Source organism: Drosophila tropicalis, unplaced genomic scaffold (assembly GCF_018151085.1).
Source record: "Drosophila tropicalis isolate 14030-0801.00 unplaced genomic scaffold, ASM1815108v1 contig_108, whole genome shotgun sequence".
NCBI lineage: Eukaryota > Metazoa > Arthropoda > Insecta > Diptera > Drosophilidae > Drosophila > Drosophila tropicalis.
Window position 1 is genome coordinate 473,460 of NW_027172444.1, and position 144,179 is coordinate 617,638.

Consider the following 144,179-nt stretch of genomic DNA (forward strand, 5'->3'; position numbering starts at 1 on the left):
TTTTCCCTGGCGCAACGAAGATATTGAAATTGTAAATAAGGTCAACGAAGTTACATATAATAATAACAAATTCATAATTGAGGCCAACAGGAAAAAATATGATACAATGCAGGAAGATTTATTTGAGCAAATTTTACAGGATGTTCAAAGGGAAAATAATGAAGATAACCAGGAATCTTCCGTTTCGCAACTTTTGGATGAAGAATTCAGAGGATTTGCAATTCCAGAAGTAGCAAGAGACCAAAATGTTTTTCAAGAAAGCGAAAATAATCATAGCTCTGATGAAAATGGACCCAGAGTTATAAAACTGCCACCGCTGATACCTGAAAACGATTTGTTTGAGCTGGTGCGCTCACTAAACAGGAAGCAGCGTCAATATTATGCCCACGTAATGCATAGAGTCAACGCTAATAACCCCTTTTACGAATATGTGGGCGGCGGTGCAGGAGTGGGAAAAAGTAGACTTATTTCTACAGTTTATCAGTCGCTTATGTTGAGGTTTACCACCGTGGCGGGTAGCAACCCAGAAGTGACTAAAATATTGCTTTGTGCCCCAACAGGAAAAGCCGCCTTTGGAATCGGAGGTCTCACATTGCATTCGCTTTTTTCATTACCGGTGAACCAGTCTTCAGTTGGACTCCGGCCCTTAAATAACGATGTTCTCAACACCATTTATTCGAAGCTTATGGACCTAAAGCTAATAATAATTGATGAGATATCAATGGTGGGTGCCAAAATGTTGTCTAATTTGGATAGTCGGCTAAAACAAATATTTAGAACAACGGAATATTTTGGCGGAATTTCAATAATTGCCTTTGGAGATTTAAAACAACTTTCTCCAGTTGGTGATAGATGGATATTCCATTCTAACCCTAGAGACAACTACGGCGTTATTGCAGGGACTGCACTTTGGGATCTGTTTAAGTTTTATGAACTCACAGAAATCATGCGCCATCGCGAAGATTGTGCTTTTGCAGTAGCGTTGAATAATATGTCAGAAGGTAAAATGACCGATAGCGATATTGCTTTAATAAAAGGAAGGGAAGTCAATACTGGAGTGTTGAACACAATCCCTGATGAAGCGATTCGACTATTTTATTCAAATGCAAAGGCAAACAGTTATAACATAATGAAACTGGCACAAATCAATACTGAAGAATTTATTTCTACAGCAAAGGATACAATAAAAGCTGCATCGGTGACTCCTGCAAATAAAATAAGGATCTTGGAAAACGTTAAAGGATTCAAAACCTCGGACACCCAAGGCCTTCCATATACCCTCATCCTTAAAACTACCGCGAAGTACATGATAACAGTGAATATCAGTACTAGTGACGGATTAGTGAATGGCGCAAGTGGACAACTTATGGGAGTTAACTGCTTACCAAGTGGAAAAGTATCGACACTTTGGGTTAAGTTTTTGGAGGAGTCAGTTGGAGCTGAAGCCAGGTCCAAAAAAAGAAATCCAGCCAATTCTGATTGGACCCCTATTGAAGCTGTTCTAAGAACTTTCCAATATCGAAAGAATGAACAGGTATCAATAGAACGCAGCCAGTTTCCAGTTGTGCCTGCTGAAGCGATAACAATACATAAAAGCCAAGGTGCCACTTATAACAAAGTAGCGGTGACCTTGCAAGATGGCATGAGCCGATCTGCCATTTATGTAGCTTGCAGTAGAGCAACCAATGCATCGGGATTATACATTATTGGAAAATTTTCTCCACCGAGGCAAATGCAAGAATCTGACCCAGTCTGCATGGAGCTAAACAGTCTCAGAACTGAGAAACTTCTCACGCCTTGCCACAATTGGATTCTCGACAAACCACTAGACAATTTTCTAGTATATTATCACAATATACAAGGTTTGCATCTGCGAAGTGCCGATATATTGAAAGATATATTTTTAAACTCTGCAGATGTCCTATGCTTTGTGGAAAGCTGGACGAGAGATGAAGATGAATGTTGCATAAATGGTTATGATATAATTGCAAGGATAAATGGATCCGCCCGAGTGGACAACAGAAGATCCCATAATGGAATTATTGTTTACGCGAAGACGGAAAGTGTAGAGAACATAGTTGTTTTAGAGCAAAGAAGCCTGGAAACGGAAAATCCGAGTCAGATATGTCAACTTGTAACATTTAAACGCATGGAAACTATTTTTATCGTCACGTACAGAAATCCATCGTTTCCTGTAACGCAGTTTAGAACTACAATTACGACATTTGTGGAAGAATTGCAAGTTCACTACAGCAAAATAGTTGTTTTGGGCGATTTCAACATATGTCGCTCAACAGGCCAAGATCAATTAGAGTCTACTCTGAATGGTCTGGGGTTATCAACTCTTCTCGATAAAATCCCAACAACAAAACAACTGACCGAAATTGACTGGGCATTTTCAAGTATCCGCGAACCCCATATCAAAGCCCAAGTTTACGAAACACCATATAGTCACCATGATGGCATATTTGTTGGTGTGGAATAGACATTTCCGTAAAATTCCGGTTTCTCCCTGTCTCTTCTTTTCGTTTATTTTTTTCTCTACGGGAATCTTTAACAAAGTTGCTGACTGTACGCACTTTGGTTACTTTAGTTGTGAGTCGGTTCATAGCTGGAATTTAGACTTTGCTTTAATACAACGAAATCATAATTTCGTATTGATTTTGATTTGGAAACATCGGTGCGAGATCGTAGGCAACACGCATTGGCACGTGCTGGACGTCGAGCCGATAGAGCCTACAGGCTGCAGGAGCAGCAGGCCAACTCTGCCCAACATATGGTTCGGAGACAGGATGACGCGTTCAGGCAGCAAATGCGCGAACGGGACGCAGAAGCCCACTTCGTTGCTCGCCAAGATTCTGATTATCGTTCGATGGAGCAGGAGGCCAACACTGCTCAGCACATCGTTCGGAGACGGGATTACGCGTTCAGGCAGCAAGAGCGCGAACGGGACGCAGAAGCCCACTTCGTTGCTCGCCAAGGAGCAGGAGTCCAACACTGCTCAGCACATTGTTCGGAGACGGGATGGAGCAGAAGGCCATTTTCAGAACGTAGCGAAGCATCCTGAACTTATTAAAGCGAAATATTTCACTGTTTGTTTTATAAATCTCTTAAACAATAATTTTCTTTTCTCTAACTCTCTCAAATAGTATTTTCAAAAGGAAGCAAAGCATACCGATCGTTTTAAAAAGGAATATTTGTCTGGTCTAAGGAAAGTATACATATAATCTCTTAAACTATTATCCCTCTTTTTAACTCCTATGATATTATTTTCAGAATAGATCGAGGCATCACGATCTCATTAAAAGGGAATATTGGTCTGGGTTAAGGAAAGTACACTTATAATCTTTAAACTATTGTTTTCCCCTCTCTTTAACTTTTTCAAATTGTATTTTCAGAACCAAGCGCAGCATCCGATGTTAAAAGTTAATTTTGTCTGGGCTAAGGAAAGTATAAATTTATTCTTTTCAACTTCTAGTTTCTTCTTTCCTCAATTCCTTAAACCTTTTCTTACAGAACAAGAGAAGTGTGCCAATCTTTTGAATGGAGAACATTTATATCGCCCTAAGGAAAGTCTAAACCTAATCTAGTATTATAAACTTTCTTTAACCCTTAATTCTTTTTTTTTTAGAACGAAGGCAAGCACACCGAATAACCAGGAATATTTCTTCGGGCCGAGGAAACGTCTAAATAATTTATAATTTCAAATAAAGATTTATATTGTTTAATAATCATTAAATGTGTTTTGAATTCAGTAGTTTGAAAAATATTTGAGCATATTTATAATACGACAACTAATACTGTTGATGTATGAAATTTCACTTTTCTTATCGGATTAAATATAATAAAGAACTGCAAGGGTATATAAACTTCGGCAAAGCCGAAGTTAGCTTCTTTGATATTTTTTACTAAAATTTGTTCTTCCTTTTCCATCTTTCCCTAAGCAACGCACGGCACGCATACACATACAGTTCATGTAGCGTCGCGTCTGTGTGTGTATGCATGTGCTCTGTTGATGACGTATGACGTAGTAGACAGCAAGCAGCGCTGCCGGCAGCGGTTGAACCGATTTATATTGACTGTAACCTGTTTTCTACTTAACCGATCAGATTCAAATTTTGGAATCTGAGTTCTTATATTCAATACTATCATCGTAGTAAATTTCAAGGGGATACTCCAATCCTGACAATTTTCATACTTGATCTGCTTCGGGCTACACTATATAAACTATATAGCTCAAATACCAAGTTTCATATCGATAGCTCTTAAGATGGCGGCGTGAAGTTGATTTGCACAGACGGACGGACAGACGGATATGGCTATATTGACTCAGCTTCTCATGCTGATCAAGAATATATATACTTTATGGGGTCGGAAATGTCTCCTTCTGTGCGTTAAAAAAATCAGACCAATTTTATAATACCCTCTATTAACTAAATGAGATAGGATAGATGTTTTAAGTATATTAATAGAGGACCCTAAAAGGTTCATGCATGGCACAATTAGAAGAACAACGACTAAGATATAATTTAGTTAGGGACGGAAGGTTAATCAAGACAAGTCTACTAGAATATGAAGGCAAATTGACATTGCGATCCCAGCTTAAGAGCAAATAGCAAGAACTGCTTTTGAACGGATTCAAGTCTAATCTGGTGCGACTCATATTGAGGTGACCAAATACAAGATCCATACTCTAAAATATGACGGACAAGCGAAGTAAAAATAACTTTAGTTGTATAGGGGTCATCAAATTCTTTTGACCATCTTTTAATGAAACCCAGGACACTCATGGCCTTTGCGACCGTGGTGGAAATGTGGGTGTTAAAATTTAATTTATGGTCCATAAGTACGCCCAAATCATTCATATTATTTAGACGTTCTGAAGGGCTATTGTTCAGAAAATAAGTGACCAGTTGAGGAGACTTACGAAAAAAAGTCATTACCTTACATTTGGTAGTGTTAAGATTTAGTAGATTAAACTGGCACCAGGATTGAAAGTTTTTAAGATCAGCTTGTAGCTGACTAAATGAATTTGTATCTTTATAAGTAAGACAAAGCTTGACATCGTCAGCATACATAAGCACACGCGAATGAACAATGACTGATGGGAGATCGTTAATGAATTGTGTGAAGAGCAGAGGGCCAAGATGACTACCTTGAGGTACACCAGAAGTCACAGGAATGGAATCGAAAAAAGAAGACTGTGAGGAACATTATATAGACAGGAATAATGTCCCACACAACAAACAAGCACAAAACAAACAAGCTACAACAAACAGCCAGATACAAACGCAGCCAAGACACAAACTAAATGCACGATATAAGACCAAGCACAGAATTGGATGTATAAGAATAGAATTGGCGGTATAAGAGTGAAATCGGCTGTAAATGTACAAATGAAACAAGGCCGGTCAAACATGGCCGATCGAACCCCACGCAACCGCTGGCAATTTCGTACAAGCGGGAAGATGCGTGGGAAACATAATACGATGAGTTCGGTCGTATGAGAGCCAATGAAAGAGGCCGGTCGAACATGGCCGATCGAACCCCACGCAACCGCTGGCGATTTCGTACAAGCGGGAAGATGCGTGGGAAGCATAATGAAAAACCCAATATACACGCACATGCGATGGGCAACCAAGTCCAACATGACTCGATCGAACCAATTCGAACCCATGATTTACGATCGAACATGACAGATCGAACCACACGCAACCGCTGGCGATTTCGTACAAGCGGGAAGATGCGTGGGAGGCATAATGAATATTAGTGGCTGTATAAGAGCAAATGAAACCGGGCTTGAGGGCATAATTGCATGCAAAAAGGGGGCATTGGCCTCATTAGATAAATTAAGAGCATGGAGAGGCAAATATAAATGCATGCATTAGCGTACATACACGCACGTCACACGTACACTATGCGTGAGTGACGGCAAAGGAGAATACCGGTGGCCAATGGGTCGCGCTATGCCTACGTCACGCTCATGAGAGCGAAAGCAGTAAATTGCAAGCACCAAAAGAATTTCGTGAGCGAGAGAAAACAAAAGTGAGGGCCAAGCAAGCCCGAAAGACGGGTGCGGGGGACGCTTGGTACCGAAATGAAACCAAGTGAGGGCTATGCTTATTAAACGGGGAGTAGGGGGAGAGTAAAGAAATTGTAAAACGAAAATGGTTTGTGGATTTGTGAGGGGAATATGCAAGCCGAAGGGGGAGGGATGAGCCATGGGGAAGCCCTCTATCTAATAGATACGAGATGCGTATGAAAGTGTTTTGCGTGGGGAATTAAACAATGTTATATATTAAAGTAATCAAGCTAATTATGTTTAAACATTAATTTAGTTAATACAATTAGCATATATGTATGTAGATAATAAAATTGAGTAAATGTGGGTGAATTTGGGTATGACGAGTGGATCAAAGGGAGCGACGGGCGACGGCAGCGTTGGCAGAGAAAGCAGAGAGAGTCAACGGCATACAAAGGGGCGGCCAACAGAAAGCCGACGCCAATGTGAGAAAGTGATGCAAGTCAGGATGTACAAACAAGAAAGACAAGGACAAGGCATAAATGGGCGCTCAGCCACAAAGAAAGTGGTCATATGCGCCAAGGATTTACGGGACTTTCACCACGCATAGCAACAAGTGGATGCGTGGGTGAAAGCAGAGGGTCGATGGAAATGTACCAGCTGTATATTGTCTGGACGTTGACGCGTACAATGCGAAGTACGTTCAAGTGGCCCATACGACACCAGGACATAGCCTGTTTCGCGCGAGCCCAAGCAGAGCGCTGTCCACCTCCCGCCCGACCGACCGTGGGGCGCAGCCGCATATCGGACGGCACGATCGCGTGGACAAATACAAATAAAACGGACAAACAATTAAAAATATGATTAACTACAGCTATTACGAGCTAAATGAGCTAAAATAGAAATTTTCACAAGGGAAAGAGAGGCTTCTGATCTAATTACGGGATACAGAAGATTGTAATCAGAACATAGGACTCGAAAAGGTTCATGCAAAGAATAGTTAGAGCTACAGTGTTTTAAGGATAGAGGAATAAAATTTCTAGTAGGTCTACGGGGTACAGATAGGTTTAACTGGTTCAATAGCTCAGGAGAGTCTATTTCACCTATTAAAAGTTTATGAATAAAGATAGCACCAAGCATTACTCTACGATTAATAAAAGAAGGAAGATTGATTAAAAGAAGCCTACTGGAGTATGATGGCAAATTGACATTGCGATCCCAATTTAGACCGCGAAGAGCAAAAAGCAGAAATTGCTTTTGAACAGATTCAATTTTACTTTGGTGCATCTCATATTGAGGTGACCATATGCAAGATCCGTACTCTAAGATAGGACGGATTAAAGAAGTATACAGAATTTTGGTTGTGTACGGATCGTCAAACTCTTTTGACCATCGTTTCACAAACCCAAGAACATTCATAGCTTTACTAACTGTAGCAGAAATATGAGGATTAAAAGTTAATTTATGGTCCATAAGAACACCTAAATCATTGATAATATCTAACCGCTCTAAGGCAGTGTCGTTAAGATAATAAGTTGCTAAGTATGGAGTGCATCTATAAAAAGACATAACTTTACATTTAGAGCCGTTAAGGTTTAATAGGTTTGTTTCACACCAACTCTGAAGATTATTAAGATCCGATTGAAGTAGGCTAGAAGATGATATGTCTTTAAAACTGAGGTAAAGCTTGACATCATTCGCGTACATAAGCACCCGAGAATGTGACACTACCAATGGAAGATCATTTATGAAAAGAGTGAATAGCAATGGACCCAAATGACTACCCTGAGGTACTCCAGAGGTCACTTGGATGGTCTTAGAAAATGAAGACTTAAAGAGGACCTTTTGTGTACGCTTAGAAAGATATTGAAGAATCCAATCTAGCAAAAGGCTGGGGATGCCAAGTGCGTTTAATTTATATAGAAGCAGAGTATGATTAACGGAGTCAAAGGCCTTGCTGAAGTCAGTATAAATGACGTCAGTTTGCACGGCAGTCTTGAACCCTTTGATTGAGTGAGATGTAAATTCTAATAGGTTAGTAGTTGTCGATCTACGTTTTTTAAACCCATGTTGGGATGACGAAATGATTGAACTACAGAAATGCTGCAATTGAGATGTTATTATTTTCTCAAATGCTTTGGGTATGGCAGACAATTTAGAAATACCCCTATAATTGGAGGCTTCGGACATTTCCCCTTTTTATGAAGAGGAATAATATATGATTCCTTCCAGATAGGCGGGAGGGCGGAAGATGCGACGGACAGTGTAAACAACTTAAGTATTGGCTTACATAGGGCCTCCGCGCAAAACCTTAATACGCAGCCTGGTATTCCATCAGGGCCAGGTGCATATATTGGTTTGACGGAACTGAGCACGCTAAGAACCGAACTTTCATCAAAGACAGGGTCTAAAATGCAATTAGACGATTGCAAGTGATGAGGATAAGCAGGATTTGCTTGATAAATCGAAGAGCAATAAGTTGTTTTGAAAAAATCAGCAAACATGTCGGCAATCGCCTGATCATTGTCAGCTTTATTGATTTCGAAAGACAAGTAAGACGGGTGCACCGATGTCTTACGTTTAACATTTACAAATTTATAAAATTGCTTAGAATCGCGAGAAAACCTGAGTTTACATCGCTGAAGATAATCCTTATAGCACTGTGAATTCAGCACCATAAAATTTGATCGAGCAACTACATATAGGGAAAAATCCGATGCTTTACCGGATTTTTTAAATCTTTATAACATCTCGATTTTACGTTCTTCAAGTTTTATAACTCACGTGAGAACCAAGGAAGTCTATCAGAACATCCTAGAGTCACACGCGGGACACAAATATCAAAGAACGACTCAAGAGTTTTATAGAAGACAGAAATGGCAGAGTCTATATCCATGCAAGTATACAGATATGTCCAATCATTAGTTAACAAGAGTTCTTTAAGTTTAGTAAAGTTTGTCTTGCGAAAACGTCGGGTTGGAGGCATCGAGTTATTATATTTAGACATACCCCAAAAGGAAGGTCAATGGTTACATCCAGAGTTGGATGAAAGTTGTCTTCAGGGATAACTAAGGGATTAGTCCTGGAGACATCGCAGTTGGAAGAATCCAACACAAATACCAGATCTAGTGATCTGTTGTGACTATTCCGGACAGGGTTTATTTGAGTTAGGGACAACTCAAGCAGACCATCTATGAAACAACGTGACGAGGAGGGCAACAGTAATAAAAAATCAAATGAGAGGGTCCAGGCAGTCTCAGGTAAATTAAGATCTCCCAGAACAACGAGCAAGTCTTTGTCAGAGAGATATGAGGAAATAAGTTGAATAGCTTCCAAATGGTGAGTGTATACTGCCAAGTCGGACTGTGGTGGAATATACGAACAAGTAATATGGGCAGAAAAAGAATTTAACGAAATTTTAACACAAACAAATTCAATCTCCTGATTGGAGGACTGGACAATTTGAGACGAGAACGCCGAGTCAACAGCGATCAAAACGCCACCACCATTACGGATAGTCCGATCATGTCTATATAATAAATATTTTGAGGGGAAAATTGAAGCATCAGCAATATCATATATATATATATATTTGCGTTTGTTAAAGTTTTGATTATAAATTTATATAAATGTTTGTAAATTTAACGCAAACTTCGCGATGAGTATAGCGATTTATTAAGAATTAGTAAGGCAATGAATTTAAATTGAATATTATAAATTAGCTTCACGAAAGAATGAAAAACAAAAATTAAGCGAGAGCGCAAAAAAAACACGACCGACTTCGATGAGTGACAATATGATATTGTATAGCGGTACAACACCAAGATATTCCTGAGGCCGGGGGATCTGCCTATATAAAGGCAATGCCCATCAAGCAAATCATCAAGTCGTGATCAAGTAACAAGTAATTAAGGCCTTACGAGTAACCTTAAGAAACTTATCAAGGAAACACAAGGAGCAACAGAAAAACTAAGAACTATACAGGCCTTACGAGTGACCTGTACAGTTTCATTCGATGGTAACAAGTCCTTAAATAAGGATAACAAACACCGTACCCAAGCTAGAGTAAATTGGAGAGAAGCCAAGCAATCTCCAGGAGTATCCAAAGTCAGTGGTAGGCACGAGGATATATCCTACTGCCGAAATTCCAGGATCTATATATCCTGACGAATACCAATTTCTGAGGAACATCCTGCTTCGTGATAATAGCTACGGGATTCGTCCCAAAGCCTTAAAGCAAAAGCATTCTCAACGAATTTAGCGAAAAGGGTGCAGAGGTGTGTAGTGCAAATCAAGCACACTATACAGATCGAGACGGTAACCAGCAACGGCTACAGAAGCAACAGGAAGACAAGAAGGGACGACGAGGCATTCGAAGTGACTCACCAACGCTGTCCAAGCCCAGAACTACCATCGAGAAACCGTCATATCCAACCGAGTCCATTAACGATTTGAATAAACATACAATTAAACATTAGCAAATAAAATCAAACGTGTTTTAATTTCACCGGGGCACAAAATAAATTTGTTGTGCCGAACCAGGCCAAAGAGATATTGTAAATATCCCGAAGGACGAAAAAGGATCGTTACAAGACTTAAAAAGTACCCTCTGTTTTCTATTTGTTAAATATTCTTTAACCCAAGAAAGGAAAAGGGGTGGAAACCCAATGTCGCTCAGCTTAGAAAGTAATGAAGTATGATTAACGGAATCAAAGGCTTTGCTGAAGTCAGTGTATATGACATCAGTTTGTTTAGCATTTTTGAACCCTTTGATAATTATAGAGGTAAATTCTAAAAGGTTACTGGTTGTAGACCTACGTTTCACAAACCCATGTTGGGATGGCGAAATAATAGAGCTGCAAAAATGTTGCAATTGAGAAGTTATAATTTTCCCAAAAGCTTTCGGAATAGCGGACAATTTTGAGATACCCCTGTAGTTAGAGGCTTCGGACTTTTTGCCATTTTAATGCAGAGGATTGATATACGACTCTTTCCAAATAGATGGAGAAGAGGAAGATTCGACAGACAATAGAAACAATTCTAAAATGGGTTTACATAATGCGCTTGCACAGAACCTGAGTACACATCTAGGTAGACCATGTGGCCCCGGAGAATAAACAGGTTTAACTAGTTTAAGTTCGCTAAAAAGACAACATTCATCAATCACTGGATTAAAAAGGCAAGGAGGCTTTTTTAAACGATAAGGATACGGACATGCTCGATATTCCGTTGAGGAATAAGTTGTTTTGAAAAAATTCGCAAACTATCGACAATTGCATGATCAGTGCTCGCTTTTTATGCCCTTGCAGAGGGTATTATAAAATTGGTCAGATGTTTGTAACGCACAGAAGGAGACGTTTCCGACCCCATAAAGTATATATATTCTTGATCAGCATGAGAAGCTAAGTCGATATAGCCATGTCCGTCTGTCCGTCTGTCCGTCTGACCGTCTGTCCGTCTGTCCGTCGGTGCGTACGCGTTTTACTCAGCCATCTTAAGAGCTATCGGGATGAAATTTTTTTTGGGAGCTTTTTTTTTACCCGGGTGAGATAAAGTATGAAAATAACTCTGGAACAAAAATTTTTGCAAAAATTGGAGTATCCCCATGAAATACCAATATAATAGAATTTGATATAAAATCTCAGATCCCAAAATTTGACCCTGATCGGATAAATAGAACACAAGTTACAGTCTATATAAATCGGTTCAATCGCTGCCGGCAGCTCTGCTTGCTGCCTACTACGTCATCATCAAATCAACAGAGCACATGCATACACACACAGACGCAACGCTACATAAACTGTATGTGTATGCGTGCGTTGCTTTGCTTAGGGAATGAGGGAAGAAGAAGAACAAATTGTACATACATAGTATGAAGAGTAAAATTGTTTTGTTTGTATATTAATGAATTGAGTTGCAGAAAACAAATTTTGAACATGTGAAATTATTATTGTCAAGGACTGCAAGAGTATATAAACTTCGGCATAGCCGAATTTAACTTCTTTGATATTTAAATCTTTTTATAATATCGAGTCTTCACATTTTTCAAATTGGATAACTCTCGAGAGAACCAGGGAGGTTTGTTAAGCCGCTACAGCCTACCGAGAAGCACACAAATATTAAAGAGTGAATTTAGAGTATCATAAATTGTACAGATAAGACCAATCGGTAGTAGTAATGTTTTCATTAAGGCTGGCAAAGTAGGTGCATTCAAAGCACCTAGTTAGAGGTATCTTATTTGAACCAAGTAATGGTGAAAGCAAGGGCAGATCATTTTGTATACCCTTACAGAGGGTATTATAAAATTGGTCAGATGCTGGTAACGCACAGAAGGAGACGTTTCCGACCCCATAAAGTATATATATTCTTGATCAGCATGAGAAGCTGAGTCGATATAGCCATGTCCGTCTGTCTGTCCGTGCGTATGCGTTTTACTCAGCCACCTTAAGTAATATCGGGCTGAAATTTTTTTTCTGTGCTTTTTATTGTCTGGCGGAGATCAAGTATGAGAATTATCACGATCGGACTACTATATCATATAGCTCCAGAACAAACATTTTCATTCCTGTGACTTCTGGTGTACCTCAAGGTAGTCATCTTGGCCCTCTGCTTTTTACATTATTCATTAACGATCTTCCATCAGTCATTGTTCATTCGCGCGTGCTTATGTACATATGCTGACGATGTCAAGCTTTGTCTTACTTATAAAGATACAAATTCATTTAGTCGGCTACAAGCTGATCTTAAAAACTTTCAATCCTGGTGCCAGTTTAATCTACTAAATCTTAACACTACCAAATGTAAGGTAATGACTTTTTTTCGTAAGTCTCCTCAACTGGTCACTTATTTTCTGAACAATAGCCCTTCAGAACGTCTAAATAATATGAATGATTTGGGCGTACTTATGGACCATAAATTAAATTTTAACACCCACATTTCCACCACGGTCGCAAAGGCCATGAGTGTCCTGGGTTTCATTAAAAGATGGTCAAAAGAATTTGATGACCCCTATACAACTAAAGTTATTTTTACTTCGCTTGTCCGTCATATTTTAGAGTATGGATCTTGTATTTGGTCACCTCAATATGAGTCGCACCAGATTAGACTTGAATCCGTTCAAAAGCAGTTCTTGCTATTTGCTCTTAAGCTGGGATCGCAATGTCAATTTGCCTTCATATTCTAGTAGACTTGTCTTGATTAACCTTCCGTCCCTAACTAAATTATATCTTAGTCGTTGTTCTTCTAATTGTGCCATGCATGAACCTTTTAGGGTCCTCTATTAATATACTTAAAACATCTATCCTATCTCATTTAGTTAATAGAGGGTATTATAAAATTGGTCAGATGTTTGTAACGCACAGAAGGAGACGTTTCCGACCCCATAAAGTATATATATTCTTGATCAGCATGAGAAGCTAAGTCGATATAGCCATGTCCGTCTGTCCGTCGGTGCGTACGCGTTTTACTCAGCCATCTTAAGAGCTATCGGGATGAAATTTTTTTTGGGACGTTGATAAGTGAGATAAAGTATGAAAATCTTTGGGATCGGACTACTATATCATATAACTCTGGAACAAAAATTTTTGCAAAAATTGGAGTATCCCCATGAAATTTACCAATATAATAGAATTTGATATAAAATCTCAGATCCCAAAATTTGACCCTGATCGGATAAATAGAACACAAGTTACAGTCTATATAAATCGGTTCAATCGCTGCCGGCAGCTCTGCTTGCTGCCTACTACGTCATCATCAAATCAACAGAGCACATGCATACACACACAGACGCAACGCTACATAAACTGTATGTGTATGCGTGCGTTTTGCTTAGGGAATGAGGGAAGAAGAAGAACAAATTGTACATAGTATGAAGAGTAAAATTGTTTTGTTTGTATATTAATGAATTGAGTTGCAGAAAACAAATTTTGAACATGTGAAATTATTATTGTCAAGGACTGCAAGGGTATATAAACTTCGGCATAGCCGAATTTAACTTCTTTGATATTTTAATTACAAACGCTAGCCTGAGCGTGGAACCCCAGAGAACTTCGGCAAAAGCCGAACAGCGTAGAAGCCCAGAGAGCGGCCGCAGTGCTGCTACGCATGGAAAATAATTCAGTCTGCCACAGATCGCAGAACGATGAGCGCATGTCTGTGTCGCTGTGCTCTCGTTTTGCATATGTATGCGTACACTCGTCGGTACATGCTCAGGCTTCGTAGTGTGTGTGTGACGTGAAGATGGACAACATCGCATTTAAATAGCTCGCTCGACCAAAATTTTTAATTTTCGACAAAAAAAGCGACAATGCGAATCGGATATGCCCCTGTCGAAAGAATATCAAGAAATATTGGCATCACCTTACTATGTATCCCGGTGGCTGTGCCGATAAAGTGCTCGCTTGGCGATCGGAATGTTCCTGGATCGATTCCCAACTCGTACTCGAAAAGATGTTTTTTTTGTTGTCTATTTTTTGTTTTCTTTTTATAAGAATATAAAAATAACAAATTTAAAATAAACAAAAAAAAAAAAAATAAATAAATAAATAAAAAAAAAAAAACCAAAAAGGAAAAAAAGAAACAAAATAAAAAATAGACAAAAAACAACCTCCGTTAACGAAAATCGAGTTGGGATTTGAACCAGGGATATTCCGATCGCCAAGCGAACACTCTGTCGGCACAGCCACCGGGATACATAGTAAGGTGATGTACCGACGAGTGTACGCATACATATGCAAAACGAGAGCACAGCGACACAGACATGCGCTCATCGTTCTGCGATTTGTGGCAGACTGAATTATTTTCGATGTGTAGCGACACTGCGGCCGCTCTCTGGGGTCCTACGCTGTTCGGCTTTTGCCGAAGTTCTCTGGGGTTCCACGCTCAGGTTAGCGTTTGTAATCAAAAAATCTTGACTTTGACGCATCTATGTATTCTATGGTTAGTGGTAGCACATTGACCATGAAATAAACTCAACAGTGAGTTCGTGTACATATGAAGTGGAGTTGAGTGAGAATTTTAGCGTATGAGTAAATCAGGGGTAGGCACAAGCAAGTACACAAATATACATAACTACTTTGCCGGCCTGTGACTTACACACACAATCACAGTCTCACAGCGTTGATCTCTTTGATGCGTTTAGCCCCTTATTTATAACGCGCCATAAGGAACTTCGTTCAAAATAAAAAATGTTCGGTATGCAGTATGTCCATTAATTGTTTGCAAAATGAAAAAAGGAACACAAATTCAAGTTAAACATGAAAAATATAAGAAATTATTATTTAAGCGTAATTCAGCTCTAGGTATGACAAAAAGAAGAAAGAAACAAAATTTCAAGAAAAAGGTAAAAGAAATGAAGAAAACAAAGAAACGGCATTTTTGATTCTGTCTATTAATTATTTGCAAAATGCAAACACTGATTGATAGAAGACGAAAGATAAAGTAACGGGACATCAAATAAACAAATTTTTTGTCGCGTGCTTTTCTTAAGTCTTCTTTGCAGTCATTCCTTCCAAAATTTTGTTGAGTTCGGTGCACTTTGTTGTCCAATTCAAATTTTCGCAATGCCTGGTAAAAGAACCGACAACAATTTGATACGATTGGTTTATTTCCATTATAACAAAGGAAAGACAGCAAAAGAGTTGGCTGAAATGTTCCAGATCAAAGTGAGAACAGTTTATAACATTATAAAACGTGCGGACCAGGTGTATTTATTATGTTTTTTTTAACATTACAACAAACGTTATACTTTGGAGATGCTGCACATAATAAATACACCGACAAATATAAGACTTAATTATAAGGTAGATACAGACAACTGCGCGCATTTATACAGGCATTTATTAGGGACAAGTCAGTGTGTAGCTCCACGTCACAGTGTGCGGACGTGTAAAAATAAGTAGGTGTTTCTTGTTGTTATATTATGTTATGTTAAAGTTAATCACAATTAAATGTTTTTATAGTTGCCCTGAAGACGACCACCGATGAGTGGTCGAAATATATCGGAAAAGAACAACACAAAATATTATTATTTTGTTTTATTCCAAAAGAAAATTTGACCTCGAGCCGGCAAAACATACATTTAACAATAAAAGGTCGCAAAAAATCAACGAAATTAATTTATTTGATTTAATAATTTTATGTGTGTTTTTAAGCGTCTTTTTTATGTTTAGGTGGAGTTTTAGTTATGATCTCACAAAATTCCACAGATATGTTGTATATTGTTGTATTTGTCTGACTTTTAAGGTAATAAATGTGTTTAGTTTAGGTGCCAAAATTTGACCATGCATTTGTAAACTTGAATAACTGACGGCGTCTCCCATTATTAAAGGTCAGCTGGGCCCTGCGAAAAAGGTGATTGGCGTATTGTTTTGTTGTTGTTGTCTCTGTTTTCATCGTTTGTGGTTATGTATGATTTTGAAAATTGTTTATTCTTTTATTAATTAATCATTTTTATTTGACTTGGTTGATTGAATTTCGTAGACAATTTTTATAGGTGTGTTTTAACGCGCCTATATATCCAATGCAGAAAAACTAAGGACAGTGATAGAATTTGTACACATTGAAATTAAAAAGAGCGGTTACATTGTCGAGCTGGATGATTTGTCAAAGCGTATTTCGTACATTTGCAAAAGAATCGCAACTCTTTGGCAAAAGCACAATCGTACAAAATCCTCTGTATTGCAATATCAAAATGTTTGGCTTAAAGAAAAGGAAACAATTTCATTGCGCTGTGACCACCAGATGTAGCAATCAATAGCCAAATCAACTGTTCGTGGAAGGCCGAAAAAAGATTTCATGGAGTCTTCTAAAAGGACAAAACGTCGAAAAATTGCTGAGCTTTCAAAATCCGATGAATCCGTTGCTTGTGCCCTACGTTCCTGCGACTTATCTAGTCCAGCGTTTTCGGAATTCAGTGCCGATGAAGTGCTATCGATTCTCGTGGAGACAGGCTTGAGTAAACCACAGTATTTGACAATACGAAGTTTTATTAATACTAAAACGTCGTTCAATTTACTCCAAAGCTACGAAAAACTTCTGGCAGCCAAAGCTGCAAGTTATCCTGTAAACATAAACGTCAGTGATTCGCAAGCTGAAGTTGAACTGCAGAGCTTGGTAGATCACACGATGCAGATGTTCTTGACTCCATTGATGGTTACGATTTAACTTTAATTGGGAAATGGGGCTTTGATGGCAGTTCAGGGCATTCGGAATATAAACAAAAAACGATTAATGATTTTGACGATTCAAGTTTGTTTGTTACCTCTTATGTCCCACTGCAACTGATAACCAAAGATGAAGATCCTAGAAACCGCAAATTAATTTGGAAAAATCCTCGACCGTCATCTACACGCTACTGCAGACCAATAAGGTTCCAATTTCAAAAGGAAACAACACAATTGGCTCTTAGCGAAGAAAAATACTTCAAGGAGAAAATTGCAGCTCTGAAACCCACAACGTGCATTGTATCCAATTCACTAATTCAAGTTGAGCATAATTTACAACTGACTATGGTTGACGGAAAAGTTGCAGTGCTTTAAGCCAAACATCTTGAAAGTGCTACATATGTATGTGACGCAAAGCCAACAGAAATGAACGATTTGGAGCAATGTTTGACAAGGAAAGTTCACGAAGCTCGATATGAGTTTGGCTTATCACCATTACACTCATATATTCGTTTTTTGAATATTTCTTACACGTTGCCTACAGATTGGATATCAAAATTTGGCGAGCTTGTACCCCACAAGAGAAAAGTGCTCTTCTGGATAGGAAAAAGAAAATACAAGCAGACTTTCGTTCTAAAATGGGATTGATCGTCGACAAGCCGAAGTGTGGAGGAAGTGGAACATCCAACGACGGAAATTCTGCAAGAAAATTTTTTAGCGATCCGAAATTGTCCGCTGAAATTACAGGATTAGAGGAAAATGTTTTAATTAGGTGTTCAACAGTACTGCAATGCATATCGTCTGGCTATAAAATTAATATAGAACAGTTTGGAGACTATGCACTTGACACTGCAAAACAACTAATTAAATTGTATCCATGGTACTACATGCCACCATCTGTCCACAAAGTTCTGCTACATGCTCCTGAAATAATAAGTTATGCGCTGGTTTCCATAGGAGAATTGTCTGAAGAAGCCGCAGAATCAAAAAATAAAGACATTAAAAAATTTAGAGAGCAACATACGAGAAAAATTTCACGTATTTCAACCAATACTGATTTGTTAAATATATTGTTACTTAGCTCAGACCTTTTCATTACTGGTCAAAAGTTACCTTGCACAGGAAAAAACAAAATTATTAAACAGTACATTCCAGTTATTATTAGATGAGTAAATGTATGTAAATAAAATCTTAGAACTTGATAATATTAGTTTTTATTATATAATTTTAGTTTTTCTTACTGTTTGCTTTATTTATATATAATAAATCTTCTGTTTGTTCTAATGTTATATTTTATTAAGTTATTTTTTTTTTTTTGTGAGGTTACGTATTAGGGGGTGGTGTAGGGTGCTGGTGGGTTATACGACTTATTTAGGCATGCTAAATTACTTATTATATTTTTATAGAATTTTGGAAAAAATTTCATAATTTTATCTCCACTAGAAGTATTTTTGGCCGCTCTCCCCATACAAGCGCAACCACTGTGCGCTGTCGTCTCACATACACTGTAAATGCTCGTGTAGGTTCGGCAATGGCACTTCGGAAAAAATTAATTCGACTCGTGCTTGTCAGAAAAACAATGATTTAAATTGGTCCACATGTCAAAACTACACTTAAAAAAAATGATTTTTGATAAATGGAAAAATTTGTTTTCTCTTGATTGACAATTTGAATTCGATGTGCAATGAAATAACGCATAACTTCAATAGACTTTAAATGAGGACTATTCCCATTCGCTTCAAATACAGACATGTTCAAAAGTATTTGAGCAACGTAATATTTTTTGCAATTTGCACTTTAACGGATTTTGTTGTTAGTGTTGTAAGTCTGATATGCAAAAGATGCACACCGTTAGAAAGTTTAGTCTGTCTAGAAGCAAATGAAAGAAGAAAGGAAAAAGATAACGGTACATATGACAAAACTAAAGCAAACCAAAGATTACCGCTCTCTTTTCAAAATTATTTGAGCACATTTTATGTGTGTCATAATTATTTGAGCAGTGCAAAAGTAACATATATTCTTTGATTGGCGTCCGCAAAGTGCAGTCATATTAATTTGCTGATGTTTCAAAATTAAAATGGTGAAAACCAAAGAACTTTCCGTTGAGGTTCGATCGGAGATCGTAACAAAATTCAAGGGTGGAACCTCCGCATCGGCCTTGGCAAAGACATACATAATTTCACGTAATACTGTGTACTATTTGAACAAAAAAAAAAAAGATAACCAAGGAAATTTGAACAATTTAAAAAGATCTGGACAATGCAGACGAATATTGGGAGAGATTGCAGAGAATCCATCAATAAGTCCTGTAAAAGTCGCAGCGGCATCAGAAAATTTAATTGAAAAGAAAGTCAGCAGCTCCACTATCTATCGCAAGATGAATGAAATTAATATAAAAACGTACGTGGTCCGGAAGATTGTTGAAATTAGCCCAGCAAACAAAGTAAAACGACTGGAGTTTGCTTTAAAATTCATACAAAAGTTTTGGCACAATGTATTGTGGACGGATGAGACGGCTTTTAAATATCAAGGCTCATATGGAAAGCGATTTATGCACCTTCGAAAGAGTCAAAAGCACAAGGCGTGCAGCCCTTGAAAAAATTTGAAGAAGGTACCGTAATGTTTTGGAGATGTGTCTGCTACTATGGGTTTGAAGACCTTACACCAATCGAAGGGACTTTAAACCAAACGGGACATATCGACATATTAAATGACCATGCTTTTCCTTCTGGCAGCCGACTTTTTCCAACCACCGACTGGATGCTACAACAAGACAACGCGCCATGTCACTAAGGATGGATTCCAACCGAATTCTTAAGGGGCGCAGGTCAGGCTGTGCTGGAATGGCCACCACAGAGCCCAGACATTAATATTATTGAAAATGTGTGGGCTTTTATAAAGCATCTTCGGACAATTGATCCAAATCGGAATCGCGAGGGTGCAATAAAGGAGATTCAAAACATTTGGTCAACACTAAAAAAAATCAAATTAATTTTTGCTCAAATAATTATGACACACATAAAATGTGCTCAAATAATTTTGAAAAGAGAGCGGTAATCTTTGGTTTGCTTTAGTTTTGTCATATGTACCGTTATCTTTTTCCTTTCTTCTTTCATTTGCTTCTAGACAGACTAAACTTTCTAACGGTGTGCATCTTTTGCATATCAGACTTACAACACTAACAACAAAATCCGTTAAAGTGCAAATTGCAAAAAATATTACGTTGCTCAAATACTTTTGAACATGTCTGTATTTTGTAATCTAAAAAAAAAAAGATATTGGAAATTTAAGAGTTAAGGTATCATTTACACAATAAAGAACGATGGCAAGGAGCAGAATCGTCATCGGCATACGAACATAGCTCGCAAATGATAGTTGATCGTTTTCTCATATGCTCTGCTTCGTATCAAAACCGAAAAGATTCTCCAGAAACGATCTCTCTCTGAGCGGCACTTTTTGTTTTGTTTTAAATTGTTTTTTGTCAACGGCTTTGCATCGACTCATTCGTGTGACGCTCTCAAATGAGTGTCGCGTAAAGAGTAATACCACTAACCATAGAATACATAGATGCGTCAAACTCAAGATTTTTTGATTACAAACGCTAGCCTGAGCGTGGAACCCCAGAGAACTTCGGCAAAAGCCGAACAGCGTAGAACCCCAGAGAGCGGCCGCAGTGTCGCTACACATCGAAAATAATTCAGTCTGCCACAGATCGCAGAACGATGAGCGCATGTCTGTGTCGCTGTGCTCTCGTTTTGCATATGTATGCGTACACTCGTCGGTACATGCTCAGGCTTCATAGTGTGTGTGTGTGTGACTTGAAGTTGTACAACATCGCATTTCAATAGCTCCCTCAAGCAAAATTTTTAATTTTCGACAAAAAAGCGACAATGCGAACAGGTAATGCCTCTGTGAAAAGAATATCATGAAGTATTGGCATCAGATTCGTATGTGTCACGGTGGCTGTGCCGATAGAGTGCTCGCCTGGCGATCGGAATATCCCTGGTTCGAATCCCAACTCGATTATCGTTAACGAAGGTTTTTCTGTCTATTTTTTTTATTTATATAAAAATAAATAAAAAAATATAAACAAAAAGAAAAAAAAACAAAATAGAAATAAATAAAAAAATAAAAATAAACAAAAAAAAACCTTCATTAACGATAATCGAGTTGGGATTCGAACCAGGGATATTCCGATCGCCAGGCGAGCACTCTATCGGCACAGCCACCGTGACACATACGAATCTGATGCCAATACTTCATGATATTCTTTTCACAGAGGCATTACCTGTTCGCATTGTCGCTTTTTTGTCGAAAATTAAAAATTTTGCTTGAGGGAGCTATTGAAATGCGATGTTGTACAACTTCAAGTCCACACACACACACTACGAAGCCTGAGCATGTACCGACGAGTGTACGCATATATATGCAAAACGAGAGCACAGCGACACAGACATGCGCTCATCGTTCTGCGATCTGTGGCAGACTGAATTATTTTCGATGTGTAGCGACACTGAGGCCGCTCTCTGGGGTTCTACGCTGTTCGGCTTTTGCCGAAGTTCTCTGGGGTTCCACGCTCAGGCTAGCGTTTGTAATCAAAAAATCTTGAGTTTGACGCATCTATGTATTCTATGGTTAGTGGTTTGACCAAAAAACTCAACAGAAATGATCTTTGCCTATCGTGTGCATGTAAATACATACATACATACATATACATAAATGTAAATAAGAACGCATCAGTCGCGTGTGTTTACCCATACATACGCAAAAGACAATTTTCTTCATTCAACTCAAGCAATCGATCAGTGTTTGACTTGAGCGAAATGAAAACAGAAATGACTGTCTCGAACTGAGCGCGAGCGAGCTAAGTCAGTCGCGACAAGAACAGTTTCTGTCTGAGTCTTTATTATTGTGTCAGTCAAAGACACTTATGTATTTGCAGACAATGGAAAAGTGTCAACAGTTATTTGCGAGCTATGCATACGAAAGATTCTCCTCAAATGATGGTACAAGATAATCGTCCAAAATTTGTTGGTACTTTTCGGCATTTACTGTTCCATCAATTAGTGTCAGATCTCCAACTCCAGAGTAGGAAAAGCATCATTACGGGATCCACTGACCATTCGTGCTCCTTAGCCCATTGTAACCGTTTATTGCGCTTTTTTTTTGTTGGTCTGCGCGCATTAAGTTCTTTAAGAAATCCCCGACAGAAGAGTATGCCAACGAATGTGCATACATACATTAGTTCCAAAGCCAAATCGGACAAGACTTTGTGTTTATTAAAATTAGTTTTTTCTTTATTACTAAGTTACTCATTTTAAGTTTTAATATTTTTCCTTGAGTTTATGAAGGCTTATTTTACTAAAACAAAGAAAAAATTCAAATTTTAAACACTAACGTTTCTTAAAATTTCAAAACGAATAACAAGCCCGATTTTGAGCTTCAACGCCAAATCGGACAAATGAAAAGAGCAAGAAAAACAACTAAAAAAAAAAAAAAAAAAAAAAAAATTAATATTTAATATTTGGTTGCAAAACCTTTGTTAGCTATTACAGCCTGCAAGCTATTGGGGACTGATTTGACCAAATTCGAGCAGACCTCTGCTTTTATTGAATTCCAAGCTGCCAGTAACCCCTCTATCAATTGGTCAAGTGTGCTGTACCGGTTTCCGGGCTCTGGGCAGGCGTTTGAAGTAGTTTGGGGAAATTATGTATTAGCCAGAGGTTAGCTACCATTGACGTGTGCAGAACCTCCACCATGCTTTACAGTGCCTATAGTGAGCTTGGGCACACACCCAAAAGCAATAATCAGAACAATGCTACAAAATTCCGCGAAATAACGGATCTTTTTCTTGCTCTTTTCATTTGTACGATTTAGCGTTGAAGCTCAAAATCGGACTTGTTATTCGTTTTTAAATTTGCAGAAACGTTAGTGTTTGAAATTTGAATTTTTTTTTTGTTTTAGTAAAATAAGCCTTCATAAATTTAGGGAAAAATATTAAAACTTAAACTTAAACTTCTATTTATTTGATCAGATTCAAATTTTGGAATCTAATATATCTAACACTATCATCGTAGTAAATTTCATGGGGATACTCCAATTTTTATGAAAATGTTTCTTTTAGAGCCGTATGATATAGAAGTCCAATCCTGACAATTTTCATATTTTATCTCACCCGGGTAATAAAAAGCACCCCCTTAGTTCCTTGTTAGGGTCATAAATGATACTTTTTAATTTAATTAAGAATGGAGTAAGTAAGTCGACTCGTCGACTTGGGTATACCATACACCAGGTGAAACTAATTTTTTTAAATTTCGAAAACCAAATGTATGTCTATTGTTTTTACATGCTTCATACCATGTGCTATCTCGCTCACTCTACAAACACACGAGCACTCTAGCGCCGCCACTAGCCAACGGCCAATTCTGCCTTTATGGACCGAGTAGTAAAATTCATGTTTCTAGTCCGATTTCAATAAAATTTGGTAGTTTGGTAGAAATAGATAACATTAATTAGTCTGCCGTTTGAATGCGATAGTCAAAAAACTACAGGAGGAAATGGCTTTTTGTAAATTATGGAGAGGAAAGTGGGCTTGGCAAAATATGAGAAGATGTATACTCTGCGTGCATACTAAGCCAGTGTACATACTGTTTTATGTGAATTCCCGAGGGCAGAAGGGGGCGTGGCAAAATGTTTGAACAAAAAGGTTCTGCGCGCTAACTAAACGAGTATATAAACCAAATTTGATGTCTCTAGCTGTTATACTTTTTAAGAAAAACAGTTTTATGTGATTCCGGGGGCGTAGCCAAAATTCCAATTAATTCTACACATTTACATCTATACTACAGGAGTATACATACCAAATTTGGTGGCTCTAGCTCTTATAGCCTCCGAGATCTGCGTGTTCATACAGACGGACGGACAGACGGACATGGCTAGATCGACTCGGCTGTTGATCCTGATCAAGAATATATATACTTTATAGGGTCGGAGAATCTTCCTTCTGCCTGTTACATACATTTTGGCGACTTTAATATACCATTTCACTTTATGGGTGTATGGTATAAAAATTGGTATTAATTCAGTTTGAATTTGTGTTTTTATTAATTTTTAATTATTGTCTCAGTCGCCGACAATCTCTCCTCGAGTGCGCACGGCAATAACTAATAGCTCCGAAGCGTTAATCGTCTTATTTTTTTGCCCTCCTCTTTGGCCCACTGTTTTATTCTATTTTTTTTTTTTTTCAAAAACCGCATTTGCGATATATGTAGTTCTTTTTACTTCTATAAGAAATCTCAGTATTCACCAAAAATGGCACCTGGGCCAAACCTGGGGGATAATCGCTTCGCCAGTCTTTATAGGGTTAGCCCCAAAACCAAAAAGAAAAAAACTTATCGCAGTTTTTTTGAGGAATACCCCGATCTACCCGCACCAGCCCAACAAACCACCAAATTCATAATAATTTCTAGTTTCTCATGTTTCGCTGTTCACCGTGAACTCAATTTAATAAGCAGAGACGTTATATCAATCTCCACACTTCGCGATGGCAACCTTCTCATGCTAGTAAATTCTAAGCAAGCTGCTGAAAAGTTCATGAAGGTGAATCACCTTCCTGGAATCTATGAGACCAAATGCAAACTTCACGATAGCCTTAATAATGTGAAAGGGACATTACCTAAATGAAATACCAGAAAACGAAATTTTCAACGAATTGAAATCACAAAATGTCCAGTCTGTATTTAAATTTACGAGAACAATAGACGGTTTTGCAAGACCTACAGGAGTAGTTTAATCACTTTCGATCTATTTAATCTCCCTAGCAAATTGCAAATATCTTAACACTCGGTCAAGGTCAGAGAATATATGTATACCAAACCCAATGAGGTGCAAAACATGTCAATACAGGGCATACAGCGAAACGCTGCAATAGCAGCGTAACATGCGTGAACTGTAACCTAAGCCCCCATAACCCAGAACCCTGTACTCGTACTTTTTGTGCCAACTGTAACGGCGATCACCCTTCTTCGTCTCCGTTATGCCCGCAATATCAATTGTAAAAGGAGATATTGAAAATAAAAACTAGAAAGAAGTGCAGTATTCGCGAAGCCAAAAACCACCTTAAACAACAACAACCCAACACAACAAGAACACCAGCAGCTAGCTTTGCTGTTATTGCTTCCCCCTCTTTCAATTCAAAAACGAATTCTTATAAATTCTTATAAAACAAACATACATATCAACAACGAACACTCCGAACACCGGTTCTTCTTCCGAGCACCCCCTCGGTCTACCACAGCTGAAACAGCAACTATGTATACATATATTCAGCAGGCACTTCTGCGTTCCCATCCCAAAAAATACCATCGTTCTCAAAATTGCCTGGCGCAAATATAACAACAACAAATTCTACGACATCTCGCCTCCATCACCTTCTAACGAAATTTAAAAAAAACCAGAGGGCCGGGGCTAACTTTGACCGCGTCAAAGTTTGTATATCTTTGAATTTTTTTGGTAACTCTTTCCTTACCTATTAGCCATCAATGTGGAAGAACGTTTTATCTAAAAAGGCTTATGCTTGCGAAAGAATGGCCTACAATCGTAGGAAATAACGAAGATATTGATCATAGTCACTGTTTTCCACCGATCGTTCCTATGGGAGGTATATGATATAGTAACCCGATCTTGATCAAATTTGGCACAGTCATTAACATATATGTTAAACTAACAAATGTTGAATTTGAAAGCAATCGCGTTAAAAGTAACGAAGTTATTTACAAAAGTCACTGTTTGCAACCGATCGTTCCTATGGGAGCTATATGATATAGTTGCCCGATTTTGATCAAATTTGGCACAGTCATTAACATATATGTTAAACTAACAAATGTTGAATTTGAAAGCAATCGCGTTAAAAGTAACGTAGTTATTTACAAAAGTCACTGTTTGCGATATATGATCTTGATTAAATTTGGCACAGTAGTTTACAGTTTAATAAACTCTCTATTATTAAGTTTTACGATAGAAAATTAACGAAGTTATTGAGAAAAGTCACTGTTCGTGACTTTGGGGTTTGTATGGGAGCTTTAAGATATAGTGGTCCGATCCGGCTGAATCCGAGATATACAACCCCTGCAGTATATACAAGCCTACGTGCAAAATTTCAGCTCTGTAGCTCTTACGGTCTAGGAGGAGTTTGCGTTGATCCAGACGGACGGACGGACGGACATGGCTATTTGAACTCGTCTCGTCGTGCTGATCAAGAATATATATACTTTGTATGGTCGGAGATGCTTCGTTCTATGCGTTCTTTTGCAAGGGTATAAAAATGTTCATCACAAATTACAGCTGACCCCTTCGGGTCACACTCTCTAAGAAATAAATCTAAACTAAACGACTCACTTAGTCCAGGCGATACCAGTGAGTCTATGGATGAATCCTGATTTTTTCTCGCTTGCACCTGATCTCATCCAATTTATTAAACATACAATATCTGGTCTTATTGCACCTTTTAATAATTAAGATTATTCAATGGAATATAAACGGAATAATTAATAACTACAACGAACTACTGCTACTTACAAGAACCGCATTTACCGTATAATTATAGTAACTTCATCAGCCCTAAGCCCTACGTGGGATATTTTTCCAACCACTCTCACATTCTAACCGCCAAACAAGGCATAGGCACACTGATCAAGCAACATATCCCCCACGAATGCACTTTACCTTCCAGTAATCTTCTCTACTGATCTCTTTTATTAAAGCTTAATAATCATGTCACTATTATTAATACCTATATACCACCCTGCCAAAGCTTTTCAAGCAATGAGATTTTGAACATAATCAACCCTGTTTCAAGTCCTCTCCTATTACTTGCTGACTTTAACTTTTGGAGCCCTTTATGGGGATCCCAACAGGACAACTCTCGTAGGAAAAAAATCGAAAGTGTCCTTTCGTTATCTAGCTTGCTTCTGCTAAATGATGGCTCTCCTACTCATTTCTCCTCACACGCATCTTTTATATTTTTATCTTTTATCTCATATAGATCTTTCTCTTGCTTTAGCCCAAATTCTACACAAATGCAAATGGTCCATAGCAGATAACCTGCATGGCAGCGACCACTCTCCTATTTTCATATCGGTTTCCTTGAATTTTCAGACTGTCAAAACTGTACCTCTACCGAAATACGAAACGGACTCCGCCAACTGGGCCGGCTTTCAGGCTTACTGCTGCGAAATCGCAAAAAAATGGATGCCCCGCTGGCTAAACCATCAGGTTGCATATATAACTAAAGGTGTCCGAGCTTCGGATAATTATAATATTCCCCAAAGTAAGAGAGTGCCTCACAAAACCATAATTCCATGGTGGACTATAGAGTTACAAGAACTACGTAGTAACAAAAAAGCTCTGGCATAACTTTAGAAGAAATATGTCGCAAAACAACCTAATAGCATATAAAAAAGCTAGCACTCTTCAATCTTTCACCTCAAAAATCTGCCCATCATCTTCCCCAAAAAAGCTGTGGGCTGATGTACGAAGCCTAGCTGGTTCCCCACCCACTCAAATAAAATGCTTGAACTCAAATAATAATGTAATCACATCTCCATTTGACATGGCAGAATTACTCAGTGAACACTGGTCTAATTATTCCAGCGACGATAACTTTTCGTCCGAGTACGTACAACAAAAAAATGTGTTTAAAAACAAAATCTATTGTCCGTCATCACTATCAATCTCTGCAAAGCTGCTTAAATACCCATTCTCCCTAATAGAACTCGAAGTTTTACTTCAATCTGCTAAAGGTAAAATATATTACTTCATATTTGCAACACCATGCTTCAGACAGGCACATATCCGCATATGTGGCGCAGCGCCACAATAATTCCGATTCCTATTGAAAAAATAATTGCCACTCATCTGATGTGGTTCATCACCCGCAACAACTTAATCTCACCGAACCAAGTAGCTTTCAAGCGACAGCAGAGCACCTCTGATGCTTTGCTGCGAATCCAACACTTCGTGTCGAACGCCCTTTTCGCCAAAAATCACGTCTCTATTTTAGCGACAGATTTTGAAAGGGCATTCGATCGCGTGGGATTGCATGCAGTCTTAAGCCAACTTGTCGTTCTATTGATAATAGCTTTTGACAAAATTAATGGTATTATCTGCAAACATAAAAATGTACTCACATCAGTCTACGCCGACGACGCAATAATTTTTACGAAAACAAAAAACTTAAGTGCAGTTATAGGGACTTTTTCTTTAATTTTACAAGAACTGGACACGTGGGGTTCCTCGTCAGGAGCAACTCTTTCTATTGCGAAGTGCAAACTACTTCATGTATGTCGCAAACATCAATGTAACTTGCCAACCTTACAATGTAATAACTTTAACACAACGAATGCCAACAAGTTAAAAATATTAGGCATCACCTTCAACTCTAGGTATACTTTTAAAAAACACTGCCTTACTTTAAGAAAACAACTCGAATCTAGATATAATTTTATTAAGTTTCTCAGCTCAAAGTTCTCATTTACTCATACGTCCACGTTAATGGGCATAACAGAAGCCTTAATTCTTTCCAAAATCGACTACGGCCTCCCTATTTATGGGTGGTGTGCCAAATCGCACCTAACCAGGATCCAAACACCATATCACGCATCAGTCCGCAGGGCCATCAACACTTTCCCCACGCCTACAAGATGTATCCTCGCAGAAGCTGGACTACCGAGTATCCGCGAAAGGACCGTGGCTACAACCATGCAACTTGTAGCTAAATTGTATAGCACACCCAACCGTTTACTCTTTAAAGACTTCGCCTCCGTTTTTAAGCAAAGGAAACACTACAAATGTGTATCTACGAATCGAATTCCATCGTTAAGTGTGGATTACTGCCCAATTTTAGCTCTGTATTTACAACAAAGGCATTCGCAATAGTAAGTGCTTGTCTTTACGCAAAAAAAAAAAAAATCGCGGAAAATTCACCATTTGCACCGACAGGCCTTATCATAATGACCCTTCGACAAATGACAATTCGACAAATCCGTCAAATAGGCACCCAATGTCATGATAACATATCATTTTTTTGGGTCCCTAGCCATGTAGGAATTATCGGAATTGAGAACGCTGACCGAGCCGCGCATGCAATGGACGCATCACCATCCTTTCTGTTTACTCCGACCAGTAGTACAGATATAAAACGGCTCATCACACATCATGTCATAAAGGACAGGCAATCAACATGGTCTGGTTTTAGCCACCGCTATACAGCATTTAACCCATCAGGCAGAAGAATTGACCTTCCTGCTAATCTACCCAAAAACCTTTGCAACACACCCAGTCTACCCATTAGCACCTTCTCACAGGCGAACCAAAATTACCTTGCCCCTTCTGCGGACAAGATAATATGGTGGATCACCTCCTGGACTCTTGCCAACCACTGGAAAGAATTAGGGCTTCCATAGCTCCATCAACCTCTCTAACACTTCCGATCTCCCCTCTACTAAAAACCCCTTCGCCGGACAATATAACCGCAGTGTATAATTTCATAAAAAAATGTAATATATCAATTTAGTATATCTAGAGTCGAAGGCCTTGTAGCTAGTACTCATTTTTTTTTTTTCCTTTAGGTCTAGTATTAATTACTTTATCTAAAATTGTAAATAAATAAATAATTATTGTCTATGCAATCAGTACACAAATTGTAGCGTTTGTGATGGTTGGGACAACAAGCCTTCTGGCATGAACAGCAGATTGCTGATCGATTTTGGCTTAATTATGGCAGTTGATTTTGAATATTCTTGACGGGAGCAATGGCATTTTCTGCGTAGGTCCTCTTTTCTCGTCTAAGAAAAAGCGATTTGACCAGCTCTACTACAATGAAGGCGTTGGAAAAGGTTAAATAATTTTAAAAAACCAGATTTCAATATTTTGTTGGACATTTGTTTTTTATTACCATCTTTATTCGTTTCGAAAGTGAATCCACTAAATCAGTGGTCGGCACGGCCCATTCCCCGGACTAGGGCCTAGATATGCCGCAGCGCTGTGGTCTCACATACAGTGCTCGTGTAGGTTCGGCAATGGCACTTCGGAAACAATTCGACTCGTGCTTGTCAGAAAAAAAAATGCTTAAAAAGTGATTGGACCACATGTCAAAACTACAACTAAAAAAATGTTTGTTGATAAATGGAAAAATTAGTTTCCTCTTGATTGAAAATATGAATTCGATGTGCAATGCGTTATTTGCTTTCAAGTTTCTTTAAAGTAGGTTATAATACAATAAATTAAAACAAAAGTTTCGGACTTCGTGTTTGTTGCAACACACAAATCAGTTGCTGTTCAGCAAGAAATATTTCTTTTTGCTATACTGTTTTTTCAGTGTAAGGCAAAAAAAAGTTTCGTACTTCATGTTTGTTGACACACACACAAATGCAAAACCTAATTTTTGATTGTATGCGTGCCGACCCCTGAGGAACACGATTTTGTGGAAATAAAGGAGCTGTATATTGAGGATTCTGAACACATCGTGGAATCTTGCAACTATTCAGAAGAAAGGAGGAAGCCGCCTAAAACGAATATCGGACTTATATCGATGGGAAGAGGATGTGAAGAATATTGGATCAGTTTTTGACAAATATGATGCAATAAATAAGTGGACTCCAAATCGATTTAAAGAAGCCAGGGATCACCTTCAGCTAGTGACGTCAAGAAATTTGCAGGAGTGGGGGTTGGCTGCCTCAAGCCAATTTACCAATTTTCAGTTTAATGCTTCGATTTCTTGGCTGCACCGATTTAAGGTAGCAAATCGCATTCGGCAAAGAAAAATAACACGATTTGTGTCAGCGAAAGAGGCCTCTTCGATGGACGATATTTTGGCATCGGCGCATAATTTTCGGATTCAATGCCGGGAACTTATCAGCAATTATTCAAAAGAAATGGTCATAAATACTGACCAAACCGGGTGCAGTTATCAGTCGATATATAATAGAAGTTTAGCTGAACCAGAGGGCCGGGGTTAACTTCGGCCGTGCCGAAGTTGGTATACCCTTGCAACTTTATTCGGTCTGTAAGAACTATTCACTCTAGCTGAAATTGATATTTTCTTTACACATATTAAATATCTTTAACTTAAATTATAGTAAGAAATAAAACAAAATTGGATTGCTGCTAGTTTCTGTGATAAGTATTTATTGAACAGTAAAATGTGTGTCCTACAAAGTTTTCACACACTCAGCCTCCCCACCGCGACAAGGTCACAATCCCCGAGGAGGTATTTTACACACTAAAATATTTCTATAATTAAATTAACCTACTTAATGTTTACAACCTATATTTTAAAAATATTGCATCATGATGGCCATACGGCGATGCATATGTCATAGCTATAGCCTCCGGTAAATTACTGGTTCCCCAAAGCCAATCTATTTGAGTTGAGTGCTTGGTTGTTGGTACATACATTTAAAAAAGAAACTAAACCCCTATCATTAAGACGGGTTTCCAACTGATCTGTGCTGGAAAATCGGCAAATATTAAAATCCCCTACTACTACCACATTATAAGTTGCTCGAAGAGCTCGAGCTTATTTACATATACATTTATTATATAGGTATTATTTATTTTTCTTTTTTTTATTTTTATATAAAAAAAAAAAATAGACAGAAAAAACCTTCGTTAACGATAATCGAGTTGGGATTCGAACCAGGGATATTCCGAACGCCAAGCGAACACTCTATCGGCACAGCCACCGGGATACATGCGAAGCTGATGCCAATATTTCTTGATATTCTTTCGACAGGGGCATATCCTATTCGCATTGTCGCTGTTTGGTCGAAAATTCAAAATTTTGGTCGAGCGAGCTATTGAAATACGATGTTGTACAACTTCACGTCACACACACACTACGAAGCCTGAGCATGTACCGACGAGTGTACACATACATAGACAGAACGAAATCCCAAGCGACATAGGCCTGCCTTCGCCGTTCTGTAGTCTGTGCTACACTAAATTATTTTCGTAGCTGCTTGGCCCTCTCCCCACTTTACGCTCTCATTGAGAGTACGAGCGTTCGGGTTTTCCCGAAGTTCTCTGGGGTTCCATGACTAGGCTAGCGTTTGCAATCAAAAAAACATGAGTTTGTCCCATCTATGTATGTGTTCTATGGTTAGTGCTTGTATCGACATTTACAGTAACCATGTACTTTGCCTGTGTTTTCAAATGTAAGGAGTAGGCAAGACCTTAAGTTTTCGACTGCTTCATACCACTAACCATAGAATACATAGATGCGTCAAACTCAAGTTTTTTTGATTACAAATGCTAGCCTGAGTCTGGAACCCCAGAGAACTTCGGCAAAAAGCCGAACAGCGTAGAACCCCAGAGAGCGGCCGCAGTGTCGCTACACATCGAAAATAATTCAGTCTGCCACAGATCGCAGAACGATGAGCGCATGTCTGTGTCGCTGTGCTCTCGTTTTGCATATGTATGCGTACACTCGTCGGTACATGCTCAGGCTTCGTAGTGTGTGTGTGTGACGTGAAGTTGTACAACATCTCATTTCAATAGCTCCCTCAACCAAAATTTTTAATTTTCGACAAAAAAGCGACAATGCGAATAGGTAATGCCTCTGTGAAAAGAATATCAAGAAGTATTGGCATCAGCTTCGTATGTGTCACGGTGGCTGTGCCGATAGAGTGCTCGCTTGGCGATCCGAATATCCCTGGTTCGAATCCCAACTCGATTATCGTTAACGAAGGTTTTTTTTTGTTTATTTTTATTTTTTTATTCATTTCTATTTTGTTTTTTTTTTCTTTTTGTTTATATTTTTTTATTTATTTTTATATAAATAAAAAAATAGACAGAAAAAACCTTCATTAACGGTAATCGAGTTGGGATTCGAACCAGGGATATTCGGATCGCCAAGCGAGCACTCTATCGGCACAGCCACCGTGACACATACGAAGCTGATGCCAATACTTCTTGATATTCTTTTCACAGAGGCATTACCTATTCGCATTGTCGCTTTTTTTGTCGAAAATTAAAAATTTTGGTTGAGGGAGCTATTGAAATGAGATGTTGTACAACTTCACGTCACACACACACACTACGAAGCCTGAGCATGTACCGACGAGTGTACGCATACATATACAAAACGAGAGCACAGCGACACAGACATGCGCTCATCGTTCTGCGATCTGTGGCAGACTGAATTATTTTCGATGTGTAGCGACACTGCGGCCGCTCTCTGGGGTTCTACGCTGTTCGGCTTTTGCCGAAGTTCTCTGGGGTTCCAGACTCAGGCTAGCATTTGTAATCAAAAAAACTTGAGTTTGACGCATCTATGTACATATGTATGTATTCTATGGTTAGTGTTCATACTTTGTTACTTTGTTTTTATTAGTGTTAGACATATTTGTCGCTTTAATAGTATCAATTGCAGTTGAAACAAATTCCTCCGTATTTATTTGGGAAAGTTTCCTAGTATTATAATTACTGACTTCATCGTTTGAGCAGAATAAATGTATGGCATCGGAAGGAACATCATTTGAGATGACAACTTTTTGTTTGAAAAGCTCAATGTCCGATTCTGTCATATTGGCTTCGGACATATTATTTAATGGAACAGCAAAATCACGATCACCGCGCTGCCGCATTATTTCTGTAAGCTCGAAAAATTTGAAATTATCCCACAGGTTTGTTCCAGCTAGAACACTATATGGATTAGACGTCCTTTCAGAAAATATCCAACTGTCTCCAACTGGCGAAAGCTAAGCAGCTTGTAGCTTAATTGGAGAAAGCTCTCCAAACACTATTATAGATATTCCTCCAAAAAACATATCAGGATTTCTAAATACTTGGCGGAGCCTTTGATCTACATAAGTATGATAGCATTTTAGCTCCGACCATTGAAATTTCATCAATTATAATTAGTTGAAGGTCAATCAGTTAGCAATGCATTGTATTTAATGCATCGTGTCCCAGTTGTCTTAAGGCCACAGATGATTGGTTGATAGGTAAGGAGAATAGGGAATGAAGTGTTTGGCCCCCAATACCAAAAGCAGCTTTTCCAGTAGGGGCGCATAGAAGAACTTTCACAGAGTCGGTAGAAGCAGGTAATTTAGTCGCTCGCCAAGTTATTGATTGGTAAATTGTAGATATCAATCTACTTTTAGCAACCCCAGCACCTCCACCTATATACTCACAAAATATTTTCTTGGTAGACAAATTCTGCATTACATGAGCCTAGTACAGACGTTGCTTAAAGTTAAGCGAGCGTACAAGGGAACAAAGATCACTATCTGATACTAAAGGGGGTAGCTTAATTATGCGAATTCCGTTTTCTTCTTCGGCTTCGATGTTAGCATTTTCGTCCTGCAACAGATTTAAATTTCGATCAACACTGGGTACAGCTAGAGCCCTGAACTCATCATCTAGGAATTGGCTGGCTGATACTTCTTCAGAATTATTTTCTTCTTCGGTATTTTCTTGCAATTCCGCAAGAACAGCTTCCAAGTCCAGATCATCGAACACATCATATTTTAATTTGTTTTCCTTTATTAGGGTTCACAACAACCCGGAATGTATGTTCGTTGTCATTTCTAATAAGTTCAGTCTGTTCACATCGCCAAGGCAAGAAAAGCATTATGTGCTCTCTAAAATAGTCGGCTGGTGAAGTATTCAAGCTAAAACGCCGCCATCTAATGATTTTCGGCTTTAAGCGCAGCTTTACAGAACCATTTCCATCCATCTGGGCATAATTTGGACGCGCTACAGTTCCTTCATCTTCGCCACCGACTTCTTGAACTTCTTCGTAATTTTCATTTTCTGCTACCCGTGTTGTTGATTTTTTGAAATCGTAAAAAGCTGCATAGTCTGCCAAGGATTTTTCTTTCAAGGATGCGTGTCTCTGAGCATATAGGTCAATCAAACTGGGCACAGAGATATCAGTCAAGTTCCTCTAGTATTCTTTTGGACTTAACCATCCGAACTCTTTTATCTGGGTGTGATGTATTAATAAAAATTTCTGCACTGTCTGCCTCAGACATATGCAACCCCAAAATATTATATGCAGCTTCCTGTGCTGATATTTCTGTGCCATTAATGAATTTGTTACCGAGATGTTGCAGCTTTCCTTTAACAGAGATATTTCCGTGACTTATCTCAGCCATGGCTTCACGAAGCAATTGAGAGACGGCCCTGTTTGATTTGTTTATGTAGTTTATTATGTAACTACAACAGGCATAGGCGTCTAGGATAAATTGAATATCCATGTTTGCGCGGTGTATCCCCAAAATATCTCTATTATATGCATTTAGCAACCTATCAGAATATCTCCGGCGGAGAAAAACTTGCGGCTTTTTCAAACTCGATCTTAAAGCAAGCTTATACCCCCATAGGTAGTATCAAGGTCGGTCAAAAAGTTCACAAAATTATTAAATCTAATAATTTTCCTGTGCTGAGCTTTAGGTATTCTTTAATTTTTTGAAAAGGTTTTTATATTGAGCAATATTTGCCTCTTCATCTTCTAATGGAAACAATATTTCAGTTTCACCGACAAAATTCTTGACCCCGAAGTTCCCTTAGACATGATGCGCTGTGTCTGTGGCGCTGGTATCGGATCACTTCTTGTTGCTCAGGATCATCTCCATTAGTGGTGATAAATCTATCGATAAAATTCACCATCTGTTCAATATTGGTGGAATCACCATTGTTGAACTTTGGAGCTCCAGTAAACCAGTACATGTCATGGGAGTGGGGTGACCTTCTGTGTTGGAACTCTATTCTCCAATAATAGTGCGACCGTTCAAATTCTCCAAATATGTCGGATTTGAATAGTTTCATCAATTCTCGCAGTCTATTATCAAAATATCTAGAACAGGTAACTGGGTCGGATCGAATTAACCGAGCTTTTTCAGAACTTGAAAGGTTTGCCGCTTCCTCTTCACTAATAATATTGTTATCCAAAAGTTTAACAAGAATAACCAAAAGCTCAGTCCATTTGGTTTCAGCAGCAGACAATGTTATAAAAAATGTAGGCAATTGTCTAATCATGGCAAGAACTTTCTTTTTTTCAGCTTCCCAATGAGCTGGAGCTGAGCGCAAACCTTTAAGAATTTGATATCCATCGTCATGCTGAACCAAATTATCCACATATGAATGAATCATCACGCATATTTGCTGCTGTTACATTTGGGCCAGATTTTTTTCTTAGACAAATGGATATCGAATTCTTAATTCGCTCAAGCTCATATCGCTTGTACATATAAAGAACTTTGGGGACTATAGCGCAACGACGATCGTAATAGCGGATTTGGAACGAGCTTTTCGGACATATGTAGTTTTGGCTTTGAAAATCTGGCCACATGAAATTGTAGGAAAGGACAGTTCTTCTGCATCTTCGTCCAATGTTAAGTCCACTGGACGGCGGCCTTTACCGGGAGCCAATGCAATACGACTGGTGGTTGCGTTCTGCTCTAGTGCATTGTTGTCCAACAAAGTCTCGTGACCACCCGGATTTAGATTTTCTTCTTCATCTACATTTGGATTATCTAAAAGGGAATTATTTTGACCAAGAAGTTGATCGACAACTACCCTATCGGCTACGTCTGCAATATAAGGAACTTCCTCGGCATTGTTAAATTGAGGAAGCCAATCTTCAGACACGGTGATGGTGATGCCATGTTTTCTCCACAACTCAGTATTTACCAAAAACTGTACAGCATTGAAAATTTTGGCAGGACGGATGGTTTCTGTCATAAAATTGTGGTTATACTCGAGCTTGCGTTTTAAGTGAACTTGGATAGTATGGGTATCGTCAGATGTGCGAGGAAGCGCCTTAACAATATCAGGGACGGATATGGGAATATTTACCACAGCACCTCTGATACCACATTGCCTCTCATAGCCGAGGGACATAATTCGCATGAAAGGAATTCTCGGCGAAACAAAGCGCTCATCAGCGCATTTTAAATCTTGGAGGCATTCGGGACGATCGGAAAATTCAAAACCATTACCAAGACAAATGGTGGGAATTTTGCGGGAAAAACGGCTTTGTGGCATGTAAGGCAAAAGAAATGTTTTTCGGACGGACAAGGGAACTTAACTGACAGAAAAAATGCGTTGCCTACATCTGAATTTGGAAACTTAATGGATACAGATAATTTGTGCAAACCACGTACCTTGTCTGGGAACCATGTCCCTCCACAGCATATGCAGCATTCCGATGGTCCTTCCTTGATTTACCTTTTGTATACTGTAATTGCAGATCCTCTTCTTTGCTGACGTTCTCTTTCTCTGGCTTCCTCCTGTTCTTCTTGCGATTGTTCTGCGCTTGCAGCAATATTTCTTTGTGATTGCCTCCTAGATGCTTCCAATCGATTTTGAGAATTTCCTCTGAATGTAATAAGCTGCTCCTCTGCCGTTTCCCGAATTTGTTGCTCTCGTAGTCTCCGTTGCTGGCGAGTTTCTCTCCTTTGCGATGAGTTTGCAGTTCGTTCCTCGGCGCTTGTAACAGGGTTATTTCTCCTTACTCGGTGTTGTTCAGCATTCCTCTCTCGTTCAGCTGCGCTGTAGTCTGGATCTAAGCGAGCTTGACGATGTCCGACCGTGTTTCTCTCTTGTTCTTCAGCAGCACAGCTCGGATCCAGACGAGCTCGACGATGTCCGACCGTGTTTCTCTCTTGTTCTTCAGCAGCATAGCTCGGATCCAGACGAGCTTGACGATGTGCGGCCGTGTTTCGCTCTTGTTCTTCAGCAGCATAGCTCGGATCCAGACGAGCTCGACTATGTGCGGCCGTGTTTCGCTCTTGTTCTTCAGCAGCATAGCTCGGATCCAGAAGAGCTCGACTATGTGCGGCCGTGTTTCGCTCTTGTTCTTCAGCAGCATAGCCCGGATCCAGACGAGCTCGACGATGTCCGACCGTGTTTCTCTCTTGTTCTTCAGCAGCATAGCCCGGATCCAGACGAGCTCGACGATGTCCGACCGTGTTTCTCTCTTGTTCTTCAGCAGCATAGCTCGGATCCAGACGAGCTTGACGATGTGCGGCCGTGTTTCGCTCTTGTTCTTGAGCGCGGTATTGCGGATCCAGGCGAGCTTGCCGACGTTCACCCGTGTTTCGTTCTTGTTCTACAGCATTATAGTCCGCATCGAGACGAGATTGGTGGCGCGATTCCGTATTTCGAAGGCGTTGCAAGTCTAACTCGTAGGCTGCAGCGCCTTTCAGAATGATTCTGAGCGTCGAGTAGCCGTTCAATTTCTCGCTGTTCTACATTGGCCTGTCGGACAGTAGCGATGTATTGAGAATGGCTATTGTAGTATACTTTTAGGGATAAGATTAGGCCACATACTTCTAGGGATAGATTATAAGTAATTAGAACTTAAGCATAATGTCTAGCTTTAGGTACCGTTAAGGACACTAGCCATAAGACCAATGTAAACGTTCTCCTATAAATACCGGGCTTGCGGCCCCAATAAATCACTTCAAGTCAAACCTTGCCTTCGCCTATTTCATGGCGATCCTGCCTACTATCGGCAACAAATAAAATAAAGGCAAAATAAAATAAATCCTTGCCATACAAAAAACGCAAAAGTGAAAAAAAAGGGAAGCAGGCTGAAGTATCAATGCCAAAGGATAAAGAAGCGCTACAAAAGGCGTTGGAGGACTGCCCGCTGGACGGACCACGGCCGCTGACTATCGAGGAATACCGAGCCAGGCAACCTGCAGCACGAGCGGAGCTGGCAAGAAGGAGGCGAGAGCAGGACGCGCTGACGGCAATCCCCCTTGTCCTAAGGCCAAAGCGCCGAGGCGGCCACCTGGTCCGCTTTAGGAAGTAACGTGCGGCTCTACTGGCGCAAATCAACAGCGTTCCGCCACCACCCTGGGCAGAAGCGTGCAAACTCTGGAGCAGGATAGATGAGTTGGAGAAAACGCACGAGAGAAATCAGCAGGCAAGGCGGCAACAACAGCAGAGTTTTAATAATCAATTTAATAAAAAAGAGTGCTCATAATAGCACCTTTGTGGTAAGAGGCGATTTTTGCGCTGCCACTATAAATTAATGTAAATACACAAAAACAAAAAACACAAAAAAAAAATGAAATAAAATGGAAAAATATTAATATATTTTGTTTATAAATTTCTTTATTTGAATAAGTCTATCATTGCCAAAATACCCTAGAAACAAAAGAAATAAGAAAAAAAAAAAAAAAAAAAAAAAAAAAAAAATCACATATTTTTAAATATACACTAAAATGAAAACTACACAAAAACAAGAAAAAAAAACAAATATATATGTACATAGATAATTAAATAATAAATTACAAACAGCCTAACATACCCCAACATACCCTAAAGAAGAGCACATGTCAAACATGTGCAGTCAAAAGTGCACAAACAACAAAAGCACACTTGAAAAGCTTGCCGCGATCAAAGCAAACTTTTGAAAAAAAGCTCAAGTAAAATTCACAAAGCTTGCAAGCACACATAAAGCTTTCTGATCGCAGCAAGCTCAACAAGATCAAAACTGCCCAATAACGAAGTCTAAATAACCTATAAGAAAAATTACAAAATTTTTTTTGGAAATAATTAAATATTAGAAAATAGAATTATAAACAATTTGAAAAAAACAATAACAAAAAAAAAAAAAATAGGAGAATCAGAAAATGAAATAATTAAGAGAACAAAATTATTTTGATTTAAAAAAAAAAGATAAAATCAAAAGTAACATAATTTCAATGGACCAGAACATAGAAATATTGAAAGAAAAAATTCAGAAAGCATACAAGTGCCTAAATAAAACAATTTATATACACCCTCAAACCATAAACAAGCACCTTGAAACTATCTTCGACAGTTATAATAGAATAAAGAGTAGCAGTACAGACATATGCAATGAATCTAACAGTAAAAGCTTTACTGATCTAATATACAGTTTAAATAAACAACTAATAAGTATAGCAACAAAACATAATATAAAATTCACAATACCAGTAGATTCGAATCTAGAAGCAACTTTTGAACCTCTAGTAGCAAAAGACACAGAAGAACCAGCTGTAAAAGATAACCCAGAAAACATTCAAGATAATACAAAACCAAAGATGGTGCAAACAAAGATTGAATTTCTTAATACAGCTTCTAAGCTGATTCAGGAGTATGATGGTGGAGTAGAAACAATTCAAAGTTTCATAGATTCACTGGAATTAATCAACGAAATAAAAGCAGAACATGAAGAAACAGCTATTAAAGTCATAAAAACAAAACTAAAAGGGGACGTTAGACTACTAGTTACTAATGAAAACACTATAAATGGTATAATCCAAACATTAAAGAAAGAAATTAAGGGTGAAACAGTTCAGGTAGCAGAGGCAAGATTAATGAATTTAAAACAAAATGGCAAGAACGCAAATTCATTTATGTCAGAAATAGAAAATCTTACTAAATCATTGAAACGCGCATTCATAACAGACAACGTAAACCCTGAAACAGCAAAGAAATATGCCACTCAAACAGCAGTGAAATCAATCATAAAGAACTGCGATAACGAAAAGGTCAGAACAATAATAGAAGCAGGCAATTTTACTGAAATGAATGATGTTATAGCTAAATTTGTAAATACATCTACAAATATAGAACAAGATCACAGCGTGTTTTATACTAAAAGAAACAATTACACAAATAAGAGCTCGTACAATAATAATAGAAATTATAATAATAATTACCAAAATAGAAACCCAAATGATAATACTAACTATAACAATACTAGGAATTACAATAACTATAGTAATAATTATAATCGAAGAAATTATAACAATAGATATACCAAAACTAATTATCCTCCTAAAACACAACAAAATAATAATGTTAGATTTACAAATATAGAAGAAAATTCGGAAAACTCCGAAAGTCCTCTGATGTAAAAAATCGAACAAATAAAATATATAGTTTAAATTGCAACCTTAATAGCTACATAACTTTAAACTTTGACGATGTAGGGACAATAAAATGACTATTAGACTTAGGAGCTGATGTATCACTAATAAAACAAGAAATATTAAGAAAAGACAATACAGTTAACATACAAAGACGGACAAAACTTAGTGGAATAGGCAAAGACGTCCTATTTACAATAGGCGAAACCAAACTAAAGATCAGCAACCTCTTAACGGTACACACCTTCTAAAATGATTTTACCATCCCATGTGACGGAATCCTGGGGCTCGACTTTATACAAAAATTCAACTGCACACTCAATTATTCCACCAACAAATTGATAATAGATCCATATAAATCAAGATATAAAATTATAATCAATATAGGGATCAGTCAAAACACACATGTATTCCATATCCCACCTAGAACAGAAAAAATTGTAAGCATTGCAATATCCTCAAACAATAATAACATCTTTATCCCTTATCAAGAATTACACCCGGGGGTATTCGTCGCAAACACTATTGCTTCTAAGTCTAACCCATATGTCCGCATATTAGATACTAACAACACAGACGTGCAAATTACAAATATAAACCTATTAAATGAAAAACTGTCCGATTATGAAATCTTAAAAATAGACAAACAATATGATTCAAAACATAAATCCACAATAATGAACAAACTAGCACCCCATTTTCCCGACTTCGTGAAAGAACCTCTACATAAATTGTGCTCAGAATTTGATGATCTATTCGCAATAGAATCTGAACAAATATCCTCTAACAATTTCTATAAACAAAAATTAAGACTCAAAGACACAACACCAGGATAGCACACAGTCAAAAAAACGAAATCAATAAACAAGTGGACAAATTGATCAATGATGATATTATTGAACCATCAATGTCTGAGTTCAATAGTCCGATTTTATTGGTTCCTAAAAAGTCGCTACCTGGCAGCAAGGAAAAAACGGTGGAGATTGGTAGTTGATTATAGAAAAATTAACAAACAACTAGTAGCGGATACATTCCCACTACCCAGAATGGACGATATCCTTGACCAGCTAGGACGCGCTAAATACTTCTCTTGTTTAGACTTAATGTCAGGATTTCATCAAGTACAATTAGAAGAAAAATCTCGGGACATAACATCATTTTCCACAGATAAGGGCTCATTCAGATTCAAGCGATTACCATACGGATTAAAAATTGCACCAAACTCGTTTCAAAGAATGATGTCCCTTGCATTCACGGGTCTATCACCATCCCAAACATTCCTTTATATGGATGATCTAATTGTAATTGGTTGCTCTGAAAGTCACATGATCAGAAACTTAAGGGATGTTTTTGAAACTTGCCGAAAATATAACCTAAAATTGCACCCAGACCAATGCTCTTTCTTCAGACATGAAGTTACTTTTCTAGGACACAAATGCACAAATAAAGGAATTTTACCAGACGAAAGCAAGTTCAAAACGATTCAAGATTACCCGACTCCCAAAAATGGCGACGAAGCCAAAAGATTTGTAGCATTCTGTAATTACTACCGTAGATTCATTCCAAACTTTTCATACCATGCACAATTTATCAATAGATTATCTAGGAAAAATGTAGAATTTATCTGGGATGCAAACTGTCAAGTAGCTTTTGAATACTTAAAAAACAAATTATTAAGCCCACAAATACTTCAATATCCAGATTTTAATAAAAAATTCTGTATCACAACTGATGCAAGCAAGATCGCATGTGGAGCCGTCCTCAGCCAAGAATTTGATGGACTCCAATTACCCATATCATATGCATCTAAGGCATTTACAAAAGGCGAAAGCAATAAGTCAACAATAGAGCAAGAATTAACAGCAATACATTGGGCAATTCAATATTTCAAACCATACATATACGGGAAAAAATTCCTAATCAGAACTGACCATCAGCCATTAACATACCTATTTTCTCTAAAAAACCCATCGTCAAAGCTTACTAGAATAAGGCTAGATTTAGAAGAGTTCGATTTTACTATAGAATACATCAGGGGACAAGAAAATTTCGCAGCGGATGCTCTCTCCAGAATTGAATTTGAAAATATAAAAAACATAGAAAGTAATAAAATACTTAAAGTAGCAACAAGATCAGAAACAAAAAAAATTAATACATAAGGAAAACAAAATTAACAATAGCAGAATAGAAACACCAAGAATATATGAAATAATAAATCCTAGCGAAGCCAAAAAATACGCGCAAATTAAATTCAAAAAATACAAATGCTTCATTACCAAAAATAAAGAAAAATTACTCTCCTTCAACATAGGCGATTTGATCATTAGTGGAAGAATAGATCTAGATCGATTCCTTCCAAGGCTTGAAAAAGAAGCCGGTGCTCAAAAAATCTATAAACTGAAGATAGACATGTCAGAAAAACTATTTAGGTCACTTACACCTAATGAACTAAAACAAAAAGGAATGCCATGTAGTATACTTTTAGGGATAAGATTAGGCCACATACTTCTAGGGATAGATTATAAGTAATTAGAACTTAAGCATAATGTCTAGCCACTAACCATAGAATACATACATAGATGAGTCAAACTCAAGATTTTTTGATTACAAACGCTAGCCTGAGCGTGGAACCCCAGAGAACTTCGGCAAAAGCCGAACGCTCGTACTCTCAATGAGAGCGTAAAGTGGGGAGAGGGCCAAGCAGCACAGACTACAGAACGGCGAAGGCAGGCCTATGTCGCTTGGGATTTCGTTCTGTCTATGTATGTGTACACTCGTCGGTACATGCTCAGGCTTCGTAGTGTGTGTGTGACGTGAAGTTGTACAACATCGTATTTCAATAGCTCGCTCGACCAAAATTTTGAATTTTCGACCAAACAGCGACAATGCGAATAGGATATGCCCCTGTCGAAAAAAATATCAAGAAATATTGGCATCAGCTTCGCATGTATCCCGGTGGCTTTTTTTTATCTATTTCTTTTTTTGGTTTTTTTTTTTTTTTATATTTTTGTATTTATTTTTATATAAATAAAAAAATAGACAGAAAAACCTTCGTTAACGATAATCGAGTTGGGATTCGAACCAGGGATATTCCGATCGCCAGGCGAGCACTCTATCGGCACAGCCACCGTGACACATACGAAGCTGATGCCAATACTTTCTGATATTCTTTTCACAGAGGGATTACCTATTCGCATTGTCGCTTTTTTGTCGAAAATTAAAAATTTTGGTTGAGGGAGCTATTGAAATGCGATGTTGTACAACTTCAAGTCACACACACACACACTACGAAGCCTGAGCATGTACCGACGAGTGTACGCATACATATGCAAAACGAGAGCACAGCGACACAGACATGCGCTCATCGTTCTGCGATCTGTGGCAGAATGAATTATTTTCGATGTGTAGCAACACTGCGGCCGCTCTCTGGGGTTCTACGCTGTTCGGCTTTTGCCGAAGTTCTCTGGGGTTCCACGCTCAGGCTAGCGTTTGTAATCAAAAAATCTTGAGTTTGACTCATCTATGTATTCTATGGTTAGTGGTATTATTCTAAACCACATTTCTATTTTTATGAAATCATATCATCAATGTACCTAGAAAGAAATAATTAAAAAACCAAAACGAAAAAAAAATCAAAACTATCAAAAGTCACGAGCGGGAGTTGAACCAGGGATTCATCATGATAAGGCAGCGCCTCTACCCACTAGACCGCCGAGCTGCTTGGAGACTATTCGGAGTTTTACCCATAAGTCACCGAAGCTATAACTTTAAACGCGATTCATTAGGAAAATATAGAATAGTGCGCCGAAATATTTCACACAGCTTCAAATGACGGGGTATTCTACAACATATCCAAAATTCATCCAAATTGGTGATTCGCATACCTGAAGTTCCCCTTGTTAGTTAAGCCCGTGAACTATGAGATGGAAATAGAACTGACTTACCAAACTCCGATTTTCTGCCGCCCCCGCCGTCTGCCGCACCATGAACGCATCGAGGTGGGTGAGATCTGTGATGATCTCTTGAAAGCTGGCATTATTCGCCATAGTAGTTCCCCTTACGCCGCCGCGATTGTCCCTGTACGTAACAAGGACAACACCATGAGAAAGTGTGTAGATTACCGGCCGTTGAACAAAATTACGGTTCGAGATCATTTTCCGATTCCGCTGTTAGATGATTGCATCGAACACCTGGGTGGTAAATGGACTTGGAGAACGGGTTCCACCATGTGAAAATGCATCCAGATTCAATCAAATATACTGCCTTTGTAACCCCTGATGGCCAGTTTGAATATGTACGCATGCCCTTCGGACTTTGCAATGGCCCTTCCGTGTTCGCTAGATTCGTTTATTATGTCCTAAAGAAATTCATAAACCAAGGTCAATTGGTGATATATATGGACGATATACTAGTAGCATCGCATGACTTTGAAACCCATCTCGAAATACTGACGGAAATACTGTATACGTTAAAAGTGAACGGGCTATGCCTGAAGCTGACTAAATGCCGTTTTGCGTATAGGGAATTAGAGTACTTGGGTTACTTGGCCAATTCTGCCCGTATCACGCCTAAGCCAGCTCATCTTCAGGCGATACGTGATCCCAAGGAATCTCCCGTGTTATCCATATACAACCCGAAGTCTGAAACAGAGTTACACTTCATACAGTTCATCCCGTTTAAAATCGTTACGGATTGTAATTCCCTGGCGTTGACATTGAGAAACGGTGGACATTCCGCTAAGATTGCTCGCTGGGTTCTGCTGTTAGAAAACTACAACTACACGCTTGTACACCGCTCGGGGGGTTTGTACGCCCCATGCCAATGCTCTGAGCAGAATAGAAACTGCCGCTTACGTTGACGATTTAAACCTCGACTTCCAACTGCAGTTAACCCAGAACCGGGACCCTGAGATTGTCAAACTCCGAGATGATTTAGAGAAACATGAAATAGCAAATTTCGAACTGCCAAGACAACCGTGTCACGCTAGACATTATTCTGACAGTGCCCCTGCCGTTTGATACCATTCATATTGACAATCTAGGTTCCCTTCCGTCCATACGCTCTAAGAAAAAGTATCTTCTTGTTGTTATTGACGCTTTCACTACGTTTGTGAAGCTGTACCCTGCTGCCACTACTAGTTCACGTGAAGCATGTCAGAGAATAAAATCTCAATACTGTACAAATTACAGTAGACCCCGCCGAATTATCAGCGACCGAGGTACCCGCTTTACATCTTCCGAACTTGCAGAATTTCTGAGGTCTAATAATATAATTCATGTACAGAATGCCACTGCCTCACCCCGGGCCAACGGCCAAGTCGATCGGGTTAACCGTGTCTTGGGCCCTATGTTAGGTAAACTGACGGAACCCGTGGACCACGCGGATTGGGTTCAACAACTGCCGTTCTTCTAGAGCTATATTATATAGTGGTCCGATCCTTATGGTTTTCATACTTTATTTTTGCCGGGTAATAAAAACCCACGAAAAAAAAATTTCAGCCCGATAGCTCTTAAGACGGCTGAGTAAAACGCGTACGCACAGACGGACGGACAGACGGACATGGCTATATCGACTCAGCTTCTCACGCTGATCAAGAATATATATACTTTATGCTATTAGTAAGGAATTACCGGTATCACCTGGGAATGATCTCTTAAAAACGATTCCTATTGTAGTGTCTGATGTGTCCGGGCAATTGCCCATTCCAATGGAAATTGCCGATAGTTCTAAAAGTATCGAGGGCCCCGTGAACAAGTTGACTGCTGCAGTGGGTGACTTGTCCAACGTTGCTGCTGCGGCTGATGCTTCGGGACCGCGGCCTCTCGTTGGCATACCACCAAAGAAACATATATTTGTTTCTAGGCTAGACCCTGTTGTCACATCTGATGATGTAATAGCTTATATTCGGAAGAAAGTTAACGTCTCGAATATTGCGGTGGAAAAATTTAAATTTTCTTATTCTCGGGACATTTCGTCCTTTAAAATTAGTGTTTCTGCCAATATCTTCGACACTATATGTCGAGAAGATTTTTGGCCGAAACATATTATACTTAAGGAATATACTGTAAAAAGAAAAATCGGCAACCGATTCGCCTGCCAACAACAACAACTAACACTATTCCTGCCACATCAGCATCTGCTGGTGTGTCAAAAAAACTAGCTTCGTCCCTTAACCTGGGTTACCAGAACGATAGAGAACTGAAATCTAAATTTTCTAATCTCTATGTAGATAGTCTTTCTTTTGAACATAACATTCTAGCTTTTACAGAGACGTGGCTAAAACCTGATATTGCTGATGCATCGGTTTTTTCCTCAAACTTTTCTATATTCAGACGTGACCGGATTTCTCGCATAGGTGGTGGCGTTCTGATAGCTGTTGATGCTGCTTTATCATCTGAAATGAGTCAATTTTCTAGTACCCAGGAGATTGAGTTTGTCGGTGTTAAAGTAAATTTTAAATCTTTTAATGCTTTCATTACTTGTTCCTATATTCCACCATTGTCAGACATGGTGGTATATTTAAATCATTTAGAGGCAATTCAGTTTGTCTCCTCCTTAGTTTCCAGTCAAGACTTGCTCATAGTTGTAGGTGATTTTAATTTACCCGCTTTAGCATGGTCACTAACAGATGAATCTACCACGTTGCTGCCCTCTTTGTCACATGACTTTATTGATGGCCTTCTAGGCTTATCTTCATCCCAAGTCAATTCCGTCTTAAATTCTAATAGAAAATCGTTAGATCTTATTTTTGTATTGGACTCTTCTTATTGTGATGTTTCTAGGATTGAACCATTTGTTCTTCCAGAAGACAAATTTCATCCTACATTAAATTTAAAATATGATTTGCCCTTGCTTTCACCATTACTTGGTTCAAATACCTCTAACTAGGTGCTTTCGTAAGACTGACTTTGCCAGCCTTAATGAAAACATTGCTACTACCGATTGGTCTTATATGAACTCAGCTGTTCGTTTTTTCTATGATACTCTGAATTCACTCTTTGATATTTGTGTGCCTCTTGGTAGGCTGGAGCGGCTTAACAAACCTCCCTGGTTCTCTCGTGAGTTATCCAATTTGAAAAATGTGAAGACACGGTATTATAAGAAGTTTCAAAAAACACGTCGTTCATCAGATTATGCTCTGTATACAGTCGCTCGTTCAAAGTTCATGATGCTTAATACACAATGCTATAAGAATTATCTTCAGCCTCTGTGCACCCATCTTTTTTGTCTTTTCAAAATAAAAAAGCGAGCACTGATCAGGCAATTGCCGATATGTTTGCAAATTTTTTCAAAACAACTTATTCCTCAACGGAATATCGAGAAAGTCCGTATCCTTATCATTTAGAAAAAGCTAATTGCATTTTCAATCCAGTGATTGATGAAAGTTCTCTTCTTAGCGAACTTAAACTAGTTAAACCTAATTATTCTCCGGGGCCAGTTAGTCTTCCTGGATGTGTACTCAGGTTCTGTGCAAACGCATTATGTAAACCCATTTTAAAATTGTTTCTATTGTCTGTCGAATCTTCCTCTTTTCCATCTATTTGGAAGGAGTCGTATATCATTCCTCTGCATAAAAATGGCAAAAAGTCCGAAGCCTCTAACTATAGGGGTATCTCAAAATTGTCCGCTATTCCAAAAGCTTTTGAGAAAATTATAACTTCTCAATTGCAACATTTTTGCAGCTCTATTATTTCGCCATCCCAACATGGGTTTGTGAAACGTAGATCTACAACCACTAACCTATTAGAATTTACATCAATAATTATCAAGGGGTTCAAAAATGGTAAACAAACTGATGTAATATATACTGACTTCAGCAAAGCCTTTGATTCCGTTAATCATACCCTATTACTTTCTAAGCTGAGCGACATTGGGTTTCCACCCCTTTTCCTTTCTTGGGTTCGAGAATATTTAACAAATAGAAAACAGAAGGTACTTTTTAAGTCTTCTTTTTCCGCTTCCATTTCTGTGACTTCTGGTGTACCTCAAGGTAGTCATCTTGGCCCTCTGCTCTTCACACTATTTATTAACGATCTTCCATCAGTCATTGTTCATTCGCGTGTGCTTATGTATGCTGACGATACAGATACAGATTCATTTAGTCGGCTACAAGCTGATCTTAAAAACTTTCAATCCTGGTGCCAATTTAATCTACTAAATCTTAACACTACCAAATGTAAGGTAATGACTTTTTTTCGTAACTCTCCTCAACTGGTCACTTATTTTCTGAACGATAGCCCTTCAGAACGTCTAAATAATATGAATGATTTGGGCGTACTTATGGACCATAAGTTAAATTTTAACACCCACATTTCCACCACGGTCGCAAAGGCCATGAGTGTCCTGGGTTTCATTTAAAGATGGTCAAAAGAATTTGTATCGCAATGTCAATTTGTCTTCATATTCTAGTAGACTTGTCTTGATTAACCTTCCGTCCCTAACTAACCGTAGAATAATGCTTGGTGTCATTTTTATGCACAAGCTCCTAATTGGTGATATCGACTCGCCTGAGTTATTAGCTCAGGTGAATCTATCGGTACCATGTAGACGGAGTAGACATCCTTTGATACCTTTATCACTTAGTCGTTGTTCTTCTAACTATGCCTTGTATGAACCTTTTAGGGTCCTCTGCTCTGATTACAACCTTCTATTCCCTGTAATCGGCTCAGAGTTTTCTATTAATATGCTTAAAACATCTATCCTATCCCATTTAGTTAATAGATAGCTATAGTATTATTTGTTTGTCTGTTTTTTCTATTGTGTATTTGTCCACGCGATTCGTGCCGTGCGTTATACGGCTGCACCCCTCGGTCGGTCGGGTGGGAGGTGGGCAGTTATCTGCTTGGGCTCGCGCGTAACAGGCTATGTCCTGGTGTCGTAGGGGCCACTTGAACGTACTGCGCATAGTATCGTCAACGTCCGCTATGGGGTCGGAAACGTCTCCTTCTGTGCGTTACATCTGATCAATTTTATAATACTCTCTGCAAGGGTATAATTAATGTGTGCACATTTGATTTCAAAAGTTAAAAAATTACGGGTGATTATTGATTTTTTCAATTTACGTCGGTGGAAGGGGGGTGGACACGATATAGACATACATATTATGGGGTCGGAAAAGCTTTCTTCTGCGTGTTTTTTTTTTTTTTTTCATTATACCCTTGCAAAAAGGGTATATTAATTTTGGCCAGAAGTGTGCAACGCATAGAACGAAGCATCTCCGACCATACAAATTATATACATACATATATTTTTGATCAGCGCGACGAGACGAGTTCAAATAGCCATGTCCGTCCGTCCGTCCGTCGTCTGGATCAACGCAAACTCCTCCTAGACCGTAAGAGCTACAGAGCTGAAATTTTGCACGTAGGCTTGTATATACTGCAGGCGTTGTATATCTCGGATTCAGCCGGATCGGACCACTATATCATATAGCTCCCATACAAACCCCAAAGTCACGAACAGTGACTTTTCTCAATAACTTCGTTATTATACCCTTGCAGAGGGTATTATAAAATTGGTCAGATGTTTGTAACGCACAGAAGGAGACGTTTCCGACCCCATAAAGTATATATATTCTTGATCAGCATGAGAAGCTAAGTCGATATAGCCATGTCCGTCTGTCCGTCTGTCCGTCTGTCCGTCTGTCCGTCTGTCCGTCGGTGCGTACGCGTTTTACTCAGCCATCTTAAGAGCTATCGGGATGAAATTTTTTTTTGGGAGCTTTTTTTTACCCGGGTGAGATAAAGTATGAAAATCTTTGGGATCGGACTACTATATCATATAGCTCTGGAACAAAAATTTTTGCAAAAATTGGAGTATCCCCATGAAATTTACCAATATAATAGAATTTGATATAAAATCTCAGATCCCAAAAATTTGACCCTGATCGGATAAATAGAACACAAGTTACAGTCTATATAAATCGGTTCAATCGCTGCCGGCAGCTCTGCTTGCTGCCTACTACGTCACCATCTGTTAACAGAGCACATGCATACACACACAGACGCAACGCTACATAAACTGTATGTGTATGCGTGCGTTGCTTTGCTTAGGGAATGAGGGAAGAAGAAGAACAAATTGTACATAGTATGAAGAGTAAAATTGTTTTGTTTGTATATTAATGAATTGAGTTGCAGAAAAAAAATTTTGAACATGTGAAATTATTATTGTCAAGGACTGCAAGGGTATATAAACTTCGGCATAGCCGAATTTAACTTCTTTGATATTTTTCTATGCTATTATCGTGAAACTTAATATTAGAGAGTTTATTACGCCTATAAACGACTGTGCCAAATTTGATCAGGATCGGATGACTATATCATATAGCTCACATAGGAACGATCGGTCGAAAACAGTGACTTTTGTAAATAACTTCGTTACTTTTAACGCAATTGCTTTCAAATTAAAAATTTGTTAGGTAAATATATCTGTAAATGACTGTGCCAAATTTAATCAAGATCGGGCGACTATATCATATAGCTCCCATAGGAACGATCGGCCGAAAACAGTGACTTGTGAATAACTTCGTTACTTTTAACGCGATTGCTTTCAAATTAAACATTTATTAATTTAATATATTTGACTATATCATTGGAACGATCGGTGGAAAACAGTGACTATGATCAATATCTTCGTTATTTCCTATGGTTTTGGTGGAATATTTATATATGATTTTACACTTTTTGGATTGCTGTTTATACTGGCTATTGGATTTGTTGCTGCTTGTGGAGTCTATAAGGTTACTCGTAAGGCCTTATAACTCGATGATTTGCTCGTACTTGTAGATTGCTAGTCGCCGAATACTCTTAAGGTTACTCGTAAGGCCAAAAGAGATTTGTTGCTTCGCTTCTTGCTGATCAGGACTCGATGACTTGATACTTTGATCTTGACTCGACGACTTGATGATTTCCTGACTCGCTGCTCGCCTTATATAGGCATCCTGGGCCTTTAGAATCACTTGGTGTGATACCGCTATACAGCCGGTAAATTTCCATCGGCCCGTCGCTTTCCACGCTGTGGGCATGTGTGGTGAAAGTCCCGTACAAGTCCTTGGCGCAGCCGCATCCACTTTCTGGCCTACTGTGCACCCATTGAATTCTTGTCCTTGTTTCTCTGCTCTGCCCATATAGCGCCTCTGTTGCTATGCGGGCTTTCATCCTTTTCTCTAAAATTCTTGATTTCTCTGCTCTGGTCGCATAACGTCTCTGGTTGCTAGTAGAGGTGGAGAACTATCGATGGCACTATCGTTACTATCTGAAGTTTGGAAATATTTTAAGTGGTCCGAAGACAAAAAGACATAATAGCTACACTTCTTGATAACGACAACACAGCATCTACAAGCAGCAGTTGCAGGTCCAGTATTCCAGCCGTATTCCACGATGCAAACAGTAAGCGATAGAATGATATTGACAGAGGTGATAGCCAAAGATGTGCAGCCATACAGTGTCATCGAAAATGAAGGCTTTATAAAGTACACGCAAATTGTCCACGATGTTGGAGAGTTTTTCAAATATTGCCGTCACATGCGACTTGTGGACCTCAAGTGCAAATGTAAACTTTATAACCGTAACATGACACTTTCTTCATGAGTATACCATGAAAACAGCATCGTTAGCCACACGCAAGTTAATTGACCCAACTAATCACTCGGCTCAAAATATTGCAAACACCTTGCGAGAAATACTAAACGTTTGGAATGTTTACGAAAAAACTATTTGCATCGTTACAGACAATGCCAGTGCAATGCTAAAAGCGTGCGAATTATTAAATATACGGAATCTTCTATGCTTTGCTCATACCTTAAATTTGGTTGTCCAAGATGGACTCAAATTGGATAAAGACGAAGAATTTAAGGCTTTATTTACAAAATGTAAGGTGATAGTGAAATTTTTAAAGAAAAGTTCCATAGTAAATTAAAAATGCAAAATGGTTCAAGATAAATTTGCTTACACCCTTTTACAAGAAATGCCTACAAGGTGGAACAGTTTCTATTACATGATACAACGAATCCTGGCAACGCACGCACCTCTTCCATTTACGGCAGAAGAAATAAATATTTTAAAAGATATTGAAAAAATATTGTAATTTTTCCATCAAATTAGTGAAAGAATTTGTGGCGGAACGTTTGTGACAATTTAATTAATTATACCTTTGACATATGTACATATGTATGGCCTGTACCGAAAAATACTAAGTCTATCACCACAATTGAAAACTCAGGAAGGAGTGACAATGAAAAATATATTATTGGAGTCCATTTCAAAAGGGCTGTCTACGTACGAGGAACGAATTGTGACGAGAATAGCAACAACAATAGATCCGAAGTTTAAAAGAGATGGATTTTAGCAAATTGTGAATGCTGAGGAAGCAGAAAAACTTTTGGAAAATGAATTGGTGAATTGCACTAGTGAGGAAATCCCCATCAACGCCGATTTGGACCTCAGCACCAAGACGCAGGACTCCTTCCTTGATTTCATAGATCACCGTGCCAACGATAAACGTGGAAATGCGCGCTCTAATGCCATAATCGTCAAGCGGCAGTATTTGGAGAGAGCTCTAGCTCCTCAAGATATGGATCCCCTATTATGGATTAAGGTGAAATTAAATAATTAATTATTTATAAACAACATCTAATTTTTAACATTAAATTTTATTACAGGGTTACCAGATGGACTTACCATGTATGAATAAGTTAATTTCAAGATATTTGTGCATCCCCGCAACATCTGTCGAGTCCGAAAGGGCGTTTAGCAAGGCGGGGCAAATTGTTTCTGACAGAAGAACGCGACTTAAGGAAGAGAACATAAACGTTCTTTTATTTTTAAATCAAAATCTTTGGATTAAGTAATATTCTTAAATAAAATGATGTATATATGTACATGAAAATATGTATGAAAACTTAAAAAGGATTCCTAAGCAAATTATCTTGTTATTAACAAAAAATTAATAAAATAATCTAACAAAATATTAGATTTTTTTTAGCATCAAATCAAATTTTTTTTTTTTTTACTATCGATCCACCATCGAGCCACTATCGTCACTATCGATGGTTTCGAAAAAAACTATCACCCACTATCGATGGCGTCCACCATCGATATTTCTCCACCTCTAGTTGCTATGGGACAATGCTTTTTCAAATGTCCTTCTCCATTTCGCTCGTTCTCTCAACTTTTGGGAATTGTTGCTCTTCCCCCAATGTATGGATATTTTATTTCATCCGAATAATATAGAATTGATTTTCTTTTGTTTCGTTAATTTAAGTCAAAATTAACTAAATTCGTTCAGACAGGGCTTCCCCAAGACTCAATTCCCCCCTTCTTCGGCTTGCACATACCCCCCTTTGCCCATCGAACTTGATCGACGATATTCGTTTGACTTGGAATGCTCACAACCCCCACTACCCCCCGTTCGACATGTATAGCCCTCACTTTGGCTTTTTCGTTTCTCTGCTTGTCGTCGGCCTCTCCGCCTTCCAGCACCATAGAGCAGAGCCCGGCACTCAAATCCCCCAGGCAGTGCTGCCAGAATCTTCCAAGCTAAAATTGCTAGATTTTTGAAGAAAAATTGCTAAAAGTTGCTAAAAATTTTCTGAAAATTGCTAAGCCATTAAAATTTTAATTTTCAACAAATGTACATAGTTATTTAATGAAACGTAGAAATTATTACTAAAAACACTTAAAAATTAAAAAAAAAACCAATCAATTTACATTTAAAATTCATTACTTAATCAATTTATAAACTAAATCAGTCTTAAACTAAAGGATACTTAAAATATTGTCTAGCTCGTCAGCTTCACATACATCAGAATATTTTTCACTGCTTGTTATTTGACTCAAATATTTATTTGGCAGGACATAATTATGGCAACATTTGCCATGTCATTCTAGTCCATATCTGTAATAATATTCGAAGTTAAATATGTTCCATTTGTATTTTGGTGAAAATTATTCAAAATTAAGTCTTACCTTATATACATTATTGCATTTAATGTTTTAAGGCTCATGACGTTGCGTAATTTGCTCTTAACGATGTTCGTTTGTGAGCTGCTAACTCGAAACGCAGCTTCAGCTCCGTCCACTGATCCACGATACGAGAAACCGCACTCTCTATCGACAACCATCTTGTGTCACATACTCTCGGTATTTTTAAGGGATTCTATTGTATTAAATAAAAAAAAAGCGATTAGTTTAAAATAGGAAAATCAAAGAAAACAGACATTTAACAATTACACTCACAAAACAACAAAGTTTTACTGTATCTATCCATTTTTAATACATTAGTTATAGACAATCACAATTTGGATTATTTTTGGTTAATACATATATTTGTATGTGTACCTTGTTATCATTTATGCATTGATACATCTTTTTATAATTTAATTGGCGGCTACAACTTTTCGAAAACCAGGAGTAAGTCTCATGCACAAGAAATTCCAGGTTGTCCGGTAAAACTTTTGTGCACGACTTTGTAACAGCTAGTTGAACTGAATGACATACACATTTTAAAAGTTTCAGAGAGAGAACTGATTTCCTCAACTCCGTGTATACACTCCTTTTGGAGCCAATCATTACATTAGCGTTGTCAGTGTCTATGCCAATTAAATTGGATATTTTTAAATTATTTGATAAAAGCCAGCTTTTTACAGCATCTGCTATGGAAATGGCGTCTCCAGCATCGATTTGCTCGAGACCTAGAAACGTTGATACTACATCCCATTTACTCTTACTGAAGTAACAAATAGCAACTCCTTAAGATTTAACAATATTTACAATTACGTATTAATTAACATAAATACATGTATATACAAGCTAATATTTACTTAGACAAAAAGCTAACCAAGAATTTTTTCGATGCTGATGTCAGTAGACTCGTCTAATAGAAGACTAAAGCCTGAGTCTCCGATGTCGCTTCTTAAATCGGTAGTGGAATGCATTGCCAGTACATTTTTAATGATGTAGGTGCACTTCGTTCTACCTAGTTTTATATTTGCAGCAGCTTTGCAAGCTGAAAACTGCTCAACACACAACTTCGACATATGATCACTTGTCGCAATCGCTGAGTGTTTGGCAATATGCAGACATGGTGCTGCTTCCTGCTCCTGCGTTTTGGTCGACTTTGGAACGATATGCAACTTATTTTTCTGGGTACATGCGCCCATCACAGCTACATGTTTTTTTGAGGCAGCGTGGTGGCGAATGTCAAAAAGCTTTGCGCCTATTGAGGACTTGCAGTAGGCACAATATGCTCGCGTTGGATCAGTGCAATCCTTGCGAATCCATTGCTTAAACTCCTCGTCTTGAAGCCAGGCATCACGAAAATTTTGCTTGTAGACTTTTGGCATTTTGATCGCTTTGCTATCACCAAACAAATTCAAAGAGTTACCATACACAATAAAGTTGTTCATATAAACGAACAACTGAAATAAATACATGTTCCGATATCTTTGCGAACCGCTTTCATCGTAATTTGTGCAATCGATGACAAAAAGGTATAAAAAATGAAAAAACTCTGAAGAAAAATATAAAATTTGCGTTTTTTATAACAAAATTGCTAAGAAAAAATAAAAAGTTGCTAGATTTGTGGCTAATAGCATTTTATAAAGAAAAGTTGCAAATTTTTTTTAAAGTTGCCAGATCTAGCAAATAAATTGCTAAACTGGCAGCACTGCCCCCGGGGGACGAACTCGTTCGGAACACGTTCGAACACTGACAGTTTGAGCTGGCTCTCTTTGAGCCTACCCCTGATTTAGTTTACCACAGCATTTCGACGCAAGCAGATCAGGGGTAGGCACAAAGAGAGCCAGCGCAAACTGTCAGTGTATGTTTAAGAATAAACATCGTGTTCATCTGAAGCGGCTTCACCAAATCAGATGCACTAAAGAAAACATAATAAAATTGTACCTTTGTCACAAACAACGAATCTAGCATATGACTAGAATTACAATCAGCCACACACGTTGTAGAAAAACACTTGTAACTCTAAACTAACCCAAAAGATCACAACGGCAGGATGTCAAGTGGCCGAAGCCGTGCCCAAAATAATAATAATTTTCAACCCCCGAAATCTTGGGTTTGAGTCTCATTAGAATAAGATATTTTAAGAACAATTGTTACCTCCTAGAGCCTAAGATTCCTATATAAACTCCATACTTTTGTTAATAAAATCAGTTCATATTTTGAATTCAACGAATGAAGATTGGGTTATTCTTCTCCTCCGGAACTCCTCTTCATTTTGGTCCTTCGAGAAAAAAGGAACTCTGTAGTTTTCCCCCACCAGTGGTAAGAGACTCAGAGACTGAATCAGCTCCTTAAGAGTTTGAGATCTAATGCAAGAGTAAATGCTTAGACCAGCTAAAGGTAGCAAAATAAATAACTCTTGTTTTCCCCCACCAGTGGTAAGAGACAGAGTATAAAATAAAAGCAAAATATTATTGCTTATTAAATTGAAAGTGCGTGCGTTCGAATTTAAAGGCAGTTTGGCTAGCGGAGCAACTGTAGTAATTTCGGCGGCGGAGTGTTTTTGTGTGTGGCGTATTCGAAGCCCTAATACCGAAAGTTAAAAAAAAAAAACATCTTCGCCCATATATACACTATAGGCGGTTACAAGTCGACTGGCAACAAGAAGCAGATCAACGAGGCAGTTGCAAGTCGGCAACAAGAAGCAGATGAACGACGCATTTGCAAGGCAACAGGATAGTTGCAAAGAAGAGGCTATTGAAGAACAAGGAAATCTGGTGCGCTGACCGGCACCGGTACCGCCTGAGCCCATAGGCCCTGGACATCAGCAGCTGACAACGAGCGTGAAAGGCAGGCCGTCTTTTACGCCCTCGAGGGAGCATCAGCGTGCCAAACGGCGACGACCAGCTGATGCGGGAAAAAAGAAAAAAGCAGTTGCAGGTTAGAAATAAAAAATAATAATATACATCCATATATGTATTCTAAGATACAAATTGTGAAATTGAGCGGAGCCTTATCTGCCCGATAGCAGCATAGCCTGTAAAGCTATGCAAAACTTTAGGTAGGAAGATCACTGCGATGATCGAGTAGGGAAGTTAACAAATAATACCCAAAATTGGTTATAAAAAAAAAGTATATAACAAAATTTTTAAGAAAGTTGCCCGTTAAAGAGTCAAGACCAAAAAGTAAATATATACAAAAAACTGAAAATTTTCCATATACTTACATAAGTAAATACATATTAACAAAAATAAATAAATATATTGTCACATACATATACAGACACCATATAAAATGTGTGTGTGTGACAGGATGAGTTATGTGTATTTTCAAGTGCGGTCGCGTTTATCAGTCGCTCCGCAAAGTAAAAGGACACAATTGACGTACAATACCTGGAATATAGAGGGGAAGGATTAGGAAGGGTCGCCAAGAGACTGGCCACTCACCTGGACTGCAATCGGCTGCCCAGCTGGCTGCATCTGTTGTGTTGGAGAAATTATTTATTTCCCATCAGCCTTAGCTTGGTGGCCACGCCCGGAGGGGCGGCGGGGGTGTTAACCATATCCCGCGCTTTCTCCGGTGCTGGGAAAAATTGCTTTTTTGCATTTTCCTTATCGTTGACTTCTTAGCGCTTTTTTTACTTTGCCGATTGCAATTAATCAGCTGGTAACTAGTGTTGTGAACCGCCTGACGGCTTAACATAAGCTCACAACAGTAGCCTCCAAAGTGCTGCGTGCTTTTGGGTGCTCGCTTAGGCGCGATTTTTAAAAATCCCCTATAGACTGAGTAAGTCTTAAGTTACCGACTAGCAATCTTTTCAGGTTACAAGAAGAGGACCAACAAACCCACAGGGCCTCTGAGGCACGAAGAGGACTGTGGTCTGCGCTTGTGCCAGCGGCTACAGCGTATAAAACCTGGCAGCAGGTATAAAATGCAAAAAATACATGGAAAAATGGTTGGAAAAACGTCGAATACTCCAGGTGGCAGCCACAGTTGTGGAAATCCACCCATGGTACAAACCATGGCAGGGGCACGGATTCTGGAGGCCCCAACAACCGTCATCACCACCACTACTGCACCGGTGGCAAACTTGGCCGATGCAGCGGACATAGCTACAAGCAGCAGCAGCAGCAGCAAAAAGCACGGACTGTGCACAAACGGAGGCAATCCTTTCGCCAAAGGAAGCAAGATCGCCAGGACACCACCGCATGCTCTTCACTCGGCCCCGCCAGCCATTCGAGGATTGCTTGTCTCAGCTGGATGCGAAGAAGAGACACCCAAACGGGCAAGGGAAGCAAGCCTTTGCAACACCGAAAGTGGAACCACACCGAAGAAACTAAAAGGACCTCCGCAGGCACCAAACATTTTGATGGCCGAACTGGGCAAGATCTTAGACGAGATCATAGCTGGCTCGGTTAATAAAAAGGCTCCCCCGATGCGCAACACAACCCAATGGATGAAGGAGGCACATCTTAAGATGAAATCCATTCACCTACAGGTAATGGAGCAGATGCAGGAATATCCGGTGAAGGCTCGACCATGCCTTGCATGCGCAACGCGCAATTCTGCCGCCAAAACCAACAAAGAGGTTACGAAAAGGAAGGATACCAGGACGGAAGACCCACCGACAGCCAATAAGAATGACAGGAGGAGGAAAAAGAAGTCGCCAATCCAGGAGCGGACTCCAAGGACCCGAAGCCCCGCAGCAACAGCAGTATCATCGGGACCAGTAGTAGCTGAAACAACTCACGCAACGAACATCGTTGGAGGGAAATGGCACAAGGTGAAAAGCAAGCCGAGACCCATCAAAAAGAAGAGGCCAGACGTCATCATGGTGAAGTGTAAAGACCCAGCCAATTACGCGATGGTACTGAAGTCAGTCCACACAGACGCCGGAATCCAGCAGTTCAAGGAGAATGTATGTGCGGTTCGACGCACAGCAGCCGGGGAACTACTCCTACAGCTGACCAAGCCAGCGGACGAAGCAACTGTCAAACTGCAGCAGGCAGTGAAACAGGCACTTGGAGACACCGCTGATGTCAAGGCGATCAGCGATAAGGCCATGGTCGAAATAAAGGATCTCGCAGAATTCCACACTGCAGATGATCTTCTGCTCGCCGTCCTGGAACTGATCGACAAAGATGCGGAAAGCGTACAGCGGTACACAGACCGCAACAATGATGGTGAACCCGAATCTGGCGAACAAGCTGCTGCAGGCGGGCAAAATACGAGTAGGCATGTGCATATGCCGAGTACGCCTGAAGACTGAGCCGAGACGGTGCTACAAGTGTCTGGACTTTGGGCACACAGCAGCTCGGTGCAGAAGTAAGCACGACGCATCCAAGCTATGCTTCAACTGCGGTAGCAAGGATCACGCTTCAAAGCAATGTGACCAGAAGGCAGCGTGCATACTTTGCACACGACATAAGCGGAGCAATACGGCGCACAACACGCTCAGCAGAGCTTGCCCGTTGTTTGTAGAGGCTGGCAGTAACAGGAAGGATTAAGTTTCTACATGCATACAGACCCCTGTGTATGCTTGATGTGATTGGGAAACTTTTTGAGCGCATCATTTGCAACAGACTGGAGAAGGAACTGGAGCAACGTCATGGACTGTCGGACTGGCAGTTCGGATTCAGGAGGAAACGCAGCACTATCAACGCTAGCCGCTAAAGCCATCGAAGGGCAACGCTGGAAAGGCGGCAACAAAAAATACTGCCTTATATCAACGTTGGATGTACGGAATGCTTTTAATTCGGCCAGTTGGGACTCCATTATCGCGTCCCTAGAGCGATTAAACATATCTGAGTACATCATTAACCTGATATGCAGCTATTTCCGGGATCGGGTGCTACTCTACGACACAGCAGCTGGTCCACGGAAACACACCATCACAGGATCAGTGATCGGGCCAACATTGTGGAATGTCATGTATGACACTGTCCTGCGATTGGACATGCCAACTGACACTCGCATAGTGGGATTCGCGGACGACATCGCCATCGTCACTGTGGCCAAGGATATCCAGCAAGCGGAAGAAAACACCAATGCAGCAGTGTTCAGGATTCTGGAATGGATGGAGGCAAACTCACTATCCATAGCCGCACACGAAACCGAGGCCGTGCTCATAAGCAGCAGGAAAAAAAGTGGAAACAGCCAGGATCGAAGTCGCCGGTTGCTCAATAACATCAAAGCCTGCCATTAAATACCTCGGAGTCATGATGGACCATAGGCTAACATTCAAAGCCCACCTGCAGTATACCGCAGATAAAGCTGCGAAGGCCACGTCAGCTATAACTCGGCTCATGGCTAACGTCGGCGGCCCCAAGCAACGGAGCAGATGGCTCATCTCGACGGTGGTAAGGTCCATAATCCTATATGCCGCCGCCATATGGGCACCAGCGATGTCATCCCCCACCTACAGCCGGGACTGCAGATCGTCGTACCGAACATGCGCGCTCAGGACCAAATGCGCGCTTAGGACAGTCTCCGAAGATGCCGCCTTGGTGCTGTCTGATATGGCCCCACTAGACCTCTTGGCTAACGAGGCTAGAAATAGAGATCCGCCGCCAGTTAGAAGAGAGACGACTCTGACTAACTGGCAACGCAGATGGCGTGACTTAAACCATGGGAGCTGGACAAGGCGCCTTCTCCCCGACATTCGGCCATGGCTTAATCGCAAACATGGCCAGACTGACTTCTATCTGACACAGTTACTGACGGGACATGGATGCTTTAAATCCTACTTGCATAGGTTTAAACATGAAACGGATCCCTTTTGCACACACTGTGCGGCGAATATAGAAGACGCAGAACACGTCCTGTTTGTCTGTCCTAGATATTCTGCTGAACGGGAAGAGCTAGGCCTAGGCATTGGGAGGCCATTTATAGTCAACGACTTTATGGATATCCTACTTAGCTCGCAAAACAATTGGCTTGCTGTTAGCCACATGGCAGCAGTCATCATGCAATCCTTGCGTCGCGCTAAACGTCAGCGTAACCAAAACTTCAGTTCTAGGTAACGAGGCATAGGTTACGAGGCATACGTGCCATCTCCCCCTCGTAAAGTAGTACTTCAGCGTTGGTTCCGCGAGAGGGATACGCAGCATAGGGTAGGTTTTAGTGCGGTGCGGTGACCACTAACCAAGGTCGATACCAAGTCCCACACTTCGGCTTTCAATGCTTTCCCCCCTATTTATAAAAAAAAAAAACAACCATGTAAAATGTTCCCTACCAAAATCGAAAAATTGTTAGCGAAGCAGCACGAGTTGCATAAAAGGGTGAAGAAGATAGAAGAAATAGACGCTAGTAAGTTCACTAGCAAAATTCTTAATGAAGTAAGAGACATACAGAAGCAATGGATTAGTTACAATAACCAAATGCTAGAGAGTGGAGCAACCGAACATATCTATTTTACAGATGGAAAATATGAGGAAGGCTTAAATATGATTAATAGATTAATAGTCAAAGGAGAAGCAATCAGGCAGGGCACTGTTGATTCGGAAAACATTGAAGCAGATGCAACGATGTTAGAGAATTTTGAAGACAGCAGGGGAGAGTCGCGGGGAAACGCGACCTCCAGTAATGAGAATGCTAAGGTTAGCCAGGAGAAATTGCAAGAAATGTTCGTCAGCTGCAGGAATATTTGGACATGGTGAGCAAAGATTTACGTACGATAGACAATAGAACAGGTGAAATGTATGTTAAAAAAATAAAATTCTTGTTCAGGAAGGTACAGATGTGCCAAGCTTATTCAGTTGAGTTTATAGGTAACGATACGTTTAAAGAGGTCATAGAAGAATTAGAGTTCGACCTTCAGAATACATTGGTAGCATTTGAAGAAAAAATAAACGATCAGAAAAATTTGAAAGTTGAGAATGTTACCGTGAGAGGCGAACTACCGGTGTTGCCAAAGATTCAGGTACCCACATTTTCTGGAGAACCTAGAGCGTGGGACCTGTTTGTAGAATTATTTACAGAGTTAATTGAAAAAGAGAAGATTTAAGTCTTGCTCTTAAGTTCAATGACTCGAAATCCGCATTAAAGGGCGAAGCAAGGAGCATGGTAGCTCATCTATTGTCAGGTTCAGTTGACAATTATAGTGCCGCTTGGGAACTGTTAACCAAGCGGTATGAAAATAATCGGAGGGTGTCTTCCGAACAGTTAAATCGGATCGTTGATTTACCGATGATCAACAATGAATCCGCAAAGAGCGTAAAAGGAGTGATTGACATAATTAATGAGTCAATACACTTAATTAAAATTAAAACAAATTTGTCCGATGAAGTTGACGTAATACTCGCTCAACACATTTGACAGAGAGACTCTACAGTTGTATGAGTCAGATTAGAAAAGCAAGGCAAATACAATTGCTATCGGATGTCATGGAATTCTTGTAGCAAAGTTATTGCTCGCTAAGTGCCGTAAGAAAGGAAGAAAAAAAAACTTTACAAAAAACGTCGATTGCAGGTTTCAAAGATAGTTGTCCGATCTGCAAAGGTCCTTGTCATAGCGCACTTCTATGCTATAAGTTTAAAGCGCTAACACCTAAAGAAAGGGGGGAAATAGCCAAAAAAGTACAATTGTGTACACAATGCTTGAAGCATTCAAGCAACAAGAGATGCACAAATGAAATGGTTTGCTCATTGTGCAGAAAGGGACATCATACCCTTCTGCATTTTGGGGAAAAACAGGCGAAAGTAAATACTTGTGTTACAGCACAACAAAAATTGTTGGCCACAGCCCTAATACAGGTTAAAAAAATAAATGGAGAGTATGAAACATTAAGAGCTCTGATTGATAGTGGTTCTCAGAGCACTATTTTATCTGAAGAAGCCGCACAAATGTTAAAATTACCAAAGATCAAGAAACAAACAGAAATTAGTGGCATATCGTCAACAAAAACTAGAACGTCTAAGTATATGGTAAATATTGAAATGAAGACGCGTGATTCTGAAATAGAACTTTTAAAGGTTGAACCAATTGTATTACCGCAGTTAATGAAAGCTCTTTCATTAAAAATAGCAAACGTGGATAAGTCAAAATGGCAATCTTACGTGCTAGCTGACTCCACCTTTAATAAACCTGGTACGGTTGATATGATAATAGGGGTAGACGTATATACCCATATCTTAAAAGGTGGAGTTGCCAAGATGAATGGCTTGCTAGGACAGAATACTCAGTTTGGCTGGATCGTGTCGGGATGTACCAAATCAAAAGGAGATGAATCTATAGTAGCTACAGCAATAGATGTTACAGATATGGAGCGTTTTTGGGAGATGGAGGCAGATGAAAAAGATGATTCAGAAGCGAACGAGTGTGAAGAAAATTTTAACAAAACGACTCGAATTGATGACTCAGGAAGATATGTAGTAACGATCCCATTTAAGCAAGAAAAAGAATTAGGTGACTCAAAGGCGCAAGCAACTGCGCGTTTTCTTAACTTAGAGAAAAAATTTCAGAAAAATCCAAAACTAAAAAAAGACTGCGAAAAGTTTATTAAGGAATATTTGGACTTAAGTCATATGATCGAAACTAAAGATGAAGGGGTCTATTATCTGCCACATCAAGCAGTAGTTAAAGAAACAAGTCTGACTACTAAATTAAGAGTTGTATTTGACGCATCCGCGAAGACAACAAATAACAGAAGTCTAAATGACATAATGTGGACCGGGCCACTACTTCAAAAGGACATATTCGACATAATTTCAAAGTGGCGAAAATGGCGTTTCGTAGCGTCTGCAGATATTGAGAAAATGTATCGGCAGATAAACATTGATCAAGATGATCAAAAATATTTGCATATTTTGTGGAGAAATTCACCGCAGAAAAAATTAAGAAAATGTAAATTGACAACGGTGACGTACGGTACTGCATCAGCACCTTATTTAGCTACAAGGGTACTTGTAGAGATAGCAAACAGGTGTCAGGATGAAGTGGTTAGTGAAATTATCCGAGACGAGTTCTACATGGATGATTTAATGACAGGAGGTAATTCTGTACAAGAATCAAAACACAAGGTTCAGCAGGTTTCCAGAGAGCTGGAAAAGGCAGGAATGAATTTGAGAAAATGGATCTCGAATAGATCCGAAATTGTTGAAGAGGTTATTGATACAGGCGATAACAAAGTATTAAAAATTGATGAAAACGAATCAACTAAAACCTTGGGGTTGCAGTGGGAGCCGTTTAAAGACGAATTTAAGTTGAAGGTACACTGCGACGAGAACAGAAAAGTGAATAAAAGAGTGATGCTATCCACACTAGCCAAGGTTTATGATCCACTGGGTTGGCTGGCACCAGTAACGGTAATAGGCAAGTTATTCATGCAAAAGTTGTGGCTAGCTGAGCAAAATTGGGATCAAGAGTTGGAGATCCTTCAAAGACAATTTGGTGTATCTGGAAGAAGTCAGACTACCCCGATGGATCAAGACACAGCCTAATATGTTGTTACAGATTCATGGTTTTGCTGACGCGTCAGAAAAGGCGTATGCAGCGGTGGTATATGCTAAAATTGGTGGGGCAGTTACCTTAATAGCCAGTAAGAACAAAGTTAATCCTATCAAAAATAGGAAAACTATTCCTAAATTGGAATTATGTGCGGCACACTTGCTATCGCAATTGCTACAAAGAGTCCAGCAATCTATTACTGTTCCAGCTGAAATGTATGCTTGGAGCGACTCCACTATCACACTGTGCTGGATAAGAAACGGTGCTAGTAAGGAAAAATTCTTAAGGCGTCGCATAGAGGATATCAAAGAGATAACATGGAACCATGTTAAATCTGAAGAAAATCCTACAGACGTAGCTTCAAGGGGTATTTATCCGAATAAGCTAAAAGATTGTGAATTATGGTGGAATAAGCCAAAGTGGCTCAGTGAGGCAAAAGATAAATGGCCTAAACAAAAAACAGATGATGACAAGTTTATGGTAAATTAAATAAATTCAGAGAGTAGTATTATGCAGGAGCTAATCGAAAAGTATTCCTATATGAATAAACTTGTCAGAATTACAGCATATGTATTAAGATTTATTAGCACTAAAAAAAGAGATAAGGTGTACCCATCATATCTAACCGTCAATGAGCTTAAGAACGCTAAAAATTTAATAATTAAACACCAACAAGCATATCAATTTAGCAGAGAGATTTCATGTCTTACGCAGAACAAGCAAATTGATATGAAAAGCAAAATCTTGAGCTTAAATCCATTTTTGGATAACGATGGAATATTGCGCGTGGGGGGAAGATTGCAAAATGCCAACATATGTGTTGATACTAAACATCCTATGATTTTAGATAAGTCAAATTTAACGATGTTGTTGATTAAAGATGCACATAAGGAAACCTTACACGGAGGAATTAACCTTATGAGAAGCCAAACTCAAAGAAAATTTTGGATTGTCGGTTTAAGAAACGCACTTAAAAAATACCTAAGGGAATTCGTCACTTGTGCCAGATACCGCCAAGTAACGGCGGAGCAAATTATGGGTAACCTACCCAAAAGTAGGGTAACGGTGTCATCCCCAGATGCTCAAAAAATCGGGGACAAAAAACATTCAAAGGGTACATAGCAATATTCGTGTGTTTGTCAACTAAGGCAATTCATTTAGAAGTTGTTAGTGACTTGACAACTGATGCCTTCCTAGCAGCATTTCGAAGATTTGTGGCAAGACGGGGTAAATGCGCTAACATATATTCTTATAACGGTACAAATTTTGTAGGCGCGGCTAGGAAGCTGGATAAAGAATTCAAAAAAGCAGTTAAAGATAACGTCCAGGTTGCCCCTGTTCTAGAGCGAGAACAGATTAGCTGGCATTTTAGCCCCCCGGCAGGACCTCACTTCGGAGGTATATGGGAAGCTGGGGTCAAGTCGGTTAAGTATCATCTGAAAAGAGTTATAGGAGACAGTAACCTGACATATGAGGAACTGGCAACATTGTTGTGCCAAATAGAAGCCGGCTTAATTCACATCCGCTATATACGACGGGTGAAGATATGGACAATAACGAGGTGTTAATTCCCGGTCATTTCTTAATTGGAAGACCAACATTAGAAGCAGCCGAGACCATGTCAGAGGAAAAAATTGGAAATTTAGATAGATGGAAATTAATTCAAAAAATGAAAAAAGATTTCTGGGCGAAATGGAAAGACGAATATCTATATACTCTCCAGCAAAGAAATAAGTGGCGACGAACCACAGAGAATTTAGAGAATGGACAGGTCGTGCTGATCAAAGATGAAAATTGTCACCCAGCCAGGTGGCATCTGGGCAAGATAGAGGAAATTCACAAAGGTAGGGACGATAAAGTAAAGTCAAAGTCAAATTGCAAGAAGGGTCAATTACAAGACCTATAAGTAAAATCTGTCCACTTGTTGGCGTAAAATCACCCGAAGAAGTTGAGGAGAACCGATATCGAAAAAGTACCAGATTCGGTCATCTGTCCAAAGCAGGAACCGTAATGATATTAGCAATGTTGATGCTGCTTTGTCAACTTTCGAATACAGCAAGCATTAAAGATAATCGACCAAAAATTACAATAAAAGAACTAAACGCAACAGCCGCATTGTACTTAGATACAATAGGTGAAGTCGAAGTTGTAGCTTTCTCATGGGATCTAGTAGGGTACTATGACATGTCGGCATATTTTGAAATGCTTAATAAAGGCGACAGGTTGATTCCTAAAATGAACAACCGGATTGAAAATATGACAGAAATACTAAAAAAAGCTATTACGTATATAGAGAATCCATCCAATTCTTCAAGATTGTAAGAAAACTGAGTTCGGTGATTGATGAATGTGAAAAATTCAGTCAGGAGTTATAAATCTTTTAATAGACATTAACCATGGTAGGTTGAACCCTAACATTTTAAAACCAAGCCAGATGAAGTCGGAAATAACAAAAAATAAAGGACAAGTTGTCCGAAACATAAGTATTACCAGATAAAAGGTCAGGTACTGAGTTAAAAGATATATACACTTTGTTGACGGCCAAGGGTATTTTTATAGACAGAAAACTAACTATAAATGTAAAAATACCACTTTTTGGTACACATCCATCCTTTCTTTATAAAGTTATTCCGGTGCCAGTACGATTAAGCACTAATCAAATGGTAATGATCCATATAGGTAGTCAGTACATAATATATAATTTTGGGATAGACTCGTATCACTTAATGTCTGAATCAGCTATGCAAAAAATGTCAGAACTGGCAGTCGAACATGCGAAGGAAGTTGGCCATGGAGTAGTGCCAATGACGATACCTGTGAGATGACACCTTTTAAACAGAATACCAAATCGAATTGCTTATACACAACGATTGTGGAAACAAGATCTTATTGGGTAGAATTAGATAGCAGTAGTAGTTGGTTATTGAAAGTTCCACCTGAAACTAAAGCCAGAGTTCAATGCGGTAACGAACAGCAGGAGGTGCTGGAGATACCAGAACAAGGAATTTTGCGCCTCAGATCAGGTTGCACAGCTAGGGCAGAAGATATGATTTTAGTGGCCCATCATAGCGTCCAGTCAGAATCGCACATAACTATTGAAACTTCGCACTTAGGCGATATTAGTAACATGGCAAATGTAGTATGGAATCCAGTAGAAGCAAACAAAGCAAAGAATAGGAAGTCAATTAAAATCATTAAAGGAGCATCATATTGAATTACTAGGTTTCCATCATGTAGCTGGTCATGCTGCTTTAATGTTAGTTAGCTTACTAATAATAATATTTTTTTTAAGACAACTTAATAAAAATAAAATCCAAAACGTCACATTTGGCGGCCCTTTGCAGAATGTTTAAGAATAAACATCGTGTTCATCTGAAGCGGCTTCACCCAATCAGATGCACTAAAGAAAATATACTACAAGAGATGAAGATCGTGTTTTAGTTTGCGGTGCTGAAATCCTCTTCAAAAAGAGAAAATCATTTTGGTATAATAATTTTATTAGCCTTTAATGTTAACCAGCATTTGTCTGTGCATTAATGAACTGAGTTAGAGAAAAAGAGTTTTGAACATGTAGAAATGTTGCCAAGGATTGTAAGGGTATATAAACTTCGGCACACCCGAAGTTAGTTTCTTTGATATTTTTATTCTCCAAATTAATTAAATCACAGCAACATAGAACAACTTCATAATCAAGTCACTCTTCGATGCAATCTGTTCTGTATGACGGCGAAATTCAAATGGCATAAGCTTTATCGAGGATCGCGTGAAAGAGTCTCGGTTCGGCTCCATTCCGTGAATTCGCTCTCTCAAACTGCTCACATGTTTACAGAGTTGTCTCTCGCTTTGCTCGATGTCATGGCAGCTCAGTTAGCAGCAGCCTCTCCACTTGTCTTGCTCACTGGCGCCGCTGACCGAAGTGAGTTTCGGTCATCACTCTTCTGAGCACAACCAATAATATAAGAGATCTACTGACCAATCAGATTCTTTCTACGAACGAAAAAATGTAATTATAATAAAATGATGGCGGCGTGCACTGTATTGTATAAAACTCAAAACGGTTTTAGTTCCAAAGTTGTGCCTTGAGGCATTATTATTACTTTTTATACCATACACCCATAGGGTGATATGCTATATTAAAGTCGCCAAAATGTATGTAACAAGCAGAAGGAAGCTTCTCCGACCCTATAAAGTATATATATTCTTGATCAGGATCAACAGCCGAGTCGATCTAGCCATGTCCGTCTGTCCGTCCGTCCGTCCGTCTGTATGAACACGCAGATCTCGGAGACTATAAGAGCTATAGCCAGTAAGTTTGGTGTGTACACTCGTGTATTATGTAAATATATAATATTAATATTTTTAATATTTTTCTTAAAAAGTATAACAGCTAGAGACATCAAATTTAGTTTGTATACTCGTTTAGTTAGCGCGCAGAAATTAATTGTTCAAACATTTTGCCACGCCCCCAGGAATCACATAAAACTGTTGTTCTTAAAAAGTATAATAGCTAGAGACATCAAAATTGATATGTAGACTAGCTTAATAGACGCGCAGATATTGGCTATTTAAAAATTTTGCCACGCCCACTTCCGACCCCGCAAATTAAACAAAACTGATTTTATCATAAACAAACAAAGCTAAAGTCACCAAATTTAGTATGTATACTAGCTTAGTATGCGTGCAGAGTATATATATTTTCATATTTTGCCACGCCCACTTCCGCCTCCATAATTAAGAAAAAACCGATTTCCTCCTGTAGTTTTTTGACAATCGCATTTAAATTCGGCAGACTAATTAATCTTATCTATTTCTACCAAACTACCAAATTTAATTGAAATCGGACTAGAAACATGCAAAATATGCGAATGAACGTACATATTTTACAAAGCAGTCCACAAGGCCAGAATTGGCCGTTGGCTAGTAGCGGCGCTAAAGTGCTCGTGTGTTTGTAGAGTGAGCGAGATAGCACATAGTATGAAGCATGTAAAAACAATTAATTTGACATATGTATGTATTTACATTTGGTTTTCGAAATTTGAAATATTTGTTTCACCTGGTGTATGGTATACCCAAGTCGACGAGTCGACTTACTTGCTTCATTTTTCATATAAATGGGATAATAAATAAATCCCATACGTTATGATATTTTCATTACTTTTTAATTAACACTGAAAATAATCAATGCAAATGAAATTTTCATTTGCACAAAATACAAAAAATTATAAAATTCGGAAAAGATTAATCTTAATGTAAATAAAAAACCAGAGGGCCGGGGCTAACTTCGACCGCGTCAAAGTTTGTATACCCTTGCAACTTTTTTGGTAACTCTTTCCTTACCTATTAGCCATCAATGTGGAAGAACGTTTTATATAAAAAGGCCTATGTTTGCGAAAGAATGGCCTACAATCATAGGAAATAACGAAGATATTGATCAAAGTCAATGTTTTCCACCGATCGTTCCTATGGGAGCTATATGATATAGTCGCCCGATCTTGATCAAATTTGGCACAGTCATTAACAGATATATTAAACTAACAAATGTTTAATTTGAAAGCAATCGCGTGAAAAGTAACGAAGCTATTTACCAAAGTCACTGTTTTCAGTCACCCGATCTTGGCACAGTCGTTTATAAGCGTAATAAACTCTCTAATATTAAGTTTCACGATAATAGCATAGAAAATAACGAAGTTATTGAGAAAAGTCACTGTTTGTGACTTTGGGGTTTGTATGGGAGCTATATGATATAGTGGTCTGATCCGGCTGAATCCGAGATATACAACCCCTGCAGTATATACAAGCCTACGTGCAAAATTTCAGCTCTGTACGGTCTAGGAGGAGTTTCCGTTGATCCAGACGACGTACGGACGGACGGACATGGCTATTTAAACTCGTCTCGTCGTGCTGATCAAGAATTTATATACTTCTATGCGTTGCACACTTCTGACCAAAATTAATATACCCTTTTTGCAAGGGTATAATTATAATTGACAAATAAAAAAGAGTAAGTTAGTCGCCTCGCCAATTTTAATACACCATGAAACAATTTTTTTTTGTCAAATAAATGTTTGTATTTACAGTTATTATGGTAGTTCTACTAAAAAGCGTATAGAAGGAAAAGTTTCGGGAAAATCGGTGTAAAAAAGGAATGAAAATAACAGTTCTACTATCCCACATTCTTAAACAGGCCGAATAATTTCACCAACACTGAAAAAAATGATTTCAAAAGAAGAAAAGGTTGCTGTTTCTATTATTTCTTCCAACACTTTAGCTATTAAAACGTCGCACGTAGGCGATATTAGTAACATGGCAAATATAGTTTGGAATCCATTAGAAGCAAACATAGTAAACCATTCAGCAGAATTAGAGAAAATAGGAAGCCAGTTACAATCATTAAAGGAACATCATATTAAATTACTAGGTTTAAACCGTGTAACCATGTAACCGATCATGCTTCCTTAATATTAATTATCTTACTAATTTTAATATTAATAATAATTTGTATAAAACAACTTAAGATTAAACTGAAATCCCGAAACGCCGCATTTGGCGGCCCCTTGCAGAATGTTTAAGAATAAACATCGTGTTCATCTGAAGCGGCTTCACCAAATCAGATGCACTAAAGAAAACATAATAAATTTGTACCTTTGTCACAAAGAACGAATCTAGCATATGACTAGAATTACAATCAGCCACACACGTTGTAGAAAAACACTTGTAACTCTAAACTAACCCAAAAGATCACAACGGCAGGATGTCAAGTGGCCGAAGCCGTGCCCAAAATAATAATAATTTTCAACCCCCGAAATCTTGGGTTTGAGTCTCATTAGAATCAGATATTTTAAGAACAATTGTTACCTCCTAGAGCCTAAGATTCCCTATATAAACTCCATACTTTTGTTAATAAAATCAGTTCATATTTTGAATTCAACGAATGAAGATTGGGTTATTTTCCTTCTCTCCGGAATTCCCTATTCAGTGTATATGTGTGCTTTACACTGCGAAAAATGAAAAGTGAATAAAATATGGCTCAATCGCTCAAACCAGCAAAATCGATGATCTCCTGCAAGACAATAAATGAGAAAACAACCCCCAAATTAATTGTTTCATGTGCATTTATCCAACAACGCGACAGATTTGCGCTCGTGTCAAAATGCTGCAACAGACTGATTCTGTTTTTACGCTCTCAAGAGCACTTCGTGTTGACTTCGGCATGCACGCAGATGATAAAACGATCATATGCCGAAGAAAAGTGCCCGCACGGGCTATTCGTGCCTACCCCTGAAGCAGATCTATGTCGCTTTGTTGAGAGAACACACATGAAAAAATTGATCGCTGCTTTGTTTTTTTCTTTCTCTCGCATCAGATTATCTGCTGTACTCGTTTTCTTGATTTGAGGAAAAATTTGTCAACTTTCATTTTGCGCAGTGTAAAGCAACACACGCACACAAGCAAGTGCACACATACAACTACATTTTTCTAGCGCTGTCTTTGTGCCGGGCAGTGCTGCCAGATGAAAAATTTTTAAATACATGGCCAACCGCCAAAATTCATGTATTTTTACATGTATTTTTTTTTTAACTAAGATAATTTTTTAAATAAAAAACTATGCTTTTCTTATATGTATTGATTGAAATATAGCATTTATTCTAGATTTATGAATATTTGTCGACGATACTTGTTAATTTTTACTTCATTTTATAAATATTAGAAGTAAAATATTTCATATGCTCTGTCGATGGCTTAGAGCTCAGCTTTAAGCCTTCTTTAGTGAAAAGTAAGCCCGTTAACGATTCGGTACAAAGCGCGTTTCGTTTGTTATTTTTTATATTATTTATGTCCGAAAACAGCCTCTCAACGTTTGCACTAATGTGAGGTAGTGTTAATAAATTTTGTGCAAATTCAGCCAATAATGGGAACATTTGTGAATTATCGCCTTTTTTTATCTTTGATATATGGTGCCAAAATTCAATTACTGAAATATCGTCTTCCTTGTTAAAGGGCAGTTTTGTGTTTCTTAAAAACCTCCATTCCCGGTCCAGTTCGGTGATGCTGCTTGAGGAAAGCCCTATAAAAAAAAAAAAAAAAAATAATAATTAAAAAATAAAAGAAAACTTTTAACATTATACCTGGAAAGGATAGCGCGACATGTGCAATAGAAGGCATGTTTTGATTGAATAATGCATTAAGTACCGTGTCGGGGCTTAGAAACTTTAAATTCTTAAGCTTTTGCCTTTGTTCATCCTCGAATGGAAATCGTCTTTTTATTTGATTTAATCCTTCAATATAAAAAGTTAACTTGATTTTCTGAAGTTAGTTATATCGTCAGGATCTATATTTTCGCCTTTCGTTTTGATCAATGCAGTAGCGTTGCCTCCCAAATAAATATTTTCTAGCGCCAATTGAACCTTTCCATCTTCATAGTCCATTTTTAGTATGATTTCCTCGTCCATATTATGTATAAATTCCGGTTTTATAAAACATTCTAAAATTGTTATATATGTTGAATAGACTTTTTCATAAAGTAAGTGAAGCTTGGGACTTTCTGACTGCATTTCCAAGTTCAAGTCACTAAAAATAGGCAGTACAAAACTTAGGAATTCTAGATATAATTCTGTTGTTGGTTGAAGACTCATATCCAGAAGCGATTCAGCTGAGCGTATCTTGTCATTTAAAACGGCGCATTGAAAAAATAGTTTTAAAGCAGGTAACTGCTCCAAAAATCTTTGTACAACTTGTAGTAAGGACAGCCACCGTGTTTGTGCAGGATGCAAGAGCTTATGCGGTTTGACATTCACGAAACATTGGAATTCCTTATAATCTGCTATGCGTTTTGGGCTATTTTGAATATATGTATAAACATCCCGAGCAAAGTCTTCTACACTGCGGGGTAATTTTTTACACGCATATGAAGCGCATAGGTGAAATGAATGGCATATACACTTCATAAGAAACATATTTGGCACGTCTTGTTTAAGCAATTTGCTCAACGAATGGTGCTGTCCAAACATAGAATTAGTTCCATCTGCAGCGAATCCAATCATGTTTTCCTTGTAAGGTATGTTCCTTTCCTCGAAATATTTTTTGGTAATATTATGTAAAGTAGTGGCAGTGGTATCAGTCACACTGATCAAACCAAAAAAGCTATCTTGGACCTTAAAATTAACTGCAGTTCTTGCAATCATAGCGAAATGTTTTGTTGTTGATCTGTCGGTGCTTTCATCCACAATAAGTGAAAATTTATTTTTTTGTAGCCGCTCTACAACTTGGTCTTCGGAAACTTTTCCAGTAATATGCGTTATTATAGCATGAGCTTTGATCCGTCCAAACGTCAATTCTGAAGCAATTTTGGAATCGCTGGCAACAGTTTGAATTAGATGTTTTAAATCATCGGCCAAAGTAAAGGGAAGATTATTTTTGGCCAAAAATAAAGCCATTTGTATTTCTCCGCCTTTAACTTTATCTTGAAAAATTTTGTTTGCCGTTTCTGGCAACATTGATGTTAATGTTGGTTGATGTACACCTGCAAATCCAATGAAACTTATCACAACCTGAATAAATGTTAAGAAGTTAACACGCAACCTACATTCAGTTAAAATAATTTAGAGAGGTTAGGGGACATCACATAAGTACATACATGTAAACTTTGAAAAAACAGTTATGACATCACAAACACAATACACAACAAATAATGCATGCAATACATACTTTTGATATTGTTCTTATGTTTAGAACAAAGTAAGTGGTTGTCCAAAACCCTCTTACCGGTACCGCACTTTAAATCAACATTGCAAACCTTACAATGGAAGAAGAAGCACCCTTTCCCGCTTTTTTGAATCCAAGCGGCATATTTGTCAATTTTTTCCCACGAAAGCGAATATTTTGCTTCGTATAACTTTCTTTTTTTGTTAAAAGGTGCGTTTCGCTTTTTCTCTTCGCTGTCACTGCTTGAAGAGACTTCCATGATAATTTAATTAAAAATTTACGCGAAAATCGTCACCAATATAAAGTTTTTGTAAATTTCGGCAAGTAGTGTTGCATAAATTTAAAAAACACCATTTTGGTGATGTCTGACTTTGGAAATTCAAATACTGATAAGTATCAGTGTTAATTTATCGAAAATCTCAAGCACAGCTGGTAAAGACGTTACCATATTTTATGCTTATGCGAGCCGTTCAAATTAAACTTAATCAATAAATAAATTTTTTCGAAATTCCAAATTAAAAATATAAAATATGTAATATTTTGCAATTTCTATACAAAAATACATGAATTTTGAGGACGTTTACAAGTTTTACAAGATAAAGGCCTGAAATACATGTATTCATGTAAAAATACATGCATCTGGCAGCACTGGTGCCGGGCCCTGCCATAGAGCGCGCTCGCATCATCCACCGGTACCCGCGCTCAATCTGCACACGCATAGTGAAGGTGTGCTGTGCCTGTATTGCTGGATTCCAGATATTCATGCATAATTTCTCTCAATTTAACGTATCGGCCCATGCCCTACTGTAGGGCCCGGCACAAAGAGAGCACAAATAAAATGTAGTTGTATGTGTGCACTTGCTTGTGTACGTAAGTTGCTTTACACTGCGCAAAATGAGAATTGAGAAAATTAGTAGAGCAGATAATCTAATGCAAGAGAAAGATAGAGAAAAACAAAACAGCGATCAATTTTTTCATATGTGTTCTTTCGTCAAAGCGACATACACAGATCTGCTTGCGTTGAAATGCTGAGGGAAACTAAATCCACATCCACCCTCCTGAACTTGAAATTTTTGTGTGAGTACTTCGGCACCCGTTCGGTTACACGCATACGAGGTGCCGAACGTGTTCGTCCCCCGGGGTATATGAGTGCCGGGCTCTGCCCTACTGTGATTGGAGCACAGCAGCCCTCTCTCTTGCGTGTATGCTCTCCAGCCGTTTGGTTCTTTCGCTCTCTGCCTCCCACGCATCTTCCCGCTGTGACGAAATTCGCTGTTGGTCGTATGTGGTCCGATCGAACACGTTGTGTCGTATCGTAATGTTGCGTGTTTTAATTGCAGCAACATGCGTTGCTTCTTGTTAATTACTTGTGTGGGACATTATTGTTACAATTATGTTCCTCACAATATGTGTGAGTAGAATTCTAACGGTTAAGAGTTTTAATAATAATTTTAAGTAATTTGTTTTGAGTGACTTGAAGTTTTTTAACATGACAGTTCGCGATATCAGCCCAGCCCGGTGCTCCGTAGAATAGTACAGTTTGAAATATTGATCCGAATAGATACATTTTATTCACTAAGCTCAGTTTGGAGTTTCTACTTATGAAAGGGTAAAGAGAGCGAGTTAGGAGATTCATTTTGTGCCTGACTTGACGGGCATGTTCATTAAAGGTTAATTTCTTGTCTAAGATATGTAACTCCAAAGTACTTAACATGTTGTTCCCATTTTACATCCACTTGGTTTAAACTGATATAAGTTCCTGGTAGGTAGATTGCTTTGCATTTTCTTGTGAAGAATATTGCCTGAGTTTTTTCGCTATTTACATAAAATGAGACAAGTGTATCAAATGGTTGGCTAAGGTTTGTTGTAATTTCGGAACCCAGGCTACCAGAAGATAATGTAGCAGTGTCATCCGCAAAGATTGATGCAGTGTAGCCGATTGGAATCGGAATGTCTGAAGTGAATAAGTTACATAGGATCGGTGAGAGGCAAGAGCCTTGTGGACATCCAGCAACCATATCAATTTCCTGAGACATAGCCTTGCCTATGTGCACTTTAAAGGAAGGATCTTTTAAAAAACTTTGAATTATCTTTATTAACTGGAGGAGTTGAAATCGCATTTAGCTTGAAGCAGTGGACTTGGCTCTTTGAAAGTTTAATCTGACAATATTATTGATTCTAACAAGGGGCTGAATCGTATTGTGTTCCTGATGGAAACCAAATTGCACTGGAGGTAATGTTTTATTGTCCTCAATAAATAAATTCAATTTGCTCTTGATAACTTTTTCTAGGACTTTACTTGTTGACGACAACAGACTAATTGGACTTCAGGAAGAAGGGTGTTCAGCAGGTTTGTTGCTGTTTTTGATGGCGATAACACTTTTTGACGCGCCGATTTCGAGCTGGGATTAAAACCAGAACAGCTGCTAAACAGCTCCAATTTTCGCATAGAAGAAAGCATTTCCGAACATTCCATTTCTGGAGAGCCTAGAGAATGGGACATCTTTGTGAAATTATTCGGGGAATTTATTGAAAAAAGAGAAGTTCTAAATCTTAATCTTAAATTTAATTATTTAATGTCCGCATTAGAGAAAAAGTCGAGAAGCGTGGTTGATCCTCTATTATCGCGTTCAGCTGACAATTGCTGCTTGGGAATTGTTAACCAAGCGGTATGAGAATATTCCGACAGTATTTTCCGAATATTTCATCGGATAGTGGATTTATCGACAATCAACAGCTAATCCAAAGATGTGCGAAGGGAGTGATTGACGTAATTAATGATTCAGTGCACTTGATTAAAATTAAAGCAAATTTGTCCGATGAAGCTGACATAATATCTGCACAACTCATACTTAAGGAATTTGTCAGATTAGAAAAGCAAGGCAGGTACATATCTGACGTAATGGAATACTTAGAATAAAGATATTGTTCGCTAAATGTCATTAAAAAGGATGAAAAAAACGTCGGTTTCGGTGTTTAATTATAATTGTCCGATGTGCAAAGACTCCGGGCTCAACCCACTTCAGTGCTATAAGTTTAAAGTGCTCAAACAAAAAGTAAAATTATGTATGGTATGCTTGAAACATTCAAGCAATAAGAGGTGCACTAATGAAATTGCCTGCTCAGTGGGCAGCAAAGGCTACCTGTAGCATGTTCTGAAACATCATATCAATAATATTACAAACATATTGTAGCAGTTTGTTACAATATTTATGTGCGCAACAATCAAGTGCATTTTCCTCTTAAGTAACATGACCACCCATGAGTGCATTGTGCTGGACAATTGCTGTGTCGGCAAATATAACACGCGCGGCCGCTTTGCCGCTTTCCTCACTCTCCCGCGGCGACGGCATTTATACATATGTATATATTTACATACTTTTATGTAAACATTTATACATTTATACATACATATGTTCATACATAAGCCTACCGCTCCTCTGCCGGCGTTACTGGCAGCACAGCTACGCGGTCTTAGCTATAGTTAACAATTGTAACAGAATTAAGAATTATTCAATAAACTGAGCTCAAACTAAAAAGACATATTTGTGTTTCTTTATAATATTTCGAACCCAAATACAAATCTTGAAAGATTCTATCTACATCCCATAGCCTATTTATTTTGGGAAAAAGCAACATAGAGGTGGAGAAACTATCGATTTGTTTTTCGATGTGTCGATGATTTGCATTTTTGTAAAACATCGATTTTCTATAACGACTGTTTAAGAATAAACATCGGGTTCATCTGAAATGGCTTCACCAAATCAGATTGAACAAAGAAATATACAAAACATAAAACAAAAATGAAGCAAGTAAGTCGACTCGTCGACTTGGGTATACCATACACCTGGTGAAACAAATATTTCAAATTTCGAAGACCAAATGTATGTCTATTAAATTGTTTTTACATGTCTTATACTATGTGCTATCTCGCTCACTCTACGAACACACGAGCACTCTAGCGCCGCCACTAGCCAACGGCCAATTCTGGCCATGTGGACCGCTTAGTAAAATACGTTCATACTCATATTTTGCATGTTTCTAGTCCGATTTCAATAAAATTTGATAGTTTGATAGAAATAGATAAGAATAATTAGTCTGCCGAATTTGAATGCTATAGTCAAAAAAATACAGGAGGAAATTGGTTTTTTCTAAATTATGGAGGCGGAAGTGGGCGTGGCAAAATGTGAAAACATCTAAATTCTCCGCGCATACTATGCCAGTATACATACTAAATTTGGTGACTTTAGCTTTGTTTGTTTTTGATAAAATCAGTTTTGTTTAATTTGCGGGGGCGGAAGTGGGCGTGGCAAAATTTTTAAATAGCCAATATCTGCGCGTCTATTAAGCTAGTCTACATACTAAATTTGATGTCGGTAGCTATCATAGTTTTTAAGGAAATCACTTTTATGTGAATTCCGGGGGCGCAAGGGGGCGTGGCAAAAAGTTTAAACAATTAGTTTCTGCGCGCTAACTAACCGAGCATATAAACCAAATTTGATGTCTCTAGCTATTATACTTTTTAAGAAAAACAGTTTTGTGTGATTCCTGGGGGCGTAAGGGGGCGTGGCAAAAAGTTTGAACAATTAATTTCTGCGCACTAACTAATCGGGTATACAACCTAAATTTGATGTCTCTAGCTGTCATACTTTTTAAGAAAAACAGTTTTATGTGATTCCTGGAGCGTAAGGGGGCGTGGCCGAAATTCCAATTAACTCTAAACATGTGCATACTACACGAGTATACATACCAAATTTGGTGGCTATAGCTCTTATAGTCTCCGAGATCTGCGTGTTCATACAGACGGACGGACGGACGGACAGACGGACATGGCTAGATCGACTCGGCTGTTGATCCTGATCAAGAATATATATACTTTATAGGGTCGGAGAAGCTTCCTTCTGCCTGTTACATACATTTTGGCGACTTTAATATACCATTTCACCCTATGGGTGTATGGTATAATAAGTCATAAAGAATCATATGACAATTATTGCTTGATTCCAAAAACAAAACATGCATCCACACTCTGTGGAAAATACTTAAGTAACCGACGCTGAGCATGAAATATAAACAATTTTCAACCCCCCAAAAGCGTAGGTCATTAGAATAAGATATTTTAAGAACAATTGTTACCTCCTAGAGCCTAAGATTCCCTATAAAAACTCCATACTTTTGTTAATAAAATCAGTTCATATTTTGAATTCAACGAATGAAGATTGGGTTATTCTTCTCCTTCGGAATCCCTATTCGTTTTGGTCCTTCGAGAAAAAGGAACGTAAGAGACTCAGAGATTGAATCAGCTCCTTGAAGACTGAATTCTTATGCAAGTGTAAATGCTAAGATCAGCTAAGGTAGCAAAATAAAATAACTCTTGTTTTCCCCCACCAGTGGTAAGAGACAGAGTATAATATTAAAGCAAAATATTGCTTAATACAAAAAAAAAGTGCGTGCGTCGAATTAAAAGAGCAGTTTGGTTAGTCGAGCAACTGCAATAATTTCGGCGGCGGTAAAAAAACGAAGATAACTATATAAAGTTCGTGTGTGTATAATATAACTAGTGTATGTATATGTATATACACTATATGTAGTAGCAAGTCGGCAACTACCAACAGCAGCAGAGCATCAAGATAGTTGCAAAGAAGAAACTGAAGAACGTGCAGTGCCAGTATTAGGAAATCTGGTGCGATATCCGGCACCGGTACCGCCTGAGCCCATAGGCCCTGGACAACAGCAGCTGAGCGACGAAACAGTAAAAAATAAAACGGCGAACTCTACCCATTGGCGGACAAGCAGCAGCGAACAGGATCATCAGATAAGAGATAAATTAAAATAGTCATAAGTACTTACGTCAACCTACATATTTTATTATTATCATTACAAATTATATCGATATCCTATAAGACAAAAATGTTCACTAATAAGGCTGCAAAAGTGTTAGAGAAGCAGGCAGGGTTACATACCAGGTTAAGGCAGTTGGAAGCACTAGATCCTAGAAGCATAACTAACAAAGTTATAGAGGAAGTAAAAGAGATAAGGAATCAATGGATACCTAATAACAAAAAATTGATTGAGACTGCTCCAAATTTCGATCATGATTATTTCAGAAATAAAATACATGAAGAAGCATTAACGATAGTTGCCAAAATTATAGCCACAGGAGAGTCAGAAAAACCAGGCACTAGTAAGTCGGTGTGCGTTGAAGCGGAGGCAAACATGTCAGAGATAGTTGAAGATAGCAAAGGAGAGTCGCGCGGGGATGCGACCTCTAGTAATGAGGACGCTAATGTTAACCAGGAGATATTTTTGGATAGAGCCCAACAGCTCCAGGAATATTTGGATAGAGTAGTCAAAGATTTACGCACTTTAGACAATTCAACAGGCAATGAGACATGCATCGTAAGTATATGTTAATAAGATCAATCATTTATGGAAGAAAGTTCAGGCGTGCCAGGTACTGACAAATAATGCAAGAGTTAAAAATACTATGGATGATTTAAAATTCGATGTCCGGAATTCGCTATCAGTGTTAGAAATGAAAATGAACAATAGGGAAAACTATAAGAGTGAGAATGTAACCGTGAGAGGCGAACTACCGGTGTTGCCAAAAATTCAGGTACCCACATTTTCTGGAGAGGCTAGAGAATGGGACCTGTTTGTAGAGTTATTTACGGAATTAATTGAAAAAAAAGAAGATTTAAGTCTTGCGCTTAAGTTTAATTATTTAAAATCCGCGATAAAGGGCGAAGCAAGGAGCATGGTAGCTCATCTATTGTCAGGTTCAGCTGACAATTATAGTGCCGCTTGGGAACTGTCAACCAAGCGCTATGAAAATGAAGCAAGTAAGTCGACTCGTCGACTTGGGTATACCATACACTAGGCGAAACAAATATTTCAAATTTCGAAAACGAAATGTACATATGTCTATTAAATTGTTTTTACATGCTTCATTCTATGTGCTATCTCCCTCACCCTACAAACACACGAGCACTCTAGCGCCGCCAGTAGCCAACGGCCAATTCTGGCCATGTGGACCGCTTAGTAAAATACGTTCATACGCATTTTTTGCATGTTTCTAGTCCGATTTCAATAAAGTTGTAGTTTGGTAGAAATGGATAAGAATAATTAGACTGCCGAATTTGATTGCGATACTCAAAAAAATATAGGAGGAAATCGGATTTTTCTAAATTATGGTGGCGGAAGTGGGCGTGGCAAAAGGTTTAAACAATTAGTTTCTGCGCGCTAACTAAACGAGTATATAAACCAAATTTGATGTCTCTATCTATTATAATTTTTAAGAAAAACAGTTTTATGTGATTCCTGGGGCGTAAGGGGGTGTGGCAAAAAGTTTGAACAACTAATTTCTGCGCGCCAACTAAACGGGTATACAAATTAAATTTGATGTCTCTAGCTGTTATACTTTTTAAGAAAAATAGTTTTATGTGATTCCTGGGGGCGTAAGGGGGCGTGGCCAAAATTCCAATTAACTCTATACATTTACATACTACACGAGTATACATACCATACCATACCATATATTTGGTGGCTCTAGCTCTTATAGCCTCCGAGATCTGCGTGTTCATACAGACGGACGGACGGACGGACGGACATGGCTAGATCGACTCGGCTGTTGATCCTGATCAGGAATATATATACTTTATAGGATCGGAGAAGATTCCTTCTGCCTGTTACATACATTTTGGCGACTTTAATATTCCATTTCACCCTATGGGTGTATGGTATAAAAATTGGAAATTTGGACAGATGGAAATTAATTCAAAAAATGAAAAAAAAATTTTTGGGCGAAATGGAAAGACGAAGATCTATATACTCTCCAGCAAAGAAATAAGTGGCGACGAACCACAGAAAACTTAGAGAATGGACAGGTCGTACTACCACCAGCCAGGTGGCATCTGGGCAAGATAGAGGAAATGGGTACTATGACATGTCGGCATATTTTGAAATGCTTAATAAAGGCGACAGGTTGATTCCTAAAATGAGGGATTTATGTCAAAAAATATATAATTTTGAAGACCAGTGTCATTTCGTATTAGACAACACGATAAAACGAATTACGGAAATCGAAGAAAATAATAGATTGTTTATGAGTCAAAATAAGCTAAGAAGCAAGCGAGCACCATTTGAATTCATGGGTTCACTGTACCATATATTGTTTGGCATCATGGATGCAGATGACAGAATACAGATGGAAGACATGAGAAGTTTGCTGACAAATCAGCAAAATTTGAAACACCTAAAAGAAAAGCAGACATCGATAGTAGACTCCTCGGCAAACATTCTTAAGACAACTATAGATGAAATAAATGTTAACTTTCGCAACATGAACAACCGGATTGAAAATATGACAGAAATACTAAAAAAAAGCTATTACGTATATAGAGAATCCATCCAATTCTTCATGATTGTAAGAAAACTGAGTTCCGTGATTGATGAATGTGAAAAATTCAGTCAGGAGTTATAAATCTTTTAATAGACATTAACCATGGTAGGTTGAACCCTAACATTTTAAAACCAAGCCAGATGAAGTCGGAAATAACAAAAAATAAAGGACAAGTTGTCCGAAACATAAGTATTACCAGATAAAAGGTCAGGTACTGAGTTAAAAGATATATACACTTTGTTGACGGCCAAGGGTATTTTTATAGACAGAAAACTAACTATAAATGTAAAAATACCACTTTTTGGTACACATCCATCCTTTCTTTATAAAGTTATTCCGGTGCCAGTACGATTAAGCACTAATCAAATGGTAATGATCCATATAGATAGTCAGTACATAATATATAATTTTGAGATAGACTCGTATCACTTAATGTCTGAATCAGCTATGCAAAAAATGTCAGAACTGGCAGTCGAACATGCGAAGGAAGTTGGCCATGGAGTAGTGCCAATGACGATACCTGTGAGATGACACCTTTTAAACAGAATACCAAATCGAATTGCTTATACACAACGATTGTGGAAACAAGATCTTATTGGGTAGAATTAGATAGCAGTAGTAGTTGGTTATTGAAAGTTCCACCTGAAACTAAAGCCAGAGTTCAATGCGGTAACGAACAGCAGGAGGTGCTGGAGATACCAGAACAAGGAATTTTGCGCCTCAGATCAGGTTGCACAGCTAGGGCAGAAGATATGATTTTAGTGGCCCATCATAGCGTCCAGTCAGAATCGCACATAACTATTGAAACTTCGCACTTAGGCGATATTAGTAACATGGCAAATGTAGTATGGAATCCAGTAGAAGCAAACAAAGCAAAGAATAGGAAGTCAATTAAAATCATTAAAGGAGCATCATATTGAATTACTAGGTTTCCATCATGTAGCTGGTCATGCTGCTTTAATGTTAGTTAGCTTACTAATAATAATATTTTTTTTAAGACAACTTAATAAAAATAAAATCCAAAACGTCACATTTGGCGGCCCTTTGCAGAATGTTTAAGAATAAACATCGTGTTCATCTGAAGCGCCTTCACCCAATCAGATGCACTAAAGAAAATATACTACAAGAGATGAAGATCGTGTTTTAGTTTGCGGTGCTGAAATCCTCTTCAAAAAGAGAAAATCATTTTGGTATAATAATTTTATTAGCCTTTAATGTTAACCAGCATTTGTCTGTGCATTAATGAACTGAGTTAGAGAAAAAGAGTTTTGAACATGTAGAAATGTTGCCAAGGATTGTAAGGGTATATAAACTTCGGCACACCCGAAGTTAGTTTCTTTGATATTTTTATTCTCCAAATTAATTAAATCACAGCAACATAGAACAACTTCATAATCAAGTCACTCTTCGATGCAATCTGTTCTGTATGACGGCGAAATTCAAATGGCATAAGCTTTATCGAGGATCGCGTGAAAGAGTCTCGGTTCGGCTCCATTCCGTGAATTCGCTCTCTCAAACTGCTCACATGTTTACAGAGTTGTCTCTCGCTTTGCTCGATGTCATGGCAGCTCAGTTAGCAGCAGCCTCTCCACTTGTCTTGCTCACTGGCGCCGCTGACCGAAGTGAGTTTCAGTCATCACTCTTCTGAGCACAACCAATAATATAAGAGATCTACTGACCAATCAGATTCTTTCTACGAACGAAAAAATGTAATTATAATAAAATGATGGCGGCGTGCACTGTATTGTATAAAACTCAAAACGGTTTTAGTTCCAAAGTTGTGCCTTGAGGCATTATTATTACTTTTTATACCATACACCCATAGGGTGATATGCTATATTAAAGTCGCCAAAATGTATGTAACAAGCAGAAGGAAGCTTCTCCGACCCTATAAAGTATATATATTCTTGATCAGGATCAACAGCCGAGTCGATCTAGCCATGTCCGTCTGTCCGTCCGTCCGTCCGTATGAACACGCAGATCTCGGAGACTATAAGAGCTAGAGCCAGTAAGTTTGGTGTGTACACTCGTGTATTATGTAAATATATAATATTAATATTTTTAATATTTTTCTTAAAAAGTATAACAGCTAGAGACATCAAATTTAGTTTGTATACCCGTTTAGTTAGCGCGCAGAAATTAATTGTTCAAACATTTTGCCACGCCCCCTTACGCCCCCAGGAATCACATAAAACTGTTTTTCTTAAATAGTATAATAGCTAGAGACATCAAAATTGATATGTAGACTAGCTTAATAGACGCGCAGATATTGGCTATTTAAAAATTATGCCACGCCCACTTCCGCCCCCGCAAATTAAACAAAACTGATTTTATCAAAAACAAACAAAGCTAAAGTCATCAAATTTAGTATGTATGTAAGAATTATTGCGTGTATACAATAATTGTTGTTTATTAATAGTTAGATATATAGCAAAATAGTCGGTTGACTATTATGCCTTCTTATATAAAGGACAATTTCAAAAATTCTTCAAAAATCTATCGGGATGTATTTTCAAGTAGTTTTAGCTGTGATCGCTGGACTTTTCCTTAATGTAAGCGAGGCTGAACCTTCACTAAGAAGGGCCTGGCCGGATTTAGAGAAACTTATTGATTAAGAATTAACCAGTTGTTGAAAAGAACTTAGACTTAACAACTTTAGATGACAACTTTTAGCAACTTTACGACTTTAACAACTTGAAATACAACTTAAGCAACTTTTGTATACCTTCGGCCTATACGTCTGTTCTCTATCGTTCCTTCTCTCGTTCTCTCTTCTTATCGACTGATGATGCCACATTGTCGCACCGAATCCAGGGCTGCCATCTCTCAGCACATATGTACCCATATGACACTACATTCGGTCATCCTGCAAATCATCTGCCTCAGATGATCCTTCGAGATCGCTTTCATCGTTGTTCTCCATGTAACGCCAAAGCTTAATGTTGTCTTCACTGGTGGACGTCTGATTTGGACCCTGAAATTCAGCAGATTTTTTGACTTCATACCTACCATTTCTCTTTACTTTGATGATTTCGTATGGACCAATGAATTTATTCGACAGCTTCTTGCCCGACACGAACTGTGTGACTTTAATTGCTACTAGGTCGCCCAACTGATAACCGTGGCACGGCTTGCGTCTCTGGTCGTAATGGCTCTTGTATCTGGTCTGTGCCTCTAGTATTTGCTGTCTTGCTTCTGCTCTTATTTGATTTCGACCATTCTGAAGTCCATCTAGTAGTTCTTCTTCCAAAATTCTTTGTAACTCAAGAGGCGTAAACTTGGTCGACGAGTGAACATTCGAGTTTATAGTACGTTGTACCTGTGCGGTGTACCTGTACCACTTCTGAGGCTCTGCAGCTGACATCTTGGCTAAGACAGAAAGTATGACTCTGTTGACCCTCTCTATTTGTCCGTTTCCTCTTGCAACTCCTGTAGTGGTTTCGACGTGTTCGATCTTATGGTTCGTACAAAATTCCTTAAAATGCTTAGACGTAAATGCTGCACCTCTATCGCTGACGATACGACGTGGATTTCCAAAAATTGTGACCCAATCAGTCAAGTGTTTAACAACTTCCGAGGCATCTGTCGATTTTGTAGGATATAGCCATGTATATTTAGAGAACCCATCTACGACTGCGAATATGTACTTGTAATTCTTCGAAGTTGGATCCAATGACCCTAAATGATCACGTGTAGCGTCTCCAGTGGAACTTCTCCTTTATCAATGCAATGTAAAAAATCCTCTTGCTTGCCCAACTTTCTATTGTGTGTTATGCACTGAACGCAGTTTGCGATGAACTGACCAACTTTTTTGTCCAAATGTGGAATATAATAATCTTGACTGCTAACAAATTTAATCCATCGTCCTGCTTATATAAAAGTTTATTTTTAACTTTAAAATCTTGTGTAACTTGTGTAACTTTTCCTCCTGATCGCTTGTTTTCTTGCTCCAGTAAAATACAGGGTGCCACTTATCATCGTGTTTCTGCAAGAGCGTAGCACCAAATCCGTTTTTTTGATGTGTCTACATGTAATTGCGTTTCAGCTGAGTGTTTGAAAATTTTCAAAACAGGTTTATTCATCAGACATTCTTTTAGTTTTTCAATCGCTTTTACTTGAGGACTGTCCATTCTAAACTCTACATCTTTTTTTAGCAACGTGGTCAGCGGTTTTGCTATTATTGCATAATCACGAATGAATTTTCTATAGTAGCCTGTTAGTCCTAAAAATGCCTGGACACCTCTGATATTTTTCGGCAAGTGGAAATTTTTGACTGCCTTGACTTTCTCTTTACCCGGACATACTACTCCATCTTCTATTTCGTGGCCCAGAAAATTGATTCTTCTTTTTAGAAACTGGCATTTCGACCATTTAATCTGTAAACCATATTTTCGTGCTTCTTCTAAAACAGTCTTAACATTATCCAAACATTCTTCTGCTGTAGATCCGAATACCACAATATCGTCAACAGAAATTTCCATAATTCCTGCATTTATCAACTTCTGGAAAATGTAGTTAATGAATCTTACAAAAACTGCTGGGGAATTACAAAACCCAAAAGGCGCTTTATTAAATTCGAAAAGCCCTTGCTTTGTCACGAATGCTGTATATTTACGACTTTCTTCTTCTATGTCAACGTGGAAAAATCCGTTCTTAAGATCCATGACTGTAAAGTATTTCGCCTGTTGCATTTTCTCTAACACATTTTCAACGATTGGAACTGGAAATCTATCTTTCAATACGAGCGTGTTTAATTTTCGATAATCTATGCACAGTCTGTGCGATCCATCTTTCTTTTTTGCTAGTACTACTCTGCTTGCCACGTCTGAGTTGGACTGACGAACGATTCCTTGCTTTAGCCACTCTTCTACTTGGTCTTTTACAACTGTCTGTTCATTTGCCGATATACGACTGGGGCTTTCTCTAAATACGATATTATTACAGTTTGGCAATATACTTAACATAATCGGGCAACTTAACGGGTTATCTTTCGGCTTATAGTCCTTAATTAATGCAGCGACTGTATCAGCATATTTTGGTTCTACATCAATTTCATTTACAGAGCTTACCACATTTAAAACGTTCAATTGGTTTTTCTCATCAGCGTGAAGGCTAAATGTACATCCGTTGGGATCCATCATCACCGTAAATTTTTTGACGAAGTCGTATCCAATAAGTACATCAGCTTCTAATTTGGAGTTAGGAACGATCAGTATTTTGTGTTCTGTACTCAATCCATCCACCTTGACTGTAGTAGTAACCTCGCCTATAACCTCTGTAACAACATTTCCAAGACCAAACAATTTTTCGACGTGATTTTGCATCTGACGATCCAGAAAAAGTTCCTCGTATTTGTCTCGTCTCATGATAGTAACGTCTGCGCCGGTATCCACCAAACAAATAACTTTTTTGCCATCAATCGAAAATTCCTTTAATCGGCTGTCTTCATCGGACTTTCGTACTACATATATATATTTATTTGATGCTTTTTTTTCAGGACAATCCTTTGATATATGGCCTATGCCATTACACTTAAAGCATTTAGTACCCACATTGCAATCAGCTTTTTTATGATCTGTAGCTCCACAGTTGAAGCAATGCAACTGTTTACCTTTATAGTTTGAATCCGCTTGAACAACTGGCTTCGTATGGACAATCTGGCGACGTTTGTTTTGGGCGTTTCTGGTCATCGTTTCTACTAGATCGTAGCACTTTCTTAGCTGCTTAAAAGAAGTCGAACTATATAATGGGTAATTCAGATCCTCCCGTACCTCCAGCCCGTCAACGATGTATGCAATAATCGGTTCGTCCTCGATTTCACCAAGAGCAGCAATTTTACGCATCTGTAATACATAATCATGAAAATTTTCTGACTGTAACTTTTTGCGACTTCTCAACTGTTTATGAATCTCTGCGCTGCTTAATTTTTGGTCAAACTTGTCCATCAGAGCTATACACAATTCTTCATAATTGCCAATTACAATCGTTTCCAAAAATAACTTTGCAGTTCCCATCATTTTATTACGTGCGTTAACATATTTTTGTTTCTCGCTCAGCTGATATGCCTCCGCATTTTCTTCAAAATTCTTGAGCCACTGTCCAATTGGAATTGATGTCACATCGAAGTCTGGCACCACCTTCGCAAAACTATCGACTGTTACGTTTGAAAATTTATCGTTACGTTGTGAACCGCTGTCTTCAAATTTAACTGCCAACATTCTGATCAGCGTCTCCAAATCGCTGCTACGCACACTCGTGCATATATTGTCTGCGTTTCCATCTTCACTCTTCGTTTCTTCGGCGCCAGTCTGCCGCGATTCGTCTGCGTCGTTTCTGGAAGCACATCGGTATATATCTGTCTCTCTTGCGCTTACCACTTTTAAATCGGGTTGCTCCGTTATTTCAACATTTGACGTAAATGTACTGTTTAAACTGTCCATCTGAACTTGGTAGTTAGACTCTTTTTGATTTTTGGCACCTTTTTTCTTTCCAGAACGCAACATTTTTTTCAACTTTATTCTGTCTCTTCTTTTCACTTTTTCACCTTTTTCAACTTGTATTACAGTTCTGTTCTTTTCTTTTTTCAACGGTTGAGCGGTTGAGCCCCCATGTAAGAATTATTGCGTGTATACAATAATTGTTGTTTATTAATAGTTAGATATATAGCAAAATAGTCGGTTGAAATTAGGATAAAAGAACTTAGACTTAACAACTTTAGATGACAACTTTTAGCAACTTTACGACTTTAACAACTTGAAATACAACTTAAGCAACTTTTGTACACCTTCGGCCTATACGTCTGTTCTCTATCGTTCCTTCTCTCGTTCTCTCTTCTTATCGACTGATGATGCCACATTGTCGCACCGCATCCAGGGCTGCCATCTCTCAGCACATATGTATGTACCCATATGACACTACATGTATACTAGCTTAGTATGCGTGCAGAGTATATATATTTTCATATTTTGCCACGCCCACTTCCGCCTCCATAATTAAGAAAAAACCGATTTCCTCCTGTAGTTTTTTGACAATCGCATTTAAATTCGGCAGACTAATTAATCTTATCTATTTCTACCAAACTACCAAATTTAATTGAAATCGGAATAGAAACATGCAAAATATGCGAATGAACGTACATATTTTACAAAGCAGTCCACAAGGCCAGAATTGGCCGTTGGCTAGTGGCGGCGCTAGAGTGCTCGTGTGTTTGTAGAGTGAGCGAGATAGCACATAGTATGAAGCATGTAAAAACAATTAATTTGACATATGTATTTACATTTGGTTTTCGAAATTTGAAATATTTGTTTCACCTGGTGTATGGTATACCCAAGTCGACGAGTCGACTTACTTGCTTCATTTTTCATATAAATGGGATAATAAATAAATCCCATACGTTATGATATTTTCATTACTTTTTAATTAACACTGAAAATAATCAATGCAAATGAAATTTTCATTTGCACAAAATACAAAAAATTATAAAATTCGGAAAAGATTAATCTTAATGTAAATAAAAAACCAGAGGGCCGGGGCTAACTTCGACCGCGTCAAAGTTGTATACCCTTGCAACTTTTTTGGTAACTCTTTCCTTACCTATTAGCCATCAATGTGGAAGAACGTTTTATATAAAAAGGCCTATGTTTGCGAAAGAATGGCCTACAATCATAGGAAATAACGAAGATATTGATCAAAGTCAATGTTTTCCACCGATCGTTAAACTAACAAATGTTTAATTTGAAAGCAATCGCGTCAAAAGTAACGAAGCTATTTACCAAAGTCACTGTTTTCAGTCACCCGATCTTGGCACAGTCGTTTATAAGCGTAATAAACTCTCTAATATTAAGTTTCACGATAATAGCATAGAAAATAACGAAGTTATTGAGAAAAGTCACTGTTCGTGACTTTGGGGTTTGTATGGGAGCTATATGATATAGTGCTCCGATCCGGCTGAATCCGAGATATACGACCCCTGCAGTATATACAAGCCTACGTGCAAAAATCAGTTCTGTAGCTCTTACGGTCTAGGAGGAGTTTCCGTTGATCCAGACGACGGACGGACGGACGGACATGGCTATTTGAACTCGTCTCGTCGTGCTGATCAAGAATTTATATACTTTGTATGGTCGGAGATGCTTCCTTCTATGCGTTGCACACTTCTGACCAAAATTAATATACCCTTTTTGCAAGGGTATAATTATAATTGACAAATAAAAAAGAGTAAGTTAGTCGCCTCGCCAATTTTAATACACCATGAAACAATTTTTTTTTTGTCAAATAAATGTTTGTATTTACAATCGGCCTTTGGACAATAAGTACATTTGGAGATACATGAAATATAACAGGAATATTCGGCTCCATTAAATCTAACTATATATAAACTCCAGGTTGTACAAAGGAGTAGTTAAATCTAATCCTCAAGGTATATGTTGCTTGTACAGACTTTTGTGGGTTCACTTGGATTTTCAGCCATTGCAGCCATTTGTAAGTATTCATTTGTCCTGTTCTTCCTTGTGGAACGCCTGCATTTATATTAAAGAGACGGAGCAGGAAGCCATTTCTGTATAAAATATTTTATACAAAATGCCATCGTCCCATACCCGGTCAAACACTACAGAGCAGTATTATTATCTTTTTTTTTTTTTTTAATTCTTGATAGGAAGTTTTCTGATTGTTGGGGGTTTCCATGAAACTAGGGAAAAAAATATTGTGAATTTTGAAGTCTTCAGCCAGATCCACCCTTATGGAACGTCTAGTAAAACATGCTTATATGTACGTATAATTTGGATATTCCCGATTTTATTGACATGAAATATTGCCCAAATTCAGAATTAAAGAATTTTTTCTACTCGGGAAAAAACAAATAGCAAAATTCTGACTGAAATCCATGCTGAGTATAACGCCGACTTAAACTTTAATTCCAGACGTTTCTGCATCGAGTTATCCTTGCCTCTAACTTTGTAGACCAATAACTTTTTAAGTAACCCTTGTTCCGAGGGTTTCTTTTAGTATGCACCCACAGCGTGAAAACATAATTCTAATAACTATATCCATTTTAAAAAGAAAATTTTTTTGTGAAAGTGTTTGAAAAAACAGGCTTTTAACCAAGAAAACTTATTTAAATGGTGTTAGTTATTTATATAGGAAAAAGCAGGGACCAAAAATTATTATTTCCAAAAAAATTTTCGAAAAAATCATCTTTGGAAAAATTGTTACAAAGACCCTCAATTTAATTCTTATTTTTGATTTTTTAAAATAAAACTCAAGAATAACTTTTATTTTTTCCCTCAAACCATAACTGTTATTTTTGAGAAAAAAAAAAAAAATCATTTGTGATTTATATAAAAAATAAAAAAAATATTAAAACCATTTAATGATTTTAATTTTTTTTTTCCTCAAAAATAATAATTATTACTTACTCAATTTGAATTATTAATCCAATCTGAAAAAAATTTACAATTTCCAATTCCAACAATCGTTTGATAATAATCTTTGGCAAGATGAAAAGAAAAGAATAAACTTACAATGAGTTGGCTAGTACACTGGAAATTTATTCGGTATTTAACTTTACAAAAAGCGTTTTTCGTACCGAATCGGTAGACAAATTGCATCTAAGGTCGCTTAAAATTAGCTTCAAAGCAGAAAAGGCTCTTTCAACGCTGACCTGGCTGGCAGGCACACTTTGTACAACTTTTGCCATCTTGTAGAGATTGGGATAGACAAATTTTTTTCCTTCCAGTAGCCCATTACGCCCATACTGAGATCCACAGGCTTGGGATTATAAGCATATATCTCTGCGATTGCTCGAAAGCAATTACGAATAATTTCATCGTCGACTTCTTCTGTCTCCGCATTATCAACAACAAACGAGTTCAAACATTCGTTCAGGCGAGAACAAGTCTTTTCACTTGGTGGCTCGACAGGACCACTAGCACAGCTCGATTGAGTCGATATTTATAATTGCAAAATACCTTGCTTGTTAATGAATGTAGTTGCTGGTATAATTTTTTCAAATGTGTTCGAGCATACATTATTCGTATTGGGTTCTGCAACAGAACTCTCCGTATTCTCGGATCCAAAAAGATGGCTGAGATTATAATTTTGTTGTCCATCAAAGCACTTTCTCGTCTTTCTAAGCATTTTGCTAGGACATTGCTGTAGTCAGTATTCAGTGTTTTGGTTGACAACTTTAATTCGAACCAGAATTTGGAAAAATCGGCCAAATAAAGCTGCTCCAACTGAAATTTTTTTTGTTGCCACAAAAGCAGGTTCCAGAGTCTTCTGCAAGGTCCGAACTGTACTCCACTCTTCATGCGTAAGCGCGTCTGCGTTTTGAAAGTGCACTTTAATAAAGTCTGTTAGGCTTAACAGTTTGGTAAACATGGAGTAAGTCGAACTCCATCGGGTTGGAACATCTAGTTCTGGTACACTACTCTGCGTTTATTAAATGTCTACAGGAAAAACAAATATAATTTTTTGTTATTTTCTCCAAATTGACAAATGGTTAACCTATGATTACATACCTGTATGCTTTCGTTCTTAAGGACTTTGTTGACTTACGAGCCCTGTCAATTGTTTTTTTGCAGGCAAGTTGCTTGAGGAAGTCGTTAACCGCCAACTGTAAAGTGTGAGCGACACATTTGATTGACGTGATATCGCTTATTTTGACCTGTAGCATTAGATCATTAGGATCAAAATCATCATCCTCACTCTCAGGGTCATCCTCGTTACATAGATTCAACAACTCCACCGCCTTTGTCATATTGCGGATGTAACTGTGTACAGTTGATATTGAAATCTGAATTGATATTGAAATCAGGTAACACATTTTCAATTGCCATCCTCAAATTGGCTGCAGTGTGCCTCTTGCTCATCTCCATAATAACAAGTGTTTTAATGCAAATTTTTGAGTTATGGTAAAACTGTGCATTTATTCCAAGTACTCCGCGGTTTTGCCTAGTTGCAGAATCTATTTTAAGCGACACCATTCGGTCAGACATCAATTTTGTCATTTCTGCCTTCAAAACTTCATATTTTTCACTCACGAATCCCATAACGTTCTTTGACGATATTGGTGTCATGTTAAGACCAGCGAAAATTTGTTTTGTCAAAGTTTTGTTTTTTCAGGCACTGCAGCTTCTTCATTGAGAGACTCGGCATGTACATCCTTATGCTCGGCTAGCAAATGTCGTTTTAAATTGGTAATATAATTGCACTGAAACACTTTCTCGCAAATTTTACACTTCGAACTCTTGCCATCCACAGAAAATAAAACAAACTTCTTGCGACACTTTCACATTTACGACCCTTTATTTTTTCTTTCACTTCTTACTCTCGCATTTAAACACAAGTACATAAATTGTAAATAATTTGGCAACCGATACAGCGATTGGTAATTGATACTATTGTTCTAACGGAAAACCCGAGGCGCATTCAATACTAGTTTGCAAGGGGCGGAGCTTTAAAACACCAACATCCCTTAAGACACGCATCTGACCGTTTTTTACCCTTTCGAAAAGGGTATATTAATTTTGTTCAGAAATGTGCAGGGAATTGAAGTGTCAAAATATATATTTATCAGCACTAAGCGACGAGGTCATATAGTCTTGTCTGTCTGTCCGTCTACGCGTTCCTTATCCGTCCTTTCGTCTGGATCATCGCAAACTCCTTCGTCATAGACCGCAAAAGCTACGGAGCTGAAATTTTGTATGTGAACTTCAATGTATATTCCCAAAAACTTTTTCATTTTCTTAGCTATTATTATAGATAATTAGCTTAACAAAGCTAAAAAATGAAGCAAGTAAGTCGACTCGTCGACTTGGGTATACCATACACCAGGTGAAACAAATATTTCAAATTTCGAAAACCAAATGTAAATACATATGTCAAATTAATTGTTTTTACATGCTTCATACTATGTGCTATCTCGCTCACTCTACAAACACATGAGCACTTTAGCGCCGCCACTAGCCAACGGCCTATTCTGGCCTTGTGGACTGCTTTGTAAAATACGTTCATACGCATATTTTGCATGTTTCTATTCCGATTTCAATAAAATTTGTAGAATTTGTAAAATTTGTATATTAAAGTCGCCAAAATGTATGTAACAGGCAGAAGGAAGCTTCTCCGATCCTATAAAGTATATATATTCTTGATCAGGATCAACAGCCGAGTCGATCTAGCCATGTCCGTCTGTCCGTCCGCCCATCTGTATGAACACGCAGATCTCGGAGGCTATGAGAGCTAGAGCCACCAAATTTGGTATGTATACTCGTGTGGTATGTAAATGTATAGAGTCTATTGGAATTTTGGCCACGCCCCCTTACGCCCCCATAATTTACATAAAACTGTTTTCCTTAAAAAATATAACAGCTAGAGACATTAAATTTGGTTTATATACCAGTTTATGGGTATGAACGTATTTTTACTAAGCGGTCCACAAGGCCAGAATTGGCCGTTGCAACGGCCAACGCGTTGGCTGGTGCCGGCGCTAGAGTGCTCGTGTGTTTGTAGAGTGAGCGAGATAGCACATAGTATGAAGCATGTAAAAACAATTTAATAGACATATGTACTACATAAGTACATTTGGTTTTCGAAATTTGAAATATTTGTTTCACCTGGTGTATGGTATACCCAAGTCGGCGAGACGACTTACTTCATTTCAGATTGGATGTATATTTTTGCAAAAAAAATAAAATTTAAAAAATGAGTCAGCAAATTTATAATTTAAATGATGTTTATAATTTTTTTTATATAAATCACAAATGATTTTTATTTATTTTTTTCAAAAATAACAGTTATGGGTTGAGGGAAAAAATAAAAATCAAAAATTAAAAAGTTATTTTCGAGCTTTATTTAAAAAATAAATAAGAGTTATTTTTGAGTTAAATAAATGTGGGGATGGTATGGTAACGCTGTAAGGCCAGGGCTACTCCCGAAGCAGCTGATCGACGAGGTGGCAAGGAAAGAGAAGACGGTGTGGCAAGGCAGAGTTGAAAACGAGGAGGAGTCTAGAAAAAACGACGAACGACGAACGACGTGTGTGTAAAATGAGTCAATACATAATTTGTCAAAACCTATTGTTCCGTTATTAATTACCTAATTTAATAAATAATCTACTTAACATAACAACTATTCTAATTCTTGTGGGCACCAATCCCACAAATATGGGGGCTCAACCTAACTTAAATGAAGTAAAAAAATGACGGCTCAACCTATGTAAGGTAAATGAAGTAAAAAATGTGACGGCTCAACCTAACCTAAACGAAGAAAAATATGAAGTCTCAACCGAACTTACTCGCAAGAAATATACATATGTATGACGGCTTAACCTAACGGAATCGAAAAAAAAAAAAAACGACTCAACTAAATTAATCGGAAGGAAAAAAATTACGACGCACCTAATTAAATAAATCGCACAAATGTATGAAGTCTTAAGCTAAATGATGTGAAAAAATAGTAAGAAGTGCTAAAACGACGAATAAGATGGACAAATTTATGTAAAAGTATTAATTAAAGAAAATTAATTAAAGTGAGATCTGAAAGACAAAAAACAAAAGTGTTTTAACGCAGCTCCAAGAATTTGTCAAACGTTTAACATTTCGACATTTCGTGAAGTAAAATACACACACATATAAGAGTGACGCTACCAATACAGACATACAAAAGTGAACATGGAAAAGCTCGCAGACTTCGGTGCTGTAAATGAAAAACTGCGTACGGAAAAGAGACAGAACATTGCATTGCTTCACAAATATGTATTCGAAAGGGATGGAGACAGAAATAACAGAAAACGGTTACGCGAATTTCAAGGTTACAACTACGAAAGAACAGATAAAGAGTATGCAATTAAAATGTCATATATTGCCGAAGAACTTTCTGATAATGACTTAGCTGTAATATGTAATATGCTACATTTACACCATAATGAGAGCGACCTGCCCAACTTTATATTTTGTAATTTGCAAAAGGGAAATTTACTGCGTGATGCTGATTTTAATGCCGCGAATGACGAAGTCTCTGACGAAAGCGAAAACGAAGAAGATGATAATAATGACGTTGACGATAATGATGCACAAGAAGAAAAAAACAAAAACAACCCTTCAGTAGCCAGTGTTTCAATTCAAAACGTTCCGATTCAAAGTGTTCCAAGATTTGCTTTAAATTTTCATGATGTCGAAGACTCGATTAGATCGTTTAATGGTGAAGATACCCTTTCCATTGAAGTGTGGATTAATGAATTCGAAGATCTTGCAAAACTAATGTATTGGAATGATTTACAAATGTTTATATTCGCAAAACGGTCATTAAAAGGATTAGCAAAACTTTTTGTTGCGAGCGAACGAGGTATTTCTAACTGGTTAAAATTAAAAAAGGCGCTACTTAATGAATTTAAATCGACGACAAACAGTGCCCAATTGCATAAGATGATGGCAGATCGGAAAATTAGAAAGAACGAGAATTTACAAGAATATTTTTTGCTGATGAAAGAGTTATCCACGCGCGGAAATATCGAAGAGTCTGCATTGATCCAGTATGTTATTGATGGTATTGACGACAGTGGTACGAACAAATCAATGTTGTATGGAGCTAACAACATAAAAGACTTTAAAGACAAATTGAAATGCTACGAAATAATGCGGGAGAAATCTAAGAGTGAGAATAAGAATGTACTAAATTTTAATAAACAATTCCAGAAAAGTGATCGCAATTCGCAGCCAAAGCAAGTTCGAAGTGTAAATAAAGAAATCAAATGTTTCAATTGTGGTCTTAAAGGTCATACAGCCGCTGACTGTGACGATAAAAACAAAGGTAAAAAGTGTTTTGAATGCAACATGTTTGGCCATATTGGCAAAGATTGTCCCAAGAAATCGGAAAAACGCGAAGTGAGTAATACACGAAAACTAAACACATCAACCTCACGTATGTATAAAGAGATAACAATCGACGGTTTAAAGATGAATGCTTTTATTGACACTGGAAGTAAATACAATCTTATGTCCGAAAAAATTTATAAAAGAATAAAACAGTCAAAGCTATGTGCGTGCAACAAATTTTTAATCGGGTTCGGTAATGGCGACGCGGTCAAAGCCATGGGTTCAATCGAAAAACTATTCGTAATTGACGGTCAAGAATTCAAATCAGTATTTCTAGTAATCGAAAAACAATTTCTTGATGAAGACTTGCTCTTAGGCGAAGAATTTTGTAAAATTGCAGAAGTAAAAATAAATCGTGACGGGATAATTGTAAGAAAGAGTGACAGTATCGAGCTTGAAACAGAAATTTCGGTGTTGATGAAAATAAATGCATCAAATGTTAACGAGATTGATTTAAATATCGAAGCTAATGCAAGCAATTCCGCAAAGTATGAAGTACGCGAACTGATAAAAAACTATAAACCCGTAAACGCAAAGTCGACAAACGTAAAAATGCGAATCGTAGTTAATGACGATACCCCAATCTACTCTCGTCCGCGTAGAATCGGTTATAACGAACGTTCCGTAGTAGACCAACAAGTTGATGAATGGTTAAAAGAAGGTATAGTCGAGCACTCTGAGTCAGAGTACAGTAGCCCCGTAGTCCTGGTAAAAAAACGAGATGGTTCTCCAAGACTATGTATCGACTATAGAAGGATTAACAAGATAATATTACGAGACCATTTTCCTTTACCCTTAATCGAAGACCAACTGGACAGATTGGTAAGTGCGAAGATATTCAGCACTATTGACCTGAAAAATGGATTCTTCCATGTTGATGTCGAGGAGGAAAGCCGAAAATATACATCTTTTGTAACCCACAACGGGCAATACCAGTTTCTGAAGGTACCATTTGGACTAGCAAATTCTCCTAGTGTTTTTCAAAGACACATCAATGCTATATTTCGAGAGCTGACTCGTAAAAATATCGCGATTCCATATGTAGATGACATCATTATTCCAGCTAAAGATGAAGACGAGGCCATATCAAATCTCAAAGAAGTCCTCAAACAGTGTGAAAATTACGGCCTGATGATCAACCTAAAAAAATGCAGTTTTTTAAAGAGAAGAGTCGAGTTTTTAGGGCACGAAATCGAAGACCAAAAGATATGTATTTCTGAAGAGAAAACCAAAGCTGTAACTAAATTTCCCCAGCCCTCAAACCAGAAACAACTTCAAAGTTTCCTAGGATTGGTTGGATACTTTAGAAAATTTATTAAAAATTTTGGATTAATAGCTAAGCCTCTAACGAATCTACTAAAACAAAATGCTAAATTCCACTTTAATGATTTTGAAATCGAATCATTCAACAAGTTAAAAATATTGATCACAGAGAAGCCCGTATTAAAAATCTTTAACTTTAACCATAAGACGGAGCTCCACACCGATGCTTCGATTGACGGGTTTGGAGCAGTACTTTTACAAGTCTCACCTGAAGATGGACAACTACACCCCGTATATTATATGAGCAGGATCACAACGGACGCACAAAGGAAGTTTTCAAGCTACGAACTGGAGATACTAGCCGTTATTGAAGCTCTCAACAAATTCCGAGTCTACTTACTTGGCATCCGCTTCAAACTCGTAAGCGACTGCAATGCTTTCACCAAAACCATGGAAAAACGAGACGTTGGCACACGAGTGGCCCGATGGATACTAATGCTGCAAGAATTTGACTTCGAGGTGGAGCATAGAGAAGGAACACGTATTCGGCATGCTGACGCCTTAAGCCGAAATCCAGTAATGTTAATCACCGAGGGAAGCACAATCAGCAAACTAAAGTATCTTCAAGAACAAGACGACGAGATAAAAGCAATTATCGATATTCTATCTGAAAAAGCATCACACAATGATTACTTTATGAAAGCCGGTCTCTTATGTAAGCTGGTGAACGACGTCGAACTAATAGTTGTACCAATATCATTTCAACGTGATCTTATCAAAGAAGCTCATGCGAGAGGACATTTTTCGGTTAGGAAGACGAAAGACATAATTGCGAAAGAATATTATATACCGAAACTTGAGGCCAAAGTCGAACGACATATTAGGTGCTGCATCCCGTGTATTATCTCAAACCGCAAACAAGGAAAAAAGGAGGGACTGTTAAATCCATTGCCTAAGGAAGAAGAACCACTGCAAACATTCCACATTGATTTTTTGGGTCCGCTTGAATCTACTGACAAGAGATACAAACACATCCTAGCTGTTATAGATGCATTCACCAAATACTGCTGGTTATATTCGACTAAGACGACATCCGCCCAAGAAGTTATATCGAGATTGCAAGCACAAAGTCTCACATTTGGAAACCCAGTCCAGATTATTACAGATAGAGGATCTGCTTTCACATCAGAAGACTTTAAGGAGTATTGCCGTTCAGAGAATATACTTCACCACGCTGTTACTACCGGACTGCCTAGAGCAAATGGACAAGTAGAGAGACTTAATGCTATTATTATATCTGTTTTATCCAAACTTTCTGTTGATGACCCGAGCAAATGGTACAAGTTTGTTGGTAGAGTTCAGCAAACAATAAATTCAACTCACTGTAGAAGCACAAATATTACTCCGTTCGAGTTATTAGTTGGAGTCAAAATGCGTACGAAGTTTGATATCCAATTGAAGCAAATTATTGATGAGGAAATGATAGCTATGTTTAACGAAAAAAGAGATGACCTAAGGAAGCATGCGAAGCAGCAAATCATAAATCTACAAGAGGAAAACAAGAACACTTATAATCTACGACGAAAACATGCATCAATTTATAAAGAAGGCGATATTGTTGCAATTAAACGTACTCAATTCGGAGGTGGACTGAAGTTAAAGCCAAAGTATTTAGGTCCTTATCGAGTAACTAAAGTCAAATCAAAGGATACTTATGATGTCACTAAAGATGCACACTTTGTAGATGGTCCGAAAAATACGACTACTTGCGCCGAATATATGAAGAAATGGATCCCTTATGTAGACGATGACGAAGATGTGGCTGATAACTAAGAAAACTTATGAAAGGACAACGATGAGGATAATGATGACAATTCCAATGATGATGATTACGATGATAACTACAATGATGATGATTACGATGATAACTACAATGATGATGACTACGATGATAACTACAATGATAAAGACGATAATGATGATAATAAAGATGACTACTCCGATGATGACGATTATAATGATGACTATTCCAAAGATGATGATAACGATGACTACAACGATGATAATTAGAATGATGGTTACGACGATGATGACGACGATGCTGAAAACTAAGAATGACTACCATGAAGACGATGTTGAAAACCACGAATTTAATGATGACACCTCTAAAGACGATACAGATGACTCCAAGGCCGAAGAAGACGAAAATGAAGATGAATCCAAAGCCGATGATGACGACTTTGAGGACGACGACGACGCATTTGGGGCAAATGCAATTAAGGATGGCCGATCTGTGGGGATGGTATGGTAACGCTGTAAGGCCAGGGCTACTCCCGAAGCAGCTGATCGACGAGGTGGCAAGGAAAGAGAAGACGGTGTGGCAAGGCAGAGTTGAAAACGAGGAGGAGTCTAGAAAAAACGACGAACGACGAACGACGTGTGTGTAAAATGAGTCAATACATAATTTGTCAAAACCTATTGTTCCGTTATTAATTACCTAATTTAATAAATAATCTACTTAACATAACAACTATTCTAATTCTTGTGGGCACCAATCCCACATAAATAGATAAAATTTTAAAATAATTATTATTATTGATTTTTTTAGATTTATCTTATAACAGTTACGGTCCCTGGGAAACAGTTCATTTTAGATTATTATTAGTACATTATTTTGTAATGAATTAGTAACATTTGTATTGCTGTGCAATTTCTGAAATGTTAATTTTATACGAAAATCATGAAAATTGAGTATAAAAAGAAGAATTGGTAGAATTGGTAAAATTCCATTCCGTGTTTCTTTCTAAAGCGATATCGGATTGACTTCCGAATCCTGTAGATATCTGCCATACCTAACTATACATCTAAGTTAACACCATACAGCAGCATCAGCGGCTGCAGCAGAAGTGGCAGCGAGAAGGAGGAGCAGCATCAGCTGAAGTATAGACAGTACGGACCGAGAGGTAGAGGTGGAGAAATATCGATAGTGGACGCCATCGATAGTGGGTGATAGTTTTTTCGAAACCATCGATATTGACGATAGTACTATCGATAGTGGATCAATGGTGGATCGATAGTAAAAAAAAAAAAAAAAGTGCAACAGTTGTTGTTAGATTATTTTATTAATTTTTTGTTAATAACAAGATAATTTGCTTAGGAATCCTTTTTAAGTTTTCATACATATTTTCATGTACATATATACATCATTTTATTTAAGAATATTACTTAATCCAAAGATTTTGATTTAAAAATAAAAGAACGTTTATGTTCACTTCCTTAAGTCGCGTTCTTCTGTCCCGCCTTGCTAAACGCCCTTTCGGACTCGACAGATGTTGCGGGGATGCACAAATATCTTGAAATTAACTTATTCATACATGGAAAGTCCATCTGGTAAACCTGTAATAAAATTTAATGTTAAAAATTAGATGTTGTTTATAAATAATTAATTATTTAATTTCACCTTAATCCATAATAGGGGATCCATATCTTGAGGAGCTAGAGCTCTCTCCAAATACTGCCGCTTGACGATTATGGCATTAGAGCGCACATTTCCACGTTTATCGTTGGCACGGTGATCTATGAAATCAAGGAAGGAGTCCTGCGTCTTGGTGCTGAGGTCCAAATCGGCGTTGATGGGGATTTCCTCACTAGTGCAATTCACCATTTCAATTCATTTCAATTAATTTTCCAAAAGTTTTTCTGCTTCCTCAGCATTCACAATTTGCTGAAATCCATCTCTTTTAAACTTCGGATCTATTGTTGTTGCTATTCTCGTCACAATTCGTTCCTCGTACGTAGACAGCCCTTTTGAAATGGACTCCAATAATATATTTTTCATTGTCACTCCTTCCTGAGTTTTCAATTGTGGTGATAGACTTAGTATTTTTCGGTACAGGCCATACGTTCCGCCACAAATTCTTTCACTAATTTGATGGAAAAATTACAATATTTTTTCAATATCTTTTAGAATATTTATTTCTTCTGCCGTAAATGGAAGAGGTGCGTGCGTTGCCAGAATTCGTTGTATTATGTAATAGAAACTGTTCCACCTTGTAGGCATTTCTTGTAAAAAGGGTTGTGAGAAACATTATAGACTAGAATAATGTCCCACACAACAAACAAGCTACAACAAACAAGCTACAACAAACGGCCAGATACAAACGCAGCCAAGACACAAACCAAAGATACGATATAAGAATAGAATTGGCGGTATAAGAATAAAATCGGCTGTAGATGTACAAATAGAACAAGGCCGGTCAAACTTGGCCGATCGAACCCCACGCAACCGCTGGCGATTTCGTACAAGCGGGAAGATGCGTGGGAAACATAACACGATAAGTTCGGCCGTAAAGGAGCCAATAAACGAGGCCGATCGAACGGGGCCAATCGAGCCACACGCAACCGCTGCCGATTTCGTACAAGCGGGAAGATGCGTGGGAAACATAACACGATAAGTTCGGGCGTATAAGAGCCAATAAACGAGGCCGATCGAACGGGGCCAATCGAGCCACACGCAACCGCTGGCGATTTCGTACAAGCGGGAAGATGCGTGGGAAACATAACACGATAAGTTCGGCCGTATAAGAGCCAATAAACGAGGACGATCGAACGGGGCCAATCGAGCCACACGCAACCGCTGGCGATTTCGTACAAGCGGGAAGATGCGTGGGAAATATAACACGATAAGTTCGGCCGTATAAGAGCCAATAAACGAGGCCGATCGAACGGGGCCAATCGAGCCACACGCAACCGCTGGCGATTTCGTACAAGCGGGAAGATGCGTGGGAAACATAATGCAAGAGTTTCGGCTGTATAAGAGCAAATGAAACAAGGCTTGAGGGCATAATTACAAGCAAAAAAGGGCATAGGCCTATTAAGAAATCCAAGAGTACAGAGAAGCCGTAAGAGAAATATATGCATGAGAATGCCATGCGTGTGATGTGGGGAACAATGCGGTGGATGAGCATACTCCCACATTACACGTATACTATGCGTGTGCGACCGCGAGAGAGGATACCGGTGGCCAATGCAGGCGCTCTCTGCCTACGTCACGCATAAGAGATCAAAAGCAGTGAGAGCGTGAACTGCCGAAATTATGCGAACAAAGTGATGGCTAAGCAAGCCCACGAGACGGGTGCGGGGAATGCATGGTGCCGGAACAAAGCCAAGTGAGGGCCATGCTAATGAAACGTGGAGTAGGGGGGGAGAGTAAAGAAATTATAAAACGATAATGGCTTGTGGAGTGGAAAAGGGAATGTGCAAGCCGAAGGGGGAGGGATGAGCCATGGGGAAGCCCGCTATCTAATGGATACGATGCGTGCGTTGGATTGCGATTTAAATAAAAGTAATTAACAATGTATATTGAGTTAATCAGGCTAATTAGTACCAAAATATAGATTAAGTGTAACGAATATATCTATGTATGCATAATATTAATATGGAAATAATATGAGCGAAGTATGGGTTGACAAGCGGATTGAGGGGAGCGACGGGCGACGGCAGCGCCGCCAGAAAAGGGAAAGCAGCGAGTCAGTGCAAGTCAATATGTACAAGCAAGAAAGACAAGGACAAGGAATAAATGGGCGCGCAGCCACAGAGAAAGTGGACATATGCGCCCAGGATTTACGGGACTTTCACCACGCATAGCAACAAGTGGATGCGTGGGTGAAAGCAGACAGCGGTACTACACCAATCTATTCCTGAGGCCGTGGGAGCTGCCTATATAAAGGCAACGCCCATCAAGCAAAGATCATCAAGTCTACAAGTCGTGATCGACCAAGGGAGTTTTTGAGGCCTTACGAGTAACCTTAAAAGCTCAGAATAGTGAAACAAAACAAGTAAAAAAGGATCAAGAAAAGTCAAAATAATTTGAGAAGGCCTTACGAGTAACCTCTCAAAAGTATCCTATAACCAGCAAGTCCTTGAAATAGGACTAGAACACCGTGCCCAGGCAAAGAATAAGAAAAGTCAAGCTGCTCCAGGACGATTCCCAGCATATATCCTACTACCGAAATTCCAGGATCTATATATCGTGACGAATACCAATTGCTGAGAGAATCCTGCCCTACGACAAACGGCCACAGGATTTATCCTTGGGGCTACGAGCACGCAAAGACCATCTTTGAAACGCAGTCAGAGACATTGAGGTGGAAGCAACGTCCCTAGAAGATCAGAATACGCCAGGAACGTGAGAGAAAGGCCATAGGATGTATCCTAAGGCCCATTAACGCGCCGGCATTATTCTGAAGAGGGAGATATCAGACAAGATATTTATATTACGAGTCTAAAACAGGAAACAGAGGAAACACAAGGAACGAGGGACGGACTGGGATCGAGCGTCGAGGGACCCCAGCTACAAGCAGAGCTGTTCAAGTTCGGGACTCCTTCAGAGAAACTTGTCATATCCAACCAAGCCCGTAAATAATCGTAAATAAATACACCAACAAAACTAATAATTACACAAACGAGTTCTAATTTTCACCAGGGCACAAAATAAATTTTGTTGTGCCGAACCTGGCCCAAGAGATGGCATAAATATCCCAAGGGACGAGAAAGGATCGTTACACTGTAAACACTTAACACACTTAGCCAAGTAAGCAACTTATATTTCCTAGTATTTATGCGACCCAAGCAGATACATATGTGACCCAAGACGACCCATGTTGGATCACACTAGACACTTCCCTTTTCTAGCATAAGCACTTTTGTATTATTAGCCAAGCCATTCTTTGAATATTGCCGATACGCAGAATTCGCCGGAAGAGGCGACCCACTTTGGACACAATCCGAACGCCGCTGCCGACGGCATGACGCCGCGGCCAGCGCCCATAGGGCATATCCGGGTATATTTAAAGGACCACGCTCCACAGAGCGGGCAGTCTTAGTTTACACATAGAACTAGTTACATCAAGTACGACTAAATAAAACAATCTTATAACGTTCTGTGTTGTGTTGTGTGTCACCACTGAAAAGCAGAGTTCCCAAGTCCAATCCTTATTCCCAAGGGAGGATATGGTAAGAATCCAACGAAGGACATGAGAACTCCTAACTTGTATAATGTTAAAAAATGGGTTTTCCTACATAAAACATTTATCTGCAAAATTGGAAGTATTTCTATGGAATGTTGAACATATAAGATTTTTCCAGGAAAACTTCCACTTACACACGTTACACATATTTCTTTCTTCAATAGTAGCACACATTCCTGACATGTGTGTAACGTATGGAATGGCACATGCCGTTCTTTCAAATCACTCAGCCAGTGACATAGGACGATTTTTAAGTGATTTAAATATCTTCCTTAAGGAAAGAAATGCAAAAAATGCCAATTTGCAAAAGCATCATAACCGCTGTATGTTTTGCAATTATTTCAGCAGTTCTTAAAGAAAACTACAGCTGTACTCTCACAGAGTACAACGAAATGTGCTATCAGTTTTTATATAACGAAAGCAAAACATTTCCGGCGTTATTAGTACAGTTTTGCACAAGCCATTTCGACAAAGTAATGTGTGCTGATATTGATCGCACAATTGGCTTGTTAAATGTATTACTTAGGAAATTTTAAAGAAATGCCCTGGGTGTGGGTTATAGTATATCCCAAAGTGGGGATTTCGAGGATTGGTTCCAACATTTGGTAACAATTGTTTTGTCCCGCAATTCCAATCAGATGGTTTGCAATTCCAATATTTTAATTAACGTGCACTTTGTGTTGATTTATCCGACCATGAAAATAGAGATGCCCGAAAAAAATAAATACCGAGGAAAGCCTCAGAACTGTTGCTGGCAACAGCAGGTTGAGAAAACGTTTCTCAAATATTATGAATAATGTCATGAACATGATCTGATTTGAAGAAGAGGATAGATAGTATTTATTATAGTTCCAATATGGCACAGATTATTTTAAGAAAATAAGTCGTATTTGCTCCGTTTTGGACAAATTTGATGGGGACTTTAATTAATAGTTCCGATAAAAGACAGCAATGCTCCAATAGATAAGGATAAACAAGGGATGAAGCTAGGAAGATTTATTCGAAAAATGAATGATCTTTTGAATTCAGCAGCCAAACAGATTGAACAGGCTCGGCGAGAAATCTTTTACTCATCTAAAATCTGGATTATTTCGTGGTGATTTCGCCTGGCCAACTGGGGTTCGGGAATCACATATTGATATTGATGGGAAAGGTTCAGTACCTACAGAAAATATATTTTGTTTTGCTGTTTTTACCATTCAATTTCGCCATTCTTATTCTCGAAATCCGCTTGGAAACGAGAAAGAATATAAGGCAATAATCCTTAGCCATTCAAAACTGAATAGTTGCATTGCTTAAGGTGTAAAGTTTTACATTTTGCAATGCAGAACTCTATTCGAGTATTTACATGGTGCCAAGCCTCAAGGTGTTCTTTAGAATATTGAATTGGAGGATATTGTAACCTTCATTGTTAATGCTGTTTTGACTTCGATCATATTTAATCACAACGATAGCAGTATCATCAAAATCCATGCCAAAACAGAAATAATCTATGTATTTCAAAATAACATTTTTATCAAAGATGCATTGGAAAGCTCGCAGAAGCTAATAATTGGTTCTCATGGCTATGAGGCCTATTTCTTCATTCCATTTATAACAAAAATAAATTAGAATTCACCTTTTTGGATCCGTTTGGTCAGACTTCTAAAGCCGCGAAGTTTACTAGACATTATTCAAATTTTGTTACGGAATATAAACATGCTGCGGTCTTTCACGATATCCAAAGGGATTCGTTTAATTGTGGGATTTTCATTTTGCAATATGCAAAGAAAAGAAATTTTTAAGAAGTTAGTCAACTACAGAGATGCAGTACTAAGTACCTGCTTACATTGCTCAAGTGGGGCATCTGGATTGTAATTTGATAGTTGCTTAGATGCAATAGGTTTCTTTGTACCAAGTGTTTAAAAGACCTATGTATCCAATGTATTTTGTCCGAATATAATTTGCAAGCTATGTATGTGAGCAATGAACAAACAAACCAATGGGCATACTTCATTAATTTGAGAGGGGGAATACTTTTTAATTTTCAAGTGGGATACTTAAAATAATAAAAGAGCACTTAATAGAGCTGGGCGGAATATCGATGTTATATCGATGTTTCAATTTGAAAACGAAACATCGATGTTCGTAAACCGATGTTCGATGTTTTCGCAAATTTTGTACCATCACTTAGTAATTGCACGTGGAACGAAAGTGGTAAGTAAGAAACTTTTATGCATTAAACAACTTTTCTACATTAAAAAAACTGATTAAGTATACCATTTTAATATGAAAATTATTAAATTTTAGGCTTTTGGTGTTGGCAGGCAGTGATTGAAATGGAGCGGTTTGTAGAAAGTTCTAGTGGCAAAGGTAAGATTATCGTTTTATGTATGTAAAAAACAAAACTCAAAAAATTCGTAATTCCCGAGTTGATTCGATTTTGACCCTTCGTCAATACTTCAACATGGAAAATATAAACTCTAGTTTAAACCCTTTAGACTACTGGAAGGTAATTCATGCTATATAAAATCTAGCATTATAATTAATACTAAAATTTTTTCAGATCTCGACTGATGAGCCATTGAAGATGAGCTCAAAAAAATATCTCTGCGTACCGGCTACGTCAACTGAAAGTGAGCGTATGTTCAGCAAAGCAGGTTTAATAGTGAGTGGAAAACGAAGTTCACTAAAGCCAAAAAAATGTGGATATGCTGGTTTTCCTAAATAAAAATGAATGGATCTCAAACAACTGATAAGTTGAGTCATTATATTTTCATAATTTAATTTGTTTGAAAAACTCACAAAACTGTTATGTTAAGTTATCATTATATTTTGGATATTTCATTTGTTTTTAAAAGCTTTAAATAGTGTTAAGTTAAGTAATAATATTTTCGTAATCTAATTTGTTTTGAAAAAATCAAAATACTGTTAATTTAAGTTTGTTTGAAAAACATTATTTTGTTATTTTTTTATATATATATGTTGAATAATGAAGTCAATATTAAATAAATGAAAAAAAAAAAAATTCTTTTACTAACTTCGATGTTTAATCGATTAATCGATGTTTTCAAATAAAAAACATCGAAACATCACAAACATCGATCTTTTGCCAGCTCTAGCACTTAATTATTCCTGTGGGTTGTCTTAAATATCTACATAATTGTAAGTACATTGCGTACATTGCTTACTCGAGTCACAACGAAAATTGAAGCGTACAACTCGCAGAATTTCACATACGAACAACTCAATCGGTTGCTATGGCACTTTTTGCTCAAAGTCTGAGTGAAAAACTCTTATTTTGCGACCGCACGAGACGGTTAACAGTTAGTTGCGAGCTCTGGTTTATATTCATTTCCATTTTAACTCGATTTCATTCTATTTTCATACCCTTGCAGAGGGTATTATAAAATTGGTCAGATGTTTATAACGCACAGAAGGAGACGTTTCCGATATACATATATTCTTGATCAGCGTGAGAAGATGAGTCGATATAGCCATGTCCATCTGTCCGCCCGTCTGCTGCGAGCTATCGAGATGAAACTTGGTATTTGAGCTACTTATGTATATCCCGCAGCAGATAAAGAATGAAAATTGTGAGGATCGGACCACTATATCATATAGCTCTAAAAGAAACATTTTCATAAAAATTGGAGTATCCCCATGAAATTTACTACTATGAATTGTATTGGATAAAAAAATCAGATTCCAAATTGATCTGATCGAATAAATAGAACACAAGTTACAGTCAATATAAATCGGTTCAATCGCTGCCGGCAGCGCTGCTTGCTGCCTACTACCACTAACCATAGAATACATAGATGCGTCAAACTCAAGTTTTTTTGATTACAAATGCTAGCCTGAGTCTGGAACCCCAGAGAACTTCGGCAAAAGCCGAACAGCGTAGAACCCCAGAGAGCGGTCGCAGCGAGAGCGAAAAACGTTCGCTCGCAGCACTGTCGCTACGCATCGAAAATAATTCAGTCTGCCACAGATCGCAGAACGATGAACACATGTCTGTGTCGCTGTGTTCTCGTTCTGCATATGTATGCGTACACTCGTCGGTACATGCTCAGGCTTCGTAGTGTGTGTGTGTGACGTGAAGTTGTACAACATCGCATTTCAATAGCTCCCTCAACCAAAATTTTTGATTTTCGACAAAAAAGCGACAATGCGAATAGGTAATGCCTCTGTGAAAAGAATATCAGAAAGTATTGGCATCAGCTTCGTATGTGTCACGGTGGCTGTGCCGATAGAGTGCTCGCTTGGCGATCGGAATATCTCTGGTTCGAATCCCAACTCGGTTATCGTTAATGAAGGTTTTTTTTGTTTATTTTTTATTTTTTTATTTATTTCTATTTTGTTTTTTTTTTTTTCTTTTTGTTTATATTTTTTTTATTTATTTTTATATTAATAAAAAAGTAGACAGAAAAAACCTTCATTAACGATAACCGAGTTGGGATTCGAACCAGAGATATTCCGATCGCCAAGCGAGCACTCTATCGGCACAGCCACCGTGACACATACGAAGCTGATGCCAATACTTTCTGATATTCTTTTCACAGAGGCATTACCTATTCGCATTGTCGCTTATTTGTCGAAAATTAAATATTTTGGTTGAGGGAGCTATTGAAATGCGATGTTGTACAACTTCACGTCACACACACACACTACGAAGCCTGAGCATGTACCGACGAGTGTACGCATACATATGCAGAACGAGAACACAGCGACACAGACATGTGTTCATCGTTCTGCGATCTGTGGCAGACTGAATTATTTTCGATGTGTAGCGACACTGCGGCCGCTCTCTGGGGTTCTACGCTGTTCGGCTTTTGCCGAAGTTCTCTGGGGTTCCACGCTCAGGCTAGCGTTTGTAATCAAAAAATATTGAGTTTGACGCATCTATGTATTCTATGGTTAGTGCTTTGACTATGTTGACTGCCACGGCCGTTTTGCTCTCCGTCTCATGTAGATGCTTCGCTACCACCACTATCGCCACGTCATCTGCAAAGCCGACAATCTGGGTTCCAGGTGGGAGAGAAAGCCTAAGCACGCCATCGTACATCACGTTCCATAGGATTGGGCCCAGAATGGAGCCTTGCGGGACACCTCCTTTGACGACATGTGTGCGCCAGCCACTTTGGGTGTTGTAGCGTAGGATACGATTTCGGAAATAGTCTTCCACCATGAGGACTAGGTACTCTGGTACCCGAAACTCCCGAAGAGAGCTTAGGATCCGACTCCAGTTTGCGGTGTTGAAGGCGTTTCTCACATCTAGAGTGGTCACCAAGCAGTATTCTTTCTTGCCACCCTTCCATCGCTGGCCCTCGATGGCATTACTAGCTATGTCAACTACCGTTTGTAGCGCGTCGATTGTGGACTTTGCGCGTCTAAATCCAAACTGCATCGGTGAGAGGTCGCCAGAGTTCTTGATGGCGGACGCCACTCTCTGCGCCAGCAGTTTTTCGAACAGTTTCGAGACCGAATCTAGAAGGCAGATTGGCCTGTATGCTGATGGATCCTCGGCTGGCTTGTTCGGCTTGGGCAGAAGCACTTTTGCAATTTCCAACTGTCTGGGAGAATGCCATCGTGCATGCATTTATTGAACACTTCTGCAAATTTTTCAGGCTGGAGGCGTGCTGCCAGTTTTAGCGCCTTGTTTGGTATTGCATCTGGTCCTGGGGCCTTTTGGTCCTGCAACCTTGCGGCGACTGGAAGAATTTCTTCGGGGCTAATATCGTATATACACATATGTATGTATGTATAAATTAAACGAATGCTTGATTAAAATTAAGAAAATAAAAATATTGAAACCAAAGAACAATTAAATATGACGATAAAAACAAAAACAAAATACATACTTAAGAAAGTGCAGTGTGAATACGAAGACAACACAAGAGAATAACACAGATAACAACAACACAGTAGTGTACGCGTACAGAGACAACACAATAGAATAACACGAATAACAGTTGGAAAAAGTAGTAAAGTTGGAAAAAGTAGCAGCTGAAAAAAAAGAACATAAACTAAGAAAATAATGAATAAAAAAAGCAAACAAGATTTATTTGAGGGTGGGATCACAATTTTTTCTCCAATTCTCCAATTGTCTTGTTGTTTTATTTTGAATTAGTTTTCATACACAGAGTTGCAAATTTCAGTTTTTTTTTTTTATTTGTGGCCTATGAAACCGACCACTATGCGTGAGAGGCGAACTACCGGTGTTGCCAAAAGTTCAGATCCCCACATTTTCTGGAGAGCCTAGAGAATGGGACCTCTTTGTGGAATTATTTGAGGAATTTATTGAAAAAAGAGAGGTTCTAAATCTTAATCTTAATTTTAAATATCAAAGAAGCGAACTTTGGCTATGCCGAAGATTATATATGTAATTAAATATCTGGTTTTCCCAAAGAGGAAAAAAAGATATTGTGAGTTAAAAGCAACGTACTTTTTTATTTCAATGAAAACTTAAAACTGAGTTACAAAAATGTCTTATGGCTATATTTATAGCCTAAATTTGTGAGCCCTTTAGTGGCGTGATTGATATTGATGCGATTTGATTGGCCCGAATTTAAATGTTGAATTAGCGTTCTCACGCTTTTGGTTTTTAGGGGGACAATTATTATTGCATGTGCTTAATTGTTTATGTTAATTATGAGTTAGCGTTCACACGCTTTGATTTTGAGGGGGACAATTGTTATTGCAAGTGTCCAATTGTTTATAAAAACGGATGTCTACTTTAACGTTATGAATTTTAGGGGGCGAAAAATTTATATGTTATTGGGTATTGGAGTTGGATATATGACTATATACCCTTTCAGTCCTTGGCAATAATATTTGTGCATGTTCACAATTTGTTTTCTGCAACCCAATTCATTAATGCACAAACCACACATTATTACTCTTTTAACTGCAATTTTTTTCTTCCATCATTCCCTAAGCAAAGCACGGCCCTTGCAGAGGGTATTAAAAAAATTTATCAGATGTTTGTAACGCACAGAAGCACATAAAGTTTATATATTCTTGATCAGCCTGATAAGCTAAGTCGATATAGCCATGTCCGTCTGTTCGTCTGACCGTCGGTGCGTAAGAGATTTACTCAGCCATCTTAAGGGCTATTGGGATGAAACTTGAGCTACTTATAACCCGGGTATAAAGTATTAAAATCAAAAGGATCGGATCACTTTATCATATAGTTCTGCAAGAAACATATGTGAAAAATTGGAGGATCCCCATAAAATTTACTAATATGATAGTATTGGATATAAAACTTCAGATTCAATCAGATTGGATAAATAGAACAAAAGTTACACTCAATATAAATCAACTCTGCTCCCAGCGCTGCTTGCTGCCTACAACGTCATTGGTCGTCAACAGAGTACATTTATACACACACAGACGCAACTCTACATAAACTGTATGTGTATGCGTGCCATTCTTTGCTTAGGTAATGAGGGAAGAAGTAGAAAAAATTGTAGAAATTAAAAAAAATTAACAAATACACTGCCAGCCACTTGAATAAGAACACTCTTGTATTCATTTTTCTTTGTTTTTTTCGGTTCCGTCTCTATTTCAACGAACTTTTATTATTTATCGATTAAAAGTACCGTTCATTGACTATTGATAGAACCCAAAAAGAGAACAACAAAAATTTACAGTTAGTTTCGCACATTACTTAGAATGCAGTTAGTCAGAAAAAATAGAGCTTTTTATGCGTCACTTGAATAAGAACAGAGGACTTATTAGTCTCTCGTGAACGTTCGCTTGAGTTGTATCAAATTACTTATTTTTTTTGGACAACAAAGTCATATTTCCTACAAACTGGAATACACTATGGGTCGAAAAAAATCGCTGACCACCGAAGAAAGAAGAAAAATATTGGCATATAAGGACATGAAAATGTCTTATCGTGAAATCGGGAAACAAAATTGAAAGGAGCTCTACTGTAGTGTTTCAATTTCGTCGAAATCCCGACTATTATGGAAAAAACATGAAAGGTCGGACCAAACAGGCGACTACCCCAACTGACAGACGCGCAATTTTAAGAGAAGCCTCCAATTCTCGCCACTCGGCAGCTAAAATTAAGTTCGATTAAGATATATGTAGAAGCCAGTGTGTCGACAGTTCGTCAAGTTATAGGGTCAGGCAATCATTTAAGAAGACTAAAACTGAAAAAAACCGCTCTTAAATACGGTTCGTAAGAAGGCTCGTCTTCTTTTCGAGCGCACCTGTATGGCGTGGAAATCAGAATGGAAATACACTGTATTTTCTGATGAAAAAAAATTTAACTTGGATGGGCCAGATGGATTTAACTACTATTTCCACGATTTGCGAAAGCCAGAGGAGTTTTTAAATCGCCATTATAGCCGGGAAGGTGGTGTTATGGTCTGGGGGGCCATTTCTTACTATGGAGCCAGCGAGCTTCATTTTCTGACATCCAAAATGAATGCCGTGGCGTACAAACAGGTTTTGGAAAAGGCGTTTCCTCAAATGAAAAACCTGTTCGAAAGTCTCAAGTGGCGTTATCAACAGAATAATGCCCCAATTCATAACGCCCGGGTTGTTAAATAGAGGATCCAGTCCCAAAACTTCCATTTGATCGAGTGGCCGCCATATTCACCTGACCTCAATATTATTGAGAATGCTTGGGGTTGGCTTTCTAGGAAAGTTTATGGATCTGGTAAACAATACGATACAAAGGAGTCGCTAATAGAGGCCATTAAAGCTGCATGGTCGCAAATTTCACTGGATTACCTAAAAAGCCTATACGACTCTTTGCCTAATCGAGTGTACGAGGTAATAGTAAATAAAGGCGGGTCTACCCACTATTAAATCGTTATAAATATTGTGAGCTTAACCTAAAAAAATGAAAACTTAATTTTGTTTATCGCATTTTCTTATAATTAAACAGTATCACCAAGTGTTCTTATTCAAGTGACCGAAAATAAACATCGTTTTTTTTGTACATCATTCATAATTATTCTTTTCTTAATTAAACAAATTTAAAAATTGGCAACTTTATGTATGTATTCTCATGGTAAATCATTAAACTTTGATTAGAAATGAAAACCAAGTCAATAGTATAAAGAGTTTTCACATGCCAGAACGAATAAAAACAAATTTCGGGTGTTCTTATTCAAGTGGCTGGCAGTGTATGTAGACGGTCAACTGTTATTTGCAAGCTATGAAATACGTACAGCTCACAGCTGATTCGTGCAGGTGTGCATAGAAGATATCAAAAAAAATTTAAAGGCAGTTTTATTTAGTGATCATTAATACTATATTTAGTTACTTCAATGTTTTTCTTACTTTTAAAAATTAAAAAAATGAACATTAGTGGCTTTTTCTATGTCACAGCTTATTTCGTGCACTGCACTTAACCTTAAAAATTATTCTTAACAAATTAAACTAGTATTTGGTGTAACCTCCCTTTTGTTTAACTTCTTTAATGCGTGTTTCTATTGAAGAAACCAATTTTTTGGTTTGGTGCACTGCACTTAACCTTAAAAATTATTCTTAACAAATTAAACTAGTATTTGGTGTAACCTCCCTTTTGTTTAACTTCTTTAATGCGTGTTTCTATTGAAGAAACCAATTTTTTGGTGACTTAAGGAGATATTTTTCCCCATTCTTCCAGTAGGCCATTTTTAAGGTCATTTTTATTGGAAATTGACCTTTTCCGGGTGGCCATATCCAATATTGCCCACAAATTTTTAATCACATTAAGGTCAGGAAACTGGACAGGAGGACTGACCACATGTGGGCAATCCCAGATCAACCAGGACTGAACAATGCCGGATTTGTGCTTTGGGTCATTGTCTTGATAAAAACGGAATCGGCCCTCTAGACCCAATTTCTCTGCTCTTTGAAGTAAATTCTCCTTTAAAACTGATAGATACATATGTCTGTCCATTGTTCCTTCGATCAAAACCAGGATTCCAATTCCCGAAGCCGCCATGCATGCCCAAACCATGACACTTCCACCGCCATGCTTCATAGTGTCGACTAACCTTTGCTTAGGATCATGTTTCCCGCCCAATTTCTTTCTGGAATGAAGTAATATTTGCAGATGAATCCAAATTCAATATCTTTGGGTCGGATTCGATGCAATATGTTCGGCGCCAACCAAATACCGGGCTTCATAATCAGAACTTAAACCCCAATTCGTTTCAAATAATCCAACGAGCCTGCGTGCGCGAGTAGCCTTGAAGTGTGGCGAAATTGTAAGCTCGCCTCTATATGAAACAGGACAATAATTTGAACGTGCGTAAAAAAAAAACCAAAAAGAAAACGAAAAATATCCTTTTAAGTATTAAATTGAAGTGAGAACACTGCATGAAGGCAATAGAAAAGATTTTCTTGAGGCAGTATAATTAGGAGGTTTAATCTCTGACGTTCTCATCGGACATAGGAGTCCTTTATGTCGCAGCCTCCGACACCATATGCTTCCACCATGGCTCCATCAGACGAGCTGCTCTGATTCAAAAAACTTTTTGAACCTATTTTCAATTTCGATTTCATTACATTTTAGATGGGTAACGTTCCTGAAATGCTGAAAGTTGCACAAAAAAAAAAAAGTTCCAGCTGTTTACAATAATCTTTCGCACATTCTTAAGACAAAAGGTCCAAAATAAACGGCCAGGTTTCTGGTAGAATGTCCACGTAAGGGGGCCGCCGTTTATTTTCCTTATTGGGATGCATTTCGATTTCTAATTCTGATTCGACGGGGCGCGGTCTGGCCTTTGTGTCGCAGCCTCCTATTCTGCATGCTTTACCCATGGCTTCATCAGACGACGTGCTCTGAAAACTCTCAAGAACCTTTTTAACCCTATTTTCAAGAGACGGAATATTCAGTCATATTGTGTTTAGATTTTCTATTCCTTGCCCTTACCTCTTAATACGCAAGGAATTTTCGGGGGCATCGCCTTTCTGTTTTAGAGTGCGTTTGCAAACAAATTTGTATGGCAGTAAGCATTCGCTACTATATCCAGAATCTGGATTCCAGATGATAGCTGAATGACGGAAGACACAACTTCAATACTTGAATCTGACACCGGTTCGATTTCGGTCTGAGCAGTTGACTTCGTATCGTTCGTAAAGAAATAAAAAAGGCTTAAAAAATAGACCAATAAGTTATAGCCCAAAATTATTAAACAGTTAATTTGGCTTAATAGCACCGGTGAAACTTATTCCCAGCTAAAACCTTAAAATGCTTAAAAAAATAAAATAAAAAAGGGATAAAGTGATTAGATGTTGCCTCATCGAAGGCAAACACCTAATGAAACTTCTGAAAGGTAAAGCGACATTTTAGTCAAAAATTCTTGTCAGGGAATATGGTGTTACCAGTCTGTTGTTTTGTTTGGAGCGTTGTTTGATGGTTCTGGCAGCCGAATATTGTATTTTGAACTATATTTCAAGAAACGTTGTAAACTCAACAATATTTTCGTTTGTTAAGAATAGTGCGAACAAAAGTTTCAAAGAGCCTGCTCATAAGTGTGTCCAAAATGTGGCAAAATGTCTGGAAACACTATCTCAAAATTCGACGGTCCTTTAAGACGCACTCAGCTTCTTCCAGCCATTATCCCGCTAAAAATAATAATTTTTTGTTAATTTCAGAAAAACTAGGCAAAAAATCGACAAGGAGCACCCACAGGATTGTTTTGTTGGCCACCTTTAGGCTGTTTTTGGCACGAGTAGCTTAGGTATTGTTATGGGTCAAATAAATAAATAACGATAATCCTGTATCGATGGTGCTGGTTCGTTAGCTAGAAACTTCGCTGGAAATTTGGCGGGAAAATGAAAAAGAATCGAGCCAGTTCTGGGAGCGGTACGGGAAACAAATTTAAATTTGGGGAAATCTAAGAGAGGATGCGAGTTTTTTTTCTGGAAAAAAAGGAAGGGGACAAAAAAAACTGTTTTCTTCCGAAGGGGACATGTAAAGTTATAGACGAGATAAAAATGAAAACTGAAATGAAGGTCGTGGGACGGAAAGCCAAAGGAGCCAACAGACAGTCAAATTGACGGGATCCTATCGGCCACCCAGATCTGGGACCTCTAGTTTTTGTTTAATTCAAATAAGTAACCTCAAATATTATGCCCTTAGAATAAGTCAGTGTAATTATTATTTTTCATTTAAATTATTCTCCTTGGACTCAGCAGATGATGATTGAAGACCCTCCTGATGAACTCTTCTGCGGCTTTGCTTTTTAAATGAACTAATATGTACTAATGCCATGTTTTATATGATTTTCATCGAATTTAATCATTGTTTTAATTATTATTGTATATGTACATCCCAAAGGTATCCTGGTTAATGTAACGTATTTATATAGCTTTTTTTGTTAACCGAAAAATCCATCGAGGTTGAATCCATATCTGAATTTGAATCGATACGTCGATTCTGCAAACTGCTGCTGTCTTGTAAAGTACTTCGTTTGAGTAAAATTTAATATATGTACATACTTGTGGGAGTTCTGTACAAGGATGTACAGGCCCTTAGTATTTTCCTTTCGAAGTTGCGAATTCTTTCCAGATATATTCCACCATATAGGGCAGCCATAGGTTAGTATCGGCCTGATCAGCGATTGGTACATAATTATTTTGACTATTCGACACAGAAGCTTCGACAAGAACATTCTTTTGTGTAAATTTAACGCTTCATTATTTTTTTAGATTTGCTCATTCACGTGTCTATCGGAGTAAAGCGCATGTTGGGATACAGGTGGCACCTTCGTAGTTGACCATCCTTAACTGTCTCCAATATTTTTTGACATTGTAGTTACATTTTTTTAATGGGTGTCTGAATAAGATGCACTCACACTTAGAATAGTTAATCTTTAGCTGCCAATGTTTAGCAAATCTAGCCAACGTGTTCATTTTGTCTTGCAATTCTACATTTATCGTATTTATTGTATCGCTAGAGTGAAATATAGCGATGTCATCAGCGTAAGAAATAATACTGGCAATCTTATTCATTAAGTCCAAGATATATAGATTAAATAGTGTAGGCGCATTTACCGTACCCTGCTGTAAGCCATTATTCACAGAAAACTCTTTATCACTAAGGACCTGGTTGATGTGAACCTTGAATTTCTTATTTCTTAACATAATGTCTAGTAAAATCATTATGTGAAGAGGAAATTTGAAACTCATGAGTTTCACTAGTAAGCCTTGTATCCATACTTGATCGAATGCTTTCTCTAAGTCTATAAAACATGCTCCCGTTACAAATTTTTCATTCCAAGCCCAGTTTATTTCTGAGGTAAGCAGATTTATTGCGTGGATTGTTGAGTGCGCGTGCTTGAATCCGAACTGTTTATCACTGATTACATTTAGTTTCTCAATAAGTCGGTTTATGTTTATGTTTATAATGACTTCAAAAATTTTACTAATGTTAGGAAGCAAACTAATGGGTCTTAAACTTTCTAGGTGGTTTTTATGTTGGTTTTTTTTTTTGAATGACAATTTGTTTAGCCGTTTTCCATTGATTTGGGAAATATGAGTTGTTTAACATATCGCATCGACCATTCGGTGCACTTCAATGTTCGTATCAATCTGTTTTGCAGAGTGAACGAATTGAAAGTGACAACCGATGACGTTTCCTATCCCTTTTTCATCCTTTTTAGGATCATTGACAATCAGGCCAGCTTCCTGGATAATGCTAGCGCGGGCTGGATGCACAATAATGATGCTGGTTGAGTTCTCATCTGTTTTAGGAATTTGTGCTTAACCTTAGCAAATTTAAATGAATCTTTTTGGGTTATATGTTTAATTTTATTTTCAATTTCAGAAATAATATTGGATTTTATGCTTTTAGTCTTGTCACATCTTTTAAACCAGTTTTAATTTTGTTTTAAATACTTCTAATCTATTGCTCTTTTTAATCATATTTTATATTTTGCTCTTTTCTAGGAGCAGTTTTTGAATAATGGGATTGCATTTTAGCCTTTTTAATGCATTGTTTGTTGCTTTGGGTACATTTTTTTCAATGCCTGCATTTATGATATTAAGTTTTGTTAGGTGAATGTCGATTTCGTAGTTAGATAGATTTCTATCGTTAGGTGTGCCACCAATTAGTTTGCCGGAAATTCCAATACGTTGTTTTAGGTAAATTCACATAAAGGGTGTTTTTTTTAAGCGTTTGGTTTTTCACGTTGGCAACACTGACATACCGCATGATGTTCATGACAGCTGTGAAAGTGAAAAATGCTCAGTTTAGTTTGCCATTTCATCATGGAAAGACTTACGCCCGAACAACGTTTACAAATCATTGAAATTTATTATCAAAATTCGTGTTCTGTGAAAAGTTTCGCAAATTACGTCCATATTACGGTCGACACAACCGACCAACCGAGCAAGCCATAAAGGCAATTGTGGACTAATTTCGCACACATTTTACTTTATTGGACATTCAACCATCGATGGATTATTTTTTGTGGGGATATGTAAAGTCATTGGTTTACCAGGACAAACCAGCATCAATTGGTGCATTGGAAGACAATATCAGTCGTGTTATTGGCGAAATTCCCTTAGACATGCTGGAAAAAGTGGTGCAAAATTGGACCTTCCGTGTTGATCACTTGAAACGCAGTCGCGGCCAACATTTACATGAAGTCATTTTTAAAAAGTAATTGGCAGAGATTGTTTTATCATCTCAAATAAAAATTTAACAGTAATATTCAAATTTTGTGTGTTTCATTTCAATTTTAAAAACCAAACGCTTAAAAAAACACCCTTTATATTGTATAGGGACATGCACTCCCTGTTTGAAATGGTAAACTGGACTGCTTGATGGTCGCTATCATAATCTACGCATTTTAAACAGTTGGTAGTAGGGTTGTCTACATTAAAGAATTGTATTCTGTTATCGGCGATAAATATGTCTAGGAAAGAATTGCTCTTTGGGTATAAAGAATATTCTGAAGCATATAGTGTTGATCTGAAAGTTATATACTTTTCATTTAACCATGTGAATAATGCATTGCCTTTTTGACTAGAAGAAATATTGCCCCAATTCACATGCTTGCTATTAAGGTCGCCAGCCAGTATGTAATAATGATTTAGGTTTTGAAGATTAAATGCTTCAAACACTTTGTTCGCCTCGTACTTAAATTGTTCATTATTATTACCCGATGGGTAATAGGCAGCGATAATAAACATTTGCTTATTACTAGACATGGGTATCCTAATAATCGCAGTTTCCAAAAAACTTAATTTGTCAAGTTGACTATTATGAAATTTGCTGAACTTTATGTGGTTTTTTACTAAGATGGCTGTCCCACCACCTCTGCAAGACCCAAGCCTGTCTTTTCTTATAAGTGAGTAGCCTTCGAAACTAATTTTATGTTTAGGACTTAGTTTTGTCTCATTGAGTAGTAACAAGTCAGGTTTTTTTTCGGCTAGGAATTTGCTGAGCTTTAGACGTCTATTTAAACTAATTAAAGAGTTTACGTTAAGAGTTATTATGTCTATTTCTTCATTATTTGATTCATTAACTAATAGGCTCATGGAGAATTTATGATTTCAAAGACTGTGTCCGATCTAGCAGATTGTTCATTAAGTTGTTTATGCAAGCTTTAAAGTTGGTGACAAAGGTTTTGAATTGTGTTAAATAATTCATTTAAGGTGTTATTTTCGTTAGTTTGAGGTGCTATTAAATTATTGTTATTGTTAGTAGATTCTTTTGTTACACTAGCATAACTTATGTTGGGATTAACAGGTTTTGGTGATAGCGTATTACTCTTGCTTCTAAGTTGCCTTTTAGTTTGCATTTTGCTTTTCAGCTCCCTGTAGCGCTCGCAACCTTTATAGGATGCTAGGTGACCATGCTTTTTGCGCAAGACACAGAAGAGTTTTTCTTTTTCATCTGGATTATTCGATGTTATCGAGCAGGCACCTTCATGATTTTTCCCACATTTCACGCATATAGACAAGAGGTAACGATTGGCAGCGCTATGATAAAAGCCGGTTCCGGATATCCGGTCTTCGGAGGGTTTCCCATTTGACATGATGGTAAAGTATATTATATATGGCTTTCAGTTCCTTGATGTTACTTTCCGGGCTTATGTATACCATAAATATTGTTATCAGGGAGTTTTCTTCAATAGACTTTTGGTTTTAAATGCGGTTACTTTAAGGATTTTTAATGTTTTTTTTTTTTCAAATGTTGCCACCCAATCCTTTCAATACAAAATTTTTTGTTTTAAGTCACTTAGGTGTGTAGGTAAAGAACTGAGCTTTGGCGTTTTCTAGGCGACCTCTAACTTTTGTGTAATCAACTAGTTTAAAGAGAAAAACTGACAGTTTATTTTTAAATTCTTTGATTTTGAACAGCGAGATTTTAAGGCCATCTCTTATTAAACTGACTATTTCATTTGAATCTATATCCAAAATATTTATTCGAGGAATATGTTTGTTTTTATTTTTTTGATTTTGTATTAATAATACATATGTGTTTCACTATTATTATTGCTCATTGTTGGGGTAGCGAGTGTTGTTGTTGGAAATTGTTGTATTACAAACACTTGATTTTCGAATTTTTATTCCCTTGGGTATATTAATTTTGGTCAGAAGTATGCAACGCATAAAACGAAGCATCTTCGACCATATAATGTATATATATTCTTGATCAGCACGACGAGACAAGTTAAATATCCATGTCTGTCCGTCCGTCCGTCTGGATCAACGCAGACTCCTCCTAGAGGTACAGAGCTGAAACTAGGGGGGGTGTATATCTCGGATTCAGTCGGATCGGACCACTATATCTTATAGCTCCCATACAAACGCCAAAGTCACGAACAGTGACTTTTCTAAATAACTTCGTTATTTTCTGTGCTATGTGTTTATTTTTTAGAGCACAAAGCTCATGCATTGTATTCATCAAAACCTTCTGAAGTCTGCGATTTATGTTTATTATCACTTTTAGGAAAGAATATTAACGGGGATTGTCAAAACAATAATTTAGTGCACTTTCAAGACCCAGTAACCAAGTGATACGTGTTGCTTCACTGGCATCCAAAATTGAACTCCCCTCGAGGCATTATCATTACTTTTTAATTAACACTGAAAATAATCAATGCTAATGAAATTTTCATTTTCATAAAATACAAAAAATTATAAAATTCGGAAGAGATGAAACTTAATGTAAATAAAAAATGAAGCAAGTAAGTCGACTCGTCGACTTGGGTATACCATACACCTGGTGAAACAAATATTTCAAATTTCGAAGACCAAACGTATGTCTATTAAATTGTTTTTACATGTCTTATACTATGTGCTATCTCGCTCACTCTACAAACACACGAGCACTCTAGCGCCGCTACTAGCCAACGTCCAATTCTGGCCTTGTGGACCGCGTAGTAAAATACGTTCATACGCATATTTTACATGTTTCTAGTCCGATTTCAATAAAATTTGATAGTTTGGTAGAAATAGATAAGATTAATTATTGTGCCGAATTTGAATGCGATAGTCAAAAAACTACAGGAGGAAATCGGTTTTTTCTTAATTATGGAGGCGGAAGTGGGCGTGTCAAAATGTGAAAATATCTAAATTCTCTGCGCATACTATGCCAGTATACATACTAAATTTGGTGACTTTAGCTTTGTTAGTTTTTGATAAAATCAGTTTTGTTTAATTTACGGGGGCGGAAGTGGGCGTGGCAAAATGTTTAAATAGCCAATATCTGCGCGTCTATTAAGCTAGTCTACATACTAAATTTGATGTCGGTAGCTATCATAGTTTTTAAATCACTTTTATGTAAATTCCGGGGGCGGAAGGGGGCGTGGCAAAAAGTTTAAACAATTAGTTTCTGCGCGCTAACTAACCGAGCATATAAACCAAATTTGATGTCTCTAGCTGTTATACTTTTTAAGAAAAACAGTTTTATGTGATTCCTGGGGGCGTAAGGGGGCGTGGCCGAAATTCCAATTAACTCTATATATGTACATAATACACGAGTATACATACCAAATTTGGTGGCTCTAGCTCTTATAGTCTCCGAGATCTGCGTGTTCATACGGACGGACGGACGGACGGACGGACGGACGGACAGACGGACATGGCTAGATCGACTCGGCTATTCATCCTGATCAAGAATATATAAGTTAATAATTAATATACTCAAACTGTTTACTTGTGATCTCTGCACGAAGTTAAATCAGAGAGATAGAATTATACTTGTTCGTTTATTGGTCAAATCCGTACTGAAATATAAATGACAAAATATTCTTAAAATAAGCTAGCCCTGACCTATAATCGCTGTGTCAGCGATTATGCTGAATGGATTATGTTTCAACGTCGCGACGGCGTATGGAGTGTTGACGGCAACGTATTGTGCAGTTTGGCATAATTGGTATTAAGCATTGTTGCAGCTTTGCTGATCGTGCAGAACTGCAGTCGTTGACTTTGTTTGACCGGACGTGTTAACTTATATACTTTATAGGGTCGGAGAAGCTTCCTTCTGCCTGTTACATACATTTTGGCGACTTTAATACACCATTTCACCCTATGGGTGTATGGTATAATTAGGACAAAATAAAAAGAGTAAGTTAGTCGCCTCGCCGAGGCAAACAAGTTTTTTTTTTCAAATATATGTATGTTTGTATTTACAATCGTCCTTTGGACAATAAGTACATTTGGAGATATATTTCATGTAACAGGAATATTCGGCTCCATTAAATCTAACTGGTATATATAAACTTTAGGTTGGATCTCATTTGGAGTAGTTAAATCTAATCCTTAAGGTATATGTTGCTTGTACAGCCTTTAGTGGGTTCACTTGGATTTTCAGCCATTGCAGTCATTTGTAAGTATTCATTTGTCCTTTTCTTACTTGTGGAACGCCTGCATTAAATTAAAGAGCTTTAAGGTTTCCCCTTGATGTAGAACATAGAAGTGTCTATTGTCAAGATAAGACTTTAATAAGGAGCAGGAAGCCATTTCTGTATAAAATATGTTCTGCAAAATGCCATCGTCCCATACCCGGTCAAACACTACAGTTCTGTCTTCTGAGCCCAAACTGATGTTCCGGTAGATTGGCAATGACAACATTCCTTCTGCAGTGTTATTTCAAAAACTTTGGAGAAAGTATCCAGCAGACTACTCCGGACGGTATGACGAAACGCAGTTTTCTGGTTTTGGCTTAGCTATCATTATTTTTTCATTACATTTCCACTGACTAGGATGATTTTCCAGTGCCATATTGGGTAAAATTCCCAAAATTTTTTTATCATGGAAAAAATCCACGAAGGTATGTAAAATGAGATGTTTGTGTAGATTTTGTAGTTTTTGTTATTTATTGTCCAATTGTCCAATGTGTTGCTATGTGTATTTATAGATCAAAACTAAAACTTGTTTGTGTGTTTCGTCAGACCTAACTTTTGAAGCGAGAAAAGGTTGGAAAATGTATAAATAACAGGTTGTACACTAATCTTCGACTAATCCAATACTAAAAAGACAATACTTCTCATATTTGCCCCTTTTCGAAATAATCGACATGTTGCAGTTACACACGAGTTCTGCCATTCCATTTTGTTGGAAGTGTGGAACAGCAACAGTCGCGAAGAAAACGCTGTTCAAAACTATATTGTGCAGCAAATAGGTCAGGAAAATCTATCGGTGGATCAACAAAATGTAATTAAGCTTAAAGTAAAACAATTCGTCAAATTCATCAAATTTAATTTGCAAAAATGCAATAGGATGGTGGAACGCTTTAAAACAAAGCACACACGTTGGCTGGAGTCAAGTATCAAAGTTACTTCGAGTGATAGAAAACTTGAAAGAGCAGGTCGAAAGCATTTAAACTATAACGATGCAGGTCCTCGTTTAAAACGGAAATTAGCATCTGAACTTGCTTCACAGAACGACAACTCGACTCCTCTTTTAATACATGCCGCATTGCTTTCGTCAAAAAAATTAAAAGAGACAGATACATCCTTTGTTCTGAAAAAAGCCATAAGCAACGAGAATTTAAGTGAGATTAAAAAAAAAACTGGAGAAACGTGACCCATTGCCACTAAGTGTTGATAAAGCATTAGCTTTTCTGATTGAAAACGGATTGACTAAACAGCAATACCTGAGCATCAAGGCCCTTAACAAACAGCAAGGATGTGACATTTATCCACCTTACGCAAAAGTGAGAGAAAGTAAGCTGAAATGTAGACCTGAAGAAATCATGTACTCCGAAACTAAAGTGGAAGTCCCGTTTCAAAATTTATTAAACCACACAGTGGATCGTATTCTGGAGATGCAGCAAGACGTTCTTGAAATATCCAATTCTTCACGTTGTACATTGATGTTAAGCTACGGCTTCGATGGTTCTACTGGACAAGGCATTTACAAACAGAAATTTCAGGAAAATGACCTTATCGGATTAGACCATTCACTATTTGTTACAACGATGATCCCATTACAATTGGTTGATGAGTTCAATCAAGTCATTTGGCGTAATTCTACTCCACAATCTGTAAGATTTTGTCGGCCATTAAAACTTCAGTTTATTAAGGAAACAACCGAACTCATACTACAAGAAAAATCTAATTTGGATGAACAGATAAAAAATCTTCAAAGTCATTTGTATATTTTCAAAGAAAAAAGGATCTTCGTTGATTATAAACCCCACATGACGTTAATTGACGGAAAAGTTTTAAACGTGTTAACTGGTACGAATTCATGCCAAGTATGCCCATTATGTGGAGCAAAGCCAAGTCAAGTGCTAAAGACCTTTGACTTCAAATCAGGAATATTTGCTGTTAATTCCAAAAGTCTGCAATATGGAATTAGCCCTCTACATGCATGGATTAGATTTCTGGAGTTTGTATTGAAAATATCATACAGACTAGAAATAAAAAAATGGCGTGGTAACTGATCTGAAAAGGAAGAAATAAGTCAACGAAAACAGTACATCCAAAAAAGGCTTTGGAATGAAATGGGTCTTAATGTGGACAGTCCCAAACAAAATGGAAGTGGGAATACAAATGATGGCAATACAGCACGAAGAGCTTTTGAAAATGTTAATACTTTCTCAAGCATTTTAAGTTTTGATAAGGAAATTCTTAAAAACTTTTATATAATATTAATTGCTATCTCTTACGAGTATAAAGTGAACTCCAGAAAGTTTAAGGATCTATGTGAGAAGACATTTAACATGTATTTAGGCAAATATTTTTGGTATCCAATGCCTCCAACTATACACGAAATTTTGGTGCATCGTCATCAAATAATGGACACCTGTATACTTCCGGTTGGAGTTTTGGGAGAAAACGCTTCTGAAGCTCGAAATAAAATTTATAAATACGATCGAAAATCACATGCTAGAAAGTGCAGCCGGTTGGAAAATATAAGTGATGTATTCAACAGAGCACTTGACTCATCTGACCCACTTATTTCAAGCCTTAATTTAAAAGCACGAGCTAAAGCAAATAGGAAGAAGAAAATACCCGCAGAAGTTCTTGAACTTTTAGAAGAACATTCTTACGAATCTTCTAAGACACTTGGAAAGAATGCTGTTTCAACAGAAAGCCAAGAAGAGGAATATGATTCCCAGGATGATGCAGACACTGAAGTTAATTGTATTGAGTTGGAAGAAGAAGAATCAGAAGAAGAAGATGATGAATAAGTTGAAGCATTTGCCCAGGTAAGAAAAGCAAATTGAAAAAATATTTGATTGACCTATGCTAATCTATTTTGTTTTTTCTAGCAATCTAAATGAATCAAAACTAGCCTTAATGTAGACATCTAAGTACATAAATATATTTAATGTTTACAGTTACACTTCTGATCTCCACGCGTGCAGTCGAAACAAGAGCGAGCTAATCTTCGTTCTCTCTATCTCTTCACTGTAAGCTTGAATCTGTACGTCAACTACAACCGTTACCCGAGACCGTCGAAACCTACCAACAAAATTAAACGTCGTAGCAGCACTATTGGCGATGCAACTGCATCTGCCTCTCCTACCATGTCTCAACGCAGAAAAACTTACAAACGAGAGCCCCAAAACTCTAAACAATACACCAACTACTTCCTACCACTCCAAGTACGGGACGAAGAGGACAATGATAGGGCGAATGAAAGTGAAGCGGAGGCCCAAACAGTGATTGAACCCAAACCACCTCCAATAACTGTACTTAAGCAAAGTGCAGAATTCATCCACAAACTTATCGGAAAACTGAATATCCAGGAGTACTTTATAAGGTCCATTTCCATCGGCATTAAAATCTTCCTACCAAACATGGAATTATTCGATATAGTCTCCTTACAACTAAGGCAAAGCAAATGTCAGTTCTTCACTCATGCCCTTAAGACCACTCAACCATTCAAAGCAGTACTATCAGGACTGGATAAACACACCGGTGATGATGTTAAAACCATGTTAGTCAATCTCGGACTACAATGCCTTGACGTTAAGATTGTAGAAAAGAAAACAAAATTGAATCATACACTGCTGCTATACATCATATATTTTACCAACAAAAGCATAACAATGCAACAACTGCGCAAAGACTTTATGTATGTCAATCATACTAGGGTTCGTTGGGAATACAAAGAAAAAGTACCCGGTAAGCTAACGCAATGCTATAAATGCCAATTGTTCGGGCACGGCTCCAAAAACTGTTCAGTCAACACTGCTTGTGCCCACTGTGGCGAGCCCCATGAAACGGTAAACTGCCCAAAAACCAAAATCCAATGTGCAAACTGTCGAGGCAATCACCCCTCTACGGACCCCGCCTGACCGTACCGTCTCTCCTATCAGAGTTTACTTTTGAATCGCTCTTCACAACACAACAAGAGACCTTTAAATAGAGCATTCGCAAACAGAATGCCTATCTTTGCTTCTTCTCCACACACGAGTGCCCAACCAACGAAGTTCGTAAGCTACAAATCTGCTCTTACAAGCAACATCTCTTCGCCTAACATCCAAACGCAAGCAACAGATCTCTTCTCTTTCGAAGAAATTAACACTATCCTAAACGAGATGATCTCCAAATTAAGCTGCTGCTCTAACAAAGGCGAACAATTTAAAGTTATTACAGAACTTGCTATTAAACATGTCTATGCAAATAAATAACTCAATCGACGCGATTAATATCATGGCATGGAATGCGCGTGCCCTCAAAACAAAAAGAATAGAATTAGTCAAGTTTCTAAATGATAATTTTATTCATATTGCCCTGATAAATGAAACATGGCTTACCCCTAATGATCGCATTAGTGTTCCCAACTATACCTTATATCGTTGCGACAGAACCTCAAGCAGAGGTGGTGGGGTTGCTATAGCTATTAACAATAAACTCGAACACAAACAAATATGCGGTGTCAAAACGCACCTCATAGAAAACGTAGGAATCCAAATTAAAACTAACTTGAATAGCTACCTTAGTATCTTTGCCGTTTACTATGCGGGCAACACTGCAAAATGCCTTTCCAGTGCATGTAACTTAGTCGGTGATAGGATTCATATGAAAAATATCTACAAGTCAGACCTGATCAAATTTTCGCAATTAAGCGGGGAATTTCTCGTTCTTGGTGACCTAAACTCTAGGCACCGTAACTGGAACTGCACTCGAGCAAATAGCTGGGGAAATATTCTTCATGACCTCGCCGTACTGGGCAAATTTAATATATTATTTCCAAAAGATCCTACCTATATCCCAACATGTGTAACGTCTAAGCCCTCCACTATCGATCTCTGTCTAACAAATTTAACAAACCGTATTAGCAACCCGATAGTTTCGAAAGATCTTTCTTCGGACCACCTTCCAGTAGTCATAAAGTACTCCAAAAACATACCTCTCATCGAGAAAACGATTCCAATCTTCAAAAAAGCTAACTGGAAAATGTTCAAACGTGTAGTCGACAATATGCTCATGCCAAATGTAGTAAGCCTTGGTAATCTCCCAATAGCTCCTTCTCATATAGATTCGCTAGTCGATTCTTTTTCTAAAACAATTAATAGTGCCTTCACGAGATCGACTCCTCACCAACACATCCGAGATACCAACATCAAGCTTCCAGAGCACATTTCTAAGCTACTCAAAACCAGGAATACCCTTAATAGACAATGGATACGGTCTCGACAGCCTATAATCAAAGCAAGATGTAATCATCTAAACTATATAATCCGCAGAGAGATATTTATTTTTACCAACAAACAATGGAATAGAAAGCTAAGCAAAATGAACAAATGTAGTAGGCCGTTCTGGAACACCACGAAAGCAATCAAAAGAAGGAATCAGTATATTCCCACCTTATATGAGGCTGATGTGGCTTATATAACCGGAATCGAAAAAGCTAATCTATTAAGCAATTCCTTCGCATCTAAACACAGCTTGACATCAGCGTACTCAAATCCGATTACAATAGACTTGGTTGCCAATACTGTGCAAAACAATATGCCAGATCAGATTCAGTCCAATAAAATTACGACAAGCGAAATAGTTTCCATCCTAAAAACCCTGAAAACTAAAAAGTCCAGCGGTCCAGATAACATAAGGAATATTTGCTTAAAAAACCTTCCAGCAAATGCCATTAGCTTTCTCGCTACACTATACAATAGCAGCCTACAAATAGGATATTTCCCAAATCCTTGGAAAATAGCTAAAGTTATCCCAATTGTCAAAGCTGGAAAACCTCCGGACAAGCCACAAAGCTATAGGCCTATTAGTCTATTAAGCAGTCTCTCCAAAATATTTGAAAAAATAATTAAAAGTAGACTCTTAGTCCACCTAGAAACACATAATATTTTACCACCTGCTCAATACGGCTTCAGGGCTGGTCTAAACTGCTCACTCCCAACCAAGAAACTAAGAAGCTACGTTCAAAATACTTTCTCCAACAAACAATCTGTTGGACTCGTCACTCTGGATATTGAAGCTGCTTTTGATACAGTCTGGCACGAAGCACTCATTTTCAAACTAATAAACATTAAAACACCCACATATCTTGTAAACATTCTGAAAAGTTTTTTGCTAGATCGCACCTTTTATATAGAAATAGATGGAAATAGGTCAACAACAAAAGAGCTACTAGCCGGTGTCCCACAGGGTTCAGTTCTAGCGCCAGTGCTTTTTAACGTCTTCATATACGATATTCCGCAACATCCCCGATGTAAGCTATCGATGTTTGCAGATGACACAGCCATCTATTGTAAAGGCACGTATTATGCTGACATTAAACAAGCCCTGCAAAGCGGGCTAAACGAACTCGAAGCTTACTACCATAAGTGGAAAATAAAAGTTAATGCCACTAAAACTAATGCCATCTTCTTTTCCAAGAAAAGAAAGGCTTGTTTTCTCCCTGACGGGCCTCTGAAAATCTGCAACTCTCCAGTTAACTGGGTAGATACTTAGGTATCCACTTTGATAAAAAGCTTACGTTTAGCACTCATGTTGGTGCCACAATCAATAAGATTAACAAAACTATCTGCACCCTTTACCCAATTATTAACCGAAAATCTAAACTTTCCTCAGCTAACAAAATGATCATATTCAAAACCATTTTTCTCCCTATACTAACCTACGGCTCAAGTACCTGGAAGAGTTGTGCTGCATCTCACATCAAGAAATTGCAAGTATGCGAAAACAAAATATTAAAGCTACTACTCAACCTCCCATTTTTTACCAAAACATCCACCTTATATCATACGGCTGGCGTCAAAACCATTACACAGATTATTGACCAATCTGACGACTCTTAGTGAAAACACTACTCTTAAACTAGTATTAGACAGTTTAGGAGCATATCTTCTTGATCACAATACTCATATCTCCTAAGGGTAGCCACTGGCACTAAGCCGCTAAATCTTAGTTTAGTCACCTTAGTCCCAGTCACTTAGCTTAAGTTCGTATTTAAGGCATATATTAAAGGTTTTCGCTCATTTTTCCTTGCCATATTATATTATCACCCATCAAACTGTATAACTATGTATATAAAATTTCTCAGCTGAAAAGCAAACGCTATAACTCTGTAAATTCTCCCTATCACACATAGCTTTAAGAACATTGTACTATCAAAGAGCAATAAAGCAAATAATGAATTGAATTGAATATATTTAATGTTTAATAAAATATATATATAATATATATATAGGTTATAATATAATTAACATAGCATATACACAACGAATATGTAAGCAACAATATTAATTTTAATATTAAAATAAATTTTTCAAAAAGGGCGGGGGGTGTGGGCGTGGCCAATTTCAAAATCCGAAATTACTAAAAACTCATACATACATCTTCAGGGACAATTAATGCAAAAAAATTCGGCCTTTTTACCCATAGTGCAGTGGAAGGACGTCAATCTGATCACACTTAGGAGATTTTTTTAATCCTTGATAGGAAGTTTTCTGATTGTTGGGGGTTTCCATGAAACTAGGGAAGAAAATATTGTGAATTTTGAAGTCTTCAGCCAGATCCACCCTTATGGAACGTCTAGTAAAACATGCTTATATGTACGTATAATTTGGATATTCCCGATTTTATTGACATGAAATATTGCCCAAATTCAGAATTAAAGAATTCCTTGCCTCTAACTTTGTAGACCAGTAACTTTTTGAGCAACCCTTGTTCCGAGGGTTTCTTTTAGTATGCACCCACAGCGTGAAAACATAATTCTAATAACTCTATCCATTTTAAAAAGAAAATTTGTTTGTAAAAGGGTTTCAAAACACAGGCTTTTAACCAAGAAAACTTCTTTAAATGGTGTTAGTTATTTATATAGGAAAAAGTTCATTTTAGATTATTATTAGTAGGTACATTATTTTGTAATGAATTAGTAACATTTATATTGCTGTGCAAGTTCTGAAATGTTAATGGCATGGCATAAGAGATCAGAATAAATGTTTGTAACGTAAGATGGAACCAAAGCCTTGATCAACGAAGGGGAAGCGGGCCGTTGGGGGACGGAATTCATTGCTTCTGCAAGGTGACCTCCTCAATTACAAGGAAGTAAACTTACATATATGCATACAGACATGTTCAAAAGTATTTGAGCAACGTAATATTTTTTGCAATTTGCACTTTAACGGATTTTGTTGTTAGTGTTGTAAGTCTGATATGCAAAAGATGCACACCGTTAGAAAGTTTAGTCTGTCTAAAGGCAAACGAAAGAAGAAAGAAAAAAGATAACGGTACATATGACAAAACTAAAGCAAACCAAAGATTACCGCTCTCTTTTCAAAATTATTTGAGCACATTTTATGTGTGTCATAATTATTTGAGCAAAAATTAATTTGATTTTTTTTAGTGTTTTATTAAAAATTTTCAAACACATTTATTTTATAACTATTTAATAAAGTTTATAACTATTAAACAAAATATTTAAGAAAAAACTAGAAACGTGTAACATCGCCTTTAACATCGATAACTTCCTGCAGTCGAGCAGGAATAGAGTTTACGAGATTCCGCGCAAATTCCAGGGTCAATGTTGACCAAATGTTTTGAATCTCCTTTATTGCACCCTCGCGATTCCGATTTGGATCAATTGTCCGAAGATGCTTTATAAAAGCCCACACATTTTCAATAATATTAATGTCTGGGCTCTGTGGTGGCCATTCCAGCACAGCCTGACCTGCGCCCCTTAAGAATTCGGTTGGAATCCATCCTTTGTGACATGGCGCGTTGTCTTGTTGTAGCATCCAGTCGGTGGTTGGAAAAAGTCGGCTGCCAGAAGGAAAAGCATGGTCATTTAATATGTCGATATGTCCCGTTTGGTTTAAAGTCCCTTCGATTGGTGTAAGGTCTCCAAACCCATAGTAGCAGACACATCTCCAAAACATTACGGTACCTTCTTCAAATTTTTTCAAGGGCTGCACGCCTTGTGCTTTTGACTCTTCGAAGGTGCATAAATCGCTTTCCATATGAGCCTTAAAAGCCGTCTCATCCGTCCACAATACATTGTGCCAAAACTCTACAGGCTTTTGTATGAATTTTAAAGCAAACTCCAGTCGTTTTACTTTGTTTGCTGGGCTAATGTCAACAATCTTCCGGACCACGTACGTTTTTATATTAATTTCATTCATCTTGCGATAGATAGTGGAGCTGCTGACTTTCTTTTCAATTAAATTTTCTGATGCCGCTGCGACTTTTACAGGACTTATTGATGGATTCTCTGCAATCTCTCCCAATATTCGTCTGCATTGTCCAGATCTTTTTTAAATTGTTCAAATTTCCTTGGTTATCTTTTTTTTTTTTGTTCAAATAGTACACAGTATTACGTGAAATTATGTGTGTCTTTGCCAAGGCCGATGCGGAGGTTCCACCCTTGTATTTTGTTACGATCTCCGATCGAACCTCAACGGAAAGTTCTTTGGTTTTCACCATTTTAATTTTGAGACATCAGCAAATTAATATGACTGCACTTTGCGGACGCCAATCAAGGAATAAATGTTACTTTTGCACTGCTCAAATAATTATGACACACATAAAATGTGCTCAAATAATTTTGAAAAGAGAGCGGTAATCTTTGGTTTGCTTTAGTTTTGTCATATGTACCGTTATCTTTTTTCTTTCTTCTTTCGTTTGCCTTTAGACAGACTAAACTTTCTAACGGTGTGCATCTTTTGCATATCAGACTTACAACACTAACAACAAAATCCGTTAAAGTGCAAATTGCAAAAAATATTACGTTGCTCAAATACTTTTGAACATGTCTGTATGCATATATGTAAGTTTACTTCCTTGTAATTGAGGAGGTCACCTTGCAGAAGCAATGAATTCCGTCCCCCAACGGCCCGCTTCCCCTTCGTTGATCAAGGCTTTGGTTCCATCTTACGTTACAAACATTTATTCTGATCTCTTATGCCATGCCATTAACATTTCAGAACTTGCACAGCAATATAAATGTTACTAATTCATTACAAAATAATGTACCTACTAATAATAATCTAAAATGAACTTTTTCCTATATAAATAACTAACACCATTTAAAGAAGTTTTCTTGGTTAAAAGCCTGTGTTTTGAAACCCTTTTACAAACAAATTTTCTTTTTAAAATGGATAGAGTTATTAGAATTATGTTTTCACGCTGTGGGTGCATACTAAAAAGAAACCCCCGGAACAAGGGTTGCTCAAAAAGTTATTGGTCTACAAAGTTAGAGAAATTAAAGTTTAAGTCGGCGTTATACTCAGCATGGATTTCAGTCAGAACTTTGCTATTTGTTTTTTGGCAAAATGGCAGCGGCCTTTTTTCCCGAGAAGAAGAAATTCTTTAATTCTGAATTTGGGCAATATTTCACATATACATACGTACATATAAGCATCTTTTACTTAATGTTCCATAAGGGTGGATCTGGCTGAAGACTTCAAAATTTACAATATTTTTTTCCCTAGTTTCATGGAAACCTCCAACAATCAGAAAACTTCCTATCAAGGATTAAAAAATAAGAAAAAAGATAATAATACTGCCCTGTAGTGTTTGACCGGGTATGGGACGATGGCATTTTGTAAAAAATATTTTATACAGAAATGGCTTCCTGATCTTAAAGCTCCTTAATATAAACGCAGTCGTTCCACAAGGAAGAACAGGACAAATGAATACTTACAAATGGCTGCAATGGCTGAAAATCCAAGTGAACCCACAAAAGTCTGTACAAGCAACATATACCTTGAGGATTAGATTTAACTACTCCTTTGTACAACCTGGAGTTTATATATAGTTAGATTTAATGGAGCCGAATATTCCTGTTATATTTCATGTATCTCCAAATGTACTTATTGTCCAAAGGCCGATTGTAAATACATGTATTTGACAAAAAAAAAATTGTTTCATGGTGTATTAAAATCGGCGAGGCGACTAACTTACTCTTTTTTATTTGTCCTAATTTTTTATTTACATTAAGTTTAATCTTTTCCGAATTTTAAAATTTTTTGTATTTTGTGCAAATGAAAATTTCATTTGCATTGATTATTTTTAGTGTTAATTAAAAAGTAATGATAATGCCTCAAGGCACAACTTTGGAACTAAAACCATTTTGAGTTTTATACAATACAGTGCACGCCGCCATCATTTCATTGTAATTACATTTTTTCGTTCGTAGAAAGAATCTGATTGGTCAGTAGATCTCTTATATTATTGGTTGCGCTCAGAAGAGTGATGACCAAAACTCACTTCGGTCAGCGGCGCCAGTGAGCAAGACAAGTGGAGAGGCTGCTCGTAACTGAGCTGCCATGACATCGAGCAAAGCGAGAGACAACTCTGTAAACATATGAGCAGTTTGAGAGAGCGAATTCACGGAATGGAGCCGAACCGAGACTTCTTCACGCGATTCTCGATAAAGCTTAAGCCATTTGAATTTCGCCGTCATACAGAACAGATTGCATCGAAGAGTGACTTAATTATGAAGTTGTTTTATGTTGCTGTGATTTAATTAATTTGGAGAATAAAAATATCAAAGAAACTAACTTCGGGTGTGCCGATGTTTATATACCCTTACAATCCTTGGCAACATTTCTACATGTTCAAAACTCTTTTTCTCTAACTCAATTCATCAATGCACAAACAAATGCTGGTTAACATTAAAGGCTAATAAAATTATTATACCAAAATGATTTTCTCTTTTATTGTCAAAAATATTAAAAACTCTTCACACAGATGATAAAAGTGCAAAATAATGAATATCCTAAACACGTCGACGTCAATCGAAAACCACACCAGCACTAGACCGACGCATTGTTAGAATTGCAAAATCCGACCCATTCAAATCTGCAAGGGTCATTGCATCCGAAATGGAGAAGACCACAAATGGATATAACTACTAGGTCGTATCGCAAAAAGGATTTCTTTAATGGGCACCAAAAATTGGATAATGCGGCACACTTTGCTAAAGACCACATCACATGGGCAGCATCTTAAGGTCAAAAAAAGGTAAGGTCTAAAGGTCAGTGACATTCTCAAAATCATCTGCTGAGAAAAACATGCCCCTGCGCTGGGGTTTTCAACAAGATAGCGATCCAAAACACACCTCTAAAATAGTAAAAACTTGGTTTGAGGTTATTAAAGTGGACACTGTCGCTTGGCCCAGTCAGTCTCCTGATCTGAATCCAATCAAAAACTTGTGGAGTGAGTTGAAGAAGCAGACGGCAATGAAAAAGTGTGACAACAAACGCCAACTATGGGAGTGCGTCCAAGAAACTTGGAGAAAAATTCCTAATGAGACCTGCCAAGCTTTAATTACGAGTTTGGCCGGATAAAAAAGTTAAAATAAACGAGGATTCACGGGATATTAATTTAAAAAAAATAAATAACAAAAAATCAAACCTTTCAAAAGCAACACAAAAAAGTGAGCAATGTATAGCTATTTCAAACATGAATCAAATCTCCAGTATGATTTCAACATCTTCCTTACAAAACCTGTTTCTTTATTTTAACTGGAGGGAAGTGCAAAAAAATCAATCTATAGTCGTTATAGAAAATCGATGTTTTACATGCATGCAAATCATCGATACATCGAAAACAAAATCAAATATCAATGAAGTTAAATTCGGCTATGCCGAAGTTTATATATGTACCTTTGCAGTCCTTGACAATAATAATTTTACATGTCCAAAAAAATTCATCTATGTACATACAAACAAAACAATTTTACTCTTCATACTACAATTTGTTCTTTTCCTTGCCCCATTCCCTAAGCAAAGCAATGCACGCATACACATACAGCTCATGTAGGGTTGCGTCTGCGTGTGTATGCATGTGCTCTGTTGATTTGATGATGACGTAGTAGGCAGCAAGCAGCGCTGCCGGCAGCGATTGAACCGATTTATATTGACTGTAACTTGTGTTCTATTTATTCGATCAGATCAATTTGGAATCTGATTTTTTTATCCAATACAATTCATAGTAGTAAATTTCATGGGGATACTCCAATTTTTATGAAAATGTTTCTTTTAGAGCTATATGATATAGTGGTCCGATCCTCACAATTTTCATTCTTTATCTGCTGCGGGATATACATACATAAGTAGCTCAAATACCAAGTTTCATCTCGATAGCTCGCAGCAGACGGGCGGACAGATGGACATGGCTATATCGACTCATCTTCTCACGCTGATCAAGAATATACATATATCGGAAACGTCTCCTTCTGTGCGTTATAAACATCTGACCAATTTTATAATACCCTCTGCAAGGGTATGAAAATAGAATGAAATCGAGTTAAAATGGAAATGAATATAAACCAGAGCTCGCAACTAACTGTTAACCGTCTCGTGCGGTCGCAAAATAAGAGTTTTTCACTCAGACTTTGAGCAAAAAGTGCCATAGCAACCGATTGAGTTGTTCGTATGTGAAATTCTGCGAGTTGTACGCTTCACTTTTCGTTGTGACTCGAGTAAGCAATGTACGCAATGTACTTACAATTATGTAGATATTTAAGACAACCCACAGGAATAATTAAGTGCTAGAGCTGGCAAAAGATCGATGTTTGTGATGTTTCGATGTTTTTTATTTGAAAACATCGATTAATCGATTAAACATCGAAGTTAGTAAAAGAATTTTTTTTTTTTTTTTTTCATTTATTTAATATTGACTTCATTATTCAACATATATATATAAAAAAATAACAAAATAATGTTTTTCAAACAAACTTAAATTAACAGTATTTTGATTTTTTCAAAACAAATTAGATTACGAAAATATTATTACTTAACTTAACACTATTTAAAGCTTTTAAAAACAAATGAAATATCCAAAATATAATGATAACTTAACATAACAGTTTTGTGAGTTTTTCAAACAAATTAAATTATGAAAATATAATGACTCAACTTATCAGTTGTTTGAGATCCATTCATTTTTATTTAGGAAAACCAGCATATCCACATTTTTTGGCTTTAGTGAACTTCGTTTTCCACTCACTATTAAACCTGCTTTGCTGAACATACGCTCACTTTCAGTTGACGTAGCCGGTACGCAGAGATATTTTTTTGAGCTCATCTTCAATGGCTCATCAGTCGAGATCTGAAAAAATTTTAGTATTAATTATAATGCTAGATTTTATATAGCATGAATTACCTTCCAGTAGTCTAAAGGGTTTAAACTAGAGTTTATATTTTCCATGTTGAAGTATTGACGAAGGGTCAAAATCGAATCAACTCGGGAATTACGAATTTTTTGAGTTTTGTTTTTTACATACATAAAACGATAATCTTACCTTTGCCACTAGAACTTTCTACAAACCGCTCCATTTCAATCACTGCCTGCCAACACCAAAAGCCTAAAATTTAATAATTTTCATATTAAAATGGTATACTTAATCAGTTTTTTTAATGTAGAAAAGTTGTTTAATGCATAAAAGTTTCTTACTTACCACTTTCGTTCCACGTGCAATTACTAAGTGATGGTACAAAATTTGCGAAAACATCGAACATCGGTTTACGAACATCGATGTTTCGTTTTCAAATTGAAACATCGATATAACATCGATATTCCGCCCAGCTCTATTAAGTGCTCTTTTATTATTTTAAGTATCCCACTTGAAAATTAAAAAGTATTCCCCCTCTCAAATTAATGAAGTATGCCCATTGGTTTGTTTGTTCATTGCTCACATACATAGCTTGCAAATTATATTCGGACAAAATACATTGGATACATAGGTCTTTTAAACACTTGGTACAAAGAAACCTATTGCATCTAAGCAACTATCAAATTACAATCCAGATGCCCCACTTGAGCAATGTAAGCAGGTACTTAGTACTGCATCTCTGTAGTTGACTAACTTCTTAAAAATTTCTTTTCTTTGCATATTGCAAAATGAAAATCCCACAATTAAACGAATCCCTTTGGATATCGTGAAAGACCGCAGCATGTTTATATTCCGTAACTAAATTCGAATAATGTCTAGTAAACTTCGCGGCTTTAGAAGTCTGACCAAACGGATCCAAAAAGGTGAATTCTAATTTATTTTTGTTATAAATGGAATGAAGAAATAGGCCTCATAGCCATGAGAACCAATTATTAGCTTCTGCGAGCTTTCCAATGCATCTTTGATAAAAATTTTATTTTGAAATACATAGATTATTTCTGTTTTGGCATGGATTTTGATGATACTGCTATCGTTGTGATTAAATATGATCGAAGTCAAAACAGCATTAACAATGAAGGTTACAATATCCTCCAATTCAATATTCTAAAGAACACCTTGAGGCTTGGCACCATGTAAATACTCGAATAGAGTTCTGCATTGCAAAATGTAAAACTTTACACCTTAAGCAATGCAACTATTCAGTTTTGAATGGCTAAGGATTATTGCCTTATATTCTTTCTCGTTTCCAAGCGGATTTCGAGAATAAGAATGGCGAAATTGAATGGTAAAAACAGCAAAACAAAATATATTTTCTGTAGGTACTGAACCTTTCCCATCAATATCAATATGTGATTCCCGAACCCCAGTTGGCCAGGCGAAATCACCACGAAATAATCCAGATTTTAATTTTTTTGGTCCCTTTTTCTTCCAACTTTCCTTATAATTGCTCAGTTTTTTACTAGATATTCCAATATTTAAACCGCTCTTTGAAATTCCCACCCTCTTTTTGGGGGTACCCTTCACTACTGAACCGTGCACCATAGATGAGTAAAAGATTTCTCGCCGAGCCTGTTCAATCTGTTTGGCTGCTGAATTCAAAAGATCATTCATTTTTCGAATAAATCTTCCTAGCTTCATCCCTTGTTTATCCTTATCTATTGGAGCATTGCTGTCTTTTATCGGAACTATTAATTAAAGTCCCCATCAAAATTGTCCAAAACGGAGCAAATACGACTTATTTTCTTAAAATAATCTGTGCCATATTGGAACTATAATAAATACTATCTATCCTCTTCTTCAAATCAGATCATGTTCATGACATTATTCATAATATTTGAGAAACGTTTTCTCAACCTGCTGTTGCCAGCAACAGTTCTGAGGCTTTCCTCGGTATTTATTTTTTCGGGCATCTCTATTTTCATGGTCGGATAAATCAACACAAAGTGCACGTTAATTAAAATATTGGAATTGCAAACCATCTGATTGGAATTGCGGGACAAAACAATTGTTACCAAATGTTGGAACCAATCCTCGAAATCCCCACTTTGGGATATACTATAACCCACACCCAGGGCATTTCTTTAAAATTTCCTAAGTAATACATTTAACAAGCCAATTGTGCGATCAATATCAGCACACATTACTTTGTCGAAATGGCTTGTGCAAAACTGTACTAATAACGCCGGAAATGTTTTGCTTTCGTTATATAAAAACTGATAGCACATTTCGTTGTACTCTGTGAGAGTACAGCTGTAGTTTTCTTTAAGAACTGCTGAAATAATTGCAAAACATACAGCGGTTATGATGCTTTTGCAAATTGGCATTTTTTGCATTTTTTTCCTTAAGGAAGATATTTAAATCACTTAAAAATCGTCCTATGTCACTGGCTGAGTGATTTGAAAGAACGGCATGTGCCATTCCATACGTTACACACATGTCAGGAATGTGTGCTACTATTGAAGAAAGAAATATGTGTAACGTGTGTAAGTGGAAGTTTTCCTGGAAAAATCTTATATGTTCAACATTCCATAGAAATACTTCCAATTTTGCAGATAAATGTTTTATGTAGGAAAACCCATTTTTTAACATTATACAAGTTAGGAGTTCTCATGTCCTTCGTTGGATTCTTACCATATCCTCCCTTGGGAATAAGGATTGGACTTGGGAACTCTGCTTTTCAGTGGTGACACACAACACAACACAGAACGTTATAAGATTGTTTTATTTAGTCGTACTTGATGTAACTAGTTCTATGTGTAAACTAAGACTGCCCGCTCTGTGGAGCGTGGTCCTTTAAATATACCCGGATATGCCCTATGGGCGCTGGCCGCGGCGTCATGCCGTCGGCAGCGGCGTTCGGATTGTGTCCAAAGTGGGTCGCCTCTTCCGGCGAATTCTGCGTATCGGCAATATTCAAAGAATGGCTTGGCTAATAATACAAAAGTGCTTATGCTAGAAAAGGGAAGTGTCTAGTGTGATCCAACATGGGTCGTCTTGGGTCACATATGTATCTGCTTGGGTCGCATAAATACTAGGAAATATAAGTTGCTTACTTGGCTAAGTGTGTTAAGTGTTTACAGTGTAACGATCCTTTCTCGTCCCTTGGGATATTTATGCCATCTCTTGGGCCAGGTTCGGCACAACAAAATTTATTTTGTGCCACGGTGAAAATTAGAACTCGTTTGTGTAATTATTAGTTTTGTTGGTGTATTTATTTACGATTATTTACGGGCTTGGTTGGATATGACAAGTTTCTCTGAAGGAGTCCCGAACTTGGACAGCTCTGCTTGTAGCTGGGGTCCCTCGACGCTCGATCCCAGTCCGTCCCTCGTTCCTTGTGTTTCCTCTGTTTCCTGTTTTAGACTCGTGATATAAATATCTTGTCTGATATCTCCCTCTTCAGAATAATGCCGGCGCGTTAATGGGCCTTAGGATACATCCTATGGCCTTTCTCTCACGTTCCTGGCGTATTCTGATCTTCTAGGGACGTTGCTTCCACCTCAACGTCTCTGACTGCGTTTCAAAGATGGTCTTTGCGTGCTCGTAGCCCCAAGGATAAATCCTGTGGCCGTTTGTCGTAGGGCAGGATTCTCTCAGCAATTGGTATTCGTCACGATATATAGATCCTGGAATTTCGGTAGTAGGATATATGCTGGGAATCGTCCTGGAGCAGCTTGACTTTTCTTATTCTTTGCCTGGGCACGGTGTTCTAGTCCTATTTCAAGGACTTGCTGGTTATAGGATACTTTTGAGAGGTTACTCGTAAGGCCTTCTCAAATTATTCTGACTTTTCTTGATCCTTTCACTTGTTTTTGTTTCACTAGTATGGGCCTTTAAGGTTACTCGTAAGCCCTTAAAACTCCCTTGGTTGATCACGACTTGTAGACTTGATAATTTGCTTGATGGGCGTTGCCTTTATAGTTATAGGCAGCTCCCACGGCCTCAGGAATTGATTGGTGTTGTACCGCTATACAGCTGGTACATTTCCATCGGCCCTCTGCTTTCACCCACGCATCCACTTGTTGCTATGCGTGGTGAAAGTCCCGTAAATCCTGGGCGCATATGTCCACTTTCTCTGTGGCTGTGCGCCCATCCATTCCCTTGTCCTCAGGGCCGTCGAGAAGATAACAGGGCCCGGTGGTAGTAAGCTACGGCCAATTTCTTCAACAGTGCAGTCTTTATCGACGATTTCATGTGACGAGTCAACACGTTTTTTCTTCCTCGCTGGTGGTAAAATGGATGAAGTATCGATCAAATTGTCCGCGACGATTTTGCATTCATTATAAATTTTACTCCACTGATCGCGTAGAAGCTGCAAGTCGGCAAGTAAACTTTGAAGATTGTCGACTTCAACGTCAATGGTAGCGTTCATCTCTTGAAGAACCAGATTTCTTTCATTGATAGCCTGAAGAATTTTG